At 46.4% G+C, this 137134-nt stretch overlaps 1 protein-coding gene and 2 long non-coding RNA genes across 4 annotated transcripts in view; 2 read left to right on the top strand and 1 right to left on the bottom strand.

Annotated features, from left to right (window-relative positions):
* Positions 1 to 34626: 34626 nt before the first annotated feature.
* On the bottom strand, positions 34627 to 77449 carry LOC135385850 (uncharacterized). Its single transcript, XM_064615422.1, has 4 exons — positions 77126 to 77449; positions 45596 to 45729; positions 39215 to 39380; positions 34627 to 34819 (listed from the first exon to the last, which is right to left on the bottom strand). The coding sequence occupies exons 1-4, from the start codon at positions 77148 to 77150 to the stop codon at positions 34740 to 34742; spliced, it is 405 nt and encodes a 134-aa protein (XP_064471492.1). The 5' UTR covers positions 77151 to 77449; the 3' UTR covers positions 34627 to 34739.
* Positions 54031 to 56004, top strand: LOC135385852 (uncharacterized). The gene is made up of 3 exons (XR_010420522.1): positions 54031 to 54123; positions 55082 to 55474; positions 55535 to 56004. It is a non-coding gene; the product is annotated as an uncharacterized LOC135385852 (long non-coding RNA).
* Positions 77450 to 134808: 57359 nt separating the features above from the next.
* Positions 134809 to 137134, top strand: part of LOC135385851 (uncharacterized) — a 112230-nt gene continuing 109904 nt past the window's right edge. For both annotated transcript variants that reach the window (XR_010420519.1, XR_010420517.1), the window contains exon 1: positions 134809 to 134867. This is a non-coding gene — a long non-coding RNA (uncharacterized LOC135385851). The remainder of the gene's footprint in view (positions 134868 to 137134) is intronic.

Here is a 137134-nt window from a genome sequence, read left to right as displayed (position 1 = left end):
GTACCCTGCACTTCTTGCGCTCTCCTTTCTAAGTTACATTGTGAATCATTTCTGCTTGCGTCATCAATCGTCGGAACGACAGTCATGACACCGTGTAACAGCGACATTTGGTATGTCAGCAGAACTCTGTGATAATTATACGATAGAGAAGGCTATCAAATCCAAGCGTAGCAATGTAATGTCACCAGCTTCAAAGAAACAAGGCGATTCGATGCTTACCGTAGCGTAGCCAGAAAAATATTTCGGGAAGGGTTCGATGGGAACTTTACATGGGGGAGGTGGGGTTTGAACTCCACCCCCTCGGGCTACGCCATTGGCTGTTTATGTTTTCGGAACTGTTATCATGAACTCCTTCTAGTAAGGTCGCTAATGCAGATACAGAAAAGAAGCTGCAGAAGAAGCGCAACACATGTTTTATCTGCCGGCGACCAATACACATGGGGCACTTCAAAATCGCATTTATTTTCGTTGATTCTGTGGTTTGCGTAAATTGCTAGCTCGTCGGTGATATTAAGACAACAAACAACTTTTCGTGAAGATGAATTCACTTACACGGTCGCATCAAACACACACACAAAAGGACAAAGGTTCCCGCGTGGTATAGCTGTTATGCTGGAGGAGGCAGCCAGCGCCAAACAAACCCCTCCACGAACGCTCCGATTGGCCGGATGAAAGCGGTTCTCAAAGAGTGGCTGGAAACGCGCCGCGTCCCGCGATTCGCGGCGCCGCGGACGCGAAACGCGTTCAAAAAACGCATGTGTAAATCCGCTTCAGGCTTAGAAAGGCCGCGTTTCTCCTGCTGTATAGAAGTGCTTCAGATGGTGTTATTGACATGCATATAAAAAGGTTGTAGACCACACAATCTTATAATTGTTATATTTGTATTTCCGTATATGACCCTCTTTCACACTCATATGCAATATTTACCTTTCAAACGCTTTCACTAATTTTCAAACCCAGTGGTCCTGATAATGAACTGCACCCCCTCTGACTATAATTCTCGAGGAATGCAGGCTTGACCACCACGTACATGCAACATTTTCTGATCACTGCTTGCTGCACACCAAGTAACAAACAAACCATTAAAAAAAAAGAAAGAACAGCAAATGATAACACCTAAGTGCACCCGAATTCAAGAGGAAACAGTACCAGACTGTCCCCATTCCTCTTCCTGAAAGCCCATTACAATTTGGCGCAAAGCAGGGCTCGAAAGTTGAACCCCCGTCATCTTACAGCGCAGAGAGCGCAGAGTAACTCCAGCCGTTCGAAAAATCTTGTTGAAGGTGGCTACACTAGGGTCACGTGACGCTACGTCATACCCAAGTGTTTCTGTTTATTCCGTCATTAAACTCAAGGTTACATGTCACCGGGCGGCCAAAAAGCAGCAAAAAGTCGCTTGACTAGGGCACAACCCTTCTATCACTCAGTAATAACAGCTATTACAGAACATGGTCACAAAAAGAAAAGGAAAAAACACATGCATGCACATTGAAACTGTATAACGAAAAAGAAATCGAAAGCAACTGAAAGCTCGCAACGGGCACTATGCTAATTATAGAATTCATTGCACGAATTACGAGCCTAGACCTCGTATGAATAGTGTCTTTAACGAAGACAACGAAGACCCAATCACATTCCGGCAAGGCTACTTATTGTGTGTGGGAGACTATAAGTTAGCGACTGGCGTCCGTAATCAGTTCTATAAATTTAGGGATCTTCCATCTTGCGGTATGGCGCGTACGCTCAGCGAAGGGATGAAGTGAAAAATGCGACAAAAAAAGAAAAACATTATTATTCTTCACGGCAACCATACAAGTTTTCAGCAAAAGTAACTGTATAGACTTGTTGCTTTAATGATATTAAAGGGGCACTAAAATGCAAAAACAAGTTCACTTCAACTTACGTTACGCGCTATGTTAATTTCGTACTTGTTATCATAATTCAAAACTGTAATTCCGTTACGGAGGTACAATCGAAATTATACCGGACTCTTTCTTGCTTCGGTGATAAGCAGTGAACGTCGTTTCAGCTCGTGCATCGGTGTTTTTAGTCCATGCTGGCACGTGCATGCTGCAGAGCAGTCCCGGTGAAAAGCAATAGAGCGCGTTGCAAAGCGGACTGGCGTCGATGTAGTAAGGACGTGAAGATAAATGTTGTCAGTGGAACATTCGAGAGAACTGTTGTGGGCTACAATTCAGTGAATCGATATTGAAAAATGCAGCAGTGCTCATCATACCGCGCATATACGGAACACTACGATCGGACCCGTTCCAAATCCACACGCCCACGATCACAGGGGTTACACAAACCAGCCATTGTTGTAACTACCCTCAAGCGGGTGCTTTTGGCAAAACTGCCATCTTGTCCTGGTCGCACGTCATAGAAAACGTCATATTGAGGTCATGTGACATTGTTTACATGTCGTTTTGCTGCCCACCGACATATTTTCGTCGTCATAACGCCAAGAGATGAACGTACGTATTTTACCAGCGTAAATTATGCGGTGCTTCTTCCGCAACATGGTAGCCCATTTCGCCTTAGTTTAAGTACATCGTATATGCTCAGTGAGTCTTAACGCGCGGTCGCTATCACGTCTTTGGAAGTTGTCAACAGTACGAGGCTTTATGTGTAAAACTGCGCGTTTTACTGCGATATTATCGGATAAAAATAATTACCGTGATGGAAAGATATCAAAAACGTCGTGCAGAAACAACAACCGCATTGTTTACAAACGGTTTGGCCGCCGATCACGAGCGCCGCCATCTTTAAGGTCATTTTTATAACGCGATGCACGTTGCATCGGGTTATAAAAATGACACTGCCTCGCCCTAAAAACAAAGAAGAGGTGCAGTGCCCGTCTTGCTCAAGGATCCAGTGCCAATGCCAAACATTTTGTATTGTTGACTCTGAAGATTTTTGTTTAAGTTTAATTTGTACAAGCTTTCGCGTGGAGGTCCACGCTTCCTCAGGTACCTGAGGAAGCGTGGATCTCCACGCGAAAGCTTGTACAAATTAAACTTATTGTTGACTCTGTGAGATGAGCCCCATAAGGTTGTGTACTCATCTTCCTAAACTTTCCCTAACCATTTAGCCCGCTTGTTAGCCGTATCATGTCTATTTCTATTCCTGAGTCAACAACTGAGACAAGTTCTAAAACACTGCCACATTGCTATCGCACTGAAGTGCAGCATCCCATCGTATACTCTCGAGGAGTGCGAACACTGCTGTGCTTCACATTTAACCGCCCCACATTTACCCAACCAGAAACTATTTAGTCTTCTCAATCCCTCTCGTGTTATCTGGGAAGAGAAGTTCTCGACTAATTCTTTCGTCAAGTCTTTGTAAATTTCCACCACTTTGCAATCGCCATAGTCCTTATTATTGTTCAACTCTTTAAAGGTCAGCTCCGGAAGTACCTTCACTTATTGAAACTGTAACGATATTCTGGAAGCCCATATCGAACTGCGTCCGAAACCACCCTTCATTTCCAGAAAATGGCCCCATATTTTAAATAATCGTAAATTAACTATCCCGAAACACACATGAGGGCCGCCATTTATATGATGAAATTGGTTTAGGTGGTCTATACCGCTGACGTAAGTGGTATCGGTGTTCTTGAAGACGTCCCTCCCACTCTACGGAGCATACGGGAATGTAGACAAGCGATGGTGGCAGGGAGCGTCTGCTCGATGGACATTGGCTCCTTGATTGCAGTGTTTTTCTGTTTGTGGGATGGTTTGCAAATGCCAAAACACGTTGTTGATACCACCTGTGCGCTTAGGATTCGTGCAATTATGCTGTCGCGTTGCTGGCCTGCGGCTAGCTGGCGAAGAGCATCATGAACAACGTCACATGTTATCAACCGACCTGTGCTACGCCTACATACGAAATATATTTTTGTTGGAATTGTAGCTATCTTTGATAAAGTAAGTAAATTGCTTGCTTAATTGAGAGACTTCACTCTCGTATCGTAACCGCTGCATCACTTGATGCTTGCGAAGTCACACACTACGCACATATCTCTCTCTCGAATGGCTGGCGTTTGACGTTCCAGGAACAATAATTAAGCTGCTTTAAGGGCATTACAAATAATCGTGTAAACGAGTCGTACTTGGCAACGACATGGTATCGTATACACACTATAGGTAAGTACTTATGAATTAGGCATGAATGACAACTCTAGCGGCAGATTCCTGATGAACGTCGTTGCCGAAATTATGCATTGTCGAGAGAGCAAGCACCAGATACAAGAACAATACAAGAACAAATAAGATACTTACATGAGGGCATACATGGCTTTTGAGAGCTCAAGAGCAGGACAAAACGAAATAAGGAAAAAATAAAGGCGTAGTACATTGCACAGTACAAGTACACAGTGAAAGTGTAATTATCAGGGATATCTTTGCATCTCACTTAGCTGCTGGTTCACAAGACCAGTGCAGTCATGCCGCAACACATTAATCAACCACACACACACAAAAAAAAGGAGATGACTCTTAGTTGCTTGCATATATCACCTGGCCATGTCATTATTACATCTGGATCTGGATATTGGTTTCAGCAGCCAGGTTACTTCTAGTATCAATGCACATTTCCACACATTCCACAGCTACTGTAGTTTCACACATAACACATAATTTCATCACCATAAACAGAGATCATAGAACTGCCTGACTGATCTGCATAATGCTCACCACAGGCGAACAAGGACACTGCAAGATGGACAAATCCTCAGTGCAGTTGAGGTGTTCTGTGCCAAAATGAGGTCATACCCCACTAATCACTGAGAGGGATTGCAACACCAACGTCCTACGTAAACGTAAAAGAAGCCTTTTTTGTACTAATGTGTGTTTTACAACCAAGATGGGAATAGAACTGTATAAAATGGGCACCGTGAATATCGAAACTCCTGTAGCTCTAATGTCACAGCCCTAACGGCTACCAATGGGATTCGTTGTAGCTCTGAGGTCTGTGGCATCTGTTCGAGGGTTTTTATCTTGCGAAGTATGACACGCAACAAAACAATCATTTTTTTATCAATATTATGGTGTGGAAAACATGCACCTATGATGTAACAGACCACATCTATGAAAGCATCCCAACCCCTTTAATCTTTCCCTGACACTTCATATAGTTCAAATGACTAAAGAACCTGGAGTACCGTTTACCGTGTGCACAGGAAGCTCATGTTTGTTTCCCCATCCTTACTCTTCTACAGAAGCCACAGGTTAATGGCGAATGAGGTGCCGAAAACCAAAAATCCTAGGTATGAGACTGCTTGTACACGTTCACTGAAGCCCTTCTGTTGTCCACTTGCAGTTAATGCTTTGCAGAGTTGTCAGTGCTTTAGTGACTCATTCACTGTATCTCTTGTGGTAAGCTTGTGTAGCCTCTAGCTTCTGGTCAGGGTCTTATGAACAGTAGCCACACATGGAGATTGAGCACAGCTGCAGTAAGCTCCTGAACTTAGCCTAACATGAAAATTAGCATTATTAGAATGCCTAAAACACACAGAACCTGCACAGTAAAGGAACAATGCAATTTCATATTTCAGTAGTTTCCCAGCATGCATTCCTCTTGTGTAGACACAACATGTGGCACACAGATAAGGTAGAAGTGGTGTTCTGATATATCTTAGATACATGACCGAGAAACAGCATTGAGGCAAGGAAACTTGTAGTGCACACAATGACAGGATGTCCTTCAGAAGAGGAGGTACATCCACTATCCCCTCCAGCTGTTCGAATGTGTCAGTCCCTGTAAGTGAGGAATGCAGGACGATTGCTTAGTAATCCCTGCTAGATGAATTATTGTAAATCACCTTCATGGAGCCAAAGCTGCTCTCCAATGTCTCGATGTGCACATCTTGCATGAAGACTTTTATTCTCATGAATATGTGAAGCAACACCATGATCCAAACATCCATGATAATATCGCGAGCCACTTTACCAGGACCAACTGAAGAGGTCACCAAATGTAGAGGAGGTGGTGTCCCTCTACATGAGTCCTGACCGGCGATGATGGAATGTCCCAGCGGGCAGATGGTCGTGGCCTCACGCTAGGACGGAGCCGGTAGAACTGAGGCCGGTGCTCCAGGCGCGTGGCCATCTTCGTCGTTGTCCACGGCCCGCTACACAACTTCCCATTATCATTGCTTGTCCATGCGCACCAGTAGAGGTGGTTTACAATGCTGTGACACCGTTTTTGTAGCACCGTATGTTGCTTCACCAGTGCTGCTGCATGTATCTTTTTCCTGAGGCCTGAGCAAGGAGAAGCAGGAGTAGTACAATTATACCGGTTAAGGCTAACATTGCTAAAAATGTGCAAAAAGCATCTACCCATTTAAAGCTCAGCTACGCCGATTTCCCGATGTGTTAAAACGGTTGGGATATTCAGAACGAGCACATTCAACTGCCCCCGAAACGCACCTTCGTTTCTCAATTTTGTCTTCCTATTACGAAAATTAATGAATCAAAGAAACCAAAACAAGCCATGGGCGCAGCCATTTTTGTGACATAGATGGGAAAAACCTGCTCCATCTACGTAGATAGAGAATCGTGCTTCTGATTGGATGAAAGCTGAGGCTTTCTCTGACTTCCCTGGCGTCTTACCAGTTATCCAGTTATGGCCGCCGGCTGCGATGAGCGTTTCATCCGAGGTAATCCCGAGAACTATTGAACGATGGAAACAACAACTGGGCGAACTCACCTCAACAACATTTCGGCGTGAAATTGTGATTATGTGCTTGAGAACTTCGCAGTTCAACCGTTCAGCTGCCATTCACGTCTACCCGTTTGCTGCTTTTACTACAAGTGCAGGGATGGGAGCGATTGAGCAACAACGTGAGACTTGGTGGTCGTTTGAGCATATACCTGCAGGCTGCAGAGGACTGGTCTTCAAAGAAAGAACACCGTATTTCTGCCCACGCACATCGTGCGATTGCCAGGCTTGTTACACGAGATACATATATTGTGCAGCATCGTAGCGTGACCGCAATGAACGACGTAGGAATGTATCGTGACCATTCGAACTGCATTCGTTCAACCATTCGTCGGTTATACGAAAGTGGTCATTAGAGTTGCCCCGCACAAAAAGTGTTGGATGTAGTTTTGTAGTGTGTTGTTTATCTCGTAGAGCGCATCGCGGCATGTAGATCGAGAGCCGTTATACGTATTTTTTGCATCTTTACTTGAGGGTGCGCATTGTTCTATACCACACAGGCCCTATTTCATTCGTAATAGTTTCGCAAATAAACACGTACGGGTCGATCTCATACTGCTTTTGAGTTAGGCATAGTGTCTTCAGATCAGGGTATATGTATCCTGATTTGCTGGGCCCAACAGATGTTATTATGGGTAGTGCAACATTTCCCACTTCTTGAACCATGCTAACAGTGACAGAATAAGAAACATTACACTGTGCTGTGTATTCCACACTCAGTTGTCTCGCGACGTAAACCCCCAATTATTATATTGTGTACTACACATGTTGAACCAGGCAGCACTTCCCATACCCTAATTTTTTTTAAAACATGTGCTTGAAATTGCACAACTGCCAGTCAAGTAACATTGCCACCAAATTAGTCAGTGACAAAAGGTATATGTGCTTTATCACAAATTTAATAACCTTGGTGGAAATAGTTGATGCTGTCCTCTGCCTTGTACGGTGCACTTCGTAGCAAAATACTCAGAGTCCAAATGTTTTCCTTGTCCACAAATGCCCTGTCAAAGTTGAAAGACCCTTATCAAAATGGGGAAGCCCGGGCTTGCTTGTCCAGAGAAACAAATATGAAACTGCAGCGCTCAACGTAAATAACTGCATGCTCAGCAACTAAGGCTTGTGATGCCGAAGACCTAATATTTCTAGGTTAAAAGGAACAAAGGAGAAAAGACCACTGCGGCGTATTAATGTTGTTTCAAAAGTATAACACCACAAAATTTGTGAGAGTCAGTTGGTGTATTTAGTTATGTTGGTCACCTCCTGCACAAATTTTTAATAAGGTTCAATTGCGTTGCTACCAACCAGGACCTAAGCCTGACCTATGATCTTATAATAATAATATCTATCTATGACCTATATGGACCTTCAACACTAGTTTGGTCTAGGTTTCACACGTGGCGTCTAGTGAAACTCGAAGCTGCTCTGTAGAGCTGATAGGAGACTTGCAGAGTAGAGAATTTTTTATTTATATTTTTCAAAGTACATGTAAAAAACAACGTGCTGTACCACCTCTATTTAAAGAAATACAAATATACTTTGTTTTAGCTATGCGCATGTTAGCAAATTACAGGTGACCGATGACACACAATGGGCGTCAAGGGTGAGAACACAAGAATACTACCACTGCAGGCACTGTCCTGAAATTCTAAGTCACCATTTGTCAGAAAGCAATGACCACGCACACCCTAAGGATCATATTGAGCTCCTTCCATTATTCTTTTTATTGACAGCATGTTGGCTTCCATCCAGTTCATGAAAGTGACCTTTATCGTTGAAAGAACGGTTCACCAGTAAGCGAGCTGGTGATACTGTCCATGATGGCGAGACCTGAAGAGGAGATACAAGAAGGGACATACATACCTATGTTGAAACATTGTATCCCTCCCCATTGTATCCTTCCTATCCCTCGTCTCAGGGTTTTTCGCTATGGACCTTCATGATGTTTCCTCCCGGAAACTTTACATATTCTTATGCAGAATTCTGAAGGTACAGCTAGCACTGTTAGCAAATCACACAGTACTTTTCTTGAAACAAGAATCCATAGAAGGTACACAGTCATCTTCAGCATTGCACACATCTATAGGACATGTTAATCACTTTGGAATGTCACAGAGATGTCATGGAGGCCGGCACATGATTAGTGGTGTTGAACAGACAACTATATAGATCATATTTTAGGCAAAAAAGGCAGTTTTGGCACCTGCATGTTGAGACAGATGTATCTCTACATACTTTGCCATGACACCAATATATGAAGCTAATAATGTACTCTCTACTTTATTATGGTTATTTGTCAACACTGCCAAGAATGTGGGAACACAGTCTTGTACCACCTACACTCTTCAAAATGACCTTCACACACGACACATTGTAGGTCAACGAGACTTCAGAATGATGTCCTCTCCCTCCCCATTGGCTGAAAATATTTTTCTACTACTTTGCATAAGGGGAAGTTAGTACAAGAAACGCACACGTTCCTTTTTTGAGCAAATCAGTAAAACACACACTGTAAAAAATTTCACCATGGAACATGTCCCCCGTTCTAATGACAGTCTTCTCCAGTTTTTCAAACTGCCATTTCCCATAGTGCTTTATGGTATGACACAGTATTTCGAAACCTTTACTGTAGTTTACTGGTTGTAGCAGAAAAAGATACCACTGTTTCCGATCACAGGACGCAAGCCATAAGTGCTATACGGCAACAGTACATGCTGCTGTCTAGCAGTTGTTCGTGGTTGGACATGGTATGGTGCATGCAGGGTAAAATCCATGGTTAAAATATCCAAACGTGAACAACTGTTAGATTACATTATGTAGAATGTTATATAGTACAGTAAAACCTCCAAAGTCGGACACCTCCCTACCTCGGACAACTCCCCATGTCGGACAAGATTTCATTGCACTTGCAGGCTCCCATTGAAACTACATGGGGACGAAATTCTCTATGTCGGACACCTCCCTATCCCGAAAGTAGGACAGGGTTTTCCCTGCTAAGTCGGACAAAACCCTGGTCAAATTGCCTCAATATCGGCCCATCTTTGCACCAAAATGAGTCAGTGGCCTTGACTTTTTTCCCCTATACTGGTCTCAGCATTTTGTTGTTTTAGCTTTTCGAGTCCAAAAACAAATGCTGTCAGTCTACATTGTAATCCTTTGTGTGAGCACTTGTCTTCGGTTTGTCTAGAGCCTTTGAACGCGCACTGCACCAAACCAATGAAAAGCGGGCTGACGCTTCAGAGAAAAGTCCTCGCTGCTCGAAAAGCTCCAGAGTTAATGCCATTGAGTGGAATCTGAACGGAATTGAATATACCAAAATCAGTAATAATCAGTGAAGAGTGGGTAGAGGTACCACTACCACGAGGTACCACTACCCGGCACCACCACCAGGCACCACTAAGGACCATAACTTGAAGGAAGGGGGCATTTCTGGCAACACAGCTATGATCTTTTCCATTTTTTGTTTCCCTCATATTCTGTAGCTCGGACACCTCTATAAGTAGGACACGCTCCGGCTGCACCGCGGGTGTCCAACATAGGAAGGTTTCACTGTATTTATGTCCCGTGTCATGTGACCAAAAAGCAATATGTGCTTTTGCTCAAGCTGCACAGCACAGGCGAAATGAGCTGCATGTGAGGATAACATGAAACACGTGGCGCGAAGGAAAAGGCATGACTTTACGATATCTGTGTGAGTTGTTTCATGTTGTAATTGCATACCAGCTCGCCTGTACCTGAGAACAGGTGTGATGCATTGTACACGCACATGACATGCATGACGCACATGACACGCACCTTAGACATGCAGTGCTTGGGTGTGCTTAGACATGCCTTAGACATGCAGTGTGTGGTGTGTTGTGATAGTAATGCCACTGCCAATTGAAAAATAATGCTCCAGGTGGATTGTTTCGGTACAATCTTGAACTAAGCATACCAAGGGGTAGGGCATCTGCGTGACAGGTTTACCTGGAAATAAGAATGTAAATGTTAGCTGAAGTCATTGAATAATTAAAATTATCAATATACTGCTGCAGATCATACTAACAATAACACAAGATGCTCCGACATGTTCTGCAGGGATGTCTCTGTACTCACAATAATACTACAGCAGCTACAGAAAGGCATAAAACAAGTTTTTGTATACATGATACCACTTGAATGCAACACAAGCTTCTACTGCAATGCCAGAACACAACAGCGGACAGATTTACCATACTTCACCTGAGAAAAAGAACGTACTGTTGCACAGATGATGCTGTTTGAATGTAATCCTGAAACCTCAAAAAACATAATTTATGACCGAAATGCATCAACTGGAAGATTTCGATTTACCTTACACCAAACTGAGAAAAGGTATGTGTTGTTGCACACATGAAACTGCTTGAACTGCCATTGAGGGCTCTGGAAGAACACCTTATTCGTGACCAAAATACAACTGCTGAGCCAACATTTTAATTTATACCTTACTCAAAATACACAAGATGTGCTGCCGTGCATATGATACGATGATACTGCTTAAATGTACTCTGAAAACGCTGGAGTAAGAACACAAACACCTCAGGCATGGTTGCTCTAAGCTAGCGAGCAACAGCAAGGGTATACGAACAAAAGAAGTCAAGCACAAGTGATGCAATGCACTTGATTCATCAGAAAATGAAATGTCTCAGTACCAGGTGTCACTGTTCCGTCAACAAAAACCGATGAACTTTGAAGGGGCGTCTGGTTGGTACTGGTGACATCCTTCAGCTTGAAACCCAGACGGTGATAGTTCAGACGCGTAGTGGAAGCTTTTCGGTGGTGCCAGAATGCCTGCGAAATCATTTAACAAATAAGGCAATTCCTGTACTGAGAATACACCCGCTGGGGCCGAATCTCTAAAGGATGAAGCAGTAACTGACAGATAGCGTATTTTTCTTTTCTATGTGATGGCATTTGCACCGCATGACTGACTTGTCTAACATTACGCGTCTTACCTTTATCTGATGCCTAGTCCTGCCCCTGCAATATCCTGCTTCAGATAAGGTTGGCACAGCATCCCAGACGAGACATCTTCGGCTTCGTGTGAAACAAGTTGCGCATTGCTTCCGTAACATTCATATGAGCGAAATGAACAGATCAAATCGCTGCTTTCGAAGGTGGCACCCAGTCGGAGTTGTAACCGATTGTTGCAGTCAATAGCTTTTTCTTTCGCCTTTCGGAAAGTTGTGGTTTGAAACATTTGAACTGCATGCTGAAATGTTCTTGCAGATGGGAGCAAAACACTCACGCATTCTTGGCACGCAGCACAGAACACGAGACACACCAGGAAGTCTGTACTGGCCTAGCAAATGCTTTGCAGTCGAAGGAAGCAAAACTCACGTTCCTCGTGGGTTCAGTGAAGTCCAGAAATATACTGGCTCCCTAATAGCGAACTGTTTATCACTTCCCCAATGTCAATCTGCGCAGCAGATGGCTCGGCGGAAGAAACCGGCCGGCTTGACGGAAGAAACCAAGCCAAATGTCATGCCAAGCCGGCGCACGGGCAGACCACGAATGTGTCGTCGACACAGGGTTTGCGGGCCACAAGACGGAATGTCAGTGAAACTAAAAATTCACTTTTTCGAAAAACCGCGAGGAGTTTGGGATAACTATTTTGCACACATAATCAGTGTTCCCTTATGAACACATCGTGTGAGTGCCATTCCATTCTGTAACACTCGAAAATCGGCGTAGCTGAGCTTTAAGCTACAAATGTGATGTTAACAGCAAAGCTTGCCCCCAAGTGTACCCCTTCTGATAGGAAATATGTTGTCGAACAACATACACAAGCTGGACTGCACATGTGTGTTATGACGGTGTGCAATACAGAGGAAATGTGGCTTATTACCTCTTGCAAAGTGCAGCACGTCAAAGCGATGATTCACAGATGAATGAACCTAATTGTGCCTGTCGGTGATGAGCATGCTGACTGTCATCCCTTGCTGGTCAAGGTACTCGAGCACCCTTTGAATGCCTGCTGGTTGCTGTAGTCAACCTCAGCGGACTAGAACACAATGGAATTTGTGGCATGTGATAACTGATTACAACTTGAACACACAGCACTCACACACAGCCCGGCTTTTAAAGAGGAACAATAATGCTGCCATGTAAGTGATACGGATATAAGGGATACGGGGCTGTTCCACGGTTGGGAAAGGGCTGAACATTCTTTGGATATATCTTTGCGGGCCTTCACATGGAATGCCTGCTTCGGCAATCTCTGGATATTGTTTGGACATATAAATTTTGTCGTGGTTGTCTGGGGAAGTGAAGACAGACACAGAGCGTCTCAAAACAGGAACCCTCAATTTCTTGCTGATTTCAGCTGCTGTGACTGTTTCGTCTTCTCTGTGCCCAGGATCGGCTTCTTCAAACTCATGTAATTTTGCAACCAACTTCTCTGAGAACTGCGTAGTTTTACATGCAACCACTGACTATAGGGCTGAGCAGCCCCATATTTCTCGTTCACATGTTCATATTGTGTGCAAGCCATAGTGCAAGTTCGTGCGGACACTTACCTGCAAATTCGGTCCTTTGGTACTATCCTCTTTGTCGTCGTCGAACGAGGCAGGTGCCGAATCCCTTTTCAGCGACTTTTCGAGTCCAATCGGCCGTCGAATGAACGACCTCGTAACATTCTGATGCAAAATGCTTCGGACACCCACGGCTGTTGCCTTGATAAGTTCAGAGCAGTCGACCACTGGTTTCGTACACCCAATCATGCACAAAATCAACTGGTAACTTAGTACGAAACATCTTCGTTGTTAGTGTACCAGCTCGTACGAGCGAGGAGCCAGCATTCTCACAATTCTCACACACCGCATCTCTCACAAGATGACACCTTAGACGAAGTTGTGTGCACTGACCAGCCGAAGGAAAACGATGCTGATCAAATTTTGACGAAGAGAACGCGGTGCTCGTGGTGCTTGTATGTATACGGGCGACTCTCGATTTCGCTATCAGCCTGACGATTGCTGGCGATTGCGAAAGAGCGATGAAGTCAACAAGCCAAGAAGAGCCAAAGCGAAAGCTGGCCGTGACGTCGATGGTTTGAGCGGACGATCGGACGGCAAACAAACAAAAAAATGATTTCTCCGTAAATACAGGGTATTTGGCCAAACTATTTTGGAGGTACATTCAGTAGGCACCTACCTTTGTGGTCGCTTTTGTTGGGATCTGTGACAATGAATTTTCCCCGGAGCTGACCTTTAAGCTGTACAAGAGCCTGTTTCGCTACTTTGTGTAATTTTGGCTCGTTTTCAGACATTGGCACTCTATGATCAATGCTCTCTTGCCTAAAAAGTTTTGTGTTAGTGCCCAGCCAAAGTCTCGATAACAGTTTCCTGGAACTTTCATGAGCTAGCATCCTGTAAGTTCCATGTACTGCGTATGCCTGTGCCAAATGTTGAAAGTCCGGAATTTGCAGCTACCATCTTCTACTGGAAGCTTTAATTTTGCTTGCGCGACCAACTGAGTCTTTCCACTCCAAATGAAGCTAAAACAACGCCTTTCTCTATTCCTCGGCATTCATCCCGAGATTAGTGAATGACAGAGAACAAGTAGGTGTACTTTGGTACCACGATAGCTTTAATGACCTGTGCTCTAGCCATCAGTGACATTGTAGGCTCGTCGTGATCTTTCATAATCTTTTCTACTGCTGCCTTCAAGTAGGACCAATTATTGCAAGGTGTTCCATAGTTCTACTTCTAAAATTTTTACTTCATCAACAATCCTAAGCCATAGATCTTTTCTTGGGTACTCCCCCCCCCCATGTACAACATTTTCGATTTATCTTTGTTAATTTTCGCTCCACTTCTTGTCCCATAAACTTCTAAAACCCAGAATGTGTTCTCCACGTCCTTTTCACTCTGATCAATCATGGGCTGCGTCTACTAAAACAGCGCCGACAGCACCGGTAGGGGGCAGCGTTAGCGACAGCAGGCGCTGGTTTAGTAGACAAGCTCGCTGGTTTTGCTGAAAATGGCGGTCAACGAGCAGACGACGAGATCCCCGATGGTACCGCGCAGTCGATTACAGGATGTTCTTATTTCCGAAGCCTCCGAGACAGATGAAGAGCTGTGTATAACTGGCGCGCTTTCCGTCCTTACTACAAAGAGGCAAATAGACTAAGAATCCGAGGCCATGCACGAGAGCCGCCTTCAGGTTAGTCTCGCCGAAAGCGTATCTCGGTTCAACCCCTACCACTTCCAGACCGATTTTAGAATGTCACCAACATCGTTTGAGGTTAGTTCATGTATCCACGACCCGTATAGGCTGCATGTTAGCGTTGGGTAGCCACTGTGACAGTGATGAGCCCAGCAGTCGATGTGGACGCCATGTTCAAACTACGCGGCGGGCGATGTCGTCTGCTATCGTGACGTCACACAGCCAGCAGCAGCGCGCTCAGCGGCTCCCGACCTGCTGCCTGCGCTGGCCAGCGGGAGCAGCGGCGCTGCGGCAGCACGTTGTCTACGAAACGAGCGCGCTGCCCTAGTAGACGGAAACTTGCCATCCGCTGACAGCGCTGGCAGCGGCGCTGCTTTAGTAGACGCAGCCATGGACAAGTCGTCTGCATAGGCAACTATTGTCTCTGTCTGTGCTGAGCCAGGTATTCCCACTCCATTGATTGATGGGAGAGATACATATGGGAGCACATAAAACAGCTTCGACGTGCGACTCTGGGGCTTCCACAGTCAAAGTCATGCAAGGAGTCACTCATGCCCATACACATCCGAGTACGTTCGAAATAATGCGGGTGAACCTGGCCTTTCAAATCTTCAGCTTCACGCTGTAGAGACCTCGCATCATGCTGCAACACGGTGATGTGGCCCCAACGTAAGAGTTCATTCAGCTCATGCTCAGGCTCATTACCGCTATGACGTCTCGATATCCCCTCGAGGCGCTCCAGCCAACACTTGTGTGCAGGAGGATACATTAGATCAGTTTTGCGTAAATTGTTTAAGTGCATTGGAGCACTATTACACTGCGCCCAGCTTAGTTGAGCCACAGGTCTCGACAGCCGCGGAACACTGCGCACGCACTGAATCCCTTAGATGCAGCAGAGTCAGGCCACTCTCGGGTGCACTCCCGTCCCCACGTCGTGGGGCATTTCACAAGTACCTGGGCCACCCGTACGTCGTACGTGTCCGATGCGAAATACCGATGGTTCGCCCCGGGTTGTGGAAGGTATACTCGATAACTGTCCAACGGGGCGGAATCGGCAGAGTACGCGCCCTAACGATGTCCGCACGTCGCGTGGATACGCGGGGACGGCAAAATCTGAACATCGAAAAATTTTCAGTACCCTGGAGTCCCCCAGAGCACTCCGTAAACATGGGGGGCGAACGAGGGTCATGTCGTCACCCGAAGCAAAAGTAATTATAAGGCCACCGCGTCCCGATTTCGAACGATAGGTGCCGTACTAATTGAGATAGAGATGTAAATTTAATTCATGATAGAGGAATAAATTTTTTATCGTTCGATGTCAAGATAATTGTTGTGGCATCGTTGATGGCGAAGATTCTGTGGTTGTTACATAAAGCGGCGTATCATTCACAATATGCGTAGCACGTGAATGGCGGTCGAATGTGCCAGAGCCAGTGGAATTTCCAACCTGCGCACCAAGTTTCATCTAATTGGAGCAGGAAAGGAGCGAGAAATGGCGGTTCAGCGTATTGAGAGTTTCTGTTGTACAATGCCGCTCGAGTGCGTATAGAGCTCTAATCATCTTATTTGGCTATATATAAGAAGACATCTCGAGCACGCAAAGCCTGCACCAGAGTAGCTCATGCCGCACCGTCACTGGATGTGGAAAAACGATTTTCCGTCGGCCGAGAGGAGTAGAGACGGCGCTGGTCACCGACGCCTCGGCGACGGGCCATCCAGCGCTCGCCCTGGGTGCGGAAAAACGATTTCCTGTCGGGCCCAGAGGAGGCACAGCTCGTCGGCGCTTCGGCGGCGGAGCATCCAGCGCTCGCTCTGGGAGTGGAAAAACGAATTGACAAAGTCGCGTTACTGCCAAATCGCCGAGGACTCATACAGCGCTTGCTGTGGATGAACAAAAAACTATTTACCGTCGATTTCGAGGAATACGGCGGCCCAAAAATGGTAAGGTCCCGTTACCAGCGATTGGCAAAGGCTCATCCAGCACTCGTTCTAGATGGGAAAAACGATTTGCCGTCGATGTTGAGGGGTGTGGGAGTGGAAATTTCGTCACCGGCTAATCGCCCATGGCTCATCGAGCGCGAGTTCTGGGTACAAAAGCGACTTTACGGTAAAATCCCCTACGATGACGCCCAAGTGCTTATACAGCTCTGATCATCTTTTTTTTCTATACAGGGTGTTTAACAAAACGTGTCATTCGGATTTTATAAAAAAAACGGGGCAACGGATTAAACGGGTAAACGGCATTTGTGTGGCAACTAAATTTTCCACCTTGCAAAAATATTTTCATTTGATTTTAATTAAACGAAATTGAATTCCTTTAATTGAACTCCAAAATTTTCCAAGTCAATCTAAGTTTTTTTTTTACAGAATTAGAGAGCCCGTAGCGAATTTAGTCAGATCCACCAAGAAATCCGCTCGATATTGCAAATGGGACTGCCCAAAAAAAGTCCCGAAATTGAGGCTTCAAAGTTTCGGGTATTCAACGGTGCACCAAATCAGTCGCAAAGATGCGCGGAAAGGAATACATGCTCCTGCCCCCATGAAGCTAGAACAATTTATCGCCGGACCGGCGTGCAGCACAAGACGCGCCAATAACAAGGCGGGTGACATTCCACCATACGTTGATAAGCGGCAAAAAAAAATGATTCCGCCTCTTTTTTCCCGCCCTCTTTTTTTTCGACCTTCTATCTTTCATGGGGGCAGGAGCATGTCCTCCTCTCCGCGCATCTTTGCGACTGATTTGGTGTGCCGTTGAATACCCGAAACTTTGAAGCCTCAATTTTGAGACTTTTTTTGGGCAGTTCCATTTGCAATATCGAGCGGATTTCTTTGTGGATCTGACTAAGTTTGCTATGAGCTCTCTAAATCTGTAAAAAACCCTTAGGTTGACTTGGGATATTTTGGAGTTCAATTAAAGAAAGTTCAATTTCTTTTAATTAAAATCAAATGAAAATATTTTTGCAAGGTGGCAAATTTATTGCCACCCAAATGCCGTTTACCCCACATTTTTCTGTCGCCCCGTTTTTTTTATAAAGCCCAAATGACACGTTTTGTGAAACACCCTGTATATAGGAGGCCCAGCCTCCACAGCTATGCACCCGCAGACCAGTGGAAGTAATTATAAGGCCACTCTGTCCAGATTTTGAACAATAGGTGCCGTGCTATAGGAAACAGGTAAGTTAAATTTTAGTACGTGAAAGAGGAATAAATTTTCTATGGTTTGATATCAAGCTCATTGTCGTGGCAACGTTGATCGCGCATATTCTGTGGATGATACATAAAGCGGCGTACCGTGTACAACCAGCGTAGCACGCCAATGGCGGTCGAATGTGCCCGAGCCAGGGGCATTTCCAACCGGCCTACCCAGTTTTATCTATCTGGAGCAGAAAATGATCAAGAAAGGGCAGTTCAGCGTATTGGGGATTTCCATTATATGATGCCGCTCAAGTGCTTATACAGCTCTAATCATCTTATTTGACTATATACAAGGAGACCTCTCGAGCACGCAAGATCCACCATACAACTGTAGCTCATGCCGGTTCACCGCACCGTCACTGGATGCCGAAAAGCGATTTGCTGTCAGCTAAGGGGAGCACGGAAGGCGGATATCCACGGCGCTTTGCCGTCGGGGCATCCAGTGCTCGTTCCCAATGCAGACAAACCATTTGCCGTCAGCCCAGAGGAGTACAGATGGCGGAGGTCGCCGACGATTCGGCATTTCCGCGCCCTGGGTGTGGAAAAACGATTTCACAAAGTCCCGTTACCTGCAAATGGCTGAGGGCTCATACAGCGCTTGCTGTGAATGAAAAAAAATTATGTTGCACCTATATGTTGTACGTGTCTGATGCGAAGCACCAGTGGTCCACCCCCAGTTGTGGAAGGTATGCTCGATAACTGTCCAACGCGGCAAAATTGTCAGAGTACGCACCCTAGCTATGTGCGGTACCCCATGTGCGGTAAGGACGCGGGAACGGCAAACTCTGAACGGCGGAAAATTTTCAGGCCCTGCGGCAAAGCGACTCCAGAGCCCCAGTAGTAAGCACTGACCACAAGTATCCGGAAACACACAAGAGGCCTGGACACCATTAAACTAGCGATTAATTAGCAATTAGGACCCCCACAGTAATTAAGATCAACCTCTAACTCATCACAGTAATTAGGGAGCATCTAACTCGTGTCCAGACCACCCTGCATGTTTCCGGATACTCGTGACACATCGGGGAAAAGGCCTAACCGCTACGGCAAATCACTCACCTTGCCCCCACGGTGACGGAGCGTCTGCTCCCATCGACAGCCAGACCTCAACAGGCATGGTGCGGCAACGGCGGAGTGACCGATCGCACGTCCTCTCCCTACGAGAGCCAGCGCTCGACTGACAAAAGCGCCCCTCCGTGGGCGCTACATGCCCCCTGCACCAACGCGGCCGGCTGGCAGCAGCGGTCATGCCCTTGCGCTCTCTCTGCAGCGCAGAAGATCCGGTTTCGCTTTTCTTTCTCTGCGTGCGCACGCTCCTAGCAGCAACGGGTTGCTTCTCCGTTTCGGTTTCACTCTCGTTTCTTTGCACGTGTTTATTTGAAAACTCTCTATCAAGAGAGCGCACACTGTGCTTGCGTCATCATTTTGACCAATACGTGGAAAACGTCATGTGTGGTTTATTCTCCTGCGTTTCTTGTTGGCGTCAGGAACCCAGTAAACCACGAACGTCTATTAGACATACCAGAAAGATCCAAACATCTAAGACATTTGGGATGTCTAGTAGACATGTCCAGCTAACGTGGAATGGATGTACTATGGATCGTCGGAAGCTCATCCATAACTGTATAAATGGATATCCTCTGGATGTAACAGCTGGACATTTGTCACATCCGGTAGACGTGCTTGTGAGGCATTGCGACGTCTAATATACGTCCAATTGATGTTCCTACCAGTTTAACATATACAATAATATAGACGTACGTTTACGAAACGTTGTTTCGACTATCAATTCAATAGTAATTTTTACGTATAGCGCTAGAAGAAAGCGAATCCATCTTGCGAGAACGTGAGAAATTGGAGAACAAGTAAAAGCAAGTTTTTCCATTTGTTCGCGTCCTGCTCTCTGCAAAGTATCTACGTAGCACTCTTCGACCAACACAGGAAACCTGTCAGTTTGACAGCTCCACTCAGTAGGTAACCTCATCATAGACAATAGCCTGAATTCCAAACACAATATTTGTTATCAAGGAATATCAGAAATGTTAGCGGGCAGTTTGACTCATTGCAGACGTACGAATTAATTGCAGAAACACATCCTCGTCACCGTTACAAACGTTTTCGGCCCCACTACACTTAACAAACATCCCGCAACTATTGGTATTTTAGTATATGTTCCATCGAGTACGCCAATAGAGGCTACTGAGAAATGCCCAAGCCGTGTCGGGTGGGGTAGAGCCACGGCTACGGCATTTGCGCTGTTCATGCACACAAAATAGCTGAAAAAGTAGATCTGCAATCCAGTCTATATCTTGTCGTATGTTAATCCGGTAGGAATATCAATAGCACGTATATTATATGTCGCAATGCCTCACAAGCACGTCCATTGGATGTGTGTGTCTGTTTACGAACTCGTCAATTATTTGTTGCAACGTAAGATGAAGAAGAAACTTTCCTGGTTTCCCAAAGTCTCGAAACTGTTGGGCATGACTTCCTTTCCAATACTTGCGATCCTCAGCAGCAGCAAGCCTCAATAGTGTTGACGGGTAATGAAGGAATATGAGAAACCCAAGGGGGGTTTGGAGGGCATGGAACGTTCCAAAAAAGCGCGTCACTTGAGCAAAAGGAAGGCTTTCACCATTATAAAAAAGTTGGACGCGTACACTCTCCACCATCCGGTGAGAGTAATGTTTAATAAGAGACGCAACATCGCCCTCAAGATAAACGACATCTGGCAAATGGATCTCGCCGACTTTTCAAAGTACAAGAGGTCCAACGGTGGCTACTGCTACATTCTCATTGTGATGGATTCCCTCTCACGTTTTCTGTGCACCCTCCTGCTAAAACCGAAACTTCCTGCCGAAATGAAAAAGGCAATTATACGACCTTTTCTGGGAGGAAACATTCCTACATGCTTCGTTTGTGAAAGAGGAGGGAAATTCTACAACATGACCGTCAAAGAGTACCTGCACGAAAGAAGGCCTTCATGTATTCCACCTTCACTCCTATAGTGAAAGCTTCACAGGTAAAGATGAGTGTGGTGCGGGTATACGCGTGGATACCCCCGGGTACCCATGGGGCACTGCATGGAGTGCGCGAGGGGATGACCACTGGCTGCTGGCTGGCCGTGTCAACGCAGGGGGCGCCAGGAGCGCGCGCGCATGCGTAGCGCCCCATGAAAGGTGCCTTTGTCAGTCGAGTGCTGGCTCTCGTAGGGCGAGGACGTGCGGTCGATTGCTCCGCTGTCACCATGCCACGTCAGTTGACCCCTGGCTGCTGATGGGAGCAGGTGCTTCGTTGCCGTGGGGGAAAGGTGAGTGATCTGCCGTAGTGGTTAGGCCTTTTCCCACATGTGCCTGGTCTTGGCACATATTTACCTATCCCTGTGCTGGTCTTAAGCCTTTTCTCCACATGACTGGACTTGTTTAGCAGTGACTTCCTTGACACCATCTCCGTTGACTTTCGTAGCATTGTGTGTCTTCAGCCTTTTCTCAGCAGTGTCGCACGTTTAGCGGTGTTCATTTTTACTCTGCGGCTAGGATTTTATGGTTGTCACCTTGTGTTAGCTGTTGAATTTCATAACATTCTGCGGTGATGCTGTGGTTAGGGTCTAATTGCTCGTCTTAAGCCTTTTTTCTTATGTCTAGTGTTTTCTCCATGCTGTCCTATGGTTAACGGTGTGCAGCAGTTAGGCCTTTTTCCCGATGCCTAGCTCTGCACTCGTCTTAAAGGAGTACAGAGGGCCATCCAAAAAAATTTCAGATCAAGACATCTGATGAAAGTGTGTGTGTTGTTATACCGCATAGCGTGAAAGGTTTTGGATGTGTGCAATTTATTTCCCAGAAAAAAACTCACATAAACATAGCTCCGCCCGTTCACCCTTAACTCGCCACTCCAGCTATAACGAGCATGAGGAGGTATGATGCCACGTCACCGATCACGGTATAAGGAGAACTCGTTCTGGTTCGCTGGTCAGTGGGGGTCGGCGCCTTGTCCCTTTGCCACCGTAAACCTGTTTTGCCAGTTCTCCCAGAGAATTGGGGATAGAAGGAGCAGCCGAAGCATTACCGAGCAAGGAGAAAGGCTTTATCAGAACCCTAAACAGCCGAGTAGCAGACAACATTTCTCTAGGCCAATCAGCTAGCGTTCTCCTTATAGCGTCAGCGCGAGGTTCCAGGCAGATCACAGGCTCGTACTGCTCTTCACCACCGTTGCGCACGGTCGCTTTTTGCGGCGTATTTTAAATTCAATTTCTGCAATGATTATGACTCTGTGGTGTAAATTACTTCGCATGACCTACTCGCATCTTACTGGCCTACTTAACAGTTTTATAGAAAGAAAACTGGGTGTTAAAAATGACTTCTGTGCTACTTTAAGCCTTTTCTCCGTGCTGTCGCGTGTTAAGACTTGTTTAGTAGTGTCTTCCTTGTGTTCGTACGCGTTCTTGTTTACGGCATGTTCGCACTGTGACTAGGCCTAACTGCTCATCTTAAGCCTTTTGCCCGATGTTTTGTATGCACTCTCAGATGTTTAGACTTCTTTAGTACTGTCTTTCTTATTGCAATTTTTATCTGCCGCTAGTATTTTTTGTTTTTTCTGTCTGCCACGCATATCGCCATGAGCTGGACGCTGGCGCCATCTGATGTGATGCCTTGCAACTAGGTAGCCACCTGTCATCAATCTCTGCAACTACCAGCCGCCAACATGGAAGATGGCGCCCGTTGGTCAGCCGCCCGTTTCAGAGCGATTTCTTCGAGCCGGCACCATTGATTTTTAAATAAATTGATTCTGTCCACTCTATTTCTATCTATTTTTCTATGTATATGGCCACAAGTATCCGGAGACATGCAGGGTAGTCCGGATAAAAGTTAGATGTTTCCCAATTAGTGTGGTGATTCACTGGATGGTCCGAATTGCTGTGGGAAGTCCTAATCGCTAAGTAATGGTGTCCATGGCCCTTGTTTGTTTCCGGATATTTATGGTCAGACCTTACTACTAGTCCCAACGGGGCTAAAATTGCTAGGGTACGCACCCTAACGATGTCCGCACGTGCGGTAGCGATGCGGGAACAGCTAGGTCCCGACGCCGGAAGCTTTTCAGTCCCCCGGAGTCGCCTAGAGCACTCTGGAGACATTGGGTGCGGACGAGGGGCGTCTCGTCAGCCAAAGTGAAAGTAATTATAAGGCCACTGAATGCAACAACTAATGCAACAACACAGGGAAAAGAGGCGCTGACGCCAGGAATCGAACCCGGGTCTTCTGATTTCCGGTCAGATATGCTACCACTACACTACTTGTTTGAGACGTCCCTCAGTGTGGTCTGCCTCAGCCAAATCTGGTTGTTTACGTCGCTATAAGGCCACCCCATCCAGATATTGAACGACCTGTGCCATACTAATTCAGATAGGCATGTAAATTTAATGCGTGATAGAGGAATAAATTTTCTACATTTCTTTCGACATCAAGATCATTGTCGTGACATGATTGATGGCGAAGATATTGTGGATGTTACATAAAGTGGCGTAGCACATCAATCGCGGTCGAATGTGCTGGAGCCAGGGCCTTTCCAGCCTGCAAACCAAGTTTCATCTGCCTGGAGCAGGAAATGAGCAAGAAATGACAGTTCAGCGTATTGGGAATTGCCATTATACGATGCTGCTCAGGTGCTTATACAGCTGTAATCATCTTATTTTACTATATATAAGGGACCTCAAGAGCACGCAAAGCCCACCGTACCAGCGTAGCTCATGCCGGCTCATCGCACCGTCCCTGGATGCGGAAAAATGATTTGCCGTCGGCCGAGAGGAGTAGGGAAGACGGAAGTCGCCGACGCTTCCGTGGAGGGGCATCCAGCTCTCGCTCTGGGTGAGGAAAAACGATTTGCTGTCGGGCCCAGAGGAGGCAGAGCTCGGCGGCGCTTCGGCGGCAGATCATCCAGCGCTCGCTCTGGGAGTGGAAAACGAATTGGTGACGTCTGGTTACCAGCAAATGGCCGAGGGACGAAAAAAAAACGATTTACAGGCAATTTTGAGGAATACAGCGGCTGAACAATGGCAAGGTCCTGTTGCCGGCGATCGCTGAGGGCTCATCCAGCACTCGTTCTCGATTGAAAAAACGATTTGCCGTCAATTTTGAGGAGTGTGGGAGTGGAAATTTTATCACTGGCTAATCGCCTCATCCAGTGTGAGTTCTGGGTGCAAAAGCGATTTTACGGTAAAATCCTGTACGAGGACACTCAAGTGCTTATACAGCTCTGATCATCTTATTTTTCTGTATACGAGGGCCGTTCAAGTCAAACCGGGACTTTTTGTCTCCTGAGTGTACAAATGGCTTGCGCTATGTCTTTTTCGTCATTTTCACACGCGACAGGCCTCCGCATTCACCACGTCGTGGTCCAAAGTTTGTGCAAAACAGAAGGCACGTGCTGGACAAGATGGCCGACAACGAGGTGAGCGCACACATCGAACAAGCGAATTGTCACGAAGTTTCTCGTGAATGAAGGCGTAAAGTCATCTGCAATTCACAGAAGACTGCAGGCTCAGTACGGCCACGATACACTTAGCCGCAGCAAAGCGTTTGAGTGGTGCAAACGGTTCCGAGACGGCCGTACATCAGTGCAGGACGACCCCGCCCGGGGCGCCTCTGAGCCCAGTGTCAGAGTTCCTGAGAACATCCAACTTGTGGAGCGCCTGATCCTCAAGGATCAACGAATAACATGTCTCGATATCAATAGTGCATATTACTGCCAGGTTCTCAGGGATGTGCATAAGGCGCTGAAGCAAAACCGGCCAGGCCTCATCACCAAAGGAGTCCTCCTACAGGACAATGCACGCCCGCATACAGCGCATATCACGACACGCACCTTACAGGAACTTGGCTGGGAGTTGCTGCCACATCCCCCTTACAGTCCAGACCTCGTCCCCAGCGATTTCCATCTCTTAGGGCCACTGAAGGCGTTCCTTGGGGGCCGCCAGTTCAGCTGCGACGATGAGGTCAAGAATGCAGTCCGATTATGGCTGCTACGCGCCAGTAAGGATTTCTACGCTGCTGGCACCCAAGCCCTCGTGAAACGCTGGGACAAGGGGATTAGTGCAGCTGGAGATTATGTTGAAAAATAAAACTAATTTCTCGCCTGTAAGTTCATTTTACTTTTGCAAAAAATGAAAAGTCTCGGTTTGACTTGAACGCTCCTTGTATAAAGGAACTAGCCTCCGCAGCTATGCACTTGCAGTCCCTAGCGTGAAGCCGACGCAGTCGGTATCGGGTGCGCTACCATCCGCACGTTGTAGGGCATTTCACGTGTATCTGGGCCACCTGTACATTGTACATGTCCAGTGGGAAGCACCGGTGCTCCGCCCCGGGTTGTGAAAGGAAAACTCGTTAACTGTCCAACGTAGTGAAATCTGCAGAGTACGAAACCTAGCGATGTCCCCACGTGCGATATAGGGATGCGGCAACGGCAAACTCTGAACACCAGGAAATTTTCAGAGTCCCCCCACGAGACGCAGGAATGACAGAGCCCCAACAGTCCAAACACGGCAGAGTACGCACCCTAGTGATGTCCACACCTACAGTAGGGACGCAGGGATGGCAAACTCCGAATGCCGAAAAATTTCAGATTCCCCCCATGCGACGAAGCGGCGAGAGAGTCCGAACGAGGCAAAGTCAGAAGAGTACGCACCCTACCAATTGTCCGCACGTGCGGTAGGGTCGCGGGAACAGCAAAGTCCAAACGCCGGAAAATTTCAGAGTCCCCCCCACACAACGGAGTAACGACAGAGTCCCAATGGGGCAAAAATGGCAGAGTACGCACCCTAGCGATGCCCCCATGTGTGGTAGGGTCCGGAAACAGCAAACTCCGAACGCCAAAAATTTTTCAGTCCTCAGCGGTGCGATGTCGTCATGCACGTGCCGAAGTGAGACGGCTCGCCCGTCCCTATTGAGCGGAACGGGGGAAATTTCCAAAGTCCCGTCGAGGCGCATTCATACGTCCGCGTCAACCTCGTCACATTTTGAACAATAACTTGCGTGGAAATTGAGCTAGACGCTCCGAATTTGGACAGTTGTAGCCTCCTTCGATCAGTTAAAGGCATTCGATCGTGTCCCAGTAAACCACAAACGTCTATTAGACATACCAGAAAGATCCAAACATCTAAGACATTTGGAATGTCTAGTAGACATCCGGATATGTCCAGCTAACATGGAATGGATGTACTATGGATCGTCGGAAGCTCATCCATAACTGTATAAATGGATATCCTCTGGATGTAACAGCTGGACATTTGTCACATCCGGTGGACATGCTTGTGAGGCATTGCGACGTCTAATATACGTCCAGCCGATGTTCCTACCAGATTAACATACGATCACATAGACGTACGTTTACGAAACGTTGTTTCGACTATCAATTAAATAGTAATTTTTACGTATAGCGCTAGAAGAAAGCGAATCTATCTTGCGAGAACGTGAGAAATTGGAGAACAAGTAACAGCAAGTTTTTTTCATTTGTTCGCGTCCTGCTCTCGGCGAAGTATCTACGTAGCACTCTTCCAACAACACAGGAAACCTGTCAGTTTGACAGCTCCACTCAGTAGGTAACCTCATCATAGACAATAGCCTGAATTTCAAACACAATATTTGTTAGCAAGGAATATCAGAAATGTTAGCGGGCAGTTTGACTCATTGCAGACGTACGAATTAATTGCAGAAACACAGCCTCGTCACCGTTACAAACGTATTCGGCCCCACTACACTTAACAAACATCCCGCAACTATTGGTATTTTAGTATATGTTCCATCCAGTACGCCAATAGAGGCTACTGAGAAATGCCCAAGCCGTGTCGGGTGGGGTACGGCATTTGCGCTGTTCATGCACACAAAATAGCTGAAAAAGTAGATTTCCAATCTGGTCTATATATTGTCGTATGTTAAACCGGTAGGAACATCGATAGGACGTATATTAGACGTCGCAATGCCTCACAAGCGCTTCCATTGGATGTGCAAATGTTCAGCTGTTACATCCAGAAGGTATCCATCTATACAGTTATGGATGAGCTTCCGACGATCCATAGTACATCCATTCCACGTTAGCTGGGCATAGCCGGATGTCTACTAGATATCCAAAATATCCACGGTGTACCATCCTCTACATGTCCATTAGACGTTTTTGGTTTACTGCGATGTGCCGCACGTGCGGCACATCGCAGTAAACCAAAAACGTCTAATGGACATGTAGAGGATGGTACACCGTGGATATTTTGGATATCTAGTAGACATCCGGCTATGCCCAGCTAACGTGGAATGGATGTACTATGGATCGTCGGAAGCTCATCTATAGCAGTATGTCCTCTGGATGTACCTCCTGGACATTTGTCACATCCAGTGGATGTGTTGTGAGGCATTGCGACGTCTAATCTACGTCCTATAGATTCTCCTACCGGATTAACATACGACAATATAGACTGGATTGCAATTATACTTTTTGGCTACTTTGTGTGACCAGCATAAATGCCGGACCCGTGGCCGTACCCGACTCGACACAGCTTGGGCATTTTTCAGTAGCGTCTATTGGCGCACTGGATGGAACATACAGGGTGTCCCAGAAAACGTGTCATTGAATTATAATAAAAAAACTACACCAGCTAGAGTCATGCGGTCAATGGCATTTGTTCTTACTGGGTTTTTGCCACCTCCTCATGTGAATGTCGTGTAACGTAAGTTTAACTATGTAAATTTTTGCGAGCTTAAGCCGGAAATTTGCCTAGTAAGGGTCACTTTTTTACACCCACCAATGTGAAGAGCGTGTCTAATTTAGTCAAATTAATGATAATTGACAGGTATATTCAGGAGCTATCCCATCGGAAAAAATAGCCGAACATCATGCTCTACGGAGGTCACAGAGAATAGCGCATGATGAATTTTTCAGCGCAATCTGTGTCAGTCCGACGAAGGAGGTTGGAAACACAGCCCTCCCCGACATCGCAGAAAGAGATAAAACAGACACGGCTTATCACGTCCGACTTTCGCTGGGATTATGCTTTCCCTCTCCCAATTTTAGGAACTGTTACTTTTTCTACTATCCTCTGTGGGCTGGCTTCGGAGCCTCCTTTCGTCGCACTGAGAGCGATTGCGCTCAAAAAGTCATCGCGCGCTATGGTCCGGTGCTCCGAAAAGCATGATATTAGGCTATTTTTGCCGGTGGAATAGCTCGTGAATATCACTGTGAATTATCATGAATTTGAGTGAATTCGGCACGCTCTTCATATTGGTGGGGTAAAAAAGTGACCTTTACTTGGCAAATTTCCGAGTTCAGTTCGCAAATATTTACATAATTAAACTTGGAGTACATGACATTCACATTAGGAGGTGGCAAAAACCTAATAAGAACAAATACCGTTGACCGCATGATTCTAGGTGGCGTAGTTTTTTTATTATAATTCAATGACACGTTTTCTGGGACACCCTGCATACTGAAATACAAGTAGTTGTGGAATGTTTGTTAAGTGTAGTTGGGGCCGAAAACGTTTGTAACGGTGAAGAGGATGCGTTTCTGCAATTAATATGTACGTCTGCAATGAGTCAAGCTACCCGCTAACACTTCTGACATTCCTTCCTGACAAATATTGTGTTTGTAATTCAGGCTACCATCTATGATGAGGTTATCTACTGAGTGGAGCTGTCAAACTGATAGGTTTGCTGTGTTGGTGGAAGAGTGCTACGTAAATACTTTGCAGAGAGCAGCACGGGAACAATGGAAAAACTTGCTTTTACTTGTTCTCCAATTTCTCACGTTCTCACAAGATAGATTAGCTTGCTTCTAGCACTATGCAAAAATTGCTATTATATTGATGGTCCAAAGAACGTTTAGTAAACGTCTCACAAGTTTGTACCATCCATTATACGTTCATTGCACCAGCTAAATGGATGCACAGAGGACGTCTATAACATGGGTACAAGGAATGTCCAGTAGAGCTCCACCGTTTACAACGTACTAACTGTATGCATAATATATATTGATTTAGACGTACCCTTCGGCCCTAGATGTTTGGATATTTCTGGTACATCTAACAGGCGTTTGTGGTTTACCAGGATGTACTTATTTTCCGGACTGAGGGCATATGGTTTCGCAGATGCTTATGTGCAGTTTGTCGAGGTGCTTTATAAAAGCGCAAAAAGTGTCATTTCCGTAGCTGGTGGACTATCGTCTCCGTTTGTGGTGCGCGTGGTGACGTGTGGTGTGCGACATGGATTTCCTCTCTCCGCCACCTTGTATGCCATTGCCACCTTCCTCTCCTCGAGAGATATCGAGCTCGTGTTGGTTTCATCGCCCACGAAGGTGCTCTACTGAAATTGTGTTTGAAACAGGACAATATGCCGCAAGACTTTTTATTTGTAAAAAGTTACTTTAAGTAGTAACTGTAGCTGTAACTAGTTACATTTCTAGAAGAGTAATTGCAACTCTAACTCAGTTACTATTTTTGCAGCGTAACTGTACCTTATTTCCTTTTTTTAGTAACTTACACATAACTGCCTGATACACAGCAAACACCTCCATACAAAGCGTTCTGGAGTAGCCAGTTGAACTTCGTCGCTCGCGACTCACATTCCCATTTATTTCTTTATCATATCCCCATCACTTCTATACAAAAGCATACTATACATGGTTAATTCTTTTTGTGTGTGTGCTACTCAATATTTGTTTTTATGTAATTCCCACTAGAAATTGTCCCCATCGTGTCTTTACATATGTATATTATACCCATGTAGCACATGGTAGGATAATAGACGTCTAACCCAGAAATAACTTGAGACTTTAGGGCTAGGTCTAAAAGTAGACGTCTACTAGACCTCTACGGGGTTCGATGTTTAGTGAATGTCTGCATCTAGATGTGTACTAGACCTCTACGGGGTTATACATTTGGTAGACATCTCAATTTGGAAGTGTACTACACCTCCAGAGTTTTAGATGTTATTTAGACATGTACTAAAAATGGCTCACGAGACACCAACGACGCGTTCCAGGCTAAAAATCTCCCTTTCGCGTCGTATAGCACCTCGTATGAATTGTGGGACACACTTAAAGACTCCCAATGTCGTGCCTTTTCTTTTTTCTTTTTTTGCGTGTGCGGGGGGATATGTAGAGGTAAAATACGCGAAAAGGTTGCCAGGTTGGTGAGAGCTACGAAGACCTGCTGATCCGCATTCGTTTGCTGAGGCTGCAGCCAAGGCCGGTGAGAGGGGGGGGGGTGCAGTGGGGGATGGGGGGAAATACGTGGTCACTGGGACACTGGAGTAGTCACAGTCAAAGAGTGACAGTCAACGTCGAGCCCAGCCTGTGTCTGTCAGAAATCGTTGCAGGGCGTCTGCCGCAAAGCGTTTGGATGGTGGATTGTTCCATAGCCCTAGAAGAACTTTCAGATACCTTCGTATGCGGATACTATTTCGTATTCTGAATTAACGTTGAAATTGTTCTACTCTGTCTGGCTATACTTGTGCCTCCTAGCTACTACTGATCCCACGGGCGATTCCCTTTATATTTTTTCTGCCAATAAATCCCCCCCCCCCCTACGGGTGATGGATTTAGCAGACAAGCTCGACCAGAGCCGTGTATGAGCTCGATTTTTTGCAGCCCTCTCTCCCCCTCTTCCCCACCCCCTCCCGCGCATGGGATCTCAGGAAAACCAGTTGCATCATGGAGCTCGGAAATGCGACGCGTAATAATTGTAGAAGAAACATTGCATTTTTTTAAGGAAAGCACGTGGTTCAGGTAGCATTGCATAAGCATACGCAAAGAAAAAACATGTTTTCCCACAAAGCGAAGTATCTGCAGAAGAAGTGGAGACGAAAGAGGAGACCATTTGGAGCAATACGCAACGTAATTAGCTTGTGAGCCGTTCTTGTGCTCTCCAGATTTTTTAATATAAACAGTGAGCACAAAGTACACATGAGAGACCGAAGGATATAATCATAACGCTCATGTCAGAGAGTCGCACGTTCAAATCATGTATTCGCAATTACGCAGACGTTTACAAGAAATGGAGCTGCAGGTGCCAACCAGGGAGACCACATAGCTCCTGAAACCATTCCGTTATTTGAAGAAGGAGGAGGTAGCTGAAAGAAGACAAAACACATACGCATTTGCTGCGTGTTACACAAGCACATCCACAGCTTTCGATGCACTAGTAGCATCTGAAGGCGGTCAATGAAATAATAGTGTAGCTGCACTGCAGATGAAATTACAATCGTCAAGGATGCCTTTCAAGTTAACCGCCCACAACCAGCAAACTTTCCTCCTACAGTCCGAGGCTTCAAGCGAGCTTCCGAGCTTCGACAGAACAGAAGAAAAAAGCCGAACGGCTCTCTGACTCCATGCCTCTCCCGACTCTCCTCTCTAGTTTACCCCCTCCTCCTCTATTTCGACCAGCACAGCGCCACGTGACCCTTTCCTTTTGAATTTGCAAGTCTGTGCACTGCACGCGGTTTTTGCGCTGAGAGCCACGTTGGAAAAAGTCCGCGTGATTTCAAATGTTTGTGAGGAATTCCTTCATGGTACAGGTGTTGTAACTTCATACTGAAGCTCTTACTTCTAGCTGTTGTTTTTGCAATCTGTGCAACATTGTACTGCATGTACGTGAAAGCGTTTCAGGCCGGTCGCCCGCGGTTTAATCTGTTTAATCTGTCGGTTGTGGAACGTCGAAGTTCGCGGTTGTCTTCGATGCTAGCTCCGAATCTGAAGCTATTCCCGGGTCCGTTTACAGGATTTCAGACATTTTTTAGGTAAGTAGACGATGTATCGGATATGCTTTTGTGAATGACAGGCATTCCCGTTCTTCTTTCTGCTTTTACCTCTTCTTGCAGGCATTGTGAGCACTGATACGGAGATCGCAAGATGCAATGCGGTGTGACTGTTACTAACCGCTGTCTGTGCAAACGGTATGTTACATATTTTGATGACTCCTTCACACTGGCATGCAGTTCTAGCAATGTATTTTGAAATGCAAATCCGTACGAAGCGGCAGGCAATGGATGGAGTCGTCGCGAGCTGGTAATGGAACTCGTTCTCGCCGACGTTGGATCAAGAAAGGCAAACTGGACGGGAAATCACGAGTCCCCAAGTCTACGAAAAGACAGAACATTATCGCCGAGGAGATGACTGCTTGAAGTAAAATATTTAGTCGTCGTTATTCGTTTAGTTGCACATTGCGGGTACGTGCCCCAAGCTTTGTTGATTACGACGTGTGTGTTGCCGATCAACGGTACACTTTCAAAGACATGTAAGTGCTGAATCAAGTTTGTGTTGTTTCGTGTGGTTTCTTGTAAGCGATCCCCATCTCGATGATGAATGCTCACGCTTCTGAAAGCCATGTAAATAACGGTTGTGTGACTTGAGGCTGTTTCGATACTGCTACTAATTTGAGGACAGCGCCACAGGCACAGTGCAAACGAATTAATTTGGACCTTGCTGTGCCGACGTCACAGCGCATTTAGGTAGCAAATTGCAGACTGGTGTTTACATCAGGGTCATTGTACGCCGAATGGTCCAAAGGTCCTACGCCCCCAGTTCTTTATAAAGAAAACAAATGGTGCGTCTTCGCAATTGCGGTTGACGGAACAACGACAGCGCCTCACAGCTCCACCCTATAGTGGCTACTTTTAACGTAGAGGGATTGCAATACAGTGGCAGTACTATTTCAAATGCCGAAGACTAATGTGTCCCTCCCTTTCCCCGGTCGCGCTCCGGGCAGTCTCGTCAGGTTGAAAGGTGTGCGAACAGGACGTTCGAATCATTTGGCGAATGAATGACCCATAAGGATTGCCTGGTGTCGTTTTTTCATAGAGTTAATTTACATTAGTCACATTTGTCAGCTGAGCATAACAATGTTCAACTGACAAATATTGGACTGTGGTGTTATGAGTGGTGTTACTATCAAGTCCATTCCTTTCTGTATGTCACTTGGAAAGCATTATGGCATGCAGGCATTTACCAAAGGGTAGTACATTCGACAGCCTTTTTGGGCGCTCAGTATCTATTGGAATTTCTTCGTAAATTATTTCAACTTAATATTTTGCGTTTGAGGAGTTACAGAGTCAGCCTGATCAGGAGTTTAATAATTCAATAATATTTCTAGAAGTTCAACAATATGTGTTGTGATATTATGGACATTATACATTATACTATCTAGTCATTGTCTAGCCGTTGATAAGCGCTTGTGCGATTATTGGCTTGTCGCAATGCTGCGCGATCGTAAAGTGCATACGCTGGTCACTTTTGGGGTGTTTTAATAGCTTTACTTAAATAAAGTTTTGTCAAAATGTGCTTCATATGTGAGCTACTGCATGTCACTTTCACACACACACATTCCTGAAACAGTACACACATACAGAGAAGCTTTTAGGTGTGGTCTAAGTAAAGACTAATGAAGGTATAATCCTAGACATTATGGCTAATTAAGGGCTAGTACAGGTCTAGGAGCCTCCTCAGTCTGGTGTATAAAAGGTCTAAAGTTGCGCTAGCGGTAGACGTTGGATGTCCAAGTTGAGACATCTAGGTGGCGTAACCTTAGCTATTCTAAAGGAAGGCTAGAGGAACTCCCCTAGACATTAAGGCTATTGAGAGACATCTACTAGGCCTGCCAGTCGTCCAAATTTAGACGTCGATTAGAGATTTATTATCCCACCTTTGGCTACATGGGGTAGATGACGAGCGACGGCTTGACCTGAAACAGCGTTTTGTCTGGTGTCCTCATATCGGATACCTGCCTGACACAAATGAAGGTGACCAATGCGAATGTACTAATGTTATTTTCCAACATAGTCCCTGCCAATGTCAACACACTTCAACCAACAATTATTCAGTACTTGGATCCCAGAGGGAAAAGTGAAGCTTGGTTCTCAGTAAAACGTGTCACAACGGCATGACGTCGTCATCAGTAAAAAGGCAGACACCAGAAAGTTCATTCTTTCTTCTTGGGGAAAGGATGGAACACCGATGGGGCGAGATCTGTAGAGTGGATCTGTGTGCGAGTGTAGTGGTGGTGGTGGTGGTGGGGGGGGGGGGGGGGGCAGTCGAGATTAATTACCAGGTGTGGATTTCTCGCTGCATTGCAGCACAGCGTGGCCGCAACCGTAGCGTAGTCGAAGCGTAAACCTTGGTCGAGCAGGGATTTGCTGAGCCCTTTGCAGAGAGAGAGAGCAGTGCTGGGAGCTATACATTTCCCCAGACGTCGTCGGTCCTCTTTGAAGATGCCGGTTGTACGTATAGGCTTCACTATTATGTGGTCTTAGATAATCGCTCGGGCCTACGCTTTCATATATTTCTATATCAGGTAATTCCCTATCTCCCCAGGGGGGTGCACATCTTACCTGTTTATGTGCAGCACCCCACCTCCCTCTTACATTCCTCGTGTAAATGGCTAGTGGACACAGCTCAACAAGGGGTGATACTTCAAATGATGCCACTTCCTGCTCCGGGAGCTGTCGTCGGGCGCTGTACGTGCACAAAGTTGAATATAATCATTGGGACATCCCATTGCCGTGGGTTTGGTAAAAACTTTATTGTGCTTTCAACATGTCACGTGAACCGTTTCTATTTCCATCACGTGAGATAGGAACACAGCGAAGAATCGTCGGGATAATCATGACGTTGCGTCACATAGCAATCCGCTCGTCAAACTCGTCAAGGATGTTGGGCAAGTTGGAATCAGCATCACATCTTCCGTTTCTACACCCTAACAAAGAGAGAGAGAGAGAGAACAATATAGTGTAAATAAAAATGGGCCACATCTTTGGGTATTCCACCATGGGTAGGTTCATTTCATTCCACGCATGGTGGAAAGTTACTAAAACGGGAGAGCGAAAACACGAAAACAACACATGGGCTTGTCCGGTCTTGCTTTCGTGTTTTCGCTCTCCATTCAGTGTCTATACCAAACGCGTTTAAATGCGATAGCTTCAGAGGGTCATGTTCCATTCCTCATCTTGGCGCACCCTGGTAGGTTTCGGTGCCCATTGTAACTTCTTGCTGCTTCTTCTCTACAACTGTTACGGACGGGTCTATATTGCTGCTGACTTTGATGAACCCTATAAACCTATTGCTTTAATATCTTTGTATCCCTGTTGAAAATATACCGTGCGTGAAGATCACGAATAAATCCCGATTATACTGCTCTTTTGGTATTGCATACGGTTGGAAACAGAACTCTGTTTCCAGTCATGATTTGCGTTAAGACTCTCGATAGCCATACCATAACATCATTGTAATGCCTTGAATAGCTCCCGCCAAACACGTTTTTGTTATGCTGTTACTGGAACATTTCATCTGATTTGTCGGCGCTAGAATTTTCTTTAAGTTTATTGATTTCATTTAGGACTAAATTATGTGTTGAAAATACACATGATGGAGAATTCTGTAGGAACTGTTCCCAAATGGGGTATCCTATGTAGCCAGTACGAGAGATTACTCGCGAACAGTATAGGTAAGCTATAAGCTAAATTTGAATTACATAATTATCAAATTATCACAATAAATGACAAACACTCTACAAAGGCGTGACAGCGTGATTATAAAGCTATCCAGTTAGAAAATTATTTAATCTGCTTTTTAAACAATGATGGAATTATAGAGAGAGGTCATATTCCTTGAGTCTGAGGAACGACAATATAGTGTGTTCTTCGAACTCAAGGAAATATTACCTCTTTCTACAGTAAACCAGCTCGCTCGCACGATTCTTATAATAATAATAATAATAATAATAATAATAATAATAATAATAATAATAATAATAATAATAATAATAATAGTAATAATAATTGGAATTGGAATTTTTTACTGCAATATATTAACTATACACATAATACAGGCCCGCCTAAACCGATAGGCTTGTGGGCACAGCCCCGCGGTAAAGTGGCAAAACGCTATGCGACTAGCGATAATATAATAATAATATTTATAATAATAGTAAGGGGAAAAGTAAGTGCGCTAAAAGCACATTATTCACATTTCCAATGACATACTAATAGCAGATTACAATTCCGTCAGAAAGTGTTTGAATACTGTCATACACAACATCGATATTCATCTTTTCCATATCATTTAAAAGCTTTGGTATTGTATACATCAGCGTGTGACTGCCGTAACTGGTGCGGAGTTTGGGAAGGACCCATCTATTCCTAGGACGGAGACAGTAACACGGAACCGAGAAAACAAGTTTAAAGAACGAAAGAGATGCAACGTTATTTGTTTTAACTGCTGTTCGGTACGATGTAGCTAATCTGTAGTCATACAAATTCCGAATGTTAATCATCTTGTATTTCTCAAAGACTCCTTGCGTAGTGTGACAGTGTGGAAGCGAATCTAATATACGAAGTATTTTTTTCTGTGCAACCAGAAGGCTACTGAGGTCGCTTCCCCTTTCCCACACCAAATGACAGTAATTAAGTTGTGACTGTATTAAAGTACTGTAGATGGTCCTAATGGTACTTGGTGTGAGTAGATACCTACTCCTGTGTAGAGCACCAATGACATTTGATATTTTCAATCTGACTTGCTCTGCATGATATGACCATGACATCGTGTCTGAAAAATACACACCCAATGCATCATCTTCACCAACTCGCTTGCTTCCTAGCCATTTTTTCATTGTCAGACCCAATGTTTTAAATACGTTGCACAATTCAATAGTATCATTACCAATTTTAATCTCAGCTGTTAAGACGGTCGTTTTGTTTTTCGGCTTAAATAACACAGCCTTAGTTTTCCGCGAGTTAATTTTTAAACAATTTACTTTTGTCCAGAACGATATCTTCTCTAACAGTACATTGGCAGTCCTAATAAGATCATCACAATCAGTGCCGGAGAGGAGTACACTGGTGTATCCGCGTACATAATAAAGTCCTTATTCGAATCTATATTAACGATATCATTTATGTAAACATTAAAAAGAAGTGGCCCCAGTATACTCCCCTGCGGCACCCCACACTTAATTTTCTTTGGTCCAGACGTTATGTCGTTTATGACCACGCGCTGATACCGGTTGTTTAAATATGAACAAAATAGTGAAAGTGGAACCCCTCTAACACCATAGCAGCTTAACTTGTGCTCCAATATTTTATGCTTCAGGGAATCAAAGGCCTTGGAAAGGTCCAAGAAAATGCCAAGTGTAAGGCGTTTGTGTTCAAAATTATCTAATATAATTTGTTCTTGCTTCAACAAGGCTAATTCCGTAGAACGTTGTTTTCTAAAACCGAATTGAGCGTCCGTGAGAATAGAATGAGAATTTAAAAACGATAATAACCGATTCTGCATAACCTTCTCGAAGTATTTTGAGAATACCGGTAGTACCGATACCAGTCTATAATTTGAAACCTCGTTTCCATCTCCACCTTTAAAGATAACAGACACTTTGGCTACTTGAAGCTTTTTTGGAAAATGTCCAGTTAAGAAGCATTGATTAATTATATATGTAAGAGGACCAAGTATGTAGCCGAGAACTCTCTTCGCGGGGATTATCTGCATGTTATATATATATATCTAAACTCCTTGTATTATTTAATGTTAGGAATACAGAACGCATTTCATTTTCATCAACAGGGTTTAAGCACATCGTCCTTCTTACATTTACTCGCGACGTAACATCAAAGCCCTCAGGTATTTCCTCATGATCGGTACCACATGCATTTATAAAGTACGTATTGAAGTGCTCTACTAAGTCTCCGTTTTTAAGTACCTTGTTGTCAACATTAATTTGTTCATGTGCAAGGGCCTATGGTTTCCTGCCTAGAACAGTATTCAAATTATTCCAAAACAACCTAGAATTATGCTTTATATTAGCATTAAATAAATCTCTATAATACCTTGCCTTCGCACGCCTCAGTACATTTGTAACATAATTCCGAAAACGTTTATATATTAATAATTTGTCAGTACATCTTCGCATCAAAAATTTTTTGTACAGTTTGTTTCTCTTACGCACAAGCTTTATGATATCTTTTGTTATCCAAGGCCTGTAACTACCATTGGGAGGCTCGTATTTTTTCATGGGAAAGTGAGCTTGATATATGTTGAGAAAGGTCTCGAAAAAATGGTTATAAGCCGTATCAGCATCATCATAATGATGTACGAAACCCCAGCTTACCTGCGAAATTTCCTTTTCAAATGCAACCAACGCTTTCTCATACTGCCAAAAGAGGAGGGAAGCTCATATCGAAACTGAAACTCCTGGAGGCTCCAGGAGTTTCTGAGGAGCGGCCACCTGCTGCGCGACGCCACAGGTATAGTCTCGTGCAGCTGTTTAGTTATGGCGAATCCGGGTGGACATTTCCAAGAAACTTTTTCGGGCAGATCTCGAGCAGCCGTGTTCACATGGTCAAAGAGGAGCAATCTCGTATATTCGCGTGGCGCTTACCGAACGCCAGGAATTTGCCAGCTAGCACGTTTTTCGTCCAGCATCGATACAACTGAGCAGCGGGTTGCCCAACTATACCCGGTGCCCTCACATCTGCGAGGGTGGCGAGGGCCCTCATCGGCCCGCACGTCGAAGTTCACGTGGGTTAGCAGACGACGAAACCAGAGGACGAGCGACCGCGATGCCCCTAGCGTGATCTAAGCGTCTAAAACGGCTAGATTCCTGGCACTGATGTTCGTGTGGCAACGGTCACGTGACGCAGCGCGGGCAAAATGGTAGCAATTTCCGAGCGCTCGGTCGTTTTACCGCATTTTGACAAAGCGAATTCGCCATTAGTTTTGGGCACGCACTTGTTTCCTTCTTGGACATGGATGACGAGTCGTCTGCTTCCTCGATTTTGTTGTAAAACTGAAAGGCGCACGCGAAGAATACCGATGAGGTGAAGCCCAGTGATGCTGGACCGCTCTTCCGTGGAGGAACGCCGAATCACTCGAAGGAAAATATTCTTTTTCTAATTATCTGTGCCATCTAGGGATGAGAAATGGTGTCCAGTGAAACATCATAAGTAGGGATTGGCGTTACACTGTTACTTCAACACGTTTTTGGTGCAGAGCCTCCCTTTAAGCATAAAATTTCGTCAGATGGCATTCGTCATTCTTTGAAGGATACTTCCGCCAAGGATCTGCTGTGTCCCATGAGTGACTATGACTATGCACGTACCTTTAGTTCCTTTTCCTTGTCGTAATCCGAACGGCTGGTCCCAGCTAAAGAACTTGAGAGCCGGGACTGCCATCAACTCATCGGCCGTCAGCACCCCATCTTCATCCGTGTCGAACTTTCTGAGGAATGTCACTGCTGTCCTCATATCGGAAGGAAGGCTGTCGCTCTATGTATGACATGCAAAGTAAAATGAATTTGCTGTGTAGCTGAAGAGTACGTTACAACAATGGAGAGTATACAGGGTGTCCACGCTAAGTGTGAACAGATTTTTGAAAAATATATATAACACTTTTTCCAAGATGAAATCAATTGCAATATAGCATATGCTGAAGGGCACTCCCTAGCAGGGCATTAGCAAAGTCCAAAGGCAATGTCTTAATTAACTTTCATTAATTAACCTTTTAATTATAAAAGCTACAAAGGTGTCCGAATGAGAACATCTGTTCCTTTCGGTCACCTGATATCGTAGCCGTTTTCAGAACAAAAATCCGTTCGATAGATCGCCCGCAAAAAAATTCGTGAAGGAACGCCATTTTTTTCTTTGTTTTGTTCATTGCGCTTCTTAGAAGACGCGTATTTCCTTCGTCCCCAACGGGAGAGGGGGAAGGAGCACAGTGCCGCCTCATGCGTCGAAGATGAGCTTTAACTTGCGCAAACAAAACAAAAACAAATGTATCGGGTGACTCTACCGGAACTGGCCTTATCTTGGGTTGCATTTTCTGTTTCCTTTTAATCTTTTTCCAGGACGCGAGAGGCGATAGTGTGCTCTCTCTCCCTCTCACATTGGGGGTGAACGAAATACGCGTCTTCGGAAACGAAATACGCGGAGCACCGGATCATAGCGCGCGATGACTTTGTGAGCGCAATCTTTGTCAGTCCGACGAAAGGAGGTTGGAAACCCAGCCCTCTCCGATATCTCAGAAAGAGATAAAACAGGCACGGCTTATCACGTCCGATTATCGCTCAGATAATGCTTTCCCTCTCCCAATTTTAGGAAGTGTTACTTTTTCTACTCTCACTCTGTGGGCTGGCTTCGGAACCTCCTTTCGTCGCACTGAGAGCGATTGCGCTCACAAAGTCATCGCGCGCTATGATCCGGTGCTCCGAAAAGCATGATATTCGGCTATTTTTTTCCGATGGGATAGCTCGTGAATATCACTGTGAATTATCATGAATTTGAGTGAATTCGGCACGCTCTTCATATTGGTGGGGTAAAAAAGTGACCTTTACTTGGCAAATTTCTGAGTTCAGTTCGCAAATATTTACATAATTAAACTTGGAGTACATGACATTCACATTAGGAGGTGGCAAAAACCTAATAAGAACAAATGCTCTTGACCGCATGATTCTAGGTGGCGTAGTTTTTTTATTATAATTCAATGACACGTTTTCTGGGACACCCTGTATACAGGGTGTTTCAAAAAACGTGTCATTCGGACTTTATAAAAAAACGGGGCGACGGAAAAATACGTGGTAAACGGCATTTGTGTGGCAACTGAATTTGCCATCTTGCAAAAATATCTTCATTTGATTTTAATTAAAATAAATTGAATTTCTTTAATTGAACTCCAAAATTTCCCAAGTCAACCTACCGTTTTTTTGTTTTTTTTTACAGAATTAGAGAGCCCGTAGCGAACTTAGTCAGATCCACCAAGAAATCCGCTCGATATTGCAAATGGAACTGCCCAAAAAAGTCCCGAAATTGAGGCTTCAAAGTTTCGGGTATTCAAATCACACGCAAAGATTCGTGGAGAGGAGGACATGCTCCTGCCCCCATGAAAGATAAAAGGTCGAAACAAAACAGGGCGGGGAAAAAGAGGTGGAATCATTTTTGTTTGCCGCTTATCAACGTATGGTGGAATGTCGCCCGCCTTGTTATCGGCGCGTCTTGTGCTGCACGCCGGTCCGGCGATAAACTGTTCTAGCTTCATGGGGGCAGGAGCATGTCCTGCCCTCCGTGCATCTTTGCGACTGATTTGGTGCGCTGTTGAATACCCGAAACTCTGAAGCCTCAACTTCGGGACTTTTTTTTTGACAGTTCCCTTTGCTATATCGAGCGGATTTCTTGGTGGATCTGACTAAGTTCGCTACAGGCTTCCTAATTCTGTAAAAAAACGTGTTGTTGACTGGAAATTTTGGAGTTCAATTAAAGAAATTCAATTTATTTTAATTAAAATAAAATGAAAATATTTTTGCAAGATGGCAAATTCAGTTGCCACACAAGTGCCGTTTACCCCGTATTTTTCCGTCGCCCCGTTTTTCTATAAAGTCCGAATGACACGTTTTTTGAAACACCCTGTATATGCAGGGAAAAGCTTTTTTTTCCTGCATTATCATTCACTGGCTTGCACTGTGGCATTGAGGAGTGCTCAGTCACCCTCCAAGGTGTATATCGCCCGCTGAGCGACCCCTGGTTTGCCAATTCCGAACGATGCGCAGCTACCCAGAGCTGACGAGCCGCAAACACGGTGAAACACGTGTCCTCTGGTGCTGTCGCATCGTTCCATGAGTATATGTATACAGGGTGTCCACGCTAAGTGTGAACAGATTTTTTAAAAATATATCAATCACTTTTTCCGAGATGAAATCATTCGCAATATAGCATATGCTGAAGGGCACTCCCTAGGGAGGCATTAACAGACTCCTAAGGCAATGTCTTAATTAACTTTCAATAATTAACTTTTTAATTATAAAAGCTACGAAGTTGCTCCAATGAGAACATCTGATCTCTTCGGTCACCAGATACCAAAGCCGTTTTCAGAACAAAAATCCGTTCGATAGATCGCCCGCAAAAAATTCGTGAAGGAACGCCATTTTTTTCTTTATTTTATTCATTGCGCATCTCTAGAGACGCGTCTTTCCTTCGCCCCCAATACGAGAGGATGAAAGGGCACACTATCGCCTCTTGAATCGCCTCTTTCCCTGTGTTCAGGGGGTGACCCCCTGAACACAGGGACCGCCATCTCGATGATTACATCGAAGCTGTGCAAAAGGATATCCTCAAAGTAACGTCCAAAAAAGGACCCCCACGACACAATCTGTCAAGTGAAGAACGCAAAGCACTCAGCGATCTTGAGAAACGAAAGGACATTGTCATCAAACCCGCGGACAAGGGAGGTGCCATTGTGGTCATGGACACTGACGCATATATTCGCGAGGGAGCCCGCCAACTGGAAGACACAACGTTTTATGAGAGGCTTGATCGCGATCCCACACCAGACTATGCGTCAAAGATCGAGAGGACCCTAACCGACCCCCGTGATAACAAAAAAATCACGCCTGATACACATAAGCAACTCGTTCCGCAATCTCCGAAACCTGGTCGCTTTTATCTGTTACCCAAGATTCACAAGCCGGGCAATCCAGGCAGACCCATCATATCTGGCAACAACACAGTGACAGAGAACTTGTCAACGCTTGTGGACTACCTCATCAAGGACATCCCCCCCCCCCCACCCTTCAGTCATATGTGAAAGACACAAACCATTTTCTAAAGACCATTCGCAACCTCAAACTACCTGAGAACTGCTTCCTTGTCACCCTTGATGTAGCGTCCCTCTACACTAATATTCCCCACTCTGACGGCATCGAGGCGGTCGTGGAAGCCTACACGAAATCACCGTCGGACAGTCCCTACCACGTGGACAGCGCCACACTGAAGGTACTAACGGAAATGATACTAACGCTGAACAACTTCGAATTTAATGGCCAACACTACGTCCAGATGAATGGCACAGCTATGGGCACAAAAATGGCCCCAAACTACGCGAACATCTTCATGGGTAAATTGGAAACATGTTTTCTGTCGCGGTGCCACATCAGACCATTTCTCTATAAGAGGTATATCGATGGCATATTCATAATCTGGGACAACACTGAGAGTTCACTAGTGGAATTCATTCGCGACTTCAACAACGCGCACCCCAGCATCAATTTCACCCACCACTATTCGACCACAACTACGAACTTTCTGGACGTCACAGTAACAGTCAGGGACCAATCACTGGAAACTAAGGTGTACCGAAAACCAACTGACAGTCAGCAATACTTACACTTTAATAGCTCACACCCCCGTCACTGCAAACTCTCTCTACCTTATAGTCAAGCATGCAGATACCGGCGTATCTGCACAGAGGACAGCGACCTCGAACAAAACCTAGGTGATCTACGGCACGCATTCACCGATCGCAACTACCCTCCCGATGTCGTTAAAGACGGAATTGAAAAAGCTCGGCGTTTAGGTCCCAACCAGCACACAGCTTCCTCAAAAACCGATGAGTACTGCGCGCCGAGCTTAACTTTAACCTAGAATCAAAATGTAGCTGGCATCGGATCCATTCTGAAACGCCATCTCAATATTCTGCACCAATCTGAACATCTTCGGGAAGTCGCCCACCCCCAGTCGGTGAATCGCCCACCCCATTACCATCCAATGTATGTGTGTGTGTGTTCGGGATGTCTTCCCAGAGGCTCACAAGATTGTTTATAGACGACCTAGAAACTTACGGGACGTACTGGTGAACTCAAAAGTCACGAGGGAACAAAAAGAATTCCTTGGCTTCAGGCCTTGCAAAAAACCCCGCTGCAAAATTTGTCCCCTCATGTTGTCAGCACGGGATGTTACCAGCACCACCACAAACTTCAAATTCCATATCAATGGCACTTTTGACTGTGGGACTCAAAACGTAATATACCTTCTACATTGCACCATATGCCAAGCTCAATACATTGGACAAACCTGCACATCATTCAGAATTCGCTTCAACAACCACAAGTCCCACACCAAAACAAAACCGGAACTCCCGCTGTCTAGGCATATGGCCCTTCCAGAACATGCGATTGAGAAACTCTCTATTGCCATATTACAATCCGGATTCAAGAGCGATAGGGATCGTGAAATGAAGGAATCATTTTTAATACATAAATTCAATCCGGCACTAAACGAACACCCGGGATCGCTGTCTACTGTGAAAAACATGAAGAAATAATAACGCCTACAACACAACAAGAAGCTACATCCGTTTACGCGACGCAAACGAGTCCCTTCCACACAAATGCGTCTTAGGGAAAGACCCCCCCCCCCCCTCCAAACCGCCACCCACGTGCGAAACACACTCGACAGGACCCCGCACACAGAATTTATGACCTCCCTTCGGCAACATCAACACACTGCGATTTCCCTTCCCCCACCACTGTCGAAGCACACGAAAGTGAGTGTTTTCTGTTTGACCAACTCATTATATCCTTTCACTTGAAAAAGAACGGTCCACCGTTCGAAACGTCGTGTCTGTGTAATTTCAAAATGAATTAAATGAAGTCATCTGAAAATATTCCTTTGGTGGTGCTCTGTGGGAACTTATTTCTTCTGTATATATATATATATATATATAATCTCGAAATCCCGGGATTTCGGGACATGAAATTATGCTGAATCCCAGGATTTCAGGATCCCGGGCTCCGAACCCTCGTTACTTGTACAGTAAAATCACGAAAATTTTTCTTACATTATACTAGCTTACATAATCAGGAGGGAACCCGCTCACCACGGTGACTTTACAAAAGACGACCCGCGCAATGGCGCGAGATATTCCGGCTGGCTAGACCAACAGATTTAAAACGATGTAACTGGGGTTGGCTTTAATCCCAGAACAGAAAATGGCAAAATACATATTTCACACACCACAACGACGACAGCTTTGGACGACGACAGCTTGGACAGCTCGTACAGGGGGCAATTTTTCGGGGAAGCGTTTGAAATTAAAGGGGTTGCTATAGGTCATTCCAGGTTATCTCAGACAAACGTAAAAGATGGCTCTTTGCACCGACGTGAACCTGCATTGAAAGCTTCACAGCGAAGAGGGTAATAGAAGCGGAGAAAATGGGCATCGCGAATACCGAGAGTCATGCGGTGGTGGTGGTGATAGGGCTCGCCGTTGTCGGCTTCACACAAGTGGGCAACGTCACGACTAACGCTCTTGGGGAATGTGCGTCCTGGACCGACTTCTAAGGGAACTGTGCCGAACTGTCCGGGGTCTTCCCGAAAGTCATGCGGCTCTCACATCACAGCCCTCGCCGCCGCCAGTGAGGGAGCGCACGAGAAGTCACGTGCCTGCGGCTGCCAATGGGAATGGACGCAACTCTGAACTCTGTGACGTCTGCGCTTTAATCGGGGTTGTGTTCGAGGGCTCGTGTCTGGCTGAGTACAACACGTAGAAGAATAATTCTTTTTTCCTCAGTGTATTCTTTCGGGCAGTACAAGGCGTCCACAATATAATGAACTACATCTATGGAAGTGCCCCAACCCCTTCAATGACGACGCACCTGCATCTGCAAGCGTTCTCATGGCATTAGCAGCCTAGAAGAATAAGCAGATATACTTGCCAGTGGCGGTGCGTAAGCTCTTCTACCCATCCTGGGTATCGTGTTGGTTGTCTTGGAAAAGAACTGCGCGTCACTCGTTTCCAGGGCAAGAGCCACGACAGACAGACAGAGCACGAGCTTGACAGCTGAAACATCTGAAGACATATACTAGTTAGCATAAATTTTCATCGCGAGCGCGTTTAGTGTTTGCTTCAGACAGGAGCATAAACCTGTTCAAAGTGCGAAATACGGTTAGCACACAGTACAAGTTCTGAGGCGCCCTCTTCTGTCCTTGGTGCAAATGATCCATTACAGCAGAAGATATCAGTCTACGATGCGGTGATGGTAGTGGTTGTGAAACTGCTCGCCGTGTACGGCCACGCTTGTAGCGGGCAACGTCACGACTAGCGCAGGAGGATGAGGTAGATGATTAGTTGAAGATGAGGTTACATGAGATGTAGTTAGATGAGGTTCCAGGCGGTAGTTCATTACGCCGTGAAGAACTTGAGGCGGCCAAAGATGACGCAGAGCACAACACAACACACAGAATTACGATCAGATTAGGTAGACCGGGTGCCAGACAGAAAATCACTCCGCGGTGACGATCTTAAGACGGTCGTGTGGGGCAAAAGGCTCGGCTCATAGCCAGCAAAACAGGAGCTGCTTAGATGTCAGGGAACTACGCCTACGATGCGCTGTGCATATTTGTATGTACGTGGTGAAACACCTGCACGAATTACTGCTCGCTTGTTTACGGTCACCAGAAAAGTCTGCACGTTATTGAAAAGGGTACTGCATGGATCTGTAGGTAACGTATTACATATGAAGTCTATATTAACCCAGCTCATTTGACGTACCCTGTTGTTCAACTGCATGAATTCTCGTCTACGAAGAAAATGAGTTTGTAAGGAGAACTTCAGTAGACTGGACGATCCTGTTGTGCATTTAAATTATGCGAGGTTGAAATACGATTCTATATTGCTGACAGCTAGACACGTTTCTCCGCACACCAAATAAAAACCCGCATAACTTCAAATAACGTGCTTTCACCTTTGCCGTACGTGACGCATCGCTCTTCTACTATCACGGGCATTCTCTGCTGTGCAAGGTAGTATATAGTTCGTACCAGCAAACACGTATATAAGTGCGATTTAATTTATAGGATCAGTAAAAACTCGAACTCGATATTGTTGTTGTCCGTTCTTCTCGTCCCGAGTGGCGGGGGACGGATGGGCGATGATGATGTGCACGAAGTGTCCAAATCCTTCTCCGCCGCTCCGAGTTCGATGAAGGGATGCTTCGGAATCTGCTCGATAGGCACTGATTGAAGCCCGACTCAGATGACGGTGATACGGGCTTTATTCACTGGAGACTATGGTACATAGGGATGTTTACAAGATTTACACACTGGACTCGATGTTACATGTTCCGAAGTCCGGCTCCCAGTCCTCTCTCCGTCGCTGCGGCCGCTTAAAAGGGTGACAGATAGGGCCACAACCCCCGCTGAAGGCTTCCAATCGGGCGGCCTGGGTTCAAAGGGTTACAGCTCATGGTTGGCTCAGTTTAAATACTTGTCCAGACCAGAAGCGCCCGATTGCACACTCTCTCCACGCGATTTACGACCAACGTTTCGAGGTGTCAACCCGTGCACGACCTAACTTCGGTCAGTGCATGCCTCCGGCGCCAGAACCCAGATTTATGGCCGTCGCGACGGATCGAGTTGCCTGGAGGACCCCAGCTCCCCCTGCACCTGCAACGATGCCATTCCCTTTCCCTTTCCCCACTGACATTGCCAGTCGGGTCAACCTTCGTCGCAGGCTCGTTAGGAAAATGGGCAAACATCCCCCAACAACACCAGCCGTGGGCGGATGATGCCAGATGTTACAATTTGGGCAAATATAACATACTTCTCTCATACAAATTCTCATAGTGGTCATGCAAACACAACTCAATCCTTTACACCTCCCATCTCAAGAATGTGACAGGGCGCTTCGTCCTGTCACAGTCCGCTCGCAAAAGGATTGCTCGTACATACAGCCACATATGCACTAACAACACATACATCGCACTATGTATCGTATAGCATTGCACTAAACCATAAAAAAAAACACACAAAAAACAGAAACCAAAGAAAACCAGGCGCAACTGTGGAGATCATTGGCATCAACTCAGGGCCCAAATGGTGTACGTGAATTTCCACCCTACGCTAACCCGGAAAGTGCGTCTGCATTAGCGTGCTTGCCTCCCTCTCTGTGAACCACGGTAACGTTGTATCGTTGGAGCGCAAGAGCCCACCTGGTGAGTTTCGCACCATGCGGGGTAGTCGTCGTTAGGTATGCGAGTGGGTTGTGGTCTGACACCACATGTACCCTAGCCCCAAAGAGCCAATGGTCAAACTTCCCTAGGCTCCAGATGATGGCAAAAGCCTCTCTTTCGATGGTTGCCCACCTCGATTGCGTTTCCGTGAAACGATGGCTGGCAAATGCGACAGGTCGTTCCTCGCCGTCGTCACCCATCTGCGAAAGGCAGGCACCGGCTGCTACAGCCGATGCATCCGTAAACAGCCAGTAAGGTTTGCTGGGAGAAGGCGTGGCCAGCCCTACGGCGTCGCACAACCGCTGTTTTAGAGTTTGGAATGCCCTTTCCGCTTCCTCCGACCACGGGACACGAGTCGGCACCTTTTTCCCGGTCAGTTTTGTGAGTGGTTCTGCTATCGCCGCGTAGTTCGGCACGTATGCCCTGTAATAGCCGCAGAGCCCCAGTACGCTTCGAAGTTGACGCTTTGTCTCGGGTCGCTTCAACTGTTGAATAGCCGCAATTTTGTCTGGATCCGGCGCGTGCACTCCAGATCCGACCACGTGTCCCAAGTACTTAATGCTACTTTGCGCTATTTGACACTTCCCCAGGTTAGCCGTCAAACCCGCACTTCGCAAAACGCCGAGAACCGTCCTCAGGTGCTCCAGGTGCTCCGGCCATGTGCTCGAGAATATGGCGATATCGTCCAAATACGCGCACGCGTAGTCCTGGTGCGACGTTAGGAGCGTGTTCATTACCCTTTGAAACGTTGCCGCCGCATTTTTCAGTCCAAAGGGCATAACCCGCCAAGCAAACTGACCGAAATGTGTCACGAAAGCTGTCATTTCCTGGCTGTTAGGTGCCATCGGTATCTGCCAATAACCCCGTTTGAGGTCTACGAGGGTTATGAATCTCGCGCGGCCTACTCTGAATATCAGCTCCTGCTGATGTGCCATGGGAAAGCCGTCGTCAACGGTTCCTGCGTTTAACTGACGGTAATCTACGCATAATCGAATTGCGCCGTCCTTTTTTGCTACGCACACGACGGGGTGAGCAAAAGGACTGTTCGTGGGATATATTAAGCCCTGTTCAAGTAGCCCACTCACTTGCTTCTCTACTTCCCCCCGCAACATCTCCGGCACGCGATAGGCGTGCCGTTTTGTCGGCGCGTGCCCCTCTTTGAGAACTATTTGATGCTCTCCCACCTTGGCTATACCAGGAGTTGCCACGAAAAGCGTTCGAAAAGATTCAATGATGCCGCGGATTTCCCGGGCCTGGCCTCTAGTCAGGTGCTGGACTGCAGCCTCAGGCAAGGCGTCACTCACGTCGTCCGCAAGCGCAGGCGCATGCTCAACAACGCAAAAATCCTCGTCGCTCTGGAACACCACCCCCACGTGTCCCAGGCGGGCGTGATATTGCCTGAGGTGGTTCGCGTGTACTGTTTTCCGTTTACCGTCAGTTCCCAGAACGACGTAGGAATTCTGACGGTGTCCAGCCACGACCGTGTAAGGCCCCCTCCATTTGGGAAATAACTTCCCTTGCCTGTCTACCTCGAAAATGAGAACCTGGTCCCCAGGGTTAAAGCTTTTCAGTTTCGCCCGTCGATTGTACTGTGCGGCATAAGTCTCTTGATTTTTCGATGCCGTTAGACCCGCCACATCCGCAGCCAGCTGCAACTGCTGCCTTAAGCGCTCCATGTACTTCGCTGGCGCCTCCCTAAGTGTGTTGGGGATGTCAACTTCCCCCGACCACGTGTTCTTTAGGATGCCCATAGGCCCCACCGGCTTACGGCCGTATAGAAGCTCAAACGGCGACACACCTGTGGTGTCGTGCGGCACCTCGCGATATGCCCACAGAAGGAACGGCACGTGTTGGTCCCAATTTCGCGGGTCACTTTGCACAACATGGAAAAGCATCTTTTTAAAAACGCGATTCCATCTTTCTACGGAGCCGTTACTCTCCGGGTGCTCCACTGTAGAGAAACGCGGAGCAGAGCCAATTCTTAGCAAGAATTCTTTCGTAAGTGACGAAGTAAAGTTGCTGCCGTTGTCACTACACACTACCTCTGGCACCCCGGTTCTCGCGAAGATTTTGAGCAGAGCGTCACACGTCTTACGCGTGGTAAAAGTGGTCATACAGACAACCTCAGGCCACCTGGTGTGCAGGTCTGTCACGCACAGCGCGTACCTGTGCCCACGCGCAGACTTCGGCTCGATCGGGCCGATGATGTCCACATTCACCGCTTGGAATGGATACGCAGGTCGCGTTAACGGCGCTATTGGGACCCTATCGGTGACCCTCCTGTCCGATATTAGCTGGCAGCTGTTACACGTGCGGCAGTATTCCCTAACGTCACGGTCTAAACCCGGCCAATAGAAGTTTGCCTTGACCCGCGCCAAAGTTTTGCGTAACCCCAAATGTCCTCCCCATGGGGAGTCGTGCGCCAAAAGGAGCACTTCGTTACGCCTGGACTGCGGGAGCACAAGTTGTCGAACCATTCGTCCTCGTATTTTTTCTCGGTGATACAGCGCGCCGTCTATCACCTCGAACCCATGAGTCCCGTTTTTCGCGCGTCCCCATTCCTCCGAAAGTGAACGGTCCTCACGCTGCGACGTTCTGAACTCCGCACATTCCGATGTACGTGACTGCTCACCTACCGCGTCCGCCACCACTGAAGGAGCCTCGTCGCTACTTGTCGACTCAACCTCTAGCTCGAAACACGACCTCTCGTCTACCGCACCGCCTTCCTCGATGTCTACCGACATTACTCCCTCGGGGATGACCCGGGCACCTGACGTGAGAAGTTCGTACGCCTCACCCGATAGCAGGCAGTCTGTTCCTGTCGCCAACTCTTCCGTAAAGGCACACAGAACGTATACTGATTTCGCGATGCCGTTCCCTGCGCCTTCCTCGCAGAGGGCAAGACGCAGCGTCCCAAGACTAGCTCTCACTTTTTCCCCGAAAGCCGACACCAAAGTCACACTTCCCGTTGCTTCGGCGCACTCCCTTGGGAACAAGCTGGCACGCATAACGGTCACCTGCGCTCCCGTATCCACAATGGCTCTGACAGTTGTGCCGTCACTGCAGAGGTCGACCATCTGCAGAACGGACACCTGGTCTACCCCGACCGTAAGTGCACAATTGGCCTTGCACTCTAACCTCTCATCCGACGCGGCACCACCTACGGGGGCCTCAGCCGGGGCCACCGCCACCGATACCCTCGCGACGGTTGCCGCGACCTCGCCGCGCCTGTGCTCAACCTGTTTCCGCGGACAACTCCGTGCAAAATGCGGGCCGCCACACCTGAAACACCGTAGGCCACTCTGGTTTGGCTTTTTGCCTTCCAGCTCTCTTTTGTGCGGCTTTTCATGTGCCTCCCTCGCGCTGACATTGCTTGTCGCGCCCCCCTGTGATTGCGTCTGCCCGGCGCTGCCGGACTGCGAACCACGGGCTTTGATCCCGGCGCCGATACCCTTCGCCTCCTCGAAAGCGTCAACCATTTCCGCGATACTTGCAGGCCCTGCCCAGCTGCTACCCTCCTGTACTTTAACATACTCGTACGCCGCTGGACTGATAGTGGTTTTTAACTGGTCTGCCGCTATCAGCTCGATCAGTTCATCGAAGGAATCTACTTCGCGTGACCTGACGTAGTAGGAAAGGTAACTTTTAACGCGGGATGCAAAGTGAGACCATCCCTCGTCTCTCCCCTTAGTCGCTCCGAGGAACTGCTTTCGATATTCCCCGGGCGCCAGCCTTAACTCTTTCAATACCGCGTCCTTGACGGCATCATAACTGTCCAGCTCTTCTGTGAACAATTTTGAGTACAGATGCTTCACGCGCCTCGTCACCAGAGGAAGAATCAAGTGGCTTTGTATATTTGCGGGCACACTGTATGATCGAAAGACCCCCTCAATCCCGTCAAACCATACTGGCACCTCCAGATCGGACGGTAAAGGCAAAAGAACACTTTTTAGCCTCTTAGCGTACCGCTCCAGAGCGTCCTCTCGTGTATCGGGTGACGGGGACGAACTCTGAGACGACCTCTCGCTATTACCTCGCGAAATCTCCAGCTCGATTCGCCGCGAGCGCGCGTTTTCGAGCTCTATTTCCAGCCTTAACCGCTCCAACTCGGGCTGTGAAATGCCGCCCTCCTCCGATACGCTATCCTCCCGCCTATCCAGCGGCTGACTAGTCTCAGTCGAAGTCATGTTAGCACCAACTAACACAGCCGTGTCTGCCGTATAGTGTCTTCCACTACGCGTGCGCATGCATAGAAATCCTACTACTATAGGTATCCCTATCTGCACATTGGACCCTGAGGTGTATGCAAAAGACCTCCTACCTCGCCAATGGTCGTATCCGCTCTGGCTGTGACACTTCTTCTCGACCTGTCGACGGCTTCGCTTTAAAGCTCAATGTCTATGCTGCAACACAGACAGTTCGGCACTACAATGCCCCGGCGATGCTGCCGCTACGACGGTGCTTCGCCTTCCTGGGTCTCCTACACGCTGTAGTTCATCACTGTTGCCTCGGGGCGCCGTTGGTGCAGTTGCATCCCTTGCCCACGCAGGGGCCCCGTTGAACAACCTTCCGCGTCCAAACTTCCTTCGTGACCACACAATGGTCACCGCAACCTCCCTTCGGCTTCCTGCTTCTGTCCCGAAGCGCTTTCCCCAGCTCCTCAGCGATGAGCGTCCGCCGGCCTTGATGAATATCCCTCGGGCGCTTTCTTCCCGTTCCGAGTACCAAGTTCACCCAGTGACCACCCAAGAGCAGATCCTGTCGGCTGCGCCAGTAAAAACTCGAACTCGATGTTGTTGTTGTCCGTTCTTCTCGTCCCGAATGGCGGGGGACGGATGGGCGATGATGATGTGCACGAAGTGTCCAAATCCTTCTCCGCCGCTCCGAGTTCGATGAAGGGATGATTCGGAATCTGCTCGATAGGCACTGATTGAAGCCCGACTCAGATGACGGTGATACGGGCTTTATTCACTGGAGACTATGGTACATAGGGATATTTACAAGATTTACACACTGGACTCGATGTTACATGTTCCGAAGTCCGGCTCCCAGTCCTCTCTCCGTCGCTGCGGCCGCTTAAAAGGGTGACAGATAGGGCCACAACCCCCGCTGAAGGCTTCCAATCGGGCGGCCTGGGTTCAAAGGGTTACAGCTCATGGTTGGCTCAGTTTAAATACTTGTCCAGACCAGAAGCGCCCGATTGCACACTCTCTCCACGCGATTTACGACCAACGTTTCGAGGTGTCAACCCGTGCACGACCTAACTTCGGTCAGTGCATGCCTCCGGCGCCAGAACCCCGATTTATGGCCGTCGCGACGGATCGAGTTGCCTGGAGGACCCCAGCTCCCCCTGCACCTGCAACGATGCCATTCCCTTTCCCTTTCCCCACTGACATTGCCAGTCGGGTCAACCTTCGTCGCAGGCTCGTTAGGAAAATGGGCAAACATCCCCCAACAACACCAGCCGTGGGCGGATGATGCCAGATGTTACAATTTGAGCAAATATAACATACTTCTCTCATACAAATTCTCATAGTGGTCATGCAAACACAACTCAATCCTTTACAGGATCGTGGTGACAGCGTGCGTGCAATATTATGACCTTAGCTATAGATTTGGCCCCTCACTACTCTTTAACTATGGTGCCGTTAAATTCTGTGTTCTCAATCTAATTTCAGACAGGTGGAAAATTTCGTCTGCAATCTTTCTTCAGGTTTTCTATACTTCCTAAGAATGAAAAATAGTTCGTCATCCTATATTGCATTGCGATAGAAGAGCCTTTGGATCGGTGGACTTCTTGGGTATGTTAAATGTGCTCAGTGTATCAGGTTATTCTCCAAATTGTGCGACCTAAACTAACGCACTGAGCGCAAAATATATCCAAGAATATGCGATGCATGCGACGCTATGCGTCGCAGAGTAACCGGGACGGAATGAATAGATATATGTTTAACCCAATTTTGCTCGTCTGTTTACAGATAATCAGTTTATCCCACGTCCTCATGCCACCACACCGGTTTCACGTGTAGCGTCGGAATCAAAAGCCTCAATCAACGATAGCGTCTTCACCGAGTTAAAGCTTCGAAGATTCGACTGTGACATTTCGCCAATGACGTCACGCTGCTATTTACACCGCCTGCCGTTGATAGCCTATCAAGTGTGCTCCAAAGAACACTGTCTCGGTGCAGCATTTCAGCGATATGTTTAACCAACATGTGCTCGCCTGTTTACAGGTAAGATATTGCTTTTCCTCTGTTAAAAGTGTCTGCCGCTGCTTGATCGTCGTGCCGTGCTCGCAGGGTGGGACGGCAGTGATAGACGAGCATTCCATCGGCCGGCAAAGAAAGGCTAAGCGTTGTTGAGGGAAAATTACTGCATCTAGCTGGTGATGCCGAAATAAATCCAGCACTGAATGTGAAAGAAATGCGTGCATGCAGAGACAGCGGTAGTACTTCAGGATCTGTGAAACCATAAGGCAAAGTGAAAAATAACATTGAGCTGAGGCTTCTGTCGTCAAGTCCCAAATTGCGGTCGCGACAAAGAAGACAGGTTATCACAAGAACGTAATAACTTCAGCCTCAAAGGTTTACCCAAAGCCCACGTGTTACTGAAGAGGTGAACTCTTGCACGATCGCATAACTGTTTGGAATTGGTTCTAAATTTGACAAAAGTTGACACCAAAGCTGGGAACAACAACAATAGATGATGACGATGAGATGGGGTGTTTCACCGCGGTGGTGTGGTACCCTACCCCATTACACGTGGGAACGACATAAGGCTTCTTCAAGATTACAGTGTATTCGACGGTCCACACACGATCGATTGTAGTTTTGACGTCTATTTCGAGAGCGTCTTTACTACAGCAGATCTCCAGGTGGGGCAGCGGTTTGCCCATATTATTTAGCCCTGTTTCGGAGCCTTTGTTTGCAGTACAGGGTATTCTGTCTGCTGCTGCTGCTAAGCCAACTCTTTTTAAAGGAGCAGTCTAAGACAGATTAAAAAAAATGAGTTTTTGATCATGATGGACTGTCCGATGGCTAAATAGTGTTTTCACGAAAGAAATATGAACGTAACGGTAAAATAGCACGCGCAACAGCCGATTGAACCTCGCGAGCGGGGAGAGCTCTCTCCAACTCTTGTAGATGACACGTGAGTAATGACGGGGACCTGCGTCACGGCGTGACGTTGCAGGTTATGTCCACTCCAAGGGCTCGCAAGTGACGTCGGCTGCCATCGGTCATCGACACCTGTCACATGACGGCGGTCGGCTGCAGATCGCTCTGTCGCACGTGCGCTTCTCCCCAGAGACGCATGCGCGTCAGAGAAACTTGCCACTTCGTTCCGGGTTGCCTTATTTATAAACATGGCGACGGAACCGCGCTTCGATGAATCTCTCGCCAGTGAAACTTCTTTCTTTGGCGAGTTAACACCGTGGGAAGAGCGGGTTCTGGAGCGTTGCCGAAAGGCTAACACAACATTATACAGCGACACTCCTGTTCTTCCCGACGGTGTGAGCTTCCATGGAGTCGGAGAGCCCGTCACAGATCCACCAACGCCACCGTCACCAACGCGACATGACAACTGGTAAGTCGACGGTGTTAATGCAACATACACTGTTGAATCATTAATTGGAGCCTTTGTTAGGTGTGCGTGTGGTAACTGCTCCGCAATGCCGATGGCGCGTGAGGAGGTGTGCTGCACCTCTATTGCCGAAGTAAGGAGAAGATGTCCAGACGGCTGCATCGTAGATCACTCGGACTTCCAAACTCTTTGCCTCACGACTGTTGTCATGGAAGTTATGGGCATTCAATACAAAAAGTGCGGATTACTGCTTGGGAAGGAACCCAACGAGACTGCATATTCGCAGGTCAGTGTTTGGATCAATATCCTGACGGTGAATTAGAGAAAGCCACCTGCTTCTTGCTGGCTCATTCGCCAGAACCTTATGCGTACGACAGCCAGACGTCCATTTCGTTTTCTGATTCACGCAGCCCCGAATGCCGCACGGCATCGCTGCTCACCTAGTCGATGGCACACTTGGATACGGGACTTTCTCCACACAAATAAAACAGAATTTTTCAACTGAGCGCTGTCTGCAACTCCTATCGCCTGTACTTCTGGGTTGCACTACCAGGACAAGGAAGCAACAAAATCGGAAAATCGGGTGGATTGAGGTCAGCACTCCTCCAAAAGGGATTGGGGACGTGCAGATGCAGCGCGTGTGAAAGTTGCTACTCTTGTCCTAGTTGAAGTTGCACGCAGAAAGAATTCACTTTGTTTGTCTTGTTTTCCGGGAACGAATACTATAGAGCAGCGTCGTGTTGCATCTCTCCGCGAACGGCGCGAACCACCACCATGCCCGCAGCATCATGTGAGCCGCAGGCACTTTTCGTTAGTTCGACAAATATATAATGAATATAAGACACACGATCGCATGGCGCGTATGAACGTAATATTCTATAGTACGTTTGCACCCCTGTTTTATGTTCCAAACCAACAGAACATAGCGCATAGCGCATGTCGACAACGAGCGCGCGATATCCGAAGCAGACGATTTTTTTCGTAGCCAATGAGAGCGCTTTTAACGTTTGACGTCACAGTTCATAGGGAGTGGCTTGTGGCTCGAGCGCGCGAGCCTCCCGTCACGGTAGCAATTTTATAAATTCAATTGCGCTGTTATAAAACCTTTTTCAGCCGAAATATTTTGCACGCATGATTTTTACACACTGATTGACGGATTAAAGTTGGTTTTCAGCAAATCTAATTCCCTTTCCATGCTCCTTTAATGCCGTATTTTAGCTCATTGTGAACAACTCCTATGACCAATATGAACAATGTCGTGTGTGGGCAAACATGCAGATCACCCAGCAACCTGCTTGGTACGAACATCACGGGAGCTTCAAGGCAACACAGGGCTACCAATCACGTTAAGAAGCACCCATGTGGGACAAAGCACTGAAGTGCAGTAAAAGTAAAAACTACACGCCTGCAAAATATCGAAGCTCAAGAACCAACCAAGCAGTACGCCACACCATCGACACTATGTAGAGAGAAAAAATAGCCGCGTCCCTGAAATAGTTACGAAGATATAAGGCCCGTGAACTAAGAAGTGCGGCGCTCAAAATTTGCATTTCTGAAGGTTAATTTTCTTAAGAACTACTGGCAGTTTAGGCTTCTTCCACTGGTGACATGATTTCAATGGAATAAGCTTCCATACACGTTGGAAAGAAAATAATCCCAGAAGTTCACCTCACGTGATCTCACCCTCAGCGCTCACACTCTGATCTCTCGTGAGATCACACAGCTGTTTAATCAAACGAAAGGGATACAACATTCTGAACGTTTTCATGATGGTCTAAAATTCAGCAGCACAACTCGGTCAAAAATATGATGCGATTTCTGAAGTTAGTTTTTCTCCGAATATGAATTTTCTAGGAAGCAATTTTATTTTTTTATTTTATACTTCGTCCAAAGAGGAAACGGGACAAAGAGGAAACGGAATACAAGCAATGACGCATCTCTCGCTCTGCTACCACACAACATCCACCTTCAAGCGTTATGCGGGAAGCCTTGGACGACTACGGAGTGATCAGCGAAACCCTCCTGGAATTAGCTCATGCGAACCTTTAAGCCGCGCGACGTCTCGTAAACAGAAAAAAATACTTCGCCGAGCGCCCTTTTGAAAGGCGCGTGTGAACTGCCATGGCGTTTCCCCTGTATCTCTTGATCTTCTTTAAGGCCGTTTTTCGCTGGATATCCTCCTCATACCCGATTTAAAATCGACTGTGTAATGCAGACTGTGTAATGCAGGCTCGTGCTCGGTACGTCCTTTTTATCCTATTCACCTCGCGTGCAAACGTGTCTAACTCTGGTATAAATTGGTCGGTCTAGTGGTGGAGGTCGTGGTGGTGTGCTATTTCTGAGCGGTCTAGTGAGCCACAGATACTTAAGCTTGCGATGCGTTACAGATCAGTATTTGAATGATGGTACACCGGTACACCGCACGGGGTAACGTTGGGTACAGGACGCACGCTCGTGGATTACCTTGCCGCACGTTCTGTGGAAACAAGAAGGCCTGACGCACCGCATTGGCTGATGATGTTGCAGATGGTGTATCTGTAGCACTGGGTCAACTGGGATAATAAAAACAGCCGATGAACATTCTCGAGTAGTGGATCCATCAATGAAGTTTGCAGTGTACTGAGTATACGTTCAACGAGGGGTGTTGAAGTCAAACCGGGACTTTCTGTCTCCTGAGTGTACAGATGGCTCGCGCTACTTTCTTTTCGTCATTTTCACACGCGACAGGCCTCCGCGTTCACCACGTGGTGGTCCAAAGTTTGTGCAAAACAGAAGACACGTGCTGGACAAAATGGCCGACAACGAGGTGAGCGCGCACATCGAACAGCGAATTGTCACGAAGTTTCTCGTGAATGAAGGCGTAAAGTCATCTGAAATTCACAGAAGACTTCAGGCTCAGTATGGCCACGATACACTTAGCCGCAGCAAAGCGTTTGAGCGGTGCAAACGGTTCCGAGACGGCCGTACATTAGTGCAGGACGATCCTAGCCGGGACGGCTCAGAGCCCAGTGTCAGAGTTCCTGAGAACATCCAACTTGTGGAGCGTCTGATCCTCAAGGACCGACGGATAACATGTCTCGAACTGGCTCGAAAGACGGACCTTTCTCCGGGAACGTTGAACTACTATCATTCATGAACACCTCCAGTTTCGGAAAGCCGTGCCTCATCACCACAGGAGTCCCCCTCCTACAGGAAAATGCACGCCCGCATACCGAGCATCTCACGACACGCACCTTACAGGAACTTGGCTGGGAGTTGCTGCCACATCCCCCTTACAGTCCAGACCTCGCCCCCAGCCATTTCCATCTCTTCGGTCCACTGAAGGCGTTCCTTGGGGGCCGCCACTTCAGCTGCGACAACGAGGGCAAGAATGCGGTCCGATCATGGCTGCTACGCGCCGGTAAGGATTCCTACGCTGCTGGCATCCAAGCCCTCGTGAAACGCTGGGACAAGTGCATTAGTGCAGCTGGAGATTACGTTGAAAAATAAAACTAATTTCTCGCCTCTAAGTTCATTTTACTTTTGCGAAAAATGAAAAGTACCGGTTTGACTTGAACACAACTCGTATTTACAATGTTCTCTGCTCTCTCTTTTGAGAACTAACGTTGGTGCTTGGTTCCTTCTTACCTTGGGACCAGGGATAAAAAAAGAAAACGATCACCATGAAACCGATCATGAATGTGTCGTCGAATGTTTTACTGCAAACGGAGGACCCTTGGGCTTAACTTCCATAACACATTTATTGCAAACTTTGCATGGGACAAAGTTCGCAGTTGGTGGGTGACGCCGGGGGTGAGCTGTGGCGAGCGAACCTCCGCCTTAAAATATCTATCGGTATTTCGCGGCTTCAGCTATTATCATCCGCGCTTCCGCACTTCTGGGGACGTGAGGACACTCCGTGCAAGAGGATACCGAAGCTGCGGTTCCTGAGGGTGCAAAGTGCAATGGCTAGACCTGTAGGCTAAACAGAGGCTGCAGCTGCATATATAGAGGGTCTCCCACAAACTGATGAATCAAAGAGATCGATCGTTGTCTTTCTCTCTGGGTGATCCACCTGTTCCTTCGACGATAAATGGGGACGTACGATAACCGACACACACTTACGATGCTTAATTTGACCGAGAGACGTATTACCAAGGGGAAGCTGATAACGACGCATATCCATGGAGAATTGGTGGAGGAGAGTCTTATAGTCTTGGTGGGGAACGTTGAGCTTGCTGTACCATATATGTTATCTCTACCTTTTGGTTTCCCTATCTTTTAACTGTTTTGGCACTACTGTATCTTCACGGCTAACGCTTTGTGTGTTTCCAACGTCCATCTGGCTGTCGCATAGATAATCTGTAACCTGCATTTCCACACCGGAAAGCGGACATACTGGTATGACGTCAACCACGTGATGATCTGGTGTACTTAATAAGCAATCGCCGCTGGACCAAGCACCACAGTTCTGTGGGGAACGTTGAGCTTGCTGTTTCATGTTACCTCTACCGTTTAGGTGAGTACAATTTCCATCTAGTGTACTGTCTCACAAATATCTGCCCCACAAGACAGCATGTTACCATGTCACGTCTGGTTAATACTCTGTGCTACGTGTGCATGAAACTATATGTCCAGATGCCCCATAATATCGCTTTTAGTTGAACAGAATATTATTTGACACAAATTAGGTACAATGTCACTTTGGTAATTGCACTAGGTACAATGTCATTACTATGGGCGACATTAATATTGATATGTTGAAGTCCAATTCATTTTCAACTACGTGCAATGAAATACTGCACCCATATGGTTTCTTTCAGCTTGTATCTAATGAGACTAGATGCTCAGGCTGTGAAGGTGGAACACTGTTGGACCATGTTGTCACTAACCTGGATCGAGAATATTTAAGCCCGGGAGCTTTCCCATTCAATCTTACTGATCATGATCTTGTGTTTCTGTCTGGTGACACGTGGCTCGTGCCTGTATACAAACAATGGGCTAAACAAGAAGTTCAAAAACTAAATGCCTATAGCTATTCTTCCGGTTCTTAGCAAGATTATGGAAACGCTAAAGCGTTTGTAACATTTCTTTAATTGTCATAAGTTATTGATACCTTTCCAGTTAGGGTTTTGTAGGGCAAAATCAACTAAGTTGGCCCTTGCAAATGTAACCGCAAAAATAAAACAAAACATTCATCAGAAGCTGCTTTCTATGGGAATTTTTATCACTTTTTGAAGAAGCATTTGATCTGGTTGATCACATCATATGGTTAAGAAAGCTTCCGAGATATGGTGTACGTGGCGTACCTTACCAACAGATATCAGGTAGTGTGTGAAGCAGAGCCACGCATGTTGCTCCGAAAGGGTGAATTCTCGGCCAATTTCTCTTAGTGTACTATTTACAAGGGACATGTATATTATAGGCGGACGTCACACACATCTGTCGAGGCCACTGATACGCGCTCACTGTTTTCTAAACCTAACTCTCTTGTCCTACGGTGCTCGACATGGTTATCTGTAAATAGACTTGTAGCAAATGCTAGTAAACCTAACTAGATTATATTTCATCCTTATCAGTAACTAATTGAACTACTCATTATAAACTGCATTTTGGGGACGATGAGATAAATAGAGCCTCGTGTACGAAGTTTCTGGGGGTTTTAGTGCACGGGCACCTTGACTGTGAGTCACATATTCTGGATGTTCAGGCCAAGATTGTACCTGCGAATGTCAAATTTATTTTATCTACCAGAGTCCTTCTGATATATCACGTATAGATTCAGAGCCACGTAAATTATGCGTTAGAAGTTTATGGGCTCACATACACATCCCATTTGAGCGCACTATATGCATTACACAAAAAGGGCACTTATGACTGTGCTATACCGTTACATCCTCACGCTTCTGTTACTTTTGCCTTTTCTTATTATCTGTAAGTAGTGTTTTTGACCTACTAATGGTAAAACTTGCTGTCCTCGTGTATAAATTCATAAATAGGACCTCTCCACGCGGAGACTGGGAGGTGACGCGGGTTCGAATCATACGCATACTAACCCCTCTGTCCCCCACTCGTTACTGCTGTCGTCTCCATCTGCCCACGTCTGTACACCGCTCATAGCCCCACAGTTGCTTCGTAGAGCTAACACGGAATTTGAAAAATAAATAAATAAATAGGATCTACGATCAATCAATAATCTCTTTACAACTTTATTCATCGCCGTACTCACTTCATACTGATAACCTTACTCTGAAGCTCCTATTCCCAGAACCAATTTTGGGCAGCCTACTGCTGCATTTTTTGGTGCAAAGGTCTGAAACGTTTTACCTTTCATCACGCGTCAGGCTACCTCCATTCGTAAATTTAGACACGAAGTTTGACTTCTTTTCTACTGGTAACGGCATTCAATAATTTTTGTGATGTAGTCAGATTTATGTTTGCTGTTTCGAAGTATGTTGGTTTTTGCTTTGTTGTTCCTCACAAGACAGCCACAGTCTGTACTATTATTTTGTATCTGGGACCAGACATGTGCAAGATACTCAAAAATGTATTTAAGATAACATAATAAATACTAACGTTAGAATGTAATTAAGATAGAGTATAAATACATGAAAATTAAAGTAATTGAGATGGAGCACGAAATACTTCAAAAAGTATTTGAGATACAATTAAGATACTATTTATCCTTGAACGCAAAAAGTCACCGGTGACTGGTCAACGCGGGAAGTCGCCGCTATGTCACATGAATCACCTAGACTCCGGGCACTACGCTGGCCGCCGCTGCGTGATAGGAGTCATCTAAACACAAGTCCCAAAACGATGACGAAGAGGTACCACATAACTCCATTAAGTATATGTGACCCAAAACATAGCAAGCTTCTAGCAGGTCCCTGCTCGGCGAGGTCAAAATTCGGTGTCACCGCGTCAGGGCACACATAATAGAACCTTCACTGGCCAAGGATTAGTACACACGGGGCAAGATCTCTAAATGGTGACTTTCAAGAAGGGCCAATGTCGGGGTCTAGAGTCACTATCCGGGTCAAGTCCGAGGGACTCGGGAAATTTCCACTGAACAAGCAAGATAATGGAAAGAAAGTTTGAGAGGGAGATCCAAAATATGTAATTAGAGTATTGTGTAGAAAATACCATAAAATGTATTTTAAATAGAGTACAAATACACAAAACAAAAGGTATTGTGTAGAATACCAAAATACCGCAAATTGTATTTTAAATTCAATAGGCTAAATACGTACAAGTCTGTCTGGGACTGCGTCGTGAGTTTACCCTGCAGTGCCATGTCTTATAGGTTTCCCTTGTCTTAGGTTGTCAGTAAAGAAAGTTGAGTTGAGTTGAACACAGCGTCCACTTAGGCAGCAAATAAATAAGGACGACACAGACGACAGCTACATGGATGTTCTCGTTCATGTTCAATGTGTCCTCTTCTCTCTCTCTCTCTCTCTCTCTTTGTTATTCCTCTGTTCATGTTCTCCATGGACCTCGTCCACCAGCTGGCCTCCGTCTGTGTCATTCTCTTACGACGCATATCTTTCCCCATAAAGGAGAGCTCTGCTGTCTTGTCAATCGATGCCGGCCTGTATTAAATTATGTCTGATTTTACCAAGCGAATACTGAAAGCCAAGCTAAATTGCAGGTCTCGATTTTACAACGGCCCAGGTTCAAACGACATGGGCGTATGTTTATATATTGATGCTGGGGGTAACGAAAGTCTTCTTCTTTTTAGAAGTTTCAAATAATCGGGCTTCGCTCCCTTCCCTGTGGCACATCATGACTGTGCACGATCTTTGGCGTGACACCGTTGAATGGGAACGGAAATTGTCCTATGCCACAAAAGACCAGCTACCTACAGAAATACTAGACGGGGGGCACCAGGTTCTAGCAACAGGTGCAGCCCATGGGCATGGCCAGAGGTGGGCACCCTCGCGAGGGCTTGTGAGGGTGAGGGCACCCTCACCTCACGGAATTTGAGGTGAGGTGAGGAGCATCTTTTGGAGCAATGGTTGAGGTGAGGTGAGGAAAACTTCCTAGAAGACGCTGAGGTGAGGTGAGGTGAGGAAAATTTTCTGAAAAACTTTTTGAGGTGAGGTGAGGAAATCTTTTATCCAGAAAGCTGAGGTGAGGTGGGATGAGATACATTTTCTGAAAAACTTTTGAGGTGAGGTGAGGGAAATTTTGTTAAAATTTTCTGAGGTGAGGATTCCTTTTTCATGTGAGGTGAGGACTTTTTTTCGTGTGCCGAGAGAAGAAAAAGGAAAATTTGTCCGAAAATTTTAGGTGATATGAGGCAAGTTGGCAAAAGGTAGTTGTTAGGGCTGTCTTCTTTACTTTATTTGTTTTTTCAGTGACTGTTGTAAACCGAACGACGCGAGTCGTTGCACTTCACTATCAATAATCGCTGCTTATTGGCTGGTCCTGAGTCCTGACGATGGGTCTAGACTCTGGCTGCACATCCCACAAAAAGTAGGGGGCAATATGGGCACGACATTGGGTGCACTGATGACGTGACACTCATACGATTATGATTCACAAAGCTGCGCTTCGATTCGACAACCACTGTAGCGCTCAACCTATCGGATGCCATGCGAAGGCGGTGAACGAGACAATTAGCAATGCACTTACCATCCCACTAGCTGATGGCGAGCGGCCATGATATAATGCGTAGGACATGATCCGTAAATAATTTTAGCTATCATCGCCATTCATTAGGTACTCACCGCAGTCGTGGCGCTTTCTGGCCTCTGTTGCGCTTGCGCCACAAACACCTACAGTCACAATCTACCGCTGAAGCAGAGAGTCGGGACCTGATGCTTTAGTCTCGATAGTCGATACTTGCTTTACGCTGCGTACTTTCGTCATTTAAAAAAGTGAGAAGCGTCGACCTTGAGCAGGGAGGGGCACCCTCCTAACTGCAAGTGAGGTGAGGGCGCCTTGAACCCCCTCACCTCACGGAATTTGAGGTGAGGTGAGGGAAATTTTCTGAAAAGGTTTCGAGGTGAAGTGAGGTGAGGAAAGATTTTTTCAGCAAAGGCTGAGGTGAGGTGAGGTGAGGAAATTTTTCTGATAATGTTTTGAGGTGAGGTGAGGCGAGGAAAATTTTCTGAAAAATTATTTAAGGTAAGGGCAGGTGAGGAAAATTTTTTTTGAGGTGAGGTGAGGGAACTTCTCCGAAAAGTAGTTGAGGTGAGGTGAGGTGAGGACAAAGCTCCGTCCAGGAAAATCGAGGTGAGGGCAAAGACCGTGAGGAGTTTTGCCCACCTCTGGGCATGGCTGAGGCTGTCATATGCTCTCTTGATGTCGGCGAATACGATCGTAACTATTGTTCACTGACTCCTTGTCTGCTCAACAGTGGTGACAGATCAAGAACGCAACCTGCTGTGCCGGTAGAAGCCGGCACGGTAGCAGGCAGACGCCGGCAGAAGCCTGTCATCTCTGTAGGCATCATGACAGACAGAAGCCTGTCATGATGGTCCTCATACCGCCATTCCTGTCTATGTAATACCGCTTCTTCGAAAACCTTACCAACGAAACTTATTACCCTAAATAGACGAAACAATGACAGATGAGAGGTATGTTTCCAAGGCTTTAATAATGGAACTATCAAGACTTATTTCTAGCTCTGAGCCACCTCTCCGCTTCTATACATGACGCATTGTGAACATGACGGCCCAAAAAGACATGACATGCCTTCAGCTTGTTCGAGAACTACTCCTGCATTAGTGTGTTTCTAACAGCATCTTCATTGTATACTAGGTTTCAGACACGGTAGGGAACCCCATACAAATTTGGGACCAGTGAAATGGTTCTGTAGTGTGATGTTAGTAAAGAACAAACAAAAAAATGAAATGCTGGGTACGTGTAGCGTGAGACGAGCTACTCGAAAACTGTTCCGAAAAAACACATGGTTGGAAAGGTGTTAAAATGATGATTTCCGTCTATTCACCGCAGCTACTGACCGCTACTGACTAACGCCACCTAGATAGGAAAGGCTCTCCATAGCTCCGTAACGTCGCCACATCCCGTCCGACGAGATTACAACATGGCGTCCATTGTTTTGGTTATGTTCGGCGGATATCTTATTTAGAAGGCGAATTCACCCGTTTTTTCGATACGAAAAAGCGAACCAGCGTGTACTTTTGAAGAATGAAATTTTATTGCAGTATTTGTGCTCATAGCGTACAAAATAATTGCTTACACAACGGCAAGCCGAGCCACTTACAGCTTCGTTTCTTACGAGTATACGAAAGCGTGAACGAAGGTGAGTTGAACAATTACTACTCGTCTAGACTAGTCTAGCTTTTAGTAGTTCGTCCAGAACGGTTCTAGTACGGTCTGCCAGCAACATAGTTCGAAATATGTGCCTGAGAAGTTGCTTACTGCTTCTCTCTGTGCAACTTATCTTCCACAGCTTCCTGTAGTGTTCAACAGCGTGTTTACATCTAGAACCTGTTGAAGCAAAAGTTCCCGAATATGTCCAGTGGAACACCTGTTGCTATCTTCTTCCTCCAGCATGTATTGAGCAACAGCACTGAATGTGTCCCGTTTTTACTCTTCTAGGACCGGAATTTCTGATTGTTTTCTTTTGCTCTGAGCTTGCGAAGCTACTGATGCGTAGAGCGCAACATTGACAACAAACATTTCTGTGAATTTTTGACATCTTCTGCGTGAGTTCTATGTTCTCTACAACCAACGCCCTATTGTGGATCTCCAAAAGCTCCCTGCATTTTGTGCCTGATAGTTTCTTGAATACTGTATCTGCACAATACTCAGCTATGTAAGTTAAGTCCTTAAGTAAGTAAGTCATACCCCTGTCAGACGTACTAATTTAGTGTCACTTTCAGCGAGTACACTTGCAGTAAGTGTCATTATTTCGGAGTCACACGGCATCTTTTAGTAACACTACATGCAAAGTACACTTACGATGAAGTGAGTTCGCCAAACTCACTTCACTTTGCCTGCGACAATCAAGTACGTAGCCTCCACGGCAGGGCTTGCGTAACAAAAACCTTATTTTTGGAAAAGGAAAGAAACAACCCAATCGGAATTTATTTTTGGACAAATTTGTTAAGACAGCGCTGATTTGTACAAGAAAGACGTAAGGATTTTTGGCGTGATTTACCGGTACTCTCGTTCACAGACTGCCCAGTATAGAGTTCGTAATCCACTTCGCGGCTGCCATATTTGTTGACATTACACGGTGGTTAAGTGTTACCGGCGAAATACTCGCAGTGAAGCACTGAATAGTGGAAGACAAAAAAGACAGGGCGTCGTGGTCTGAGATAGAAACCTATGCTATCAGAACATGGGAGGACCAAGCGAAACGCGAAAGTGTATGCTGACATCGCAGGCCACTTGCACGCGCAAGACATAGTAAAGATATGTAAAGACCACCAAAGAGGTGAAGAAGAAGATGTAACATTTGTGAAATAAATATACTTGTGTTGGTTCGCGACAATTATATTTATGACGTTCAATCGACTTCAACTGCAAAGAAAATCTTTATGAAATGTCTCTGGACGTAAGAAAAATGATTGTACCTAGAAAGTATGGCGCACTCCCCGATGTTAGGTAGGAGTTCAAGCTCGCCCATCGTCATCACCATGACTGCTTAGTGACACTTACTTATGCCGTGTAGCAGGGGCGTAGTGAAAGTGACATTACAGGACGGAGTGCACTTCAAATAAGTGACACTAAATTAGTACATCTGACAGGGGTCTAAGTATGTATGTTAAGTAAGCCCTTTTGCAGCTCTTCACGCGAAAGTTGTAGAGACTGCATATGAGGAAATGTGAGCACTTCTGGAGGCGCAGCTTGTTTTCACTCTCAAACATCTGTTTCACTGAAATGTGATACAGCAATCCTGCTAACTGGCGGCACTTGTCAATCCGATCATCTAGGCAGTCCGTCTGAAACTTTCCCAGAAGCACATACGAAAGACCCAGTTCCTCGAAGCAGTACCCAGGCAACTCAGCGACTGCATGGATGAGGTAAGCATAAAAGTCGAATGCGTCGACGCTACGACACATCCAGGAACTGAAGTTGTGGGTCGGAAAGTTAGGTCACAGGTCCTGGGAAAGGGTACCTAGGTTTATTAGCATTTCGTGGGGACTAGTCTCTAGAGAGCTGGCCTGAGATTTTCCCTCTCCCTCGCGCGTCCCGCCCACCCGGAGCGCGCCAATGGGAGGACGCGTGGGCGGTGTCTGCTGAGTGCCATCTGGGGGCAGAGGTTCGAACGTAGACGGGGACGTGCTTTTGGCGATGCTACATCCACTAGGTCGTTCCATCCACCACGGCCTTCGATAGAGATAGACAACGTTCAGGCTACAAAAAGGTTCGGTAGAGATAGACAATGAACTTGTTACCTTATGAAAAGAGGCAGAAACTAGTGATGACTAGCAGAAGAGGCCTTCATTTGCGTTAGACAGCTTTATTTCACTATCAGCAACGTACGCATTTGACAGTCACAATAAATCAAAATATCGAATCCTAGTAACGAGGCGATATTAATACGACAAAATCCTGTAGAAGAGTCTCCAACCCCAGCAGATGCTGCACACCAGTGCGAAAGGACGAACCTGCGCTGAATGTCACGAGACTTCTACACATCAACGAAGAGTCAATTAGGTAATATGAGGCTCAGACCACCACCAGAATCATTTCACAGTCCACTTATGAGCTACAGATCCATAATATGTCCCACTCATATCAGCCTTTCACGTAGAATTGCATTCCTACGTGTGTGTTCCAAAAGGCTTAGCTACTGCGTACGCCTTGGGAATGTTCGAAACGTAAACAATGCCGTAGTTGCAACACGTTTTGGGCCTCCTACGCCGCTGCTGCCGCTATTTCAAAACGAAGCTATGGGACGCCTCTAGCAGCAGAGCAGCCGCAGCAGAAAACTGCTCTGCTGCCATGTTGCCGTGTTGCTGCTGCCGAGCCACTGCTGCTCGCATAAAGCTATGCACCCGGCCCTTAGACTCCAGCTTCACACTATGTTTGCCGGGTTGACGGCCTTGAATGTCAGTCCAAGAGCACGCTTTTGTGCGGGTGTTCTTTCTCATGGACACAGTGATTAAACAGTGCACTAAATGGTGCTCTCTCAACTTTGATTTCTTTTGCCACCGTCATTGAAGCTAGGTTAAAAGAAACACCTTCCAGCGTTCTTTTTGTTGCGGCAGTTGTTGCGGATGTATTTTAGGAGTGAACTGGGTCAACAATGTAAAAAAGTAGTTGGATATCCATTTCGTATTATAGATTAGAGAGGGTTCTGATATAATTTAGTTTCTCATGAATGATCTCACCGTCATGCAGCTGGCATGTCCTGATAGTCTTCACGTAACAGCCTATCAATAAATCATTTTGACAGATACCCTATCTGTGGGGAATCTAGAACATGTATGAATATTACACTTTGAGTTGTGACGGCTGTCCAGAATGTAGAGAACTTAGTTGCGTGAATCCGGTTCAGGAGCTGCTGAAATGATTCAACCCTCTTTTGCTTTTCTTGTTCATGGGTCCTGACCCCCATCACAACATGTCCCAGAGCGTTTGCTTCAGTACTCGCTTTTTCTCCTCAGATGCCTCTCGTAATGTGCTTGTAGTAGATGTGGGGCAGGAAAGGACTGACAACCGTACCCGGTGACTGGTGGAGAACAACTGGTTTAATCGCGCTCTGCGCGCTCACGTTCAAACTGAGCTGCCATCATCCGATGGCACTAGTCCTGCTACAGGCCTCCCTTCCCCCCTAGACCCTGATGGTAACCAGGGGAGAATGCCAGGAAACATTGCGCCGAGGGACAGAGCGTCGGCGTTGAGGGCCTCCACAGTGGGAGGGAAGGTCGAGGAGATCTCAAGATGAGCGGGCTTGACCCTGTCGAGGGAGATGGTTTCGCTGCGGCCATTAAGGTGGACTGTTACGCTCTTGTCGCTGCGGGCCAGTATCTTGTAAGGGCCAGCATATGCAGGGGTCAAGGGTGGCTTGGCATGATCCACCCGGACGAAGGCGTGAGAGGCATTGGCCAAATCCGGGTGCACGAAAATCTTCCTATGGGAAGGCTGACGAGGTAGGGCGGGTTGGACGGCCTGGAAATGCGGACGGAGGCGCGTTGCGAAGTCGTCACCGGTGAGGGGAGGCTTCGGGCTGGAATCGAGGAAGTCACCGGGCTGGAATCGAGGAAGTCACCGGGCAAGCGCAAAGGGGAGCCGAAGACTAACTCCGCCGAGCTACACTTGAGATCCTGCTTTAGCGAAGAGCGTAGGCCGAGGAGCACCCATGACAAATGGTCAACCCAGTTAGTTGGCTTAGGCTGGGAACAGAGGGCTGCTTTTAGCTGGCGGTGCAGCCGCTCCACCATCCCGTTTGCCGCGGGGTGGTATGCCGTCGTCATCATATGCTTTGCGCCGATAGCTTCAGAGCAGACGTGAAGGAGCGGAATGTGAACTGGCGTCCCCTGTCGGTGGTCACAATGTCAGGGCACCCGAAACGGGCGACCCAACCGAGTAGAAACGCGCGGCCGACCGTATCCGTAACCGTCGCGTCTGGGACGGCTACAGCCTCTGCCCAGCGCGTAAAGCGGTCGACGCAGGTGAAGAGGTACCGGCAGCAGATACCGGATCATGAGTGAAGAGAGAAGTGGGCCAACCAGGTCCAAATGAATGTGGCCGAACCGGACTTCGGGCGTGGGGAACGCTTTGAGTGGCGTCTGGATGTGGCGTTCAGCTTTGGTCCGCTGGCAAGTAAAACAGGAGCGGGTCCAGCTTCGGATGTCCTTGTTGATATTTGACCAGACGTAGCGGGTTGCAATGGCCTTCTGTGTAGCGCGCACGCCGGTGTGGGCGAGGCTGTGGTACTCGCTGAAGATCCGGCGACGTAGCGGCTCGGGTACGAAGGGGCGAGTATGCGCAGTGGACACGTCGCAGAAAAGAGGGTCGACGCAACCAGGGAGGTGTATCTTTTGAAGGACGAGGGAGGATTCGCCGGCGAGGTAGTCCTTGAGCTCAGCGTCATGAGCCTGGGCGTTGAGGAGATCACTGACGCTCACAGGGGATGGCAAGTAGGGAGCTGCATTGATGCGTGAAAGAGCATCAGCTGCCGAGTTGTCAACGCCGGGGATATGGCGAACGTCGGTGCAAAACTCTGAGATAAAAGAAAGCTGACGGATCTCACGCTCACAGCAGCCGGAGTGGTTGCCAGAGAATGCATATGACAACGGCTTGTGGTCGGTTAGAATGTGCCCTTCCAGGTGATAGCGGAAGTGTCGCACGGCCGCGTATACAGCGAGAAGCTCGCGCCCAAACGTGCTGTAGTGGGTCTCGGCGGTCTTGAGGCGGCGGGAGAAAAAAAAACAAGCAGCTGCCACATGCCATCAACGAACTGCTGCAGAACGGCGCCAGCAGCCGTGGCAGAGGCATCAGCCATGAGGCGGGTTGGTGCAGAAGGAATTGGATGGACGAGCAGTGTTGCATTTGGCAAGGGCGATTTTCGCTTCGACAAATGAGGTCTCAACTTCCGGCGTCCAGGACAACTGGGAGGTCGCCGACTTGGGCGCCCGGAGGAGGTCCGTGAGCGGTTGGACAATGCGTGCGCAGCCGGGGATGAACCTCCGATGAAAATTCAGCAGGCCAAGGAACTGTCGCACCTACCGTACAGATTGCGGACGGGGAAATTCACGAATGGCCTGCACCTTGGTTTCGAGAGGACGAACGCCGTGCTGATCGATATGGTGTCCAAGAAACTTCGCTTCGCTCTGCCCGAAACTGCACTTCTTAACGTTAATGACAAGGCCCTGGGCTTGGAGACGTGCGAATACCTGCCGGAGATGCACAATATGCTCCTCCTGCGAGGCGCTTGCAATGAGGAGGTCGTCAATATAGGCGTAGACGAAAGGCAAGCCTCGCAGGACGTTGTTGATGAAGCGTTGGAAGCTCTGTGCAGCATTGCGCAACCCGAAAGGCATCTTGACAAATTCAAAGAGTCCAAAGGGTGTTATGACGGCCGTCTTAGGTATGTCAGGCGGGTGCACCGGAATCTGGTGATAGGCTTTCACCAAGTCCAGGGTCGTGAAGACGGTGCAGCCCGCAAGACTGGCAGTAAAATCGTGGATGTGAGGTAGAGGGTATCTGTCTGGAATAGTCCTGGGGTTGAGAGCCCTATAGTCGCCGCATGGCCTCCAATCTCCTGGGTCCTTCTTCGGCACCATATGCAGCGGGGATGCCCAGCTGCTCGATGATTGCTGAATGATACCCAAGTCCAGCATGTGGTCAAACTCGCGTTTGGCGATAGCCAGGCGGTCACCGTGGAGGCGGCGGAAGCGGGAGGAGATTGGAGGGCCGGTGGTAGTAATATGATGGGTCACGTCGTGCTTGACCGGTGCCTTCAAGTTGCAGGGCTTGGTGATGTCCGGAAACTCGTCCAAGAGCGCGTCACATGGGGAAGCGGGATGCAGCGCGCGGATACCAGTTGGGACTTCCGGAGAAGACAGGCCCTTCGCTTCAAGCGTTGTGGTGTTGTCAAGGAGGCGTCGATGGTGGACGTTAACGGACAGGTTGAAGGCAGCCAAGAAATCGGCGCCTAGAATAGGCTGCGAGACGTCCGCAAGAGCGAAGACCCACCGAAATGTCCTCCTCAGGCCAATGTCCAACGTCAAGGAGCGTAGGCCGTACGTTTTGATTACGGTACCGTTGACAGCTTGAAGGTTAAAGCCGCTGGCGACGATCTGCGGCAGACGCTGGGAGCACTCTGATCTCAGCGCCGGTATCAACCAGAAGGCCAGTATCATCCAGCAACGCGGTCACATACGACGAAAAGGCGGCTGGGAGTTGGGCCGGGATCGCTTGCCACCATCAGTGAACGGCCCGCGAGTTTCCCTGCCAGGCACAGGGCGAAATGCAGCGCTGGGCTCGATGTCGGAAGCGTTGGTGGTACCAACAAAGGGTGGCACGGGAACGAGTATCTTCTGTCGAGTCGAGGTCGAGAAGTGGAGCGGCGATGACGTCTTGAGCGACTTTCAGAGAGTGAGTGGAACGCGTCCGTTAGATCTTGAAGCTTATCTTCTATGCGATCTAAGCGTGAAGGCTGAGCTGGTGTTGCCGCTGCCACCACCGGCGGATGCCCAGGCGCAGAATAGTCTGCGATTCGATCTGCCAAAGCAGCAAGCTTGTCAAGGCTGAGGTCTTCAGATCCTGCCAGAACCATGCGCATTGCCTGCGGCAAACGCTGAAGCAATAATTCCTGCAAGAGCGGCTGCTGGCTCTGACTGGCGGAATCTCCGAGCAGCTGCTTCATTCGGTGCAGCAGCTGTGATGGCTTACGGTCACCAAGGTCTTCTTCAGAAAGTAGCTGCTGAAACCAGGCACGTTCGGAAACTTCCAGGCGATCCAAAATGGCGCTCTTAAGAACGTCGTAGGCCTCAGTAAGCGAGACTGTGGTGAGGACATCATCCAGCTCGGCCGCAGTTTCCGGAGGAAGGCCTGCAAGGACGTGGAAGTACTTCGACTGTTGGCTCTGTATGTGCCGAAGCGCAAATTGTGCCTCCACTTGCCGGAACCACGACCGAGGGTTCTTTCGCCAGAAAGGGGGAAGTCGCAGCAGTGGCGGGGCGGCGGCCGAAATGGCCGGGTCCGCTGTCGAAGTTGCGGGCAGCCGTGTGCCAGCAGCGGGGACAGTTTGCGGCGGGAGAGGTTCCATGAAACCAACCGAAGGTTTGCATATGTCCAGGTTCGGGTCACCAAATGTGGCGCAGGAAAGGACTGACAACCGTACCCAATGACTGGTGAAGAACAACTGGTTTAATCGCTCTCTGCGCGCTCACGTTCAAACTGAGCTGCCATCATCCGATGGCACTAGTGCTGCTACATAGACAAATAATGGGGGCAGGCGGGGAACATATAGATGGCGCAGCATCAGGAGTCAGCCCTGGGACCTTCAGGGGCAATTTCCTTATGACGTGAACAACGAGAATTGGCCTCAATGAAGCGGCAGACCCCAATTAGGGACGACACAAACACGTAAGCCTCAAACGCCCATAAATTTACGATTCAAACAACTCAGGGGTGCTGACTCCATGAATCGAACCTTTTTTTTTTTCTTATGAGTTCTGTCTTAAAATGAAGCTCGCAAACCTATACAGAAATGTTGTATGTTGTTGTTGTTACTGTTGAAATGTTGGATTCTTGCATCTAAGGCCTTGTATGCAGTGCTACACTTCATAAACTAAATATGTATATGTGTGCATCTCCTTCCTCTTTATTCTATTGGAAAGGTCGAGTGATAGTTGAACAAAAAACGTCATCTGTCATGGGTACAGTTGAGATCTTTAATCCTTGTCCTTCTGACTTTTGTCCTTGAGGCCTCTGAAGGATTAAAACTCCCCCGCTTCGAACCCGTGTCATAATTGTCCTGTCACCTGGGCCCATCGATCAAGCATGCTACAACGCTAAAAGGGTCATTGAGTCACAAAATAATCTTGCACGCAGTACGACGCGGGCATCTACCTATGTAAAATCTCGGACCTCCGGACGGGTTTGTGTGACGTCACGGCGCGGCAGAGGGAAGCATGAGAGGCCTTTCCTGATCTAGGAATCCTGTACTGACTGTCTTCCAACGTGAGGCGGAAAGCGAAGACGCGCGCTGTTGCTAGTAGACGGACGCCAACGCCCCCAGTGTCGTCACCTATTCTTGGAGAATCCGAAAGGATGAAGTTCTTCTGGTTCCTTCTTTTTTTTTTTTTGAATTCGTGAAAGCATGCGCAATGTCTACTGACGGTAGTTATATTTTTGCGCACAGAGTCTTTGAGCGAGGTTGATTTACGGATATATAAATTAAAATGAATATAATTTTTTAGTGTGTACATTCCGCTCCGTAAGCTGTAAGCTGTCCGTCTGTGTCCGTGTCCGTCTGTAAGCTTCGCTACATAGACCCGTAAGTTACGTCTTTTATGTCGGAATGAACGGCTGAACATTGAGTGTTTCACAGCCAGCTGCATCGTTCTCACCAATGACGATGTGTCCACGGATGCACTGCAGTCTTACGTTATGCCCTTTTGCAACAGATCCACACAGCCATAAATGAACGAAAAACGCAGTGTTCAGTATATCATCTTGAAACCGGGCTTACATTCACACGCCGTCAATGTGCTTACGCCACCGTTCGGTGTTTTACATTTGTCAGCTCTGTTTTACCGATGATAAAATGGGCTACGACCAACACGCCCACTTTCTTTCGTATCATCTCTATCATTTTTATTTTCAAGTCTCCGGGTGGCGCTCCCCCAGAGTATTTCTTAAACCTGTCCGAAAGTCTCGAATCTAGTCTAATGGCCGCAGATATCTTAGTTCTGTTAGACTTTCGCTTCTTTTTTTCCTTTGAGGAGCCGCCAAATTCGCACAGACTTTGCTGTTACTGAAGTATCCCTCAGGAAATGTTATGAGTAGCATACAGCTATGAAGCAAAAATCCCCATTCACAAATTATCTTGTAGAGGGTACACCACCTCCTCTACATTTAGTGACCCGAACAACGAATACCATGTTCAGCGAAATTCGACCATTCATCATCCTAAATTTTTTGGCAAACCAGCAGCGAACCACCTTCTGGCAGGCAGGTCGCACTGGGACCCCAGTTCCACCAGGGACCCGCAGGGAGATCACTGCAAGTTCAGTTTCCGGCTCCACCTGCTTCACGATGGTCCTCCGCGACACTTCTCTGGCGACCACCAGCATTCACGCTCTCGTACTGGTTGCGGTACTGTCGCCCACACAGCAACGCACTCACTTAGTAACACTCAACGCAATCAGCAGTCACTCAACGCAATCAGCAACTACTCAAGTACCCAACCATTCAGCACTCACACCTCATCTCTGGAACCCGCCCGTATCGCAGCGCTCTTGTTCCCGCCATCCCGCTGCCACTGCATCAACTGCCACAAACAAGCCATGCGCCCAGTTGTCCATCATCCACAAGTCGTCCCCATTCTCCTCTTCATTGTCTCGGACCTGAACCGTATGCACCGCTCCGCGTCTGAGAGAGGGGAGTGATGTGGCGGACCGTGGACGACGACGACGCGCCTCTGCTGCCGCGCGCTACTGCGGTGGCAACCAGTTCTACTGGCACCGTCCTAGCGTGAGGCCACGACCATCTGTCCTCTGGGACATTCCATCACCGCTGGTCAGGACTCACGTAGAGGGACACCACCTCCTTTACAATCTGTTTTCTTGTGTGCCTATGCTCAGACTTGTTATCATGTAGTTCACCTACGAGCTAGCCTGGATTTACGCTATTTTATGGCTGCTACGCGCTATTTTATCGGTGTTTATGTTCAGCTTTATGAAAGTCGTGTGTACTACAAAAAATAATAATAATAAGAGAGAAATACAAAGTTCAGAGCCTTCAACACCCCTGATCCGAAACCAGGTCGCTGAGAATATCATAGACGACGCCTGTGCTGAATCAGAACCGGTATTCTTTTACTCGGGAGCTGAACCATTTTCGTGAGCTGTGGTGCTCCAAGTACGCAATTTTGGAAGACTGTAAATACTAACCACCACAACAAAATTTTGGCATCTATGCGAGGTACTGCTGATGCTAGAATTGCGACTCGGTTGCAGCTAGGGCTCAAGGAGCCACATCGAATTAACAGTATGCATTGAATGCGCTGCTAGTTTGAGTTTTTGGTAGGGCTGTAGGAAGGTAGAATTCTTTCGGGGTAAGCTTTCAAATGCCCCTGCCAATATTAACAGATTGTCTGACCTGGAGAGCGCGTTTCGTGTATGATGCCTATCAGTGCGTCCGTCATTTGCGCCCGCTGTGTTCGAGAAGACATCCACTGAGATATCTACTGTCCTACACGTCAGTTAATTTTATTGTACACAAGATCGGGAAGGCAGCCTTCCCCAACTGCTGTACGTGTGGTGTTGTGCAAGATATACATTACATCATAATATCATCTGATCGCTACAGCGAAGCCCGCCGCGTTTTGCAGTCGAAGATGGCAGCGATGGGCAGTCGACCTTTTAATGTCATTAAAGTTCTCCGACCGCGGCACCCTCAGGTCAGGCATCGAGCGTTCGGCGCTGTGGTTAAATACTTCCGCGGCATCGCGACAAATGGTTTTGATGCATGGTGCGAGCTCAAACCTGTGGACCGTATAGCACACCCATGGACCACCGTACTCATTTTATAATTTTTAACTTCTACATTCATTATGCGGCCATCACACCATCGCCCCCACCGACCCTGGTGGTCTGTGATATTACCCGCCATTGTAGCGGTACAAGTGCACTTGAATAGCCGGTTCCATTTGTAGAGCGGAATTTGTGGAATCTCCATGTTATTCTTCCTTCAAATCCAATCTAATCCAATTCAGTTAAAATTTTAATCACAGCGCTTATACGGTATGGCCAATCTCCAAGGAAAGAGAATCATAGCCTGGGTGTGAAACTTCCTCTGGGAGACGGAAAAAAGCTACCTTTAAAAAAAAATATATTAGATCTTGACGGTCAGTAATATCGTACTACATTCACAGCGCTCTTTCCACTTAACTGTGCGATGATGCACTGAAGACCTTCTTTAAGGGATACAAGTAGGAGCACAGCAGAGGAACAGAAAAAGGTTCAATATGGAACCATAGTTTTTAAAGCTGTTATGCAGCAAAGGTGTACTTACCTCGAATCCAGTTTCCGACGCACATATTACTTCCGCAGGCGACTTGAAGAGAGAGAATGTTAAAGTATCCGAACTTTGTTGATGCGGAGTAAGAAGACGGCGACTGCGAGCGACTGTCCACACTGCCCGTTTGTAGCCTGAGTGACGGCGATCGTTTCAAAAAACAACTTGACGCCCTTATATAAAGGCTGTCAAAACGCCTCGCATTTTCATTGGCTCACCGTGCCATCCCATCACGCGCTACAGAATTTGATTATGAACAACGACAACAAAAAGATGTGTGGGTCGTCAAAAGCACAAGCAAGAAAGAAACGCGGCTTGTCCTCAAAGTGAGGCAGCAACAAATGGGAGAGGAGAAAAGGGCCCCGTCCTGCGCTGAGGTGTTTTCTTCAGATGTCGCTCTTGCTAAGTGTTCGTATTTATGGCCTTCAAAGCAAAGCGAATTCACTTGTAGCGCACTTTTAGCTGCACCGCTTATTGGTGGGTTTTGTCGCGCTCTTGTCTTTCTTTCTTGCACACGGTGGATCAAAGGGGTCGTCGTGTCCTGCTGAGAAGTTGTCTCAAGGCGTTACGAAAAATTGCTGCAAAACGTTGGCGGCGTATTCTTTTCTCTTTCTTTTGATATGGTTTAGCAGGTAGGCTGTTTGAAACAAGGTCTTGGAAGTTTCTAGCGTGGGGTGTAGTTCACAAAGTACACGTCGTCCTTCTGTGTTCTTTGCTGACGTGAGCTGAAAAGTTGTCCGCTGTCTATTGTATCTTCACAAGTTCTAAAAGGATATATAGTGTGTTGCGGAAAGAATAAGAATGAGTACTACACATTTCCTGTTACCGGTAAGCCTCTATACAATTACCAATGGAGCACAATATGAAATGAAACAACTCAGTGAAACCAAACAACCTAGGAAAAAGGCATGACACCAGGATTCGAACTAGACCCTCCTAATTTCTGTCACTGTTTGTGGCCTACCTCGGCTAATTGTCGTTGTTTACAATATATGGGCATGGTATCATTTCCTTCAGCTTGAGGCGATAGTAAGGACTGGAAGACAAAACACAAGTTGACAGGGCTAGACTCACATGTGTTTTTGTCCCTACCACCTCCTCACGCTCAAGGAAATGATATACCAGCAACATCGCTACACCAGCTTGCTTGCGTTTTAATGTTTTGTTCAGAATATGGGCCTTGCCAGAAAAGTGACTATTTGATTACCTCCTTCGATAAACGTACTCAGTGATCTGCCGCAAGTATTGATATGCGTATAGTATATTTTTTATGGCACTCGATGAACTCTGCGTTATTTCCTTAGCCCCTGCAGCCAAATGACACATACTGTTGGGGACACGGTTAGCTAAAATCGCCTATTAGTACTTCGCCGTCCCATATTACCTCGGTTGCGCTTGAAAGTGTTGTGCCAATATTGCATTTGAAGGTGGACCATGTGCTGCACGTGTTTATTACTCGAAATAAATAGTCCTGCAACACCTGGAGATTTGAGATGAGATAAACCACGGAGTGTTTCTTTTAGACAACCGTGTCCCCTACAGTACATTAGATATATGACGTGAGCTTCGCTCGATTTGCCTCACGCGCGTTTTCTCTGTCTAAATTTGTAAGGTAGTACGTATTAATTGAAGCCTTTAATGATGTACGTGTGAAAAGCGAAAACTAAAAAGTAAAGTAAAAAGAACGCCGTCCTCCTCCCACTTTTGACATGACTGTCCAAATCGTCACACGAAATTAACGTTTACAACGCCTTCACAGGGAAAAGTAGCGATGCGTGCTGTACTAAGTCAATGTGGGTAATGCGTGCTATTCATGAAGGAGGAGACGTTTGTAACACATTCTTTCATTTGCCTGTAATCTGGCCAAGACCATGTAGATGCCGTTGCTGTATGCAGGATGCGAGGACTGCGGAGCCAGCCCGCCGTGGCGGTCCTTGCTCCATACTCCTCGTTTCTCATGTCCACTCTCTTTGCTACATGTTCCTGACGCCTCGTTTCTGCGCTTTGCTGCGTTCCCAAACGATCGATTTTGACGCGCGAGAGCTTGTAATCATCGGTACACTTTTCTCACTTTTCGCTCGAGTATTCCCAAACTAGCGAGCCAGCAGCGCGAGCGTGACATCACCATTCTGTTGATATCTGCGGCCTCTTGATATTTTAGCTCTCGCTTCCAAGATGGCGAGCTAGAAACCGCAAACATACGCCCATGTTGGCACATGGAAATGTAATACAGCTAGTAATTGCGATAATTTGATATAGCAAACACAAAAACTAAGGCTATTTTGTGTGCCTCGGCCTATTTCCAAACAAATAATCATGTGCAAATAAATTCGTTCCAGAAACCGCTATGGGACCGAATGTCGCAGCGAATAATCACACAACTGGCCGATTCTTTGTGAGTGCAAAACGGGTGATAAAATGCTAGGAAACTTGGGTAAACCTATGAAAAACAAGCAGTGTCGTAGTGCAGACGCGTGGGGTGTTTGGGGTTACAAGGGCCAGTGCAAACGAAAGGGTATTAAAAGCTGTTATTGCAGAACACAGAAATCAGTGCACAAATTTGTGCGCTTGATAAATGCACTGAACAAAGGCAATCATTTATTCATAACCGCGTTTGCGCCTGTTTCTTATTGTGTACACGGTTTAAAATATGTATGGAATGGCGTTATGTGGATGACTTGGAGGAACTACACGCATTTTGGACGACATGATGAATATATAGTCTTCTGCTCCAGCGCTTTGCGCGAGTACACGTTTGGGAGCAGAGGTGCTGGACGCGACGTCCCTAAGCGATAGCCAAACGTAGCAAGTCCTCGTCCTCGCCTCGCTTTCCAGCTGCCGCTGTAAACACGCTCGCTTGGGAACGTAGCACTATTCCTTATAAACTTCTGTCCTCACTCTGTGGTCTTCCTTCCTCTCTCCTCACTGCTTGACCACATTCCTCACGCCTGGCTCCTTGCTTCTTACGCCATGCTGTTCCAGTAGCTCTTTTTGGCAACTTAGTCCACAGTACGAAATTCTATTACAGCTTACCAGCGGCATGGACGGGTGTATAAAAACGCCCGCTAGTTGGTGGTAGCCGAGGTCGTGCTAAGGTCTGGGAGGTGGTGGGTTCGAATCCTGCCACCAGCTCTGCTGTCTGAGGTTTTCTCTGGGCTTTCGGGCAGACTTTCCAGATGAATGTCGGCACAGTTCCCCCTGAAGTCAGTCTAGGACGCGTACTAACCCCCTCTCCCCCTCTTCCTTGCTGTCCTCACTCCATCGATCGACGTCTGTACGCCACTCATAGCCATAGTTGCTTCGTGGCACCAACACAAAAAAAAAAATCACAAATTCCTTCCTTGGGAAAGTAGTTAGGAAAATTATTAATAAAGTTAATGTACTCCGTATAGCTTTCTTGATATGTATAAAACACATTGGAAACCTTGGCATGCATTGGTTTTAGAGTAGTTCTGTCAGAATAGTACTTATTTCGGGTAGATAGTTATGCTGCCATGTAGGGAGGCAGACAAGTTGCCGCCAACCACATCCGCACAAAATGCGCATGTCAGTGCGAGGTAAACATCATTCTTATTCTACTTGAGTAATTTTCGGACCGCTTATGTTCTAACTGTCCATTTGCAGCTTTAGACCAGCTTCACGGGACGTCCATCAATCTGCTAGCGCGAGAAATATTCCAATCATGTCAACCACGAACATTAACTGGGAAACTAGTTCATTGAGAAATAACGTGAGCCTATACGTACTATACAGGGATACCGTATACAGGGCTATACGTACCTCCCGTATAGCCCTGAGCACACGGCTTCCTTAATTTTGACCCGCAAAAAGGGCTTCGACCCTTTTTCTCTGGGGTTAGAAAAATAACAGGCGCTGCGGGTGTTCTTTCAAAGGCTCAGCGGGAAGCATCGCGGGCACCACATAACGAGGCTGCGTATTCTACATACTGGTGCCCCTATATCAGAATCAACGGGGAGCTGATTGTGAACTCCAATGAGAGCTCTGCTAGAACACTTTAACGCATGGCGGTTGGTGTCGATGACTTCATGAAACCAGGTCACTGTTACCACCAAGTCACACCATGTCAGGTTAACACCAGGTCAGGTGTTTGTTACTGCGGACACATCTTCAGAGTATTTTCTTGCCTCGTTGGATAGGCTTCCTAGAGAGTATTGCGTGTGGGAAACGAACGATCGTTTGTTTGGTCAACATGATGAAAAGTAATTGTTCTGAGGCTGGAACATACAAATGAGCAAACACAACAGACGCCTCAAGTTGCCTGGGCTCGACCGGTAATCGAGATGCGTGGTTCAAATCCCGCCGTCTTGCTTTTTCGATGGCTGCCATGTTTATGGCTTGCCATTTTATCTGTATCATGTTTCAACTGTTTTGTTTGGTTATATCGATATCCTCTGGGGGGGGAGGGGGGGCGTAGGGGCATGCTTCCTTTTGCCCTTGCCTCAAGAAATGGAGGAATATGTTTAATGGTGAAAAAAAAAGAAGAGGAGGTCCTATTCAAAATGGCCTGCGTCATCACAGAGGGAAGGCAGTTATGCATCATGGCACACATCATAGATACCGTTAATAAAACGTAGACTGTCCACAAATGTCGATCCCTGTACTCCGTAATACCTACTTCAAGCAAGCTGAATGCTTAGCGACCAGATGAGATGCCATTTCGTGCTATTTGCATTTCCCATGTAGCCCTAGTAGATTCAGCTGAAACGCGCTTTCCACATACGCCTTCGCACTTTCGGTTCCCCTTTACTGGTTACACAAATCTCGCCTTGGCGAAGTTAATCCACGGATTGGTCACTATTCCGTGGTCCATTCTCATACTTACCTCAAAAACGTGAATTGCAGAGGCTGAGTAAGAGAGAATGTGGACAGAGTGAATGTATTCGTCAGTGTCTTCCTTAAAGGAGCCCAGAAAGCCATCTAAAAAATTTCTGTTTCTGATGCACTACGAAAGGATGTGATGTGATTTGACGACTAATGCAAAAAGTTATCTGTACACAATATTTTTCGTATAAAAAATGCACCCGAACATCGACGCGCGCTTTTCCGCTCAACTCGCACTGCAGGGCGAAACGAGGAGGAGGAGGACGAAAACGTCACCGGTGATGTCATTACGGTAACAAAAACCTACCGCTCACCAATCGGAATCGGCGTTTCCCCCCCCCCTTTTTTTTTAGTTTTTCTAGTCAGCGGGTTGTACCGCAGTGACGTCAAAGCGACACACTGCGGCTAGTTGCGGACATTGCTACCGTTGCGCACAGTCGCGATCTTTCTTTCTCAGCATTCGCGGCCACCTGTCCCGTCGGAGCACTCCGCTGCTATGCTCAGCTGCTATGCGGGAAAGCGGCCCTCAGTGAGAGATTGCGCTTATGCCAATTAACAGCGAAAGGGAATAATAATTTTAAGGTGTCATCGTCTAACACGGAAGAACACCGTGTAAAGAACCCCTGGAAACATGAAAGGCGCTAACAGGATATAAACCTAGTGCACCCTGGCGAAATGAATTTTAATGCATTGCGCCTATGAGGATTTCGTCGATTTTTGCACAGGGCCCATGTTTAGATCATGATTTTTCGACAAAGAAAGTCAAATTCTTGAAATGTCATCTCCTATTTTGAATGAGTACGTTCTCCAGGCCGCATGCCAACCGCAGCGCGACTTGTAAGTGTTAACCCTGATGCACCCAGGGCCTTCAAAGATGAGAGACACGACTCCATATTAGGCGCCATCCGCGCGTCCATTCCTAGTCCCAGTATTATCATAATACGCATGCGCTAAGACTCTACGGCCGGTCCGAAGGAGTTCGAAACGACGCTAAGGGGCATTCTTTGCGGATCTCCAAAGGGCTCACACAAGAGACAACTTTGCAACATGGAGTGCTTGTTGTGTTCTCATTGGCGAAGCGCGTAATTGGGGGGGGGGGGGGGGGAGTAGGAAAACTAATGTGTAACCTACCGTTTTGGGGGGCAGTTGAGGGGCGCCATCGACCAGAGTGCATGTCCCGGAGACTATTTTCTCAAACGCGACCTCACAGGGTGCAACAGGGGAAAGAGGTACGCGGCTCACACTCCGTGATCCTAATTTCACATATACATATTACAAAATCAGCTTAGGACATTTTTTATATCAGTTTTATATCAGATGATATTAAGCCGCCGATTTGATCAAATTGATCATTTGGCCTTCGCGAGTGCCGTTTTGGAAGCGATTTTGTCAAACGCGACCTCTCAGAGTGCAACAGGGGAAAGAGGTACGAGGCTCAAACTCCGTAATATAGATTTCACGTATACATTTTACAAAACCACCTTAGGACAATTTTGATATTATTTTTATATCAGATGATATTAAGCCCAAAATTTGATAGCATGTTCCTTTCTTTTTTTTTTTGCCTTCGTGAGTGTCGTTTTGGAAGCGGTTTTGTCAAACGCAACCTCTCTAAGTACAGGGGAAACAGATATGCCCTCGCACCATGATTATAGGGCTTCGCACGGTTTAAATCTGCTGCCGCCTTTTCCGACCGTTGCGGTAGCCTCTGTTGCAATCCCAGTATAAGGGCATAGCATAAGCCGTTGATAATATCTCTTTGGCACAATGATACAAGTCGTTTGAGTCATTTTAAGGGGCTCTGCTGCCGCGTTTTCCAAATTTTGGGACGGTTTCTGTTACAATCCCAGTAGAAGGGCATAACATAAGCCGTCGCGAATATGTCTTTGGCACAATGATTAAAGGGTTTCGCCCGTTTTAAAGGGATCCGCTGCAGCCTTTTGCGGATTTTGCGGTCGCCTCCGTCACAATCCCAGTAGAAGGGCAACAGCACCGTTGCGAATATGTCTTTGGCACTATGATACAAGGGGTTTCGACCGTTTTAAAGGGCTCTGCTGCCGCCTTTTCCGGATTTTGCGGTAGCCTCTGTTACAATCCCAGTAGAAGGGCACAGCACAAACTATCGATGACATGCCTTTGGCAGCATGACACAAGGGGTTTCACTCGTTTAAGAGGGATCTGCTGCCACCTTTTCCGAATTTAGCGATTGCCTGTGTTATAACCCCAGCAGGATGGCATTACATAAGCATTGATAATACGTCTTGTTGTCCTTGATATAGGGAGTGTCGCACGTTTAAAGGGCCTTGCTGCCGCCCTTTCCGAATTTTGTGGTCGCCTCTTTTGCAATACCAGTAGAAATGCATAGCTTAAGCCATCGCGAGTATGGCTTTGGCACCATGATATAAGGGGTTTTGCCCGTTTTAAAGGACTCTACTGCCGCCTCTTCCAAAAAGTTTGAGGTCGCTTTTGTTACAATCCCAGTAGAAGGGCATGCGCTTTTAAGTATGTTGAACGTTTACCAACTTGCCCAATTTACGCCCGTATTACGATAATATCTCTTTGGCACCACGATTAAAGAGGTTTCGCACGTTTTAAAGGGCTCTTCTGGTGCAAAATTTCCAAATTTTGCAGTTACCAGTGATAAAATCCTAGTACAAGGGCCTAGTATAAGTCGTTGATAATAGCTTCGCTATGTAGAATACACCAGTAACCCTTTGTGGTGAGCGACTGATTAGTACTGGCTTGTGATCGTATTCCTTGGACGCCCCTGCCCTCATCGGGGTTGCAGAAAGGTTCTTTTTTGTTACTTTTCCAAAGAAGTTGGCAAGTGATGCAATGTTTCAGAAACAGACTGTAGGTAATCTTTGCCGCCAAGGTCATTTCTTCTATGTAGACGTGTAAACGAAGCATGGACTTTTCCATGTGTGCCGCGCTTCGCTTCGTGAAAAATTGGTTGATTACCATGAACAGTGAAATGCAAAAGGCTTCGTAAAGGATGTATATTTTCATCTATGAAGTATTTTCCTCAGACTTTGGCACCCGCGCTGGTAGGTGTCCGCTGCCGTGTAAATGTTCGCAGTGCCGGATATTTGCCGTGCAAGTTCTCTTTTCTGCCTCGTATCTTTGCAATTGTTTTTCCTTGCCATATCGTCGCGGCTCTCTCATGCTGAATTCAAATGGCAGATATCAGCTTTTAGCCCGTCGCGGGTCTCCTGGGCTCCCTGTGAGCCCTGTGTTTCTCTCTCGGCCCAGTGGGCAGTCAGCACAGCGCTCCTCCTTCGAACCTTGTCAACGCCTTGTGATTGTGTGACTCTGTGTGTGACTTTTCAGCTTTAGTTTTGTGTTCTTCCTTTCCTTACCTTACCTTATCTCCTTTGTTCTTAACTCTTTTTTTTCCTTTCCTTTTCTCCTTTTCTTTCTTCTTTTCCTTTCCTTTTCATTTCTTCTTCTCCTTTCCTTTCCCTTTCTTTTCTACTTTTCCCTTTTCTTCTTCTTTTCTTCCCTTTCCTTATTATTCTTTCCTTCTTCTTTTCTTTTCTTATTTTTCTTTCCTTCCCCTTTTCTCCTTCTTTCTTCCCCCTTTCTTTTCTTTCGTCCCCTTTTCTTTCCTTCCCCTTCTTTTGCCTTTTTTGTTTGGAATAGCAAGCCGACCTTCGTCTGGCTGACCTGTCCTGTCTTTTTCTTAATAAACATACCCCCCCCCCCCCGTCGCGCAACTCGTACCAGCACCGAAGAGCAACGGCAGTTTCTTCTTTGTTATTGTTGTTGCGGTTTGCCCTGCACTAGCATCAATGCGCGTAGAAGCCAAGGTACGGGACAGGGCGTGATAAGATGTCTGCGTGATTTCAAGTGGAAGCAACCCTTCCGGAAGACTGTACTGTACAACTACATTCGCATCTGTATTATGTCGCCCGGGCTAGGTCAATACCAATAGAACTATACTTCGAGGCACAGCGGATTAGAAGTGTCTGTTCCAATTAATGAAAAGTGAATTTAATTTGCCACATTTGATAGGAGACGCACGCGGCTAAAGGAATAAGCATTTTCTTGCTTTACAAGGAAATCCGGTTTGCTCAGACGTCTTCAAATATTCTTTCTTTCCTCGCGCAGTCCACGATTGGAACAATCTTCCGGCGAACATTGCTAACGCCAAAGCGCCTCTGGTTTTCCATTTAAGTTAGAAACTGCGACATCTGTTGTAATTGTCTGTTCCTGTGTTGTTGTAAATTGCCCTGTGACCTACCCACCTGTGACTATACTCACAAGTATGGGTCAACAGTGTTGGAAATACACTAAAATAAAATTCCCCTCAGTGTTCTCTACTTCTTCCCCGCCTCGTGGGTCGGTGACCTTCTGTATTCCTAGCAACTGCAGGGATTTTGGATTATGCACGCCTTCGATTCTGAACGTATTTAGTTCTGCGCCAATGTTTCTGCACCAACGAAGTCGCGTTCGATCGAATCATCGCCCAGGTGCCATTGTCCATGTATTCCATTTTATCTCGTGATAACCCTCGATATAAACGTGATATCAAAGATGTCATCATTTAATTACGTAGACTGTATATCTATATTTAATAACTATGTGTCCGCGGCCCATGCCTGTTTCCCCTGTGCAGCCTGAGAAGTAGCGTTTTCTAGCGACCAAAGAACAAACAGGAGACAAGACAACACATGAGTCGCTGTGTTGTTGTTTCGTGTTTGTTCTTTGGACGGTTCAAAATGGATTTACATCAACCAGCCCAAACTATGCTTCAGACATTTGGTCAAATCGTCGCCCAAGTGACACCCACTGGTGACAAACTGTCAATTTCCTCTATTTTAGCTCGTAATAACTATTGATATCAACTTGATATTAACGATATCATCATGTAATTACGTAGTCTGTACATCGTCTGTGGACCATAGCTGTTTCCCCTGCTGCACCCTTGGAACTCGCATTTGGTTAGTTTGTCGTCCAGAAGGCAATCACAGGCGCCAAACTGCAAATTTCATCCGGCAATCTCCCGAAGGCTGGAAAGTCTCACATTCGCTCCCACAGTTATGTTAGTTCCCGGGCGTGTTATCGATGTTGTTATCAGGTCACGCCGCGAGAAGGGAATTGTTCGCCTCAGATATGTCCTCCTCTCCCCCGCCCAAATGTTTTCCTCCTCACGTGACTTACGCACCACCCTGTAAAGTTACCTTCCTTGCGTAGTCCTCTGCTATCAGGCAAAGCCAGGTTTCAGAGGGGGTGTCGCGGAATGCTGCTCACGAAAATCGAATTCTGCGATATTTATGCATCTGTCGAATGAATCACATTGCGTGCTGCATTTTAATAGGCAGGATAACCACATGGTTTAAAAAAGTGATAGTGACAGAAGTGCTTTCCGTGCTTCTTTAAAGGACTATCGCATCCGGAAACGTGTGCTTGAGACCGATACGGTAATGTTCGGCACCGCTTCACAATCTACCTGGCTATGTTCCTCTTCCGAAAACAGCTTGCGTACTAAATAAACGAGTTTTAAAGATTCTCACTCCCTCTACAGGAAGCACTAACGACAGTAACATCATGATGACGTAAGCCAGGCACACGAATGGGAGCGCAGCGCAGGCGACTGTCTGCGAGCTCGTCTGCTTGGCCTTCGCACTGCAATATACTATGTGAAAAGCCATCGGCAAATAATGCGACTTTCGCTTTCCAGAGTGAGTTCTGACGCTAGCGTGTCGCACGGTACAGAGTGTTACGATCCTGGTTGTACGAACACGTCCGAAGCTAACCCAGAAGTGACATTCCACACGCCGATCGCAGACACTCCAGGACTTGCAGACGCCCCTCTGTCCGCAGGGCGGTCGCCAAAGGCCTTCCCTGATTGAAGTTGTCTGCTCCGAAGGGCGCTCATTGATTGGCATGCTGGGATCAGCGGCAACGAACATGCTGACCGTCTGGCATTTGGAGCCCATGTCTGCTGCAACCCATATCTGCCTATACCGGATGATGAAAAACGGTTAGGAGCAACTAAGATTTATTTGAACAAGAACTTTCGTGCAAGAGACTGCACTTCTTCAGGTTACAAAACTAAGTGCGACACAAGTATATATACAACCCAAGAGAACAGATACAATAAAACAGGTTTCCAGAATCCGTAGTATCCTTACTTCTTCACGCTTGCGCCGTACTACAACACCTGGTTCAGGTCCCTGCAATGGCACACGCTGCCAAATTTGTAATCTTATTTCTACCTGCTCCTCGGTCTCCAGTACCATAAACAACTACACCTTTCAAATTAAACAATCATTGCACTGTAACTCCTTTAACATTTGTTATCTAATAACATGTATGAAAAGCAATGTTCAGTACATTGGTGAAACCTCCAATACCATGCGTCAGAGGTTTTACGGTCATAAATCCGACATTGTCAATAATCGCCCCACACCCGTTGCTATACATTTTAATCTTCCCGGGCACGTCATGGATACACACCTGTCTATTGCAATTCTAGAATCTGGCTACATCACTGATTGCAAACGCAAAAATCGCGAGTCCTTCTTCATTTCTAAGTTTTCTTCTTTAAAACCACGGGGACTAAACGTTCATGGCGGTCCTCTGCAGTTGTTCAACCCATCACCCAGCTAAGCTACTTCATTCACCTTCTGTTCTTAGCATTCTTAGCTCCATTTTCCCTTCAGCCCATAAGGTCACTCGGACCTTCCCACGCAGTTCAACAAAAGCTGCGTTCTCCATGTACGCGGCTAGACATCCACCTGTGCCCCCGTTTTGTCACTACCAAATCTTTTGAACCCCAATTCTCCGAATATCTCATTTACCCGTACACTTTCTCTTTCCTGATTCTTATGTGACGGTTGCTCACGTGATGCATTGTATTACTGTCTGGTTCTTTTCTGTTTACTTGGTTCTGAAAACCTGTTTTATTGTATCTGTTCTCTTGGGTTGTATATATACTTGTGTCGCACTTAGTTTTGTAACCTGAAGAAGTGCAGTCTCTTGCACGAAAGTTCTTGTTCAAATAAATCGTAGTTGCTTCTAACCGTTTTTCATGTTATGTGTGATTCCCTCTTCGCGGGCTCCTTGACAGTGTTTCTTTTTCTTTTTTTTTTGTTCCCCTTTCCGACGTATACCGGATGACAGCGACTACCATATGCTCGCCACAGACCTACTCCATGCAGAGCACCCTGGAATCCGTGATATCATGGTAAATCGTCGGTCAGAAATCCCAATAACTGGGATCCGACGGGAACTCCAAACAACGATCCACAATCTCCGAACCGGGTCAGCGCTCACTAATTCGTTGCTTCTCAAAATAGACGATTTCAGGAAATCCCAGTGTTCCTTGCGCACGCGTTGCATCCTGAGAGATTACTGAAATGAGGAAGGGACAACTATGCTTCACGTTTCGTTTTCGCTGACTTTAACACCTCGTGGACAATGGGCCGCAAGAGGAGAAACTAACAGAGTTCGGAGACCTTCTCCTCCCTTGTTATAAGCAAGTTCCCATAGTTCAAAGTTGCGCTAAGCTCTCTGGGATTTTCTGAAGGCGTCTATTGGCGCTGAGGATGATGCGAATTGCAAGCACTGCCGTGAGCCTGAAACCATCGAGCACATCCTAAAGGACTGTGGCACGCAAAAATTTCTTGCAGACTGCAAGAACGATACCCTTGAGGCCATTCCACACCCCAGCGGCACCCTCTCCGCCAGACGCAGGAGGGCCCAGAATATAGGGCGCTTTCTTCGCGTAACGGGGCTGCCTTGGAGACCTCTATAATGACTCAGGCCCAACTCGGGTTTCTAACCGGATGACGCGCAAAACCACCGAGCTTGCCTACTTCACTCCGCCGTGTTCCCCCGTCTTCTGGCAGTGATGGGGAGTACTTGGAGTACCAAGTGCTCAAGTACTACATTAAGTACATTTCTGAGTACTTTTACTTGAAGTACATTTGAAACTGTGTACTTTGCACTGTACTTAAAGTAATTTTCCTGGTACTTTCCTACCTGGGACTGCACAGAGGAAAATCGAAAACACGGATAAATAACTGTTGTGTCTTTTTAGAGGTATTTTAGAGAAACTCCGTAGTTCACAAATTATTAAGAACAGTACTTGCACGTCGTTCTACAGTTAGAAGTAGGGAACACAGAGAGCACAAGCTGTGACACTGCAATAGCAAGGTGACCTGGGTTTGTATAACCGGTTTCCCCAATACATGATTCTGGTGCATTTTACATTGTTTTCTCTGTTGGCAGTTAGTTAACATTCTATTTCACAATGTGCGATTGGCTTCTAAGTATTACATGGCTAATTAAGCTAAGAGAGTGAAAGGCACGCTTTTGATTCATGCATTCTACCATTTTTAAATGGTTACATGAATTACATTCCTGCATGTGACTAAGCCACATAAAATGGAGTTTGCACTGCGCTTTTCATACATTTGCATACAAACTGAATCGACAATGTATTTGATGAGTACTTTGAAGTACTTTTCCAAGTACTACTTTGTACTTTACTTGGAGTGCATTAGCAAAGTTGTACTTTCTACTGTACCTAAAGTACTACTTAACCAGGTACTTGGTGCTTCACTTAAAGTACAATTTTGAGGTACTTTTCCCCCAATCACTCTCTTCTGGTCATCATCATCTCATCATCATCTTCAGCTACACTGTTGACGACGCCCACAGCTGTGATGCCAAGAACGGCAATCTGTTACCGCTACCACCACCTTTATTCGCCATGTCCGAGTGACGTTTTCTCCGATTTCCAGAAAGGGAATTCCGGCATACTCTCAACATCCGGCGTCTGCTCTTGATATACATTACATCAAATTGCGCAGAAAGTACTCCACAAATTGGAGTCGGATTTTCCGTGTTATTGTCGCTGATGAACCAGGAGTAAAGCGGCGCTATAGTTTCAGAATCGACCGGGACGGATGCGACCGTCCCTTCAACAAGCCCTAGGAATGTTGACGTGAGCGCGATGTCGGCGTAGCGTCTTTTTTCTTTTTTTAAATGCGTGAGCATTAGAGTCCTCGCTAGGCAAGAATCGCGGCGTGGTCTGTCTGTAGCCACCGCGCGGCGCGCATGCGCGGTGAGTGGAGAAGGAAGGACAGAAAGGGAGGGCGCGACGTGGCGTCGGCACTCGGCCCTCTGCAGTGCTAGGCAGTGCAGCTGTGGTGGTCGACTGGTTTGGACGAGTCTGCGTGGGCGCGCCATGGGTTATGAAAGCTGTGCGAAGGAGTGGCAGCGAAAGAAGGCTGACGCTGCGAGACGGGCCACCAAGCTGAATCGGAGGAAGCCCAAAAGGCTCGTTTGGCTGCGAAGGCTGTCTTGCGTTAGCGTTCTGTAGGGTCGTGTGAAGGGTTGTGTAGCGTTTGCGAAGGGTGGTCGAAGGGTTGTGTAGTGTTATGAAGGGGAGTTCCCAAATGGTTTTCAAGTTGCTAACGAATTTCCGTCGGATCCACCAATGGATCGACCATGTTTTTTCAGTCCTAAAGCCTTTTATTCCATAGAGGTACAGTAGGTGGGGGGCGGGTAGATCATTTAGGGTCATTTACAATGGAAGGTGCGATATGTGATGGAGAGCAGTAAGGATGATAGGGTGCACTTTTCATACTCAGAAGAATGCAGAAGAAAAAATGTCGTCGTAGCGTAATGGGCGAACGCCTGATCGGGAATCAGAGTTGTGGGTTCGATTTCCAGCACATGGACGCGCTGGTTTTTCGTCAACTGCTACCTTTCAAACAACAACTTTATTGTGAGATTATGAATGGGGAGTTTCATCGCCAGGGGCGATACTCTACCCATTGCTGGTGGTGATGTGGTGAACGAAATAATGAGCCCATTCACAATAAGGATCGAAGTCCTATGGTATCCAAAAGGGTGAAGAGAACCTTGAGGGCAGAGCGTTGGTGGGCTGGATTTGGCCAAGGACCAAGCAGTTTTGAGAGAGAGGGGGGCGAGAGTCCAGCTGATTAAGAGACCCAGAGAGTGTGGTTCGGGAAAGTTGGTAGTGTGGGCAATGAAGAAGAATGTGCTCTAGATCTTCTAGAGCACCACAGTGGCCGCAGCTAGGAGAGTCAACTCAAGCTTATAACGCCACTGAGCTGTAAAAGTCACATCGAGTCGCGTCCGATGAATTAATGCAGCATCTTGACGAGAGGTGTTTCGTGGCATGCGTAAAGCGAGCGTTGGGTCAACTCTTCTCAGCATAGCTGGGGGGAGATTGTCAATTGTCCATTGGCGAGAAGCCAGGAGTGCCACGAGGGGTCGAAGAATAGAACGGCCGTCTTCTCTCAGCAGCGCAATACTCCTCCGTCTCCGAGACGAGAGGGCTGCTTCTGTGGCGCTGTCGGCCTGTTCATTCACCACGACACCACAATCGGCTGGAACCCACAGGAGAACCAGCCTGTGCCCTGCTTCGTACACATGATGGTAAGCCATTAAGACATCCGTCATTAGGGGTGCGGATGAGCCTCGTATCCCAGAATTTTCAATAGCTTGCAGTGCAGATTTTGAGTCAGGAAAGACTGCCCATTCCCGCGGTGTAAAATCAACGATGTAAGTCTTCCGAACATTCTGGAACGAAGAGATTAGGTTCCCCCTCAAGTCCTTCGACCCCATTTTTATGCTCTGGTAGACGAGAAGTGTTTTACGTCTGCAGCAGTATATACAGACGGCGCATCCAGAAACGGCCAGTCCGCCTCGGCATTCGTCGTACCATCCGAAGGCGTAGTTCGAGGACGACGCCTTTCGCATCCAACCTCATCAACAGCTGCCACCTTTCAGATATTTATGTCGCTGCGTAAAACCCCGAATTATGTAATATGCACAAAGAAGCTTGAGCGTCAAAAATCAGGTAACATAAACATGTTTACATAAGCGTCGTATTACCCCTTGTGTTGCTGCTGCACATGCCTCTCACGCCCTCCTTTTCCGTATTAAGTATTCCGTAAGGTAGGTTGGTTGGTTTGGTTGGAAAAAAATAAAATGGAGATTTTGGCCTCACTAATGTGAGGCCCGCAACTCCACATCACTTGCACCAGTTACTTTGGTGGAAAACTCCATGAATGTCGATGCCAACGAAGGTGAGCAGGAAGATGGCGATGATGATGCTGATGATGATGATTAGTGGTGGGGTGATGGTGATTGCGAATGAAGGAAAGTACACACACACTGAGATGTCACAGAACGCGCAAACACGCAACACGCAAACAGTCGAACAGCAAAACCCACAAAACACACATAGGCTCAAAACTTGTTGTCTCCATCAATGTCCCGGAAAAATTTCACTATGGCGGAGAACGCCCGGTGTCTGACACTGTGATTCCAGGGCCCAAGTACTTTTGAAACGCTGAGCGGGCGGCCGTCCACTGCTGCCAGCTCCGACTGTAGAAGACGACGAGCTTCAGTGTATCGTACGCAGGACATCAACATGTGCTCTACATCTTCCACAACACCGCACATGGAGCAGTTTGGGGAGGCCGCTTTCCCGATCATGTGTAGAAAGCTACGGCTGCATTGGACCTTCAGACAAAACCGGAGGATTAGGGTCTCCATGGACCGAGGAAGCGAGGGCGGGACCATGAACGAAAAGTCTGGGTCTGTGTTGGTCAGTGGCGGCCTTCCAGAATCACTGTGCCACAGGTCTCTGCTTAGTCTCTTCGTCAAAGCAGACAGCATTAAGCGGGTGTCAGAGGGAGTAAAATACACCTTACGAACCGGACCGGACTGATGTGCCCGGGAAGCCACTGCATGCGCCGCATCATTCCCAGATATGCAGGAATGGCCAGGGATCCACTGAAGGATGATGTCGTGTCCTTGTACTACACACGCGTTGTAAGTCTTAATGGCGTCGTGTACGATTGAAGCAAGACCTGCTGATCCGCCCGGTGATTGTAATGCTCGCAATCCGGTCTGTGAATCACTGTAAACAACCCGTAATTTGGGGTCTTCATGTGCTTCTATAAATTGCATCGCCATGATCATCCCATGGAGCTCTGCGGCCGTGGACGAAGTGCGAGAGACAATCGTGCGCAGCCCTAAATGCAGAGCTCAGGGACGACATGTGCACACGTGGATCCTGACTCCTTTGTAGACGCATCCGTGAAAATGTACACTCTGTCCCTTTGACTGTGCATTACCTGAAGAGTTTGCTGAAGCACAACACTTGACGGCACGAACTTTCTTCCCGTGAGACCCGGTGCTTTCGCGAACACCCGAGGCTGTAGCAAAGTCCAGGGAGGGCTGGAGTGCAATGGCAAAGGCTTATTTCGGGGGACATAAGTACGGCGCGGCATAATAGCTTGATGGAACCTCAAAAAACTTCGTGTCGAAATAGCTCTAGGGAGCGGGTGCCGGCGAAATCTCGTTGTTAGTCGAACGTAATGGCGAAGCGATTCTACCATCCGTAGCACAGGAAGTGGGGGCTGTCTCGCCCCGGCTACAACAGCCGCATTGGACGCTGCTCTGGGAACTCCAAGGCAGATCTTGATGCTCTTTGCCAACGCACGTTCTAGAATCATTTCTGACGACGGCGCTAGATCATGAAGAACTGGGAGGTGGAACGTGAGGAGAGACCGTACCAATGCCGTATGTAGGGTAAGCATTGATGTACATGATGATCCCCATCGACAACCTGCCAAAAATCGTAGGATATTGGTACGAGCACGCAACTTGGTCTTGAGGCTTAGGACTTCAGGTCTCCATGAGAGCGAATGATCCACGATGACTCCAAGGAACCGGTGATGCGTAACTCGTGACATAGCATATCCATTTACCTCCAGCTGTAACCTCGGCAACCGTTTCCGCGTGAACGGAAGGAAGACTGTCTTTACCGGAGAGACGTTCGTCCCCCGCTCTGTGAGGAACCTCATCACCAGGTCAAGGGAGCCCTGCAGCCGGGTCTGCAGTGCCGGCCATTGCCTCCCTGAAGTCCAAAGGCAGATATCATCCGCATAGAAACTGATTTTTACTCCCCATGGCAGCAACGGGAGTACTACATTGAAGAGCAACGGGCTAAGAACACCAACTTGAGGCACTCCCGTTTCCTGTGCATGATAGTGGCTGTCCCCGTTGCCGGTGCGCATGAACACCTTGCGATCCGGCAGATATGCCGCAATCCAACGAAATGAACGACCAGTTAAACCCAGCTTATACAACGAGTGTAGCACATGCACGTGTATGACATTGTCATAGGCACTCTTAATATCAAGGAAAACGGCGACCGTTAGGCGTCCGTTAGCCCGTTCTTCTTCAATACTTGTACCTAGGTCGAGTATGCAGTCCATTGCGCAGCGGGACTTCTGGAACCCTGCCATGCAGTCCGGAAGGAACCTGTTTGACTCCAGGTACCATTCGACTCTGTTGAGAATTAAACGCTCCATTATCTTGCACAGGCAGCTTGTCAGATTGACCGGGCGAAAGGAACCCAGCTCTCGTGGAGACTTGCCTGTTTTTAAGGCTGGAATGATCTGCGACGTCTTCCAGGATTCAAAGAGGACACCTTCACGCCAGCTCTTGTTGATCAATTCTAACAACAACTTCAACGCCAGAGGGCCAAAGCTGGCAATCGCCTTGTAGGTAATCCCATCCGGGCCCGATGCAGAGCGTTTCCTACACGAAGTACGACTTCCTGCTTCCAACTCCCATAGCGTTAAGTCTGTGTCCACTGGACCATTGCTGCTTCCATGAACTGCAGCACTTAACTCTTGACGTGCCTTGACCACTGATTCCATGCAGACATTGCTAGACGATGCGGCAGATGGGCTGAGAACTAACTGGCAGAACTGGTCCGCTAGAGATCGTTCATGCAATCCGCTGTGCAGGGCGAGAGCCTGAAAAGAGTTCACTTGGTTCCGTATTAAAGGTTTTCCTGTAACATACTTGGTTTACCTGAACGTGATGGACTGGGTTGGTTTGGTGCTTCGAAAATTGAAATGGAGACCGTGGCGCCCATGTCACCAGCCTTTCATGTCATGTACACTTTGCTCCACCCTCGTTATCTGATATTTGTTTTTGTTTCATCTTGGTATTAGATTTTTTTACGAATAGCAAGCCGACCTTAGGTCAGGCTGACCTTTCCGAAATAAACGTATATCCCCCCCCCCCCCCCCGCATGAAGAGGGCCGGCTATAATTAGAGCTCAAATAAAGCGATTATTAATATCTGAAGGAACGAAAAAGAAAAAGGTACACGGAAGCGTGTCACATATATGTCAGTCCACAAAAAGGAGTCTCGAGCGGAACATTAGCGACCTGTATAAGAAGAGCTTGCTTTCCCAAGATAGTTTCCAGTTCGACCATTCAACAAACATAAAATGAATTCTACATCAATGGTAGAAGTGCAAGGGTGCAGGCATGGCCGTGCGTTGTTTTCCATTGGTATATGCTGCATACAGGGTGTTCGCGCCAACTATATGGACAGAATTTCTATGACATAGAAAATGCCCTCTCTTTTTCAGTCACTAGCAATGGCGACCTATTCCAGGTCGACTGGACCACATTATGGTCGCACCAGCAATCTTTTAGTTAATTTTGACTAATGAACTTATTGGTTATGAAAGATAGAAGGTCGTCTCGATAACATCTCCTTTTGCTGCTTCCAGCACCGTGTGTCGGAGATTTCCGGCACGTCAAAAGAACACCATGTGGTCCAAATTATCCGCTGTCCTACTGTACGACACGTGCAGCATGTCGCCACACAAACAGGCTGACACACCTTACGTGTAAATGTACCCCAAATACCTTTTTTTCTCATCATATATCATTGCCGTTTTCAGAAAGATGATATACTCGTAACGCGAGCAAATGACCACAGAAATAAAACAACAACAACTTTATTGTGAGATGATGAATTAGGGAGTTTCATCGCCAGGGGCGATACTTTATAGAGTATACTCTATAGAGTAGAGAGTAGACAGTAGATCTATAGAGTATGGGGTATACCCCATTGCTGGTGGTGATGCGGGGGAATGAAATAATGGGCCCTTCACAATAAGGATCGAAGTCCTATGGTATCCAGAAGCCAAGAGAGCTTTGAGGGCAGAGTGTCGGTGGGCTGGATGTGGCCAGGGACCAAGCAGTTTTGTGAGAGAGAGGAGACGAGGGCCAGCTCGTTAAGGGATCAGGGCATATTTGGCTGTCATTTTTTGTCGCTGCGATAAACCTCTCGCCTTGAAACGCGACGGAGAGGAAGGTGTACTGCAGCCCTCCCTGCGGTGAGGAGAAGGTTTAACTTGCAAAAAGAAATTTCGCATAAGGACCATGGAGCGTGAAAGCAAAGGCAACACTCACCCCATTGAGCTTGCAACTTCAGGTTACCGTGTTACCTGCCCCTTACATAGTGATATATATTTCTGGGAAAGCTAACTTGGTATTCACCCTGTCTTGTTTCACAGGTGATTTTTCCTTTCTGCTGCGATGAGGCGAGAAGTTTTTTGAATAGACGAGCACATGATTCCTGCTTCTTCTACGAGCCCCGAGATGAGACAACAGCAACTTTATTTTGGTGGCAATGAGCGGGGTGTTTAATATAGCCAGAGACCTCGAGTAAATTCAAATTGAAAACCCATTATTCAACATCAGCGAATGGATTTGCAGGGTGAATTCTAATGACGACCATGTAAGTCGAATGATGGTATGTGATGTTGATATTGAATGATGGTTTAGATTGTTGATGTAAACCACCAAATTATACGTTCAGAATCAACCGCCATTCAGAATGACATCGTTCTCTTGCGTCATCTCTTGAAAATGGGAAGCGTACGCCTCTTTTGTGGGAATTTGGCTACATGTTAGTTGCCACAAAAAGGCGTACGTCCTGCTCTTTGCTAAAGTCAGACGCGAATACTGTATTGTTCGGTACAATAGCCGCAAGGTGGGGTAGTTCGTATCTCGACTGAAGGTGTCACACAACTATTCCATAGTCTACGAATGATAGCAGATGAAGAAGAGGTACCAGCAGTGGGACTCGAACCCACACCCTCTAATTGCCGGTCAGAGATGCTACCAATTATACCATGCTAGCTACCCTGTCTTCAACCCTGTGCTGTGTTTGTCTAGTGGCGTAGCCAGACGGGGGATTTCGGAAGTTCAACACCCCCTCCCGCACGAAATGGTACCTTTGGTAGTGCGTTTGAGAGCGGAAAAACGATGGTGAAATCTTCTCCCCCACTTAAAGTTGCCGTAGAACTTTTCCGGAAATATTTTTCTGGCTACGCTACTGTGTTTGTCCTTCTACGTTTAATTGCTTCATCCACTACAGCATTACATAGTGTACGTGCTGCTTTTGAAATACACATCAACAACAACACGTCAAGCGTTGCACAGCGCTAGTGTAAAGCAGTCGGTAACATAGTATCCCACCAGAAAAAACGGAGTACCTACGCAAAAAGTTGAAACTAACACAGATATTTCTCCCTTTTTTTTTTCTCAGATATCGCTCTTGGCTGACCTGTAAGTGGGGGCCATGTCGGAGTGCGGTTGCTTCGTGCATTTGCTTCTACTAGCACATTTGTAACATACACCCGATAGTTGTAATCCATAGGTAAAGTTTTACCGCGGTAGCTGTTAACGGGAAGGTCTCGGGAAAGCGCATATACCAGCAATAAAAGTGTCAAGATCCACACACAACAGCTACCGCTGAAATTCGCGTTACACAATCGTAATCGTCCTGTAATTTTTCAAGGTGTCTCCTTTTTTTTTTTAATAAACATATTTCCCACCCTCTGTCTCTTATCACCGTTACATTAGGCACCTTACTATTCGGAATCTCACGCCTCAGGTTGACATATTAATTCGCATGTGTGAGCCTTTAAACAGAACTACGCGCATCACGAGAAAAACAACAACAACAGATATATTAATGATAATGAATGCGGAAGAAGAAGAAGAACGAGAACCAATGCGGTTTCAGTTTATTGCCAAGCTAATGCTGCAATACAACAGTCATTCGTGTCGTCTTGGTTGGACGAGCTTCGCCACTGACTTGACAACGTGTACATGTGTCAAATCGGTTAAGAATGTCAGCAGCCTGCAATGTTGAGGATGGATCACGGACACATCACACTGCTCACTGATGTCTTCGGGGATTCTGAAAATACGATGCAACACAAGAAAAGCTGCTGAACGAAGTTTATTCAGATAAGTTGGAGTACAGATACGGGACAGTGGGACAGCGTAGGATCACACAGTACTCGATACTGTGTCTTTTTCCCGTGTCTGCACTCCCACTTCTGCGAATATGTCTAACCCACAAGCACAACAGTTCGCGTTAAGAAGTTCGTTTAGAAACGTTTACTTCACTCAGGTGCAGGGCTGGACAAAAGTTTACGGAACACGCTCCGGCGCATTCCTTCCCCCAAAGTGACACGCTAGTAGCGAATGGTACCGTACGGACTTGCAAACAGGTAACTGGGTTACCCGGCACCTGCCTGTAAGTCATTACGGTCCCATTCGCTGCTAGCGTCTCATCCTGAGGAAGGAATGCGCCGGAGAGTGTTCCTAAACGTTTGTCCGGCACTGTACGTAAGAAAGCAATGAGTTCTTTGCCGGCATTTCCTTGCATCAGGGGTGCCCATGTTTCTTTCATGTTTCATGCTTCTACTTCTTTGGCATTATCACCGTCCCAGTACGATACGAGGAATTGGACATGAGGCATCAGTACAGAGGTTGCTTTTTTTTTTCATTCCTTACAGATTTTTCATAAGAAAGCTATGAGAACAGCATAGATACTGTTTCTCTCCCTATTATTATTATTTTTTCGCCACCATCAACATCAACCGTTTCTGCATGTGGGCCATACGGCCAAAGGCGAACATTCTCTCGGACAGAGTATCTAACTGTCGATGACTAATTATCTAACTTCATTAATTAGCTCTTTATTTTGGGGCTTCTGACATCTTTCAGAGTGCAGCTCGCTGTCCCGCAATTCCATTGGAGTGCTAACAATCACGTCTAGCGGTAGAACGCTGTCCATGAATATAACCTTCAACATGGCCGGCTTATATTTGCCCAGGGAAATTCCGAATTTCGTTAACCTCCACCACTATAACTGTTAAAACGTCGTCCCGTTTCCGTGGCACTGTACTAAGCACGTTGGCTCGCGCAAATGCCTGACAATGTCGTGTACTAGACCAAATATAAATCAGTGACATATTTGCACACAGGGGCAGGAAACATATAATGAGACATCGATACTTACACGAGTCAAGTGGTGAAGTGAGAGACCTAAGAGAAATTTCTATCTCGCTCCGTCCTGAGAAATGGGGAACCACTGAGAACAAGAGTCCCAGATGGCTTCACACACTGCGAGCTTGATCTCGGTGCTGCTCGCCTCTCCTGCGTAAGAATCAGCGTGAATTTTATTATTTCGAGAGTAGCAGGTACAATATTCTTTTCTCGCCGATCGATAATTCTTTTGAATAGCAGAGTTACCCATACGCAGCATACGGAGGGTAAAGTGCTACCGTCTTCTATTACACAGCTACTTTTGCCATAATAGTCACTTACAAAAAGAATAGTTCAATTATTTCACAATATTGAACGTCTGATCTTCAATACAATCGGAAACTGAAAATATATGTGCTGCATGGCTACTGTTCTGCTTGATCGATTGATGCCGCGAATAGAAGAACAGAACAAGAAGACATGAATACAGTGCACTGCGTCCGTTTCGCATCGCGGTATGGACCTGTGCTGAAAATGCAGCGTCCCAGCCCGAGCTACCTGCCCCGTCATACCGACAGGGAAATAGGTCGACTAGAGTACTGCAAAGGGCAGAGCTGGCCCGAAAACCCAAGCCGGGCCTGGTCCGCGTGCCGAAATCGGGCCTCAAAGTAGTTTGGACTGCGGGCTCATGTCGGACTCTGGTCGAGTTCGAGACCTGTCGGGCCTCAGTCAAGCCGCGTTTTTGACAGCCATTCCTTCACATTATTTAATACTCAACATTCGTTTTGAAAACAAAGCAACAAAGTGTCTGGGTCCTTCGTCCGTCTTTCTGCGAAAGCGCTACAACATAGGCGTTGTGTTATTCTCGACTTTACCACGTAGAGGGTCACATCCTGGCCACGGCGTGCACCGCAGCTAGGCGTGCGAGACTCGACGCCAACTTCTTGCTACAAGCAAAAACCGCATCAAAGGCTGCTCTTGTGCATTCAAGCTACGTGTGTGGTGGTTTACGCTGTATTAAGGGTCTCTACGGAATGGACTGAACCTGTTGGACGGATCGTGTTACAAATCTGTCTATGCACCTGCGACCGCACCTCGGCCCGGCTGAGCCTTTACAGCCGCGTCGGCCTATAGAGTCGGGTAAGCCTCCGTGGCGTCGGGTACGCGCCGGGCGGAGCTGAGTTTTCGACAGTCGGGTCGAGCTTGGGTCGGGTAAGACTTCGTGGCTTCAAGTACGGGACGGATCGGGCCGTTAAATTGAGGCCGCTGCATTGAGGCCGTGCTCAGGCCGTGCTCAGGCCGACAATTAAACAGCATGGCAAACTAACGCTTTCAAAGACATCCACCACCTTCACAATTTCGAAATGCCAGCGGCTCACACGGCCTACGAATGGCTCACATAAACACTGTGACACTGTGAGTGACACTGTGAGTTAGCCTTCCCAGCTTTGTGTGGGAACTCTCGACATGCAGTCGCGGCTGCAGCCCACCGCACAAACTATCTAGTTTGTTCGTGAACCGTGGCGTAGCCATGGGGGAGAGGGATAACGGGAGCGAAATCCGCTTTCTCCATGTAAAGCTCCCGCAGGACACCTCCTGAAGTATTCTTCTGGATACGTTACTGATCGCGAAGTCCAACTCCGCTGTGGTATACGGGGAGCGAGGAACAGCTCTAAAAGCGGTGGCATGTCTAAACGATCTAAAGCACCTAATGTGCGCATCACACCCATACATGATGTGGTGTGGTTGCATAGAGAATCGTGAGTTTCGGAGCCATGCCAAATTTTATGCGGCAGCTTCAATGCGATTACCATGTAGTAACTCCTTACAATGTGTTCAGCGCAGACACCGCACGTTTACCTCTCAGATAGGCCTGTGCCGTGGTTCCCAGTGAGAAGGCAGTTTCCTTTTGAGTGAAATAATAATAAGCAATAACTACTACTAAGATGTGACTTGTAGCCTAAACAAAAGGGTTGATCGACGTCAAGAACGAGGCAGAGAAAACCGGAAAACGCCTTGCCTGCGACACGTCGTATAGCACGGATAGCTGCTCGAACTTCGTCGATAAAAGACGCCTCATGGTCACATGTCTATGTTGACAGTGCCAGTTGACACTGACCAAGAATTGATGTTCTGGGCGACCAATTTCTGCGCGCCTAAATGGTTAGGATAACTGATATTCGTGTCCGAACTGGGATGTGATTCTGGTTTAGATCCGCTGTTCCTGACTATGCCAACCGCATCATGCTCCCGCGCACCATGCAGCTATGTGACACACAAATCAGTCAGCACTGCGTCTTTCACAAAATTTAGTTCTGCTTGTCCCTACACGCCTCTTGTGCCACCTTCATTACGCACTTCAATAGACTGAATGGAGAGTGCACTTTTTTTTTTTTTAGCTTCTCTATGCGGCTGAAAACTTCACAGAATTTTCCTATGTAGAGATTAGGCAAGATATAAAGGGGGGAAATGGGTACGGAAGTCCCGATGCTGTCCGGACGCAGTGATGTGCACCGATGAGACAAGGATACTCCTGTGACAGCATGATACGAGTTACGTTTTCGCTATAACTGCTCCTTTTAGTGGTGGAGCATCGAGAAAAGCGAGAGATTAGGAGCGAAGGACGGCGTAGTTGGCAACGAATTGTACTTAGAAGGACGTCATTGTTTAATCATCAGCTGCATCCGGATGCACAACGAATGAAAGAAGGCTAGATCCTCATGGCAGAAGGACCGATCTAGCACGGGGTAAAAGTACAGGCGGGAGAGAAAGGATGTATCTTACGGCTCGAAAATACCTGATATCGAATTTATGGCTTCGTATATAAAGTAAAAATGGGAGCGTATTTTCCCGAGCTACAAATGCCGGAAAGACTTATTACAATACTTAGGGAAAAAGAAAGCCGAAGCTCTTTGGCTGCACATCTGCCTTTTTACTTACGAACCACATTCTTGTTATACGAGCGCATAAACATTAAAGCCTTTCAGAGTTGTATTCTGGCAATTATATTGTGACGGTAAAGCACAATTCATCGGGTGCTTTGTCATCATCAGGACGTCGAAGCATACACCAGCCACTTTTGTAGAAGCTGCTCTCTATCATTTCTCTCCAAAAATAACGCTGTACTTCTCGATATCGTGGGAGTCAAATTTTACACACAAACCAAGCTGAAATGTGGACGATGTATGTTTGAAACAGACTTACCTCTGGACCTCTTGCCGAACATGCTTCCATTGAAAGGTGGCTTTCTGTATGCGGCACATGATATGTTTACCATGGCAGCAATGAACAAGAGAGTTGCAACAAAACAAGCTGACTTCCAGGAGCTCATGGTGTAATGATGGTCTCTGTGGAAGACGTGCACACAGGTGTGATCTTCATCGTTATTGACACGTACCTTCTACATTGCCAGTAGTAACATATGTGTCTATGTTTTCGAATACAGATTGCAAAAATCACACTGGCCGCTTCTATTCTGCTATTCTTCTATATTCTTCTGCTTCTTCAACTTTGCGAAGCTGCGGTCACTATTTTGCCTTATCCACATGTACAAAAACTTTATCCGCATGTATATTTTATAATTATGGACACTTGCGTCGAGGTATCGCGCAAATGCGACGACTAAAGCTCGGTCGTGTCTCCCTCAAGCAACAACATGCGAGACCATACACATCATGCTGTAATTTGTGTTCCATTCCACCACAAACATTGCTGTATGTCACAAAGTAGGAAACCTTCATTTCATGAGAACGAGAAACGGCCCTGAATACCTATCACACAAAAATGGATCCTGTGCATTTCTCAACTTTGACAGTCGTAAAGCAGGTAACGCAATTCACTCCAGACACAACTGTGATGTTTATCCCCGAACAATTTGTGAGTGCCAGGCACATAGGCGGTTAGACAATGTAGCAGAACATAGGAGCTCTGTTCGCATCTCCGCTTCGACGTTCTTGTCATTCTACCTGAATAATTCACGTCAACAGGAACGCATTGAAATCGTTGCTCTATCTCAAATCCCGTTCTGTGTGTTTCGAAATTTGATCAGCCGTAAGTGGAAACGTTTGCAGCGGGGCAATTGTTTGCCACTGCGAGAGGAACCAGTACATGACACGTAGGTACCATCTTGCTCCACGCTTCACGCGTTGGCAAGAGGGAATAGCGACACTGTATTGTGGAAGGGGATCTCCCAGCCGCTTTTAAATCATTTCGTCAATATTACCGACACTTTTGCTACAACGAAGAGAAGCTTGCTGGTTTTCGCTTCAGTACTGCCCCTTGCAGGTGCAATATAGCAACTTTAATCACATGTGCGGGTCTGCTATTTCGTTTAGTTAAGGTTCACTATGATTCATTCATCACTGAGCGGTAATTCAGCATCAGAAAATGTTCGATTGCACTCTAAAGGTAGGATAGCCTTAGAAAAATACCCGCACAGGAATTATCACTACACCTACAAGGAAGCATACTCGGAAAGCATACTCGGCGTGTGCTGCCCGGCAAATTAATGCAATAAGGCCTCTGTCCTTGTTATTCATGATTTATTCATTCCATGATTTTACACTTTGTCGTGCTGTTCTGCTCATTGTGCTCTCTGAGTGTGCCCTATATTATTGTTCGGGGAAACATAAAGCTTACCCACGTTTAGTTGTATCTTAAAAAAAAAAAAACATTTTCCTCATATGTTTTTATCTTAAAAGAGAAACTGGAGTTGGACGGACTAACTATGGAGAAACTATGTGCGGCTTAGTAGCTTCTCGTTAGTCTTCTCCTTTCTCGGATTCCAAGGAGAAACCGGGTGTGGCGACTAAACTCAGCAACGCGCACCGATAATAAAGAAAATAAAGAACATGGAGCACCACATAGGACTTGCATTTCACCATGTAACTGTTGAACATGCAGTGGTTGTGCACAATAGTTTGTCGTTATATTTCGCCGTTTTTGCAGATGCTTCACCCTGTTTACTTTCTTATCCGTTCCTTATAGCCCTATAGAAATATTCCCTGAATCTAAGTTGCGAGTCATATGCATCTTGTTTACGTGACTTATTGCCTGGATTGCGGGAGACAACACGCTAGTCGGATCACCCAATGTCGTAACATCAACTGCGATAGTGTAAGATGAAAACTGAACAAATACTTACTACTGCCTGCCGTCCTCTCAATGGCCCTGTTTCTGCAGGAGTTACTCGATGCAGTTTGACACAGTTGCGGTCGCCTTCGCCTTTTATACGCCTTCAGGCGAGGGAGGTCGGTACTTGTGACGCAAGCTGGAAACAACCCGGGAGCGAGATAAAAGTCTTCACCCTAATTAAGGATCCAAGGGCGGCTAAAGTCTCACGGGGTTGCAGCCTCCCAATTTCGTATGGTCGGGCCGAGACAGGGAGAGCTGTAGCCTCTCCTTATTATGGCTCCTAGTATTGTATCCTTTGGCTCCACAAAGAGCCTTCTTGCCCCGGAGGCCGGACGAGTAGTGACATTACGGATACGACCAAGAACGTCCATCGGGACCGACGCTTCATGTGCCTGGCCGCCGATGCCCCTTGACGCTCTCTGAATTCCGAATCCGATTTCCCGATGCGCGCGTGCTCGAACAGACGAAATGCACTGCCTGTCATCTTAAATGGCTTCACGTATTACCCACGGGACTGGTGCCATTATGCGCGGGAGAAAACGAAGAGTTCATTTATGGAATATGAGGCGAAGGAAAGTAGATAGCGCGGAATCGAAATGCTTCTAGATTTGATTAAGTTCGTTTCGTATGCTTTGTTTTCCACAGCGCCCTCTATGAGGTGGAATTCTATTCTGTGTGTAGAGTTTTGGAACTGTCAGAGCGTTTCGAGTTCCATCCAAATGGTGTTGTCCTCTGGAATGTGCTTATGTAGCGGTGGAAAAAAGGCCTGCGGTGCCCTTTTTCCACCGCGCGGCGGTGCGGCTTCAGTGTTACCATATGAAGTAGAACAACACATTTCTATCTTCCTCGCCACCCTTTACCCTCTCCATCTGTTCACGTCTGTACAGCGCTCATAGCCACAGTAGCTCCGTGGCGGTAACACATAATAAAAATCCTCTGGTCTGGTCGCAATATTCTCGTTTCTCATTTTCCTAATGGGTGCAAGATTAAGCCGATGTTCTCATGTTGATAGTGCTCTTATTCACACAGTCTCGGCAGAAATTACTGCTGTAAGCAGAGGGCGCTGCATATCATTATCCCCATCTAGAACTCGGCAACATCGAGTTTGTTAGAGAAAACATTGTGTACCTGAATTCGAGGCGTTTCTATGGTTGCGTTATAACAAGGACGCTCAATTTTCGGAATATATGGACTCTGTGTTAGCGTCCACTCCAACTTGTGTGAGGCGCCATCCTTCAGGATTATCTTCAGAAAAGCAATGTATTTCATCTGGCCAATCTGTTGCCGGTCACCACCGAGTCACTGAGCACTTCAGGGAAGGCCTCGAAAATCCTGGTGTCTCCTAGAGCTATAGAAGTACAATTATTCCAGAAGAGAAACCTTTATTGTAGTACTTCTGCAGCCATGCATTATAATCAAGGACACAGTTATGGTCCACCATAAGCTCACAAATAATGTCTGCGACGGGGGATACCGAGACAAGTATTGCATTTCACACTCCCCTTACATTTCATCATGCATTTTTCCTTCCTAGTGGAGATCGCGATGCGCTCAGAAGGGATGTCTGTTGGGCCCCTGCAGAGTGGTTAAATAGCTCTCGGATAATCGCTTGTACCTTGATGACATTGATTTTGTCGCAGCACGGGGTTGGTTGTGAAGAACGCGGACAAAAAAAATTGCGGTCTCCCTGCTGATGCAACGAGGAGCAATGCGATAGCAGTCGTTGAACTGCTAAGAAAATGCAGGAATAATTTTAAATTCCGCGTAATGGTTTGCAGAAATGGGTCAAATGTTGGAGCACAACTCCAGTGAGTTTTGATGTCGCATAGGGTTGAAAGTTGGGCTAGTTGGTAATTGAAATGACAAAGGTAGAGCGAGACACACACATACACGACTCAAACACAAGGGACGAGCTCGGCTTGTGGCTGTGTTGTGTGTGTCTCTCGCTCTACCTTAGTGATGTCGAGTGATGATGTATTGCTAGAGAGGATAACGCGCTGTGGGGTTTGCCACGAACAAAATTTGTTTTGGCCGCACTATGCGTACTTTAACGAGTTTCCTGCACAGGACCCGTGGACGCCATGCGACTCCTGAAGTTTTTTTCCTTACAGCGGCCATATGACCTGTACTCGTGCCAGAGTAATATTATTGCATAAAAATAAGTGCTGATATGCTTTACAGAATCGGTACGTCTCAGTGTATCAAGCTCACAATTAAACCCAAAGTCAGACTGGCTGTCAGCGACCGCAACACTACAAAAACAAGGCACAGGAAACAACTAGTGTACCGACCAGCCCCATACTTTCCGTTATTGTTAAACTCAAAGTCGATTGTCGTGCCTAAATGACATGTCATGACAGGCCTAAATAGATTTACTGTAACGCGTAGACAATTGCCACCAAAATGGGAAATCCGAGATCGACCGTTTGTTCATGTCGGCAGGTCCGCGTCACGACGAAGCATGACGTACGTCGCTCTACCGCCTTGGCAGTCTGGCTTGCAAGATGTAATATAACGTAGAATTCCAATGCCCGCAGCCAATATCCTCATCTAGCAAACACGCCCTGTACTATGCTTTTCTAGGCACCCCTAGCCGTCAGCGCGTTCTCAGGCGACCCTCCGCACGCGAGCTAATACGGAAAAGAGGAGGAGTCATGTTGAATATACCCTGCCATAACCCCTACCTCACCCTGCCTGCCCCTGCGTCACCTTCATCATCGGGCCGCGCTCTGGCAACGCCTCTTAAGGCTTGTGTGCACGGACGTTTCTCTCGCAACACTGCTTGGCCCCGGCAGCGAGCTATCCAGTGGAGTGTCACAAAGGCGGTGCTCCGGTTTCTCTGTGATTCGGCCCTCCTGGGCTTCCTGTGAGCCGGGTATTCTTTTTATTCATTTACTTTTTATTTTTTGTTTAGGGAATTGCAAGCCGGCGTGCTGCATGGCCTTTCCCTTTCCTTTTTTTCTGCCAATAAATCCCCCACCCCCTGCCATGAATTTTACTGCGCCAACGGTTGTCGTGGCGCCATCTACCGTCCGAGCTGAGTTTTCGGCGCAGGCCAAAGGGTTTCCGAGGAGCTGCCCACTAATGCTATCGCATTAGAACCTGAAAACGTAACTTAGGCAACATATTCCATAGTTTGGGGTTAAGACGAAAGGAAGAGCAATCAAACGTACATCAGAGGACAAGGCTCAAAACTAGCAATGACGCGTTATCCAATACATGTAGGAGAGACAAAGGGTAAGGGGAGTAAGACAAGGTCGTGGACCTAACATGGATGACTTCGTAATTCCCGACATTTCAAACGGGTTCAAATGATTCTTAGAATACTTATGCTTCAGATTTCTGGACAGGGTTCAACGGCCAGGTCCTTCCCTCACCCCCTCAACCTTTGTTTGTTTGTTTGTTCATCCCCTTGTCTTAACCTGAAGCTCAGGGATATCCTACTCACATGTTTACTCCAGCTCGCTTCCATAATCCTTTTATGTTCAACCTAAAAATGTAATGTAGTTGTGTCTGCCCACCTACGGGCCCTCGCTCAGCGTCTTAGCGATATCCCTCGCAAGTGGCTGCTCTTCGTATACCCACTTCCTTCGCAGGTGAATCATTCATCGACCTTTCCTGTTTTCAGAATTTGTATTAGACTACGATAACAAGCGGAATATAATCATCTTCCATTCGCCATGTGCGACCTGATACAGACCTGATACTAAATACAGAAATACGTCAACTGAAGATCCAGCTTAATGAGCTTGACCAATATGGGCGTCGCAATAATGTTGAAATTCGCGGGGTTCCAGCTTCGGTGGGGGAAGACCTACTTAAAGTTGTGAATGAAATCGCCCTTGAACTACAACTTCCCATCTTAACAGCATCAGACTACGAAGCGATCCACAGATTACCATCGAAGTCAAGCGACGGTGCGCCTCCTATAATTGTAAGATTTCTTGACAGAAAGATACGCGACGCTTGGCTTGGTCGGAAGAGTAGACTAAAATCTACATCACAATCTAGTACGGTTTTCTTGTGCGAAAATCTGACATCCGAAAACAAGAAACTTCTGTGGCAGACTCGGCTATCAGCCAAAGAAAAAGGCTATCAGTTTGTTTGGGTGAAGAATGGGCGTATTTTCGTGAGGCGTGCAGATGGTACGAATGCCATTCGAATTTCACACGCCGATAACCTCACGACACTGTAGAGCGCTGCCTTGCGGCAACTTTGCTGGTACCTTTTGTGTTGCTTCAGGTGTTTATTGTACTCTTTCTTTTTACCTTCGAACTTTCATTGATGACCTTTGTTGCATTGGAAGACTTGCCTGATGCTGATGTGCATGACTCGCTTACGCTGCACCTCAATGTAAGAAGCCTTCCCAAGCACATTGACGAAGTAAAATCTGTCATTACTGCTTTAAATAGCAAGGTGTCTTTCCTGGGCCTATCAGAAACATGGACTCAAAAATCACATGAACCATTCCTTGAGATTGAAGGATTTAAAGCCGAATTTTGTCATAGATGTGATGGCTACGGCGGTGTCGCGCTTTATGTTAATCACAATATTTGTTATTCTGTGAGACATGACTTGCATATTAATCAAATTTCGATACAAAGTGTTTTCATTGAAATCCCCACGTGCCCCGTCTCTGTGTGTTTTTACCCAGGCCGCCCACTGATCATTGGCGTTATCTACAGGTCCCCGAGTAATGACCTTTACGCATTTTTAAATGACTTTACTGAACTATTACATGCACTATGGTCATCCAAATATAACTGCATTATCCTTGGTGATTTTAATGTGGATCTATTGAAAAATGACGCTGCGTGTATCTCGTACACTGAAACGCTCACTGCATTTGGATTCGCGCAGCTGATTTCCAACGTAACCCGTTTCAACCAGGATGTGTGAATAAACATATACCCCCCCCCCCCCCAGGATGGAGGGTCATTAATTGACCACGTGATCACCAACATTATTGACTCCAAACTAACCTACGGAGTTGCTGCATGCGACATTTCAGACCATGAAATTATTTACATTGGTGCTTGCTGTGAAAAAGCGGAATTAGCCGGACATCAGATACGCAGCCATGTGAACTACAAAGCTATTGAAAGATCCCTTTCGCAAATGATGTGGGGCTTTCATCGCTTTTCAAATGTGCGTGAAAAGTTTAGCTTCTTTATCTCCCCTATTTCCGACGTAATTAAGCAGTATTCTACTCAAACCATATCTAGTCGGCGCACAGCTGTGAGGCAGCCTTGGATTACGAAGGCAATCCTAAGGAGCATTAAGCACAAAAACAACATGTATAGGAAACTTCGCTTGAACCCGCTGAACACACGTCTTCGTGCTAGATATTCTAGGTACAGTAACGTGCTTAGAGATACCTTGAGGCTTGCAAAGCGAAACTACTTTTCTTCAGCTATAGACAGCTCTGCTGGTGACCCCAAATTGATATGGCGGACAATAAACACTGCGCTATCAAGAAAGCTTAATGTAACTCCCACTGGTGCGCGCCGGCTAACGCAGGACGGAACGTCTACTACAAACCCGAAGGAAATTGCAAATCAGTTCAATAACTATTTTTGTAACGTCGCAACTCGTCTTTGTCCGCCTGTAGACCCACTTCCAGCGGCCCCTATGCCTGCTCGAAATGACACTTCTTTTTTCTTGACACCGACAGACCGTTCTGAAGTCATTTCTGTTATTAACGGGCTGAAACCGCTTAAGTCATCCGGACATGACAACATTTCTCCCATTTTTCTCAAAAGGTTTTGTAACTATCTCGCTGATCCTCTTTCGGAGCTATTTAACGAAATATTCACTGAAGGTATTCATCCCCAAGAATTAAAGACTGCTAAGGTGTTACCTATCTTTAAAAGTGGGGATCGTACCGACACTTCCAACTATCGACCCATTTCGTTGCTCTCAGCCGTCAGTAAGGTTCTTGAGAAACTTATCCTACGTCGACTAGAGAGCTTTTTCGATTTGAACAAGCCACCACCATTAGCGCACTGATTTATGCCACAGAAAAGATCAGAATGAACATTGAAGAGAAACTTTTAACTATAGGTATTTTCGTCGACCTCTCTAAAGCTTTTGACTTAATCAATCATAAAATTCTACTACAGAAGCTGGAGCGCTATGGCGTTAGAGGAACACCATTACAATTATTACAGAGCTTCCTGTGCAACAGGGATCAATTCGTTATCCAGGATGAGAGCTGCTCTGATGTTGGGTCTATAGGAGCGGGTGTGCCTCAGGGTTCGATTCTGGGTCCGTTCTTATTTCTCGTTTACATTAACGATCTACCTAATCACCTTTCTACCAGCTGTTTTCTCTACGCGGATGACACCAACATATTCATAGAATCTGATAATCTTTCATCTCTATTCTCTAAAGCAAACAGTGTCCTTGACAGGTACCGCTACTGGCTACTGTGTAACAGATTAGTTATTAACCTGGAGAAGACATCATATATCGTCTTTCACTCTCCTTAGAAGCGTCTTGACGTTAGTGACAAACAACTTCACTTCGGGAACTATGCTCTTACACGTGTTGCTTCAGTGCGCTTTTTAGGTGTAATTCTACATGAACATCTAAACTGGCAGCCACATATCACTTCGGTCCGTAACAAAATATCTGGGGGGCTCTACGCGCTTTCAAAACTACGGCACTTAGTTCCGACCTCAATGCTCCTGAACGTTTACTATGCGCTGGTGCACTCGCATATAAACTACGGCCTCGAGGTATATGGCCTGACGTACACTTCTCATCTTCGTCCCTTACTCGTAGCCGAGAAGCGAGCCCTGAGAATTATGCTTTCTTTGAACCCCCGGGACCATGTGTCATTTGCGTTTCCTCTACTCTCTGTGCTTAACATCTTCGACCTCCTGAAATATAAGATGTCACTATTGATGCACACTTTTTTCTATGGGACAGCCGACCGATTCGAACTGCAGCTGCACATTCCTTACACATCTTACTCCCTTAGGAGTCTACAACTTTCTCTCTACAGCCCCACCTTCCGCACTAACCTTGGATTATTCTCTGTTTCTGCTTTTGGCACTCGTCTGTGGAACGAGCTTCCTATTGCCATACGATCCATCGATAAGTATGCAGCGTTCAAACACTCTTGCCGAGCCTATTTTCGAGGCAGTTATGTTGATCCTTGTGTTTAAAAATGTATAATCATGCATAGGTTATGTACATATCCGTTACCTTTCGCAGTTTCTGTGTCTTCTATTTTTTTTTCTTTTTTCTTCTTTTCCTTCGAGGTATGTTATCTAATAGGTTATGTATGCATTTTGTTTTCTCTGCTTCCCGCAAGTCATTTGTGTAAATTATGCACGTGGGTATAAGGACCGTTTTACAGGGTTCGCCCTCACGGTCCTCTTGTACTTTGTAATCGTACATTGCACTAATAAAGGAATCTTGAATCTTGACCTGTCTGACACACAACAGCGCGAATTGGCTTACGGAATTGCGATCACATTTTTGAAGCAGCTGCTTATGGTGGTTTTAGTAGAGAAAACACTTTTAGTATGTGTTTTTTTTTTAAATTACTGACAATATTTTTTGTTTGACAACAATTTAATAACTCGGGGCTGTACGTCGCGGGACAACTGATAGACAACTATTTCATGAGCAACTGATAGGCCACCTGCACATACGCTGTCCTGGAGTTTTCCTGGGTTGTTTTCGACAGCATTTTTCAGGAGTAAAGAGGTAAAAAAAGGTAAAAAGTTAGTGGAAGGTGATTTCTGTTTGCATATTACCAAAACTCACGAGACTAAGGAGCTATGAAAACAGACACACCCGGACAGTGTCCGTCTCTTTTCGTAGTTCCGTAGTTTCGGGTTTTGGTAATATAAATTATAATCACCAGCCCGCTTGCGTTTTAACAATTATTTCATTGTGATTTTTGTGTAACGATCGTATTGGTGTACAACTTGTGGGCGCTTTGTGCTAGCTAAGCTTGAACCAGGGCTGGGCAGTAATACTGATATTTTGTATTATAATACAAATACATAATACGTGACGGCAATGGGTATTATAATACAAATACATAATACTATTGCGCCAAGGTATTATAATACATAATAATAATACATCTGTGTATTACTTGAGTAATACTAGTAATACAATTCACTAGATTGATTGTGAGCCCGTTTTCGTAAGGGGTTCTCCTTCATGCTTTCTTCATACTCTAGGTGTGCAGAAGAATTGACCCTCTGAAATGTTTAAAAAAAACGGATGTCGTGCAAGAATGTTCTACGGATCCCGTTTACATGTGCGGTCAGTTTAAGCTGCAGAAGAATGACGCGTCACCATTATTAGGGTGATGTTGGTTATGTCCTCACTTCTTCACACAACATAAATAAAGACAATAGAGGTTCACCTTGAAATGAACCTTCAAATTCGAGGTTGACTGCTTCGATGCGATGATCACTTTCGAACAGAATACACATTTTGCCTTCAATGTGGCATGGTCTTCGGCATGGTGGCATGGTGTGGGTGGTCCGGCCGTCCAAAATTGTGCGACCGTCCATGTTAAGAACCACCTACAGTTCTGACCGGGCACGTAAAGTACCCTTATAGGAAGACATTGCACGTGTCATGACTGACACGAGGGGATGTTGTCATTGACCCGAAGACACGCCCGAAGACGAGTGTTCTCAACTCTGAACTCATTGATCCAGTCCCGTGTAATCTGGGATAGGGGTCTTACTGTGAACTTACGGTCAGTGTGGCCGCATACCAGGCGCTTTTGTTTGTCACCAATGGGAGATGGGCTTCTTGGAAGGAAGATCACCGATCATCAGCACGTGTCACGCTCTTGTTAGGACCAAAAGCTCCACAAAAAGTATTATGACTTCACAAGTAATATAATACACGTAATACCTCAATTTTGTGTACTATAATACAGTTACAAATACATTTTTAGAATCAGTATTATATTACATGATACAGACACTCAAAGTATTACAGTAATAGCATTATAATACAAAGTATTACTATTACTGCCCAGCCCTGGCTTGAACTTATGCCTTGAATCGCCCGGCTTGAACAACAACAACAACAACAAATCGTGACTATGACCTGGGGTGATTCACCACTGGAGAGGAGTACACTACCCCATTACATGCGAAACATTAGATGTGAGATATGATAATTAAGTTAAAGTAATATGTGGGCAAGTAGTATTCAGGCATGCCGGAACTCAAACAAGGCGAAACTCAGACATCACCACCAGGGCAGCGCCACCGTCATGCCGACTTTTTTTTCGCGATTTTTTCCCGTGCGCGGCAGGCGACGCTCGGATGGAGGGCTGCTGCGGTGGGCGGAGCGTGACCGGAGGGTTGCGTGCGCGCTGAGCCGCTCACATTTTTCAGCCTGGGCCGAATTCTTTCATCATTTTTCAATCTGTGCCGACTTCAATCGCTTTTTTTTTCCGCTACAACAGGTGTGCAGTGGGCAGTTTACATGCAAAGGATAGCCATACACACGAGTACAAGTGAAAATATATTTATTAAAGTCATTAGTGTCAGGAATTATGCTATGACTCTATGTGAAGGAGAAAAACTTAGCCAAAAATCTGATGCAATAGCATTGAAGGGGTATCACAATTTTTAATTAGTGATAATCACGCAAGTTTTCAATTAAGCAGAAGGAGTAGCACATTTTATTCAAAGAAGATATTTTTAATCAATACGATTACAATCAAAATTAAGTTTTATTATAAAAAGCCTAACATGAGCACCATAGCGGAGTTTTAATTACAAAGTTCTGACAGATGTATGTAACTTCATGCACAACAGCTAATATTCCATTATGACACATTTTAATCAAAGAAGATATTTTTAATCAATACGGATACAATCAAAATTAAAAGTTTATTATAAAAAGCCTAACATTATTATACGTGAGCACCATAGTGGAGCTTTAATTACAAGTGTCGATGTATGTAGTTATTGTGGACAGCAGAGAACCTGGAAGACCATGGGACACGAATGACACGAACACAAGAGGAAATAAAATCTATAACACTACTATTAACCAAAAAAGATATTCTGAATCAAAACAACAGAGGAGGAGAATGATCTATCATTTTAACTATCATAAAATCATCCTCGTGACTTAATCTAGTCGAACCTTACTTTCTTTTATGAATCCAACACAGAAAATATATTTAAAAAACGAACTTCACCGCATAGCACGCTCCTAGCCAACAACCAGCTCTAATAATATCTGCCCTGATTTGTTGAAGACGGGAGGCGTGCGCCTGTTTTGTGACAGTTATGAACATTTTCGAGCGCAATAGGGAAGATAAGTTGATTATTCCAACATTACACAACTTTTAGTTAATCAATTTCTTATTAAGTAAACAGCATAGACATACGAAAATAATGAGAAACAAAACGATCAACAGCTAGCATTAGGGGGGGGGGGATGTGTTTAATGCAAAGTAAGAAAAAAGGGAAGGGAAAGGTTAGCCACGGTGTGGGCTTGCTATTCCCTAATGCTTTCAAGCAAACAAAAGAAAACAGCTGGGGTACAGAAAATTATCCAAAAATACAGAACCATTAATAGAGAGCCAAAACAATGCACAATCCAACGTGTAAACAACAGACACATGCAGGAAAATAATTGATAAAGAATCTATCAAAACGATAGACATGCACGGATGAAAAGCACAGAAACACTTTGAACGGCACATGATGTATTTAATACAGCACAGAGCTAACGCCGAATAGCAGAGAAACACTCTAAACGGCGCATCTGCCAACGTGTAAACAACAGACAGGAAAATATTATTGAAACAAGATCAACAGCTAATAGAGAGCCAAAATCCAACACGTAAACAACAGACACATGCAGGAAAATAATTGAAAAACAATCTATCAAAACGAGAAACATGCACGGATGAATAGCAGAGAAACACTCTAAACGGCGCATCTAGCCAACGTGTAAACAACAGACAGGAAAATATTATTGAAACAAGATCAACAGCTAATAGAGAGCCAAATCCCAACATGTAAACAAGAGGTACACAAAGGATAAATAATTGAAAAATAATCTATCAAAACGAGAAACATGCACGGATGAGTAGCAGAGAAACACTCTAAACGGCGTATCTGCCAACGTGTAAACAACAGACACGAAAATAATTGCAAAAAGAATCTATCAAAACGAGAAACATGCACGGAGCTAGGAAGGGAGTTGTCGCAGGACAGAAGCCGCCGATATTTCAGACAGAGACTGTTCTCTTCTGGGCACCATCCTCATCATTGGCATGGTGTTTAAAGGGTTAGGTGTGACTTGTTTAAAGGTTCATGCGAATTGTGGGTCAACAGCCCGGAGGGAAGAAAGGTTCCGTACGGGCTTCTACGGCCGGAGTGAATGGCTGCTTTGTTAGAGTGTGGAGGGGATTATGTGAACTTAGTGATCTAGGCTACAGGCTGGTTGCAGAAACATGGAAGGTTCACGAACACGTGGACGAAACAGGACAACAGGCAAGAATTGGCAAGCATAGCGAAAGATAAGGAGGTTATTGGTTACGTGGGGAAAATTCCAGAACAAGCAAATTTTTTTTTTAGTATTTGTAATACAAAGTTGTGGCATGCAATAAAGAAAGCAGAAAGCAGTGGGCACGCAGAACATAACAGATGATAATGGAGGTAGAAGGGAAAAGCATATTTTATTTGTGAAGTGTTTCTAGGGTGCCTTGTGATTTGTTGATACCGGACGGGTGAAGAGCGTTGGACTTGTATATGAGATAAAACTCCCTATCACGTCTGTCACGTGTGGATCTAAACCCGATTTCTAGAATATGTAGTTTAATGTTGTCAAAATTGTGACCAGGAACGTTAAAGTGTTCGGCGACTGCTTTGGGCAGTTTGTTGGACGTGTCGGTTCTGTGTCCGGTAAGGCGGTTGTTCATTCGTTGGCCGGTTTCACCAATGTATTGCATAGAGCAGTCGCCGCATTCAACGCAGTATATGACATTGGAGCTTGTGCATGTGAATGCGTGGTTAACGGAATGGGTGTAATTGCTCGCAGTGCTTTTGATGGAGTTAGCGTGTTGAACGTGCTTGCATGTTTTGCAGCGCGGGAGGTTGCAGGGTCGTGTTCCCATGTACGGGGTGCTCGTTTTGCTGATTTTGGCCTTGACCAAGGAGTCTGCTTGGTTTTTTGCGCGTCGGTATGTCACCTGTATGGGATGGGTGAATATAATGCTAAGTCGGTCACTGCTTTGGAGGAGGGGCTCGTGCTTATTTAGAATGGCTTTGATGTTTGGAAGTGCGTTGGAATATCTTGTGGTGATGCTTATTTGGCACGCGTCAGGATTTTTTCGGTTTTCCAGAACCTTGTTTCGATCGTAAACAATAGATACATGCAATGAAATAATGAGAAATACAATCAACAGCTAATAGAGAACCAAACAAATGCACCAAAGCAAACAAGAGGTACACAAAAGAAAATAATTGATATAATACAATAATAAAACAATCTATCAAAACGATAAACATGCACGGATGAATAGCAGAGAAAGGCTTTGAACGATGCATCTGCCAACATGTAAACAACGCACAGGAATATAATAGCGAAACAAACTATCAAACATTACAAATTGAAATGGAAATAATATATCTTTTGAATTACCATTTCTTCGAGTTTTAAGTAAATTTTGTTCGAAAAATATTCGGAACTTTTACTACCCGCGACATGGAGAATTCACATTACGTTATAGAGTATATAGAAAATATGAATACACTCGATTAAATTCTTTGTCATCGTGAAAGAGTTCTTAAAACCTTCGCGTATCAAAGTGAGCCAGCTAAAGCTGTGAAAGAACCTTTGGTGTCGGAGTTTGCATTTTGTTTCATTACGAGCTAAAATCTTCTAAAATTAAAGTATGTCCTTCCCGTTTGTAGTGCCTCATATGCCGTGACATAATGAATAGACTCATAATTTTTCAGTATGGCTAATGAAAAACCCTCGGGTACATTCTATGAATTGGAGCTACGTTTATGTGTGCTGCTTTGGTTAAGTTTGCAAAAGGAATATTTACTTATTATAATTACGTATCTTCCATTGTGTTTATGCATAGTGCTCATCTTCATTGTATAGTGGTTAAACATTTCTGATGACAGTTGTGTGATTCGATTCTCCCAAAATCTTATTGGAACTGTGTGCCGCATGTTATAATGATTAGACTTGTAGACTCCGCCTGCGCATCATGCTTGTCCATCACTTGTATCGCGTCATTTGATAATAGATTCCTTTCAATATAGTATTGTCAACTGTCCAATCGTTTGAGAAAATATACACACTGTGCAATTTAATTCATAAAATAAGTTTTCGCAAAATATTAGTGATCCACTTTTGTAAACAAAGATTGATGTAACATGCCTCTAAATTTCTATTAGCGATTCTTCTACAATTCTTTCCTTCGGGTGTCGGTGTTGTATAGAATGTGGTCGTGTAAAATCACTTTGATTGCCAGTGCTGATTCCATGTGAAGATCCTTGTAGTACATAGTGTGGAATAAACGTCTCCTTAACAATCTTCAATCTAATCATAAGCTGTTTTCGTTGCGCTCTGTAGAATACATTTCAATGATGACAAAGAATACAATTATTATTTCAATTATACACTTGTTTATTTCGATAAATTACAGTTCTATTCCAGACTCTGAAGTTTTCGTTTGTTGTCTTCATTGATGAATTCCGAAGACATTAAATAGTTTATTCTGATTATTGGGCGCTTGAACCCAGCGTTGATTAACGCAGGTGATATGTTGTCGCGGTGTTTGTATTGCTTCAACAACTTGCACTTTGTCGCGATGAACTTGCACAGTCTCTTATTGATGTTTCCTTTCTTTGTATGAAGATTCTTGAATGACGTACAAGAGAGTATTACATGAAAATCGTCCGGTGGTCCACCGCAATTGATATGTTTGTTGAGTTTCAATATGTGATGATACATCAGACCTTGCACGACAATATTGAACTTCTGTTCATTCGACATCATTGCGCGAACTGATAAAAGAAAATAAGTGTGTTGAGGCTCTAGTGGAATACATCACGTGATAAGATTATGTACTTTCCATTTCAACCGTTAGGTGTAATTTCAACAAATCCGTAATGAATCGTGCGATATAGACTGCTTGTATATGATAATTTGATCTCATTGCTTTCTTGATTAATGCAATGCCCATTGCAATGGTTACAATTACGTTTGGTCTAGTGTATTTCAATTCTTCGTTAGCAAACCTCAAAAACTCCACCATCAATCCCAATGATCCTTCCGATGTACGTGCAAATATTTTTATAACTATTGTAGATTCGGCATACACGTTCTCGCATCTTGAATTCCATAATTTGCACCATATCTCCGAATACGACCATGTCTAGAACGTATTGAAATACAGCGATAATTGAATCGTTTCGAGGCTTCTCCTTTTCGAAGCAGCTTTTTATCAGATCCTCCCATGACCTATGGTAACGAGTACAAAATCCGTCCATCTCATCAATGTATAGCAATTGTCTGTTCTGTTTTGTAGTGTGCCTCGACACTTAATTAAATCATATCGGTGCTAATTTTATTTATTAAAAATTTATTATGTTATCGCGTTTAGAATGTTATTAATATCCGCCTGACGTGAGAATTATGAAAGTCAATTTACGAAAAAGATGTGATGAGCGAGAAAAACCTAGAAGAATCCTCAATTCCCGCCTTGAGTTGTTGGAGTTAGTTTATGACTTTGACCACGACCATTGTGGGATCCCCCTTCTCCCCGCGGGGGTAACCTTGGCGAAAGTGCATGGGAGCTCAGCTTCCCTCTCTCACTAGTTCTTCTTCTTTTTTTTGTGGGCTCTGAAGGAAAAAGATGTGTTCCTGTGATGGATCGCCCTGCTTGGTCAGAAAGTGCTTCCCTAAATTAATTACTGCTTTGAGTTTGCTTCAGATGATCGCTCGACTGATATTGATAAAAATATTCTAGTAGTTGGGAAAGTATTTTTAAGTTGTGTGCGTTGATTTTGTAGCAAACTTTTACATTGATTTGCATTTCAGATGGTTGTTTGCAGCTTCTGCGTGTAGAAATTACTACTGCAAAGTTATCATAAAACGATGTAATTAAATTTGATTCTCGTTTTGGAATGAGTATCGTTTCTATTATTGAATAAATTTGACTTTCTCTTTTTGCTTCAGATATTCACTCGATTGATGTTTTGTGAGTTGAGAATAATGTATGCATAATAGTTGTGTCAGATCTGAAATACATTAAAATGCATCGTTTCTCGTTTCGGCTGAGTATTGTTTGCGCCGATAATATTTCTCATTTGCTTAGATAATGTTTCTCTAAAACCAGTTTGCACTGACATAAAAGTCTATTCTTAGATTTTTTGCGTACTATTGTTTGTTGATAGAATTCTTATTGTGTTCTTGAGAATCGAATAATTCCAATGTTTATTTGCAATCAATAAAAAGTTTCGTCTCTGTACGGGGGTCCTAAGAATATTCCCTTTTGGAGGAAATAATGTGAAAGAGAGAGAGGGTTTCCTCACCTCATAGATTGATAAAGGATATGCGGTTTCTTTGCTTTTGTAGTATATAAAGGGAGAGAGTGGCCCCACCGGGGGTCGAGTCTGGTTGTACTGTGTAAAGCATAGCTGTGCTGCGTGTTTCGATACCTGTGTCAAGCTAAACTCTCTAGTGCCCGAGTCGGATGAAAATTCTATATTGTTAGGTCACAAGGTTGATTTTATGATAGTTCAAAAGATATATTATTTCCATTTCAGTTTGTAATGTTTGATAGTTTGTTTCGCTATTATTTTCCTGTGTGTTGTTTACATGTTGGCAGATGCATCGTTCAAAGCGTTTCTCTGCTATTCATTCGTGCATGTTTATCGTTTTGATAGATTCTTTTTCAATTATTTTCCTGCATGTGTCTGTTGTTTACACGTTGGATTGTGCATTGTTTTGTCTCTGTATTAATGCCAGCTGTTGATCGTTTTGTTTCTCATTATTTTCGTATGTCTATGCTGTTTACTTAATAAGAAATTGATTAACTAAAAGTTGTGTAATGTTGGAATAATCAACTTATCTTCCCTATTGCGCTCGAAAATGTTCATAACTGTCACAAAACAGGCGCGCGCCTCCCGTCTTCAACAAATCAGGGCAGATATTATTAGAGCTGGTTGTTGGCTACTAGCGTGCTATGCGGTGAAGTTCGTTTTTTAAATATATTTTCTGTGTTGGATTCATAAAAGAAAGTAAGGTTTGTAGTGTCTCTTAGAATGAAAATTGTATGGGGTTAAGTCACGAGGATGATTTTATGATTGTTAAAATGATAGATTATTCTCCTCCTCTGTTGTTTTGATTCAGAATATCTTCTTTGGTTAAATGTAGCGTTATAAATTTTATTTCCTCTTGTGTTCGTGTCATTCGTGTCCCATGGTCTTCCGGGTTCTCTGGTGTGCACAATTAACTACATACATCGGCACTTGTAATTAAAGAGAGAGAGAAATACATGGTGACGATGATATGGGGATGACTTCCGCTCATTGAGCAGAATGCTACCCCATTGCTATTGGAGAAAAATGAGAGGATGGTGATGAGGATGATGCTGACGACGCTGACAGGGTTTTAGAGAGAGTCGATCAGGCTGGTAGTTTGCAGGAATTTGATGAAGGGTCGCAAGACGGACATCTGCTTTCGTGTGTCCCATGGTCCCAAAATGAGTCTGAGGTCAAGGGGTCGGCTGTCAATCCGCGCAAAGTCGTTTGCCAACAAGTGACGCTCCCTCCTATAAGTGGCACATGCGATGATCACATGGTCCGCGGTCGCTGGCACACCACACTCCGGGCACAAGGAACTACTGGCACACCCTATCTGGTAACGGTAGTACGGCGAAAAGGCAACATTCAGCCGTAAGCGATGTAGGAGGGGCTTAATGACGCGCGGTAAAGATGTCGGTAAGCGACACGAGAATGTTGGGTCTACAATTCTCAGTATGATACTGGCCGGGACACCCCGACGCCATTGTTCGACGGATGAGGAGGCAGCCCAGTCATGAAGAAGGGACCGTCTGTCCCCGCTTGGGAGAACAATCGGGACACACCTTCCCTGGTGGTGAGCGGCCGCTGCGGCAGCGTCGGCAACGTGGTTGCCAGAGATTCCGCAATGACCCGGAATCCATTGAAAAGCGGTGGTGTGGCCGTGGGCAGTTATGGACTTCAGTAGGCGTAGAATGCTTATCACAAGTGTGGCCAGTGAGCCGCGGAGACCTGAGGTTTTCAGGTAATTAAAACTCCGCTATGGTGCTCATGTTACACTTTTTATAATAAAACTTTTAATTTTGATTGTAATCGTATTGATTAAAAGTATCTTCTTTGATTAAAATGTGCTACTCCTTCTGCTTAATTGAAAACTTGCGTGATTATCACTAATAAAAAATTGTGATACCCCTTCAATGCTATTGCATCAGATTTTTGGCTAAGTTTTTCTCCTTCACATAGAGTCATAACATAATTCCTGACACTAATGACTTTAATAAATATATTTTCACTTGTACTCTTGTGTATGGCTATCCTTTGCATGTAAACTGCCCACTGCACACCTGTTGTAGCGGGGAAAAAAATTGCGATTGAAGTCGGCACAGACTGAAAAATGATGAAAGTATTCGGCCCAGGCTGAAAAATGTGAGCGGGCAAGCGCGCACGCAACCCTCCGGCCACGCTCCGCCCACCGCAGCAGCCCTTCACCCGAGCGCCACCTGCCGCGCACGGGAAAAAATCGGGACAAAAAAAGTCTGCGTGACGGTGGCGCTGCCCTGGTGGTCATGTCTGAGTTTCGCCTTGTTTGAGTCTCAGCATGACTGAATACTACTTTTGCAAGTACAACAACTGAGCTCTCCTCCACTGGCTGCGCTGCGCTACGCCACAAAAAGGAATGTGAAAAAAAAGAAAGAAAAAAGAAACGCATGAAAGAAGCCCCAGTGGTCATTGAGATGCAGAGGAGGACTCTACAGCGTCTGGAGCAAACCAGTAGACAAGAGGAACTTCAAGAAGCCGGCCTGAATTTATGCCTTCCTGGTGGTTTGTGTGGATGACACTTAGGAAATTTCACGTTTTGGCGTTACGGTTTGGTGTAGGGTTAATTAACTTGTCAATCTAATGAAGTTAGCAATGAAATTAAATGTAACCAGGCTAAATTCTCTCCAAAAACCTTGCGAGCCTCTCCAACGAAAAGGGCCTCTGAAAAATTAACTCCCAAGGACGTAATATGTAGCAAGGTGCGAGGCCCTGTGTTGATCCTCAAGATTCGGTGAGGTAACCCTAAGAAAGCTACGACCTGGCCTGAGGTCTTGAAGCGGAACCTTAAAAAACCACAGCAAGGTCTGAGGTCCTGAAGTAGAGCCTCAGGATTTCTTGACGTAACCTCGGACAACCTCAAGGTATCCTGACGTAACCTCAGGATTTCTGGGGTAACCTCAAGACGTCTTTCCAATAGGGAAGGCGCTGTAAAAGAACAGCAACATCGTTGCTATATTTAAGCTTTGGTGCAGTCATCCTTGTACCGGCTCTCACATCATTATCCGGCAGTGTCTATTGCTTTAGTGACTGACTAGTAAATCTACTTTTCATTAAACGAATACCTCGAAGATGAAATAGACTGTGGCTTGAACTAAGTGTGATGGAAATACTTAACCGATTGTGTAACGTATCACCACCCTGAAGAGAACAAGATGGCTTACTTACAGTTATCTTTTTGCGTGTGTTCGGTGGTGTCCAAGCCGGGCGCAAATTAATTTGTGACATTTATGCAGAGGAGCAGCGCTGTTTCACCGACCGCAATAAATGAGCAACAGAGAGGCCCTGTTAGAGCGCAGTAGCTCGATTGGATTAAGCGACGCTGTTATGGGGACACTTAACTTGCCAGCCACGCCAAGTAATTGGATTTTGTACAACCGATGCTATATTGTAGTGCAATATCTTAGCGCTCTGTCGGATATGATGAGTTGACGGAGGGTACGTTGAGTGAGCGGAGTGCTAACTCGATGAACCAGGGATGGGTATGTAATCCTATGATGCAGCGAATGATGAATTCAGTATGAGGCGTCGTTGTATCATGAGGCGTCAGTTGGCACTACAGAGTTGCAGACTAGAGCCCTTCACCATCCGCGGATGGAAGCGGATATCCGCAAGATACTTGCGGATTCGGATGAAAATTTAGCACTTCCTGCGGTGCGCGGATCGGATGCGGATGACTAGAGGTCGGATGCGGATCGGATGCGGATGTGAAAGCAGCGGATCGGTAGTGGATCGGATGCGGATATACCGCGTGTTGCAACTTTTCGACCAGCAATTTATTTGTATTGCGCGCCGACAGCGAGCTCATGCTCGGGTTCACCTTTCTCCATGCACAGCCAAGACGGGAGAGGAGGCATTCTGGCATCTCGAACCACGCGAGCACCGGCGAGATAGCGTTCCACGCGTTCCAGAAGTCTCTCCATACCGCGTTTGTTGAGAGGTTTACCTTTGCTTGTCGTCGTGACTCCTTCCGTGACAGCATGGAGGCATCCGAAATTATACCAACCTGCTTCCTGCGGTGTTTACGCGTGCTTCGAAACGTGCGGTTTTGCGGATCGGATGCGGATGGTTCATTTTGCTCAGCGGATCGGATGCGCATGTAAACTGTTGTGTATGCTGCGGATGCGGATCGGACGCGGATAACATGTGCGCGGATGTGGGTCGGACGCGGTGCCAAAAATCTCATCCGCGCAGGGCTCTGTTGCAGACCTCTTGTCAGACAATATTTACTCATAAAGTTATTTTTGATATTTCGAGTTTATTTCACGTTTTATACGTTGCATAATTCGGGAGCAAGACTCAGGCTCTATATTTGGAAGTGATTAGTAGAAAATTCACTTGTACTATTTCTTTTATTTCACATTTTTTGCATACAATATCATGAGCAACCCCAGTGCACATCCTAGACATGTCAGGTTTCTGAAACGTTTCATCCGTGCTAATGTTCTCAGGACATTGTGGCATCTCTTTACAATGCACGATAATGTTAGTGCCGCGATTGTTGGGCTCCTACGAGACATTTGCGGTCATTCCTAAGCTTACGAAGCAGTATCGCGTTTGTGGAGATCACAGTTGGGTACATACGCAGTACCTGCTTACAAGACCATAGGAGCTTGTTGTGGAACTCAACGGCGCGGCGTTCAGAAATTTTCGAAGCTGGACCTTTCCGAAGCGTATCTGCAGATCAAACTCGATGATGATGCTAAAAGGTACTGGACGTCAATACCCACAAAGGACTATACCAGTTTAATATAATGTCTTTTGGCATTACCTCTGCGCCAGTGATATCGCACATCCTGCATGTCTGCAGAGTTGGCATTTTGGCACATGGCATTTTGTTCTCTCTCAAGTACATTCCATCCGCCGATATCCACTCGGAGAAAACATAGGAGAGCGGCAGTGACGGCCCACTGGTTGGGGTGCAAGACGGGGCCAAGAAGAGAGGCCAACGAAAAGTCGTTGCAGCCAATCTGGAGCAGACGGCAACGGAGAATGTCCCTAAGTTGAAGGTGCTGCTGGCAATACAGGAGTAGGTGTGGGATGCCCGCTTCCACTCCACAGACATTAGAGTTTGGTGAATTTAGCCGACCCATCTTGAAGAGAAGTGAGGGTGTACGGGCAACATTGAGTCGTAAGCGGTGGAGGAGGGATTCTTCTTTACGGCTGCCGTGGCAAGTGATGACGAACTCCATCAATGGGTCGATAGACCGTAGGAATGAGTTGTAAGTCGTAGTTTCGGCACGGAACTGCTGAGCACATGTGGCACACCGACGGCGTATGTATAGACGACATGTCGAGGCTGTAAGCGGCAGAGGTGCCAGGGCCGAAGTGTCATCAGACCCAGCACGTCTCGCTACTGCGTCTGCTCGGGTATTCCCATACACGCCTACGTGTCCAGGGACCCATTGAAACGTGATGTTGTAACCAGTGGCGAAGAGTTAATTGAATTTTTGAAGCGTCATGGTATGCAAATCGCTTATTATGCTGGGGCGAGATGACGACAACATATCTAGTGATGCCTTGCTGTCGGTAAGAATGACCCACGTTCCGTGCCCGGATTCGGTAATATGCTCCAGTGCTGCCAGGATACCAAACAGTTCGGCTTCTGTCGAGGTCACTGTATAGGGGAGTTTGAAACCGTGCCCCAGGTCTTGATCCGGAATGTAGAAAGCCGCGCTCGAACTATCTTGGGATACTGAGCCATCGGTGTATATATGGCGACTAAGTCGGTGTGTTGAGGCGAGGTCCTCCAGTGTGAGCTGGTGGGCCACGACTGTGGGGACGTCTTTCTTGCGTTGGAGTCCAGGGATGTTAGAGTGTATACAGGGTCTTTCAAGAGCCCACATCGCCGGTGCATAGGATGGTGTAGACGCGGGAGATGGAATGCTCCCTTTCAGGCGGACAATGGCACTGCCGAAAGCAGACGCCGGGCATTCCTCATCAATGCGACAAAGAGAGTGGAGCGGGTGCCGTGTAATGTAGCGTGTATAAGCGCGGAGGGTATCACCATCCCGCAGTATGTGAACCGGCTGCTCTCGCGCCTCTGGCAAGACAGAATACGTCTCCGTTGTCCTGGGGACTCCCAACCAGACACGGAGACTACGGGCCTGGATGTTGAGCAATTCCTGTTCTTGGCCTATGCCTGAGCGATATGCCTGAGTACATTTACCAAACAGTTTGCCTTGGTAACAAGCAGCTTCACATGCTGGGACCACGTCAGGCCACGGTCAATTGCAATCCCCAGGTATCGGCAGGTCGTGACAAAGGTCAGGGGTGAGCCATCAATGAAAAGCGGGTACTTATGAAATGATCTTGGGTGATGATGGGTGGATGATGAAGTGAGAATGACATGGCTACTGTCTTGCTAGGCGAGACAACCAAGCCGCGGTGCAAGAGGTATCTTGAAATGATGTTTAATGAACCTTGTAGTCGGCGTTGGATCGTATCACGCCGAACGGCGGAAGTCCAGATACATACGTCGTCAGCATATATTGTAATGTGAGTGTGATTATGAAGCTGCGCAGGAAGAGAAGCCTTAATGATATTGAATAAGAGGGGACTGAGGACGCTCCCTTGTGGGACACCACGGTGCACGCGGAACGTCGCAGTGTCCCCGTCAGCGGTGCGCACAAACAGGGAGCGGTCGGCCAAGAAGTCTTTAATCCATGACCAGGCGCAGTCCCTGACTTCAGCTTCTGAAAGGGTCGCCATGATTGCGTTATGGAGGACACTGTCGTACGCTTTCTTGACGTCAAGGAAGACAGCGGCTGTCAATAAACCTTCGGCCCTTGCGTGTTGTGTCCTACTGGTTAGAGTTATGACGCGGTCTATTGCTGACCGTCCTGGGCGAAAACCCACCATCTCATCGGGAAAAAAACCCGTGCTCTCAAGGTACCAGCTCAGGCGATTGAATATTATACGTTCCAAGGTCTTCCCCACACAGCTTGTAAGAGCTATTGGGCGGAAAGAATCGATGTGATGCGGTGATTGACCTGGTTTCAGTAAAGGGACCACCATCGCGGTCTTCCACTAGTTAGGGACTTCCCCTTGGCTCCAGCTCTCGTTGAAGATCCGTAGAAGGGATGCTCGCCCTGACAGGGGAAGATTCCGAAGGGCCTTATACGTGATCTGGTCTGCTCCAGGGGAGGTATGCAGAGGAGAGTCCCGTAGTGCAGACTCGAGCTCGAGAAGGGTAAGGGTCAGGTCCAGAGCCGGGTCTTTCGAAGACTGCATACCGGGTGGAAGACCTTGAGCTGATGAGAGCACGCCTGGAGGCTGCGCTGTGAGGCGCACGCAGTAGTCCTCCGAAATGCAAAGTTCAGAACGCGAGGTGGCCAAGGACAGGGAACGGAACGGGTGCCGTTGAACCACAGGAGTAGAAAGTCCCTTCAGCACTCCCCAAATCCGAGACAAAGGGGTACGGGGAGAGAGAGGTGTTGAAAAACGACGCCAATGATCCCGTCCGAGTCTACACAAGTGCCGGTGGACGGCCTTCTGCACACGTCGCGCTTCTTGGCGGTCGTGTGGTAGATGGCTGCGTCGCGCACGCCGTTCCGCGCGGCGACGAAGGGCACGGAACCGCTCGTGTTCGGCGTCCACTGCAGAGAAATGAAAAGGGAGCCGGAATGTCCTTGTAGCATCCCGCGTCGCATTAGCCACTGCGCGACGGAAGTCCTGCTCATTTCGGAGCCCACCACTTGAAGAAGCAATCTTGATGGCGTCTTGATAGTGTTGCCAGTTTGTCCGTCTAACGCAATGGGAGACAGATGACTGACGGACATGTTGTATACTGATCAAAAGTGGTAGGTGGTCACTACCAAGGGTGTCAGCATCCACGCGCCATACAGACCAGCGGGCTACTGATGGCGATGCAACGGTGAGGCCAAGACACGATGAAAGGTACGTGGTGTGAATAAACGTCGGAGAGCCATCATTGAGCCTAGTCTTGGGGTTTTACATCATGCATAATGTGCAGCTTTCCATTCACGCTTGAAGTCGGCCCAGGACGCATACTAATCCCCCTGTCCCCAACTCCTTCCTGCTGTCCTCTCTCCATCTGTCCACATCTGTACGCCGCTCATAGCCACAGTTGCTTCGCGGCGCTAACACGCAATCAAAAAAAAAAAATTTCCATTCACGCTTAATTGCCGTAGCAGTAATGCATGAAGGCGACTTCTAAGTTGTGTTGAGGAACACCGCTTTATGTGTGCCATGTCTAAATGAAACGTACCTGACCTGATCCAAATTAACCGTTCTGAATCTGGAACACACAAAGAGAAAAACGCAACACACGCCACAACATTAACAGATGGGCAAATGAGCTGTGGCGACCTTGGGACAAAGTCAACAAGTAATTCACCAGAAGTCAATGAGCGCCTGAAATGTAACATCTCTGACTGGTAGCAGGGCGGTCCACGTTCAATTCCTGGTGCTAGCAGTGACTGGCTTTTTCATGAACTATTTGTTGAAGTTTCGATGTGCTTGAGAACCATTCGTCAACGCTTGTATCCTCATGAGGTGATGAGGGTTTGTCATCCCAAAGAGACTCCCTTTCTGGCATGTGTCCTTATGGATGCTCATCACTGCAGAAAAAAAAAGAAAGAAAGAAAGAAAAAGCATTTAATGACAAGAAATGGATAGTCGTATTTACTGTATAATGATTGTGCACAACAGAAAGAAGACTTTCGCACAGGAGGCTGTACTTCTTGAGTTCTAACATCAAGTTACAAAGTTCCAGAATATATGACATGTTGTAAGGTAGAGAATCGGTAGAGTTATTGAGTTGTCGAGTTGAGTTGAGGGGGGAGTTGTACCCCCTTTTTATTTTATTATACATGATTGTATAATTATTTTTATGTCTGTACCAACCCTCGCTCTCTACATTACAATATGTTTTATATATTCTGGAATTTTGTAACTTCATGTTAGACATTAACAAGAGCAGCCTAGTGCATGAAAGTCTCGTCTCATTAAAATTTAGATGCTCCCAACAGTCTTCTTTCTGTTGTGAATCTCTATCGCAGCATACCTGCACATTGCTGTTCTACGTACTGTGACTCTGCAGTAAGAGTATGGGCTTTGGGTAGAAAGACTACACAGCACTGCTCAGGTATTTTTGCCTATCGAACAGTATGTATGTATGCAGTATGCACAAAGTATTTGTGCACCGGACCCACTAAAAATGTAGTGAATGTGGCATTGCCCACGGTAATGCACCAAGTTGAACACAATTATTGTAGAATCCAGGTATTTAGCTTACATGTCAAGCCAGTACCACATCCAGCGTGAAGTTGTGACAAATAAATAGTTTCCATTTTCCTTAGCTCTCAGAACACGTACAGACAGTGAATTAATAAGAGTAGACAATGTTAACATGAATTCTGGGCTATTCTTCAATTAAAGATTCACAGATAGTAAGGGCACCTTCCTCAATGGACGTTGATGACACCGAAAATTCTAAAACGTTATCAGAGGCGACATCAGCTTCGATGTGTCAAAGGATTGTATGTGCAACAGTAATTCAGCTAACAGTAACAAAATGTGCAAAAGACAAATTAACTGAACTAATGTAATGTACCTTCTATATCAGACAGTGAAGCTTGTAACACCCCATCCACAGGAACCAGTGTCCAGACAGCAAAAGTGCTTGAACTGGGAGATAGCAGCTACTCGGAATGGCGACCTTTGTTTTCCACCCTGAAAGCACAGGTTGTAACTTTGAGGGCAGATTTAAAAGTGGTGTCAAGATATCTGCATGCGAGTGCACATGAAAAGTTGAACATAGGTGAATACTCAAATTATAACATCACGTTGTCATACCTGTTGGTGGAGGTAGACTGGAACTAACGTGTCAGCAATTTCTTCGTGCACCAAATGCAAGGCAGATCGTGCTTCATTTCCGCCTTCAGCGTATCGGCATATCTGACCTTTAAAGTAGGTCGTTGCGAGCTTATCAGAGAATAATAATACCCAAATTTAGAGATGTGGACTTTTCACTAGGGCTATATTTGTCTTCGTTTTGGCACAGAAAGAGCCATACGTGAAAGCGAGAAAATTTTGACCGATTATACCAACACTCATGCTACTGCGAGGGAAAAAAGGCTGTGTCATCCGATTTATATGACTCTCGCTGGTTTCTACGCATTGCAACCACGAGCCTGCACTAATGGAAGTTTCTATGCAACGTATTGACATGCGGTCGTTCAACATCGCGAAGATCCTCGTACCGTGGTCGAACGCTGCCCACCAGATGCAAGGCCTTCGCCTTCTTGCGGAGTACTTGTGCTCCACCGGTCTAATGACGTCCCTGTGAAAGCCCCCGTCACCATCCCCTCATCCGTTCCCAATGCGCTGAAGGAGGCAAGACAACCTTCATGGTGCGAGAGCTAACGAGAAGTGATTTAATGACATGATCTGGTGGAAGGCTCTGCAGCTCGCGCCAGGTGAAGATGATCGTGGTGACGATGGTGCTACAGCGCTATAGGGCAGTGTACCGCCTCAGCGACTGTGAATCGCCCACCTCATCGTCACCCAATGTATGTGTGTGTACTGTGTATACGCACTGCAACAAACCATAAATTTTCCGTGGCGGGAACGTGTAAAGGAAAAGGTGTAAAATTTGAATCACAGAGTGAGTGAGAAAGATATAAGAGAGAATGGAAATGGCGTGGGTGGTTGTCTCCTCCTCCCTGTACTTGACGCACTCAATAGTTCAAGGAAAACAGCGTGCTGGTGTGGTGTAGCGGTTAACGTATTTGACCGGGGATCAGAAGACTCAGGTTCCCTGGCGTCGGCACTTTTCCCTCAGTTGTTTGAATTCGTTAATTTATCGGCGTTTGAGGCTTACTCGTCTGTGTCGTCCCTAATTGTAGTCAGCATCGACCAATCCTCGTTGCTTACATAAGAAATTTAGTTAACTAGAATGCCATAATCCAGAGCTATTCGAAGTTGTAGGATAGGAAGAAGTCTTGTGTGTAAGTAAAACCGTCAGTAAAAGTAAATTGCGGCAGAAATCGCTGTAGAGATTGCCATTGAAATGCGATAGGACTTAAGAGCTCATCACGGGGATTTTCCGACTATTGATAGTAGAGACCTGTGGAGACTGAAGTAGCTGATGTACTTGGCAACCACTAGTTTGGCTATGCCCCTGACGAAGACACAATCTATAACACTTCCCGTACGGATTGTGTGAATTTTATCGTCACTGGCTATAGATGCAAATCATAGACCTCCTTCATGAAGTTCGCGAAGCACTTGTCCTGAGACGTCTTTATGTCAGTATAGTGAAATATCCCATGGCAATCATTGGCATGTTGTGTTCCTTCAAGACTTCTACGAAGGTGACGCTTCAGAGTAATTGAAGAGTTTGGCTAGAAGGAACACCTTGATCTTGCCTTTAGAGGATCCCGGTGTAATGTAGAAGTATACCAGCACGATGAGGGCGTGGGCATCCCTGTAGTCCACTTCTACGACGCATAGGTAGGGTAACTTCGCCAATCATCCTTGCGGTTACCATCGTACAGAGAGCATCCCAATGAAGGCCACTGAGGGATGCTCCCCCACCGTAGCCACTAGGCCACGGGCGCTGGCCGTGGGAGCTCTCACGGCGGTTTTGTAGCCACGCTTGAACACGCGATCTCCAGCAGCAGCCAATGAATGCAGGACTTACGCTGCGAAATACCCCGCCTCAAGAAAACTCGGAGGTGTCGCTCATATATGCTATCGCGATTGAAATGAAAGCGATTTGGAATCATGCGGGTCGTGCCCCTGTCCAACGGCGCTCCTGAGTCCCGATGCGTTGGCAACGCGAATACCAGAAACGTTGTGCATGTTCCGAAAACGACTTCAGGTGTCGGAGGGTATTCACTTCCCAGGCAAATACTTCTTTTTCAACTTTTTTTTTTCATTTTAAACTTCTGTTGGAATTTTCTTACACTCTGCGACATTATCAGCCAATGACGAAACAACGTTTATGCTTGACACGTTTGCGGTAAAATTCACTTATTTACGATGGCATGTTTGATTTGTTGGAGATGCTGCTACATTGATATGCATTATCTTCTTTTCCCTTAGACATTTGGTGGGAAAAAATGAGTGTCGGTGCACAAGTGTGGACACATTTGTAGTTTCTGTGGTAACTTTCGCATAATTTTCATGGTGTTATGAGCTTTTTTGTGTCCTTTCAGTTTGTGGACGTACGATTGAGAAAGTTGCCAATATTTTCCCGCAAACACCTCACGCGCATTTGAAACAGGGGACACCGTGCCATTTGACAGCGGTAGCTTTTGACGGGAAGGTTCCAGGAGATCGCCGTGTCTGTGTGGCGAAAAGCCTCCTCGCCTCTCCGCGCCAGAAAGGAAGAAAACAGAGAGTGAGAAGTGCGCTCGCCGGTGTGAAAAGGGCAAGCGGTGCCAGAAAGCGGGTGCGGTTCAGGGAAATCAGAAGGAAGCACACATTAGAGAGCTTTAGCACAGATACAAAACAAAAAGGAAGCTTTCAAATACGAGATGAGCAACTTCATGCCAGACACTTCAAAGGAATCAGGGGCTTGGCGTACCATATTTTCGGAACCGTTATCGTAAAGACCTTCCAATCTGCTAAATCTCCTCTAATCCTTCTAAAGCTCCCCACTGAAACGGCGCCGCGATAATAAGCAAACTGGGGTGAGCAGTGTGACGCCACGTCAGGTGTGAATCTGGAGCCTCGATCATGGCCTCATGGAGGTCAATACGACACTAAAATGCAAAAATAACTTGCTCTCAAACGAAAGTCCGTGTTTCAATTAGTGCGATTCAACGAAAGTTAGTTCACAAAACGTTTATACCGTTTATAAGAAAAACTCAATGGAAACAGAGCCGTCTTTGGCGGCAACGAATGGGATGCTCAGGAGGCAAAGATTGGCGGCATCCAATGAGACAGCAGGAGAAGCGCATACCGCGCGCATACCTATCGTGTGTGTGTGGATTTGGAACGGGTCCGATTGTAGTGCTCTGTATATGCGCGGCATGATGCGCAGTGCTGCATTTTTCAATACCGATTCTCTGAATTGTAGCCCACAACAGTTATCGCGAATGTTTCACTGACAACATTTATCTTCAAGTCCTTCGGACAACGACGCCAGTCCGCTTCGCAACGCGCAATATGTTTTTCACCGGGACTGCTCCATGGCGTGGCACGTGCGTGCACGCGCAGCATGGACTAAACATCGATGCACGAGCTGAAGCGTCGTTCACTGCTTAGCGCCGAAGCAAGAAAGAATCCGATTTTTGATTGTAGCTTCTAGAATCAAAGTTTTGAATTATGATAACAAGTACGAAATTAACATAACGTGTAACCTAATTTCAAGTGAACTTGTTTTTGCATTTTGGTGCCCCTTTAAGGGATCACTCTTTAAAGGAACCATGAAAGATATATTAAATGCAATAGCATTTCTTTAACGCTTTTTAGGCCTCGGTTAACGCGTAGCATCAGTGGAGAGGGGCCCTTTCATTCTCGCGATGCGCTATCTCCCCTGGTTTGTTTCTTCATTGCGCGCCTCGGCTGATAAGAAACGTTTCGGCGGGCGGAGATTTAGCAGATTGGGAGGTCTTTACGATAGCGGTTCCTAAAACATGATAAGCCAAGCCCCTGATTCTTTTGAGGTAGCTGACATCGTGTGGTGGGTGTTTGGGTTGGCGAACAGCTCCTTTAATTCTTGGAAAGTAATTGCTCGGAGGCAGAAACAGACAAACACAACAGACCCCTTTCATCTGGTCCTTTATTGTATCGTTTACGTAGAGCGCTTGCGACCTACTGAAACTCTCTAGTGCCTGCACAGTGGGATTCATGTAATGTCGTCCGACACAACAGAGTTTGTGGGGGTTCGCCTTATCCAAGCGCAAGGGACCGCGCCTATCGCGCCCAAGTGATAAGGGGGCGGTTGCTGCGATTACGGGCAGTGTGATACCCGTCGGGAGGCTGAAAGGAAGGCTGGTTTCTTCAGCTGAGGATTAACCGAGCCCTTTTGTTCAGCACTACGATGTAAGTTGCGCTATTTATTATTAAACACCTTGTCTTGTTTCTGCAACTAGTGTTCTCTGTTTTTGGGCGTCGGCAGATAGACAGTTTGGGTCGTGCACCCGCGTGGGATTAGGGGAACGGGATTCCCACAAGTTGAATAGGATATTTATTTCACTTGTTGACCAAATGTGCATAACATGAGCGAAAGATGTACGTAATGTCGTCCGACACCACAGGGTTGCAGTGTAAATGACGTACTGCGGAGCATTCGCCCAAGTATAGAGCTCGCAGATTTGCCGCCACTGCTGCGGGAGATGCGGACGCGTTCGCTTAAGAAAATGAATGTAAGCGACGTGCCGCCGAGAATGCCAGGAAACGGCGAGTGGCAAAGCGGGTCCATGTCTAGTTTAGCGGCGCAACTCGATTTCAAACTTGTAATCTACATACCTGGATGGAATTATGCATGGTGCATCGTAATCCATAATAATCAAGCAGCGGTCGGTTCCACAAATTCCTCCAGAGATCAGCTTCTCATGAAATGTTTCGGCAGCGGCGACCATGTCATCTCCATGCGCCCATTGTTTACCTACGATAGCTTACGCCAGAGAGTCGAACGTTTATCGGTTCGGCTCGGGTTTAGGTTCAACGGGTTGGGTTGCGGTTCAGCTCCAGAAGGCAACTATAATGGTTGAAACCGGTTCTTTCCAAACGGTTCGTGTTCACGAACCGGTTCAGGAGCCACAGTTACGAATGGAGCACAACAGGCAGGTTAAAGCAAACTTCCGTTTGTGTGGTAAAGTGCTTGAAGTGTACAAGAAGGCGTCAATGGTCGTTAAGGATTTTGAAAGAATTTGTGCGATATTACAGACAAGCTTAGTAGTGGTTACAAGAGGAGCATACCCATGAATTATCGGCTTGGGTTGACTGTCCCCACACGTAGCTCATGTCGCGGGTGTTAACTCACCCACCGGGTTGTTCGCAGAATCTCGCCAGGAATGTAACAGTCAACCAAGCCTGCTACCTTGACCTAAGTTATTTGGGTCATTCAAATTATTCATTACCAGTCAGAGTCTTGAATACACGTAAATCAGCAAACGACGCTTCATGGTAGTTCAATTGGAATGGTGCGAGTATGAGCTCGAGGTCTTTATGTAAAAGGCGCGTTATTTTGTAAGCATTGACCACCGCCGTCCTGACATGTCGCCTTTAGAGTGAAGTGTCTATTGAACAAAGACAGAGCAAGTGCAAACAGAGAGTTCGACTCATTTTCGACCCATTGGCGATTTTTAAATACGATATCATTATGGTTGTCTGTGCTTCTTTTATTTCAAATCCGCAAAGAAACCCAGCTTGGCATGTTCTTTTCATTCTGATCAGCATGAGAGTGGCTAGCGTTTTACTTTCTAATACCCTGGTCACGCGGCGAACTTAGTGCATTAAACGGAGCGGCAGTAACCTCACTTTCTAAGCAACCATCATCTCAAATGACACCGTTCTTTCCCTCGATTTGTCGAAAATAGGTGTCGAAACTGATCTCTGGAGGAATTTGTGGAACCGACCGCCGCTTGATTATTATGGATTAGACGCACCATGCATAATTCCACTAAGACCCCGTCAGCGTCGTCAGCATCATCATCCTCATCACCATCCTCTCATTTTTCCCCAATAGCAATGGGGTAGCATTCTGCTCAATGAGCGGAAGTCATCCCCATATCATCGTCATCATGTATCTCTCTCTCCCTCTCTCTCTCTCTCCATCCAGGTTTGTAGATTACAAGTTCGAAATCGAGTGGCGCCGCTAAACTAGGCATGGACCCTTGCGTATAACTATTCACTACCCGCCTACTCGTACTGTCGAACCGAACCGCGATACGCACGGTGGCCGAAGTCGAACGTAAACGGTGGCGCCCAGAAACCCAGCGTGAGCGCCGAGCCGCATATAGAAGACGTTGAATTTGGACATCGCGGGTGATGTGGATGTACCTACCACAGGCAACAGCTCAACGACAGACTGTGTGTTTACGAGAAGTCTTTAGCATGGTTCACACTACTGCGTTTCATTGCGTGCGGACGCGGCCGAACGTTAGTCACCGTGTAAACACAGGCGTGCGAGACATTCCGCAGCAGAACGCAAGGAGATCGCGCCCGAGCTGAACTTTCTGCAACGCACGCATACAACGCAAGCAGGAACCCATCGCCGCCTTCTACGCTTGCGTGCTGAAGCGATTCTCCCCCTTAGTGTGGTATGAATTTCAACATGCCCGCAGCACACATGGAATGAATGAGGT

The sequence above is a fragment of the Ornithodoros turicata genome, chromosome 2, assembly GCF_037126465.1.
Source record: "Ornithodoros turicata isolate Travis chromosome 2, ASM3712646v1, whole genome shotgun sequence".
Classification (NCBI taxonomy): domain Eukaryota; kingdom Metazoa; phylum Arthropoda; class Arachnida; order Ixodida; family Argasidae; genus Ornithodoros; species Ornithodoros turicata.
This window is presented reverse-complemented; position numbering and strand designations above follow the sequence as displayed.

Bases quoted from the DNA above. Each gene is read 5' to 3' on its own strand.
- LOC135385850 (XM_064615422.1), bottom strand. From the start codon at position 77,150: ATGTGCGTCGGAAACTGGATTCGAG. The intron at 39,381-45,595 runs GCAAGTATATCT...TGTCATACATAG, and splicing joins GAGCTTACGCACCGCCACTG to AGCGACAGCCTTCCTTCCGA. The intron at 34,820-39,214 runs GTACGTGCATAG...TCTCTTTGTTAG, and splicing joins ACAAGGAAAAGGAACTAAAG to GGTGTAGAAACGGAAGATGT.